This window comes from Zea mays, chromosome 9 (assembly GCF_902167145.1).
Source record: "Zea mays cultivar B73 chromosome 9, Zm-B73-REFERENCE-NAM-5.0, whole genome shotgun sequence".
NCBI classification, from domain to species: Eukaryota; Viridiplantae; Streptophyta; class Magnoliopsida; order Poales; family Poaceae; genus Zea; species Zea mays.
In genome coordinates this window covers 123,422,086-123,566,264 of record NC_050104.1, presented here as the reverse complement: position 1 = coordinate 123,566,264, position 144,179 = coordinate 123,422,086, and the positions used below count along the sequence as shown (strand labels likewise).

Below are 144,179 nucleotides of genomic sequence, written 5' to 3'. Positions count from 1 at the left end.
CAACTTGCCTGGGCCTTGAGAATCCAGGTACCAGGATGATCTTCAGATGACTCGTGACCTCGCACTAGTCGTAGCAATACAACAAACAGTGTATAGGCAAGATTAACATTACACCAAACATAAGAACAAAATACACATTATTAATATACATATTAAAATAAGATCATAGGAACAGGATTCATTAATTTTGGAGTTATAGATTTTAAGTTATGAATTTTCAAAGATTTAAGGTGATTATAATATGATTAAATGATAAATAAATTTTCTGACAGAGTTCATGTCAAAACAGTGATTCTAAATGGTAGAGAATATTATTACAAAATTTTAGGAATTGGAATGACTCAATTTGGAGCTAAAATGAATTAGTTATGAATTAATTAAGTTTCTGGATTTATTTTAACACTAAAAATCATTTTCTAAATCATTTTCTATGATTTTCCTATTCACTGGACTGGGCCTCATTTAAACAGAAGCACAGGGGGCTCAGCGCAAGAAGCCCGAGACACAGGGAATAGGATCCCTGAACGGCGGGTTGATTCCAGTGTTTGTCAGGGTCTCTTTAACAAAAATGTATGACGAAGGGGTATGGGTGATTCTAGGCCGTTGGATCAGACACGGACGGCTCGGATTAGATTTAGTATAACCCGAACCGGTACGCATCTACAACCGTTCGATCGACGATTAACGGCCCAGATTTAATGACACCGAGATCACGCCGCAGCCCTCCGATTGAATCCTACGGTCCAGATCTAAAGCGCGAAGGGGTATCCCTTTGCCTAATCGCAGCCGTTCAGAGACCGATCAACGGTACCAAACCCATCTTCCTCCCCGGCAGCCGAGTTTGGCGGCGCGCGTGCTAGCCACGGCGGAGTCTTCGCCGGTGGAAACCAATCCAGGGCACCAACGCCCAAAACTCTAATCCGTTAGGTTCTACACGTAAAGGAGAAGTAGGCGAACATGGGAGGCGGCTTCTTACAAGGATTCCGGCAGTGTCCAGCTCCGTCCACGGCGCGGTGCGGATCCGCGGCGGCGTTGAAGCTCCGGTGAGAAATTGCCGGTGTAGACCGCCCTCCAACCCGATGTCGATGCCACGGAAACACCCGCCGAGTCAAGGCGGAGCTCCCCGCCCACACGCGCAAACCCGAGCGCGAGTACAAAGGAGGGTCGCCGGCGACGGGTCGCTACGGCCCTACGAGCTCACGGCGGCGACGGTGTTGGTGCACGGAGGCGGGTACCATTGGATGAGATGAGGGTGGGGGATCACGGCGGTCTTCTTATATAGTCCAGGGCGCAACGGAAGCGCCGATTACCACGCGCCCGAGCGCGGAGTCCGCCAGTGAGGAACGAGATCCCCGGCGACGACGGAGGCGGGATCGCGCGCGTTTCCGTTGTGAGAGAACGAGCTGTCATGTGGGTCCCGCGGAGCAGTGAATCCGAGCGTAAGCGTGCGCGGGGCGAGAGACCGGGCAGGGGGCCCCATGCGTCAGCGAGAGCCCGTTTCACGCACAAGCTCCACAGCGCGCCGACAGCATGGCCCCACCTGTCAGTGACTCGTGAGGTAAACGCGGCGGAGGGACTTGGGCCGCGCGGGAGGGGAGAAGCTTAAGTGGGCCGAATGTGAGGTTGTTGGCCCAAATAAGGTTTTTATTCTTTTTCTTTTTCTTTTCTATTTCCTTTTCTCCATTTTCAAATCCCATTTGAATTTCAAGTTTGAGTTCAAACTTTTGTGAATAACTTGTCCTCAGTTTGAAAGGTATAATTTAATAATATAAGTGTGAGGGAGGTTTATTCTGATTTTTTTATTTTATTTTATGTATTATTTTTCTTAGTTCTTCCCTTCTCTTATTTCAAACCCTAATTCCAATTCAAATTAAATTTCAACTTGTGGCAAATTTATTTTCAGATTAATAGTAAAATTTGGACATACTTAAAAGTGTGATGAATTTATAACTTTGTTTTGTTTTGTATAATATTTCTTTCTTTCTTTCCTATTTCCAATTCAAATCAAACCAAGTTTCAAATTCTAGATTTCAAATTTTATGCACAAGTTAAACTTTCACATGATGCAAAATTACTACATAGTGTTTTCTTCATTTATTTTATTATGATTATTTACCTTTAAAAAGGGTGAACTATAAAGTTTAATCACTTATCAATGGTACTTTGCTCAAATTTCTTCTACCAATCCCAAATTCAGAATTTGGGTGTTACAAATCCTACCCCCCTTAAAAATAATCTCGTCCTCGAGATTTGTAAGAAAAGGGAATACAAAAGGATTGGTTTGCAATTTAGCTTTTAATTTCTAAATCAAGGGTCTCTCTTTTTATTATTAGTAAGTGATAGGAGAGCATGGGTATTATATGTATGTCCACTTTATTATGTAGGATAGAAGATGTCTTTAGGGTATATATAGGTTTGGGTAAGAAAGAGTGGGGTAAAGAAAGACTCCATCCAAGATTGTGGATCTTGACTCCGTTGGCGATTCAACTTGATCTTTGAAGTCTTGAGTTGATGCTTTATCCTTCTTTGACGTGGTTGGTCTTCTTTGGCCTTTCTTCTTGGAGTTGCCATCCGAGTTAAGGACATATGGTTAAGATATATGTGGTAAGATAGACTACATGATATAGGTCAAAATCTGGTTTGATGTCAGGTGGCGGTTGATAGATTATGCAATCCATTAAGACTTTATTGATTGGGTAAGTTATATAACTTGTTATATAGATCGATTTGTTGTGTATGGCCAAGTTGATATAAGTCTCCAAATTAGGCTTAAGTGATTTAGGAGTATGGCCTTATCCTTTGTACCAGCATTAAGTAACACACACTAGATTAGATCGTATTAGATTAAGTAGGAGCTAGATTAGATTGAATATGACTAGATTAGACTAGTTTAGGTTAAATAGATCTACTAGGGTAGGATAAATATTATTAGGATATGTTAGAATCTTTAGAAGTTAGTTAGATTTATTAGGACCAGATAAAATCTTTTTAAGGTAAGATGAATCTATTAAGGTAATAGAATATCCTTTAATATAAGATGGATCTATTACACAAGATTGAATCTAGGTTAGATTGGTATTACTAGTTTGACTAAATAAGATCTAATTAAGTTGCATTAGATCATGGCTGTTTAATCTAGGGTGGATAAGTATGCTTATTAGGATAAGATGAATCTTTTGAGGTCAGTTAGATCTATTAGGCTGAGATAAAATCTTTTCAAGATAAGATGAGTATCTTTTTAGGATAGGATGGATTATATGATGTAGGTAGGTTAAAATCTCCTCAAGATAAGATAAATCTATTAAGATAAGAGAAAACCTCTTAAGATAAGATGGATCTATTTACATTAGGATAAGTTAAGACCTTTTGAGATAAGATAGATCTATGAGTGTAGGATAGAATTTCTTTAAGATGAGATGAATCTATTAAGATAGGGGAGAATCTTTTAGGATAAGATGAATTGGTTAGAATGAGATCTTTTAGGATAAGATAAATCTCTTTAAGCTAGATATGTTCCAATGGGATTATCTAAGTTGTCTAGTTATTTTATAAATATATTTTTATACCTATGTGTATATGCAGATGCAATTGTGGACATTACTCCACAACCCATCACATTCAATCAAAGATCCAAATCAGACAAGTATCATAAAAACAAACATTCAAGTGCACAGATAACCATAAAAATAGTTTTGTTTTTGTTTCTAAGAATAGGTCTCCTATTCCTAGAGGTCACTTTAGGCATGGGATTTCAAAGTGTAAAATCCACATTTGTCTTTTAGAAAGAAAAGATAAGAATAATCAGAGTAAGCGGAAATAGATGAGAAAAAGATTAAGATAAGTTTTAGAAAAGAATCAGAGTAGCAAAGGTAAGGTTAATCAGAGTAGAACAGTAGAAGGTGAGACAGGATCAAGGAAAGTATAGAAAGAATCAGAGTAAGGTAAGTAGATAATGGTTGTCCAGTTCTATCTAGGTTTCGTCCTACAGTCAACATTCCTCTGATACCACTTCTGTAACACCCGGATTTTAGGGGTCCAAAACCCGGGGTTAACATAAACACCAGGTATGCTGGGACCAAGTCTCAAACATATGATGTATAGTGGCACAGGATCGAATGTCACAACTTTATATATAACAGGAGTTCTATACAAATAAATAGTTACATTATAAGGAGACAACAGTCCAGCAACCCAAAGTTGACTGGGAGACGACGACCTAGACCTCTCACGAACTCATCACAGCATCCTCCATGAGCATCATCCTGCAGTACCTGGTCTTGACCTGTGGTGTATGTGAGACAGCAAGAGTGAGCTCACATACGTTCATCGCTCAACAAGTTGTGGGGAATAATGTGCATGAACTCGCCAAAGGTGGGAGCTCACGTGAAGTGTAAGGCTTACCAAAGAAGATGGTTAGAGCTGAGCATTGCTTTTAAAGTTGGTCAAAATTTTATTAGCACTTACTAAGTATAAGTAAATACCAAACCCAATTAAGTAGTAGAACAAAAGTAACCACATCACCTGCAATGCAATGCATATGACAAATTGGGTTTAGTTCCATAAATTAATCATGTGAGTGTCCGAGCCGCTCATGACCGTGAGCACGGCTAGTATACCAGTTTTACACTCTGCAGAGGTTGCGCATCTTTACCCACAAGTCGTGTATCCCATGTCGCCAGGGTTTGCAAGGCCCTTAGACACTTCCGAGGTGAATGGCTAGGGATCCACTACGAGGCCTTTACAAAGTTCCACTAGCTTCCGAAAACCCGCTACAGTTTATAGGAAGATCCAGTACAGGAATCCCTTGCAGGACCGCCATCGCAGCAAAATCCTCCCGAGGGCCTCCCCGCACTGACCTCTCCCCTACTGCCCTTGCCCCTTTCGGGTAAGGTAGTCTTCCACTAGCTTTCCTAATTAATCAGCCAAGGGCGTCCCATTAAACCCCTGTGGTAGCACTGTTTTCCCGGGTGGTTCTCCATGTTCCAATTAACATAATGATCTTAACATGAACCATAAATAACAACTGATAACAAAAGTATAATCATGAATAGTGTAATCTTCATACCCAAAACCACATATAGCACTAGCAAGTACTACCCAGAAAGTTCAGTGGTAAACAAGGTATAAAGATAGACAAACTAGGGTAACCTATTGGGTCCCATCAAAATTAACCTATGCAGATCATTATGATTAATTAGAACATGAGTAGGTAAAAAGAAGTGATCAAGGGCACAACTTGCCTGGGCCTTGAGAATCCAGGTACCAGGATGATCTTCAGATGACTCGTGACCTCGCACTAGTCGTAGCAATACAACAAACAGTGTATAGGCAAGATTAACATTACACCAAACATAAGAACAAAATACACATTATTAATATACATATTAAAATAAGATCATAGGAACAGGATTCATTAATTTTGGAGTTATAGATTTTAAGTTATGAATTTTCAAAGATTTAAGGTGATTATAATATGATTAAATGATAAATAAATTTTCTGACAGAGTTCATGTCAAAACAGTGATTCTAAATGGTAGAGAATATTATTACAAAATTTTAGGAATTGGAATGACTCAATTTGGAGCTAAAATGAATTAGTTATGAATTAATTAAGTTTCTGGATTTATTTTAACACTAAAAATCATTTTCTAAATCATTTTCTATGATTTTCCTATTCACTGGACTGGGCCTCATTTAAACAGAAGCACAGGGGGCTCAGCGCAAGAAGCCCGAGACACAGGGAATAGGATCCCTGAACGGCGGGTTGATTCCAGTGTTTGTCAGGGTCTCTTTAACAAAAATGTATGACGAAGGGGTATGGGTGATTCTAGGCCGTTGGATCAGACACGGACGGCTCGGATTAGATTTAGTATAACCCGAACCGGTACGCATCTACAACCGTTCGATCGACGATTAACGGCCCAGATTTAATGACACCGAGATCACGCCGCAGCCCTCCGATTGAATCCTACGGTCCAGATCTAAAGCGCGAAGGGGTATCCCTTTGCCTAATCGCAGCCGTTCAGAGACCGATCAACGGTACCAAACCCATCTTCCTCCCCGGCAGCCGAGTCTGGCGGCGCGCGTGCTAGCCACGGCGGAGTCTTCGCCGGTGGAAACCAATCCAGGGCACCAACGCCCAAAACTCTAATCCGTTAGGTTCTACACGTAAAGGAGAAGTAGGCGAACATGGGAGGCGGCTTCTTACAAGGATTCCGGCAGTGTCCAGCTCCGTCCACGGCGCGGTGCGGATCCGCGGCGGCGTTGAAGCTCCGGTGAGAAATTGCCGGTGTAGACCGCCCTCCAACCCGATGTCGATGCCACGGAAACACCCGCCGAGTCAAGGCGGAGCTCCCCGCCCACACGCGCAAACCCGAGCGCGAGTACAAAGGAGGGTCGCCGGCGACGGGTCGCTACGGCCCTACGAGCTCACGGCGGCGACGGTGTTGGTGCACGGAGGCGGGTACCATTGGATGAGATGAGGGTGGGGGATCACGGCGGTCTTCTTATATAGTCCAGGGCGCAACGGAAGCGCCGATTACCACGCGCCCGAGCGCGGAGTCCGCCAGTGAGGAACGAGATCCCCGGCGACGACGGAGGCGGGATCGCGCGCGTTTCCGTTGTGAGAGAACGAGCTGTCATGTGGGTCCCGCGGAGCAGTGAATCCGAGCGTAAGCGTGCGCGGGGCGAGAGACCGGGCAGGGGGCCCCATGCGTCAGCGAGAGCCCGTTTCACGCACAAGCTCCACAGCGCGCCGACAGCATGGCCCCACCTGTCAGTGACTCGTGAGGTAAACGCGGCGGAGGGACTTGGGCCGCGCGGGAGGGGAGAAGCTTAAGTGGGCCGAATGTGAGGTTGTTGGCCCAAATAAGGTTTTTATTCTTTTTCTTTTTCTTTTCTATTTCCTTTTCTCCATTTTCAAATCCCATTTGAATTTCAAGTTTGAGTTCAAACTTTTGTGAATAACTTGTCCTCAGTTTGAAAGGTATAATTTAATAATATAAGTGTGAGGGAGGTTTATTCTGATTTTTTTATTTTATTTTATGTATTATTTTTCTTAGTTCTTCCCTTCTCTTATTTCAAACCCTAATTCCAATTCAAATTAAATTTCAACTTGTGGCAAATTTATTTTCAGATTAATAGTAAAATTTGGACATACTTAAAAGTGTGATGAATTTATAACTTTGTTTTGTTTTGTATAATATTTCTTTCTTTCTTTCCTATTTCCAATTCAAATCAAACCAAGTTTCAAATTCTAGATTTCAAATTTTATGCACAAGTTAAACTTTCACATGATGCAAAATTACTACATAGTGTTTTCTTCATTTATTTTATTATGATTATTTACCTTTAAAAAGGGTGAACTATAAAGTTTAATCACTTATCAATGGTACTTTGCTCAAATTTCTTCTACCAATCCCAAATTCAGAATTTGGGTGTTACAGCGCGCCAAGTCATTTGTCCTGCTGGGTGATGAAAAAGAGCTCTACCACCACAGCCCCTCGGGCATCCTTCAACAATGCATATCCATCGCCCAAGGACAAGAGCAGTTGCAAGAAATACACTCGGGGGCTTGCGGCCATCATGCAGCGCCTCGAGCCCTCGTGGGAAATGCCTTTCGACAAGGTTTCTACTAGCCAACTGCGGTGGCCGACGCCACTAAGATTGTGCGCTCCTGCCGGGGGTGTCAATTCTATGCAAAGCAAATGCATCTGCCCGCTCAGGCCTTGCAGACAATACCCATCACCTGGCCATTTGCTGTGTGGGGTCTGGACCTCATCGGACCCTTGCAGAAGGCACCCGGGGGCTTCACGAACCTACTGGTCACTATCGACAAATTCTTCAAGTGGATCGAGGTCCGACCCCTAAACAGCATCAGGTCCGAGCAGGCGGTGGCATTCTTCACCAACATTATTCATCGGTTCGGGGTCCCAAACTCAATCATCACCGACAATGGCACGCAATTCACCGGAAAAAAGTTCCTGGACTTCTGCGACGACCACCACATCCGTGTGGTCTGGGCCACCGTAGCTCATCCCATGACGAATGGGCAGGTGGAGCGAGCCAACAGTATGATTCTGCAGGGGCTCAAACCAAGGATCTACAACGACCTCAACAAGTTCGGCAAGCGGTGGATGAAAGAGCTACCTTCGGTAGTCTGGAGTCTAAGGACGACGCCGAGCCGCGCCACGGGTTTTACGCCGTTCTTTCTAGTCTATGGGGCTGAGGCCGTCCTCCCCACAGACTTAGAATATGGCTCCTCGAGGACCAAGGCGTACGACGACCAAAGCAACCAGACCAGCCGAGAAGACGCGCTGGACCAATTCGAGGAGGCTCGGGTCGTCGCCTTACAACATTCGGCACGGTACCAGCAGTCGCTACGGCGCTACCACGCCCGAAGCGTTCGGGCCCGAGGCTTCCAAGTGGGAGACTTGGTGCTTCGCCTGCGACAGGACGCCCGAGGGCGCCACAAGCTCACTCCTCCCTGGGAAGGGCCCTTCATCATCGCCAAGATCTTGAAGCCCGGAACATACAAGCTGGCCAACGACCAAGGCGAGGTCTACAGCAACGCTTGGAACATCCAACAGCTACATCGCTTCTACCCTTAAGATGTTTTAAGTCATTAACGTACCTCGTTTACGTACGCAAAGTCTAACCGTCAAGGAAGGGTCGGCCTTGTCTCAGTAAAGCCCGACCCTCCCTCGGGGGCTAGAAGGGGGGAACCCCCTCTGCGTCAAAATTTTCCTCGGAAAAATTTTCTACCAAAACAACCTTTGTGCTTTTGACTTCCGTATTGATAGCGGGATCCTAAGAACGACGAGAGTACACATAAGCGGCAAGGCCGACCGAGCCGAGGAACTCCTACGCCTCCGGGATACGGATACCTCACTCATCACCTTCCGCGAGAAGTAACTCACGCTCGGATAAGCGATCCTGCTACCAAACAAGTCCTAACACTCGGGTAAAAAACGACTTTCGCGCCTTCTCGACTGTCTCAATAATGGAATCCTTCGACCGAATGAGAGCACACGTAAGCGACAAGGCCGACCGAGCTGAGGGACTCCTACACCTCCGGGATACGGATACCTCACTCATCACCTTCCGCGAAAAGTAACTCTCGTTCAGATAAACGATTCTGCTATTGACAGACAAGTCGTGATACTCGAAACAAGAGGAGAGAAGACACAGCTTTTTAAACATGACGATAAAGTGTTTAGGCCTCAGCGTCCGCACAAAAACATGCGCATGCTACAGACAAACTGTTCCTGCAGGTTCTGGCATCGGCAGGGGGAGCAGCAGCACCCTTGGCGTTGATTCCACCCTCGGCGGAACCAGGCCCGACCTCGGACGGCGACCCGGGCAAAAGGACCTCCACCTAAGGGAGGACGCCAGCACTACGCCAGCAGATGTTTTGGCCAAGATCCAGCAGCTGCTGCCACACCTTCTTCGGCCTGGGAAGCCGCCATCTCCCAGGCCAACGAAGTCTCCTTTCGAGCCGACTCCGCGTTTGTCTGCGCTAGCACCGCTGCCTCTGGCTTCGGCTCATCGCAGAGCAGCCGAGGGTCCCGAAAACTGAGCAAGGGAAGCCTAGAGCGGCAAGGCCGACAGAGCCGAGGGACTCCTACGCCTCCGGGATACGGACACCTCACTCGTCACCTTCCGCGAAAGGCAACCGACGCTCGGTTAAGTGGTTCGGCTAGCCAACAGACAAGTCCCAGCGCTCAGAATGAGGAATACACATAGCTTCAGTCTCAAATACCCAAATGTTTAGGCCTCGACAGCCACCATGAACATACACTGGCGCTCAAAGTGCCATTACAAACGGGACCCCGGTTCCGTTCCTGCGGGTATGAACAACCTCCATACTAGGGGCCCGCGAGACGACGAACTCCAAGCGGCTCACCGTCAACCGCTCTGACAGCAGCGACAACGACCCCCGCTTCGGGCGGCTAAACAGCAGCAGCGATGACCTCAGGGCCGACGCTGCTGTGACAAGGCTCTCGCCCGCGTCTCCACTCGAGGGGCGAGGATAAGCCATCAAAGCCAAAGAGTCGAGGGTCCGGCCGCAGCTGGCGCCGACGGTCTCGTCGGCGGGGACAACCTCCTCCGGCTGCCACCACCTCAGCACCGGCGACAGCAGCCACCTGCGCGCCAGCGCCACGTCGGCAAATGGCGGACGCCCCCGCCTACACCGGCAGATCCCCACTCAGGTCCTCGCGGACGGGCAGCCCTCGACCTCCGCACAGAGGCGTCGTGCCGGAGTGAGGACAAGACAATCCAAGAACACGAACGCCGCCCATGCGGCGTGCAGCGTCTTGGACGGTCCCCTGGTGCGCGCGGCGCAATAGACGCCCAAGCCCAGATCAAGCGGCAGGAGGCAGCATCGAAGGCCGTGACAAAGCCAGCTAAGCCAGCGAGCCAGGCACGCTGGAGCTGACGGCGCTTGCGGCCGACCGGTCCCGCGTTGCCAAAGTTCGCCCCTCCGCAAGGCCGGTGAGTGCCTTCTCCCCTGAATGCTGAAGGAGGAGACGGCCTGCCGGCCCATGCGGGAGGTAGAACCCCGGCTCAGATCTCCCTCCACCTCAGCAAGGATGACGAAAATCCTTGAAGCTGAGGGTGGGGTGGAGGCCGCAGCCCGGTTTGCTTCTCCCCACCAAACTGCCCATTGGTGAGGGAATGCAGCCGGGCTACACGACGAAAATCCTTGAAGCCGAACGATGGCTGAAAGGTACCGATCTCCACGAGGCCGCGCTCCTCCAATGACAGCAAGAGCAAGGCGAAGCTGGGGCACCCCATCCGGGGGATCAAAAGGCGGAAGGGCACATGGCATGAGGGGAGGACAAAGGCATGGCCACTGCATAGGGGATCGTTTCTCCCTTTTTATAGGCATACCTCCTCGCTTGCACCCCTTAGCGTCACGGGCGAAGTCCCCGCTGACATCCTCCAGGGTTCTCCCCCCACGACACGGGGGCTGGGACCCACACGTCATACGAGCTGACCCGAAGCACGAAGAAGGCGAACTGCCGCACGCAAGGCATGTAATCGTCCCGCGGTTACAAGCACTCCCCCATCTTCGCAGAAACTGGTGGTCGAAAGGGTGGACTGCTATGCGACAAGCATCCAACTGCACCACGACTGTGCGCCCCTTCGGCTCCGTCCACATCCGGTGGACCAGCGCAAAGGAAGCGGGCCCGCATGTCATGTAACCGGCGCGCCGGTTACGACATGCAAGAAGCTCCACCGCCACTCACACCAATGCTGCGTCTCCTCGACCGCGGGACCAGTACCACGACTCGAGGTACCCCTACGCATGACCCAACAGTGCCGATTAAAGGCGACGGCCATGGGTCGATCAGCCGCGGGGTAGGTACGACGGCTGGCATGGTCAAAAGTGGGCCGACAGTAACTGCAGCGGCAGACGAACGGAAGCAGCAGTCAAGTCGCCAGCAGGCTCGCGTCCCCTCCTGAAGCGACAGGAGAGCCCTCCCTCACGGCGTGAAGACGACGCGCCCGTGCCCCGTTCCTCGAACGGCTCGCACGCGCAACGGGCGCCACGTGAATCACCCGTCCCATCGCATCAACTCCCCAATGGAGCAGGCAACACCTTTGGCAGGCGAGGCAGGCGTCGCTTCGTCTTCGCCATAATGACCGCGTCAAAAAAGGTGCGCCACTTTATTTAAAATTCATATCCTTCCCCTCCTCCTCTCTCTCTCTCTCTCTTGCCACAGGGACCGGGAAAGGGGACGTTGTGGAAAGGATTCTTCCCGGCGAAGGAAGCGGGCCCCGAGCCCTCCTATTGATAAGGGTTTGAAGGCTGGCCCCTCGGAAGGGTTCGACAACCGCCCCAGAGCGCTCGGGCTCCGTGCCCACTACTGATCAGGGGTTCGTAGGCTAGCCCCTCGGAAGGGTTCGACAGTCACCCCAGAACATGCAGAGTGAGGAATGACTCTGGGTACGTTCGATACATAACCAAGGCTCGGGCTACGCTCCCGAGGTACCCTAGGACGTTTCCGAGACCGGCGGGAACGATTTGTAATGGAATCCCACCGGAGGGAGGCATCGAGCCCTCGGACCCTGTCGAAGGGGTCTGGGTCCAGCGAATCACCCGCATGTACTTTTGGAGCGCGCCTCCGGGCTACAGCCGACCCCTAACGAACGGGGCACGGGCGTCCACTCGGATCACCCATTAGCAGCTCACTGGAAACACCATGTTCGGCGCCCTCCGAGGGCAACATGGCGCTTTCCCCCCTCCTCCTTGCGGAAAGGCGACGCAGGGGCGTATAATAAAAGTCAGGAAAGTCCTTGATTGTCCTCTCGCTCCGTGCAGAGGCTCGGGGGCTGCTCTCACACCCGGCTACGGCCAAAACTGTTGACAGCGTCAACAAACCAGCCTGACAACTTGGAACCCGACCACGCACCCGGGCTACTGCCGGGCCGCAAGAGGGAACGATCGGACCAGCCAAAGCACCACGAAAAGCATTCAGACCTCAGAGGAGTCAAACCACTCCTTCGAGGCCTCGGGGGCTACACCCGGCGGGTGCGCTCGCGTGCACCCACCAGAACAAGGCAAAAAACCGAGAAAGGCCGGTCCCCTCACCGAAAACGCGGCAAAAGCCTCCAAGCGAGTACCATCACTCCCTTCGAGGCTCGAGGGCTACTGTCAGGTACCATAATTAGGGGTACCCTCAACGCTCATAATCACGGCTAGTTAACACCCTCAGACCAACTGACGGGTGCGGTTCAAGCCAAGACTTCGTCTACCCGAAGGACACGATCTTACTCGAGCCCAGCCTCGGGTAGGAACAGTGGTCCCAGACGAATTCACGCCTCGCCCGAGGGCCTCCTCAGGTGGCAAGCGTCCCCTCGGCTCTCCCGAGGCCCGGCTCGGGCAAGCTTCATCGAGAAGCAACCTTGGCCATACCGCCTCACCAACCGACTGCTTCGCAGGCGCATTAAATGCGGGGGATGCCTGACGCCGTATCCTAACACACGCGCCTCAGTCGGCCAGGCCGAAGTGACCACGGTCACTTTGCCCCTCCTCTTTACTGTCTGATATGACAGGAAAATAGCGCCGCCCGCTCCGCTCCGACTGCCATGTCAGCCACCCCGGCAACGACTGACAACAGGTCACGATCAACCACCGAGCTCAAGCCTCGGGCGCAACAGGAAGCTCCGCCTCGCCCGACCTCACACTCCAGCCTCGGGAGGAGGTCTCCGCCTCGCCCGACCTCACGCTCCGGCCTCGGGAGGAGGTCTTCGCCTCGCCCGACCCCCGGACTCGGCCTTGACCCCGATCTCGGGAGGAATCGCGTCCTCGCCCGACCCCGACCTCGGCCACAAGAGAAGTCTCCGCCTCGACCGACCCTGGGCTCGGACTGACCGTGCTGGTAGGGGATGCATCATTCCCCTACTCCTAGCCTACTCAGGCTACAAGGAATAAGACCGGTGTCCCATCTGGCTTACCCCGGCGACGGGTAATGATGGTGCCCCGCGTGTGCCATGACACCGGTGGCTCTCAGCCCCTTACGACAGCAAGGAGACATCAGTAGGGTCCTCGCCACGCTGCCAGCTGTGCTCCTATAGGACTCAGGCGCTCCTCCGACGGCCACGCCATCACATGTACAGCACCCAAGCTCTCCCCCAACGGCCACGTTGGCATGTACACAGGGCTTAGGCACTCCACTGCCAGACACGTTAGCACATAGCTACGTCCCCCGTTGTACACCTGGACTCTCTCCTTGCCTCTATAAAAGGGGAGTCCAGGGCCACCCTGAGGGAGGTTCACGTGAGGGAAGCGGCGTACGAGCCCCCTCTCTCTCTCCCTCACGCGACGCGCTTGTAACCCCTACTACGAGCGGCACCCCTGGTGCAGGATAATACAAGGCTTGTTCCACATCTTGTGTTCCATCCGGCGCCAACCCATCTGGGCAGGGACACACAGCGACAATTTACTCGTCGGTCCAGGGACCCCCCCGGGGTCGAAACGCCGACACATGTGTTGTACCAAAATTCTGCCAGATGGAGCCACTGATGCCATTTAGATGGACAAGTGTGCATGAAGCAGCTGAGGAATGTTTCCAAGCACTAGTTGACACGCTCCGTTTGTCCGTCAGACTGGGGGTGATAAGAGGAACTCATATGCAGTTGTGTGCCTGCCATAGTGAATAATTCCTTCCAAAAGGTGCTGGTGAAAACATGTTCTCTATCTGAGATAATAGCCTCTGGTAATCCATGCAGTCTGTACACTATCGACATGAATAAATGTGCAACCTCGGAGGCTGTATAAGGATGAGCTAGAGGAATAAAATGACCATACTTAGAGAACTTGTCGACCACCACGAGTTTGCAGTCAGCACCGTTGGACTTGGGCAAGGCTTCAATGAAATCCATAGAAATGACCTGCGATGCTTGATCTGGAATAGGCAACACTTGCAGCAACCCAGGGTACTTAGCTCGGTCGGGCTTCGACTGTTGATAGATGGAATAGACAGCAACATATTCTTTGATATAAGACTTCATTTTGGGCCACACAAATGGCTGGTGTACCCGTCGGTAAGTGATTGGGAACCCAGAGTGACCCCTGATGGCACTGTCATGCATTGTGGACACAATCTTCAGTTGTAGGGGGGAGTTAGCACCCACCTAGATGTGCCCTTTGTATCTGATGAATCCAGCTTTAAGTTGGAAAGGATTGTCTGGGTCTTGATGGAGTGTGAGTTTGTCAATAAGCTGCTGAGTGTATGGATCTGCCTCATAGCCTGATGTTACTTCCGACAACCAAACCGGAGTGCCTGAGGAAATGTGATAACAATCTAGAGTATCTGTTGGTCGCCGCGAAAGGGCGTCAGCAGCTCCGTTCTCAACACTTTTTTTATAAATCACCTTGTATTGGAGCCCTAATAGCTTGGTGAAGACTTTACGTTGCCAAAAGGTGTTCAGTTTCTACTCAGTCAGATTGGCTAAGCTTCGATGATCCGTGTATATGATGAACTCATCGTGCTGAAGATATGCCCTCCACTGGTCGACTGCCATCAATATCGCTAGGTACTCCTTCTCGTATGTTGAAAGACCTTGGTTCTTGATGCCCAAAGCTTTACTGACAAATGCAATGGGGTGCCCCTGTTGACTGAGAACAACCCCAATCCCTCCAGCTGAAGCATCAGTTTCCAACTCCAAGGGAAGTGAAAAATTTGGCAGCTGTAATACTGGTGCGGAGGATAAGGCCGACTTTAGGGCTGTAAAAGCATCCTCATGCACACTAGTCCAAATGAAGAGAGAATGTTTCTTCAACAAATTGGTAAGAGGTTTTGCCATGACCGCAAAGTGATGAACAAATTTTCTGTAGTATCCTGCCAAACCCAGGAAGCTGCAAAGCTGTTTACAATTAATGGGTGTTGGCCAAGTGGAGACCATTGAAACCTTGGCAGGGTCCATGGACACTCCATGTATAGAAATTACGTGTCTGAGGTAAGCAATTTCTTGTTTGGCAAAGGAACACTTTGATAGTTTAATCTGCCACTTGTCCTGCCTGAGCAGCTGAAAGACTGATTCCAGGTGAGATAAATGGTGAGACCATGTAGGGCTATATATTAAGATATCATCAAAGAACACCAGGATTGATTTCCGCAACAGAGGTGCTAGAGTTTGGTTCATCGCCCCTTGAAAAGTAGCAGGAGCACCAGAAAGGCCAAAGGGCATCACCTTGAATTCATAATGGCCTTGGTGGGTTTGGAAAGCTGTTTTGTGTTGGTCAGCAGAAGACATGCGGATTTGATGAAAGCCTGCTCGCAGGTCCAAGGTAGAGAACCATGCAGCCCCGTGGAGTTTGTCCAAAAACTCGTCGATCACAGGCACAGGAAACTTGGGTTTGACAGTCATAGCATTTAAGTGCCTATAGTCGACACAAACCGATAGGTGTTGTCCTTTCTCTTGACCAATATAACCGGTAATGAGAAGGCACTGGTGCTAGGCTGTGTGATGCCGGTTTGGAGCATTTATGCAATCTGAGTCTCGATCTCTGTTTTGAGTGCTGGTGCATAGCGATATGGCCGAACTTGCACTGGTTGGGCTCCTGGCAGAAGTTGAATTTGGTGATCGCACTCTCTAGGTGGCGGTAAACCTTGAGGAATAACAAACACATCTGCATAATCACTGGGAAGTTGCTGCAATTCAGAGGGAAGTTGGTGTACAATATCCTGATCCTTGTCCGACAGTGAGTCCAACATACAAACTTCCAGTGTCTGGCCATGAACTTAGCTAGCACCCAAACCCCAGAGCTTTATTTTGGAATGAAGGTAAGGAATCACCAAACATTTAGCACTCCAGTGGATCCACATCGGGCTGAACACACATAGCCAATCCATGCCAAGAATAAGGTCATAATTGGAAAGTGAAAGAACCTTCAAATATGAAGAAAAAGGAAAACCACCAATGTACCAAGTGACATCCAGTAGTTGTTCAGAACAAGTTAGTTGGACTCCATCGATGACTTGTACTCGCAAGGGTGGATACAGTGGCCTGACCTCGGGTAGAGTGGACGCCACTCGAGAACTGAGAAATGACGCCGAGCTGCCTGAATCCAATAAAACCAGAATTTCAATATCTCCAATGTGACCCAAAAACGGGATGGTTTTAGGAGTATCTTTCACAGATGTGGTGGCTAGAGATAATGACAGTATGCGTAATTCTTCTACAGGTTCGAATGTGGGTGACTCCTCTTCGTCAGGAAGTTGAAGGAATTGCCAAATCTCATCGACCAAGTGTAGTTGAACAGTATCAGCACATTTGTGACCCCGGGAATAAGCTAAGCCACACTTATAACAGAGACCTTTTGCTTTCCTGTAGGCATAAAGGGCAGCAAGTTTGTCATCCGTAGCAGGAGGCTTGGACACTATCACAGTTGGTTGGCCGTTAGTGTGAGGAGCTTTAGTGAATGTTCGACTGGATCCCTTAAAATCCTGCTGCTTGGTCGCCTCAGCCACCTCTTCCTGCAATTGAGAGAGCACATAGGCAGTATCGAGGTCTTGTGGGTGTTGAATCAAAACAATAGATTTAATATCACTCCTCAAGCCATCAATGAATTTGGTTGTGTAATATAGCGAGTCTGAAGGCAGATTGTATGCATTCAACTGATCTACCAAGTGAGAAAAGTGCTCTACATACTCAATGATAGAGGAGTGTTGTCTAATGTGTAAGAGCTTTCTAAGTAGGTACTCATATTGGTTTTTGCCAAAATGCTCACTGATCAACCCACCAAATTCAGACCAAGTGAGGCTGGGTAATTTGTGCTCTCACTACCGGAATCGACGGCTGCCTGAAGCACTCGGCAAAGCCTTAAAAACACTCGGCAAAGGCTTTGCCGAGTGTCGCACTCGGCAAAGGCTTTGCCGAGTGTCACACTCAGCAAAGAGGGCTCGGCACACAGTGCATCAACAAAGCCTTCTTTACCGAGTACTTTTTCTCGGGCACTCGACAAAGTGGTTTGCCGAGTGCCAGAGAACACTCGGCAAAGAAAAGCAGCCGTTACGACGTCGGTTGATGGAGACGGCGTCTTTGCCGAGTGTCCTAGGTGACACTCGGCAAAGACGACTCCTTTGCCGAGTGTTTCCTAATACACTCGGCAAAGAATTTACCTCTTTGCTGAGTGTCTACTACCTACACTCAGCAAAGAAACCGCCAGAGGGGTCCCCATGTTAGGTACTTTGCCGAGTGTTTAGTATGGCACTCGGCAAAGCGTGCTTCTTTGCCAAGTGCCAGAGCCATTACACTCGGTAAAGTACCTATACCGGTGCCCAGGTCTTGGTTCTTTGTCGAGTGCTATGGTCCTAACACTCGGCAAAGCACCTCTTTGCCGAGTGTAACACTCAGCAAAGTGACCAGTACACACCTTTTTTATTTGTTTTTCCCTATTTCATCCAAAAAACAAAAGATATTCACATATATCACATATATACATCACAGATCATCATAGACATATATAGCCAACACAAACAGTATTAACACAAATTCTGACATAAGTATTCAACATAAGTTGAGAGGTTCTTAACACAAACAGTATTAACAGAAGTTCAGAAGTATCAACACAAGTTCACAAGCTCTGACAAGTATTCAACATAAGTTTTGTGTTCGAAACACTGAAAACATAACTCTCATGGAGGTGGGCGGTTCGACTGGTGCTGCGTTGGGCTGAACCCTTCATGAGGGTTGTTGGATGCCGCCCTAGATTGGTCCTGCACAGAGAATAGATTGCATGTGTTATACCAGATGCATTACCAACATGTAACTACAATTTTGATACTCACAGGAGTTTGGAACAGAGCAGGGTTAACTATAGGGAACAATGGAGGTGGCGGAGCGAAACCCTGTGCGGCGCCAAGGCTCTACATGTACTGGAACATCTCCGCCATCCTCTGATCAGCCGCCGCCCACTCCGCCATTATCCTCGCCTCCATCTCTTGACGTTCCCTCCTCTCTTTTTCTAGTTGGGTCTATAATATTACAAGCCAACGTTATAGTAACTCAAAGAGAAGGTATATAACTTAAGGAAGGACGAGTTACAGAAGCACTAACCTCGAGTTGTTGTATGCGATGTTGTGAGCTATCGTGCCGAGGTCGTATGGCTGGACTCGAGCCCGTGCTCCTTGCTCGAACCTGAGACAGAGTGGGAGTGGAGGACAAGTCGATTGCCCTGTCAGCAATCCAGTACCGCCCATGTCTTTTGCCTCCTTCGACCCTCATGAGCACATCGGGGTCGATCGGCTCGGTGCTTGGATCATAATCTAGGCCATGGACCTCCTGCGCCATGGCGGTGTAGTCATGAAGGCGGCTGTAGACGGCGGAGTTGGTGTAGGCCTCGGGCCCGTCATCCGGGTTGTAGATGACGTCGGACGTCGCCTTGCCCTTATGAGCCATAGCATAGGCCGAGAAGGTGGAGCAAGGCTGGCCACATGTGACGCCGACTACAAGAAAATCAACGAGATAGTTAGAAATAGTATCTAATCCAGTGCTATATACCTAAATAAAAAAGAGGGCATACCCATGCTTCGGCATATTGGCCCAGGCTCCGGCTGCCTTGGTGGTGGGAGGGACCTTGCATCATCATATGCTGTTCCCGGTTAGCGTTGTGCGCCTCGTCCCACTCAGCCGAACACCACCTATTCACCATCTACTCCCAGCATAGAGGATGTGCGGTGCACCAATGTGGAATCATCTACAAAGTAAACACGTAAAGTGCATATCAGAAGATAAAATAAAATTCATGCATGGAGTACTGGTACCAAACATGCATGACTTTACCTGCAAGTACTGGTCCCTGGTCAACGACATGGTTCGGGCTTGCTGCTTGGTCACCTTCTCTCCAAGGACGGAGCCGTGGTAGGTGACGATGGCCTGGATTCGGGCCTCATAGTGCATGTCCACGACGAGCTTCTTACAGCTCGTGGTGGCCACCACATCCGCCTTAGCCTCATATCTAGCCTCGTATCTGAAGAAATCCTGCATACAAAAACGATGTATCCATACATTATTTCAAGAATTTGCAACGAATGCGACATATTTTACATTATACTAAGACTTACCCACAACTCTTGCTTCACCCGCTCCGCCTTGTTATTGAATTCCCGGTCATCCCGATCTACTGCATCGGGGGCGACGGCATAGTGGTCGAAGGTGTAGGCTGGGCCCGTCACTCCGGCGTACTCAACCAGTCCAGGGAAGTGTTCCCTGCACAGCAGGCCGAGGATGCCATTGTGGGGGCGACGATGACCCCCAACATAATCCACAACCGTCCAAGACCTGTCCAAGTGATAAATAAAAAGTATTAGTTTATATTATGATTTTGAACACATAATATGAACAAGAATGAAGAACATAAAGTTACATACCTCTCCCCATCCGGCCGAATCAGCGGACGCCTGTCCCAAAGTATGGGACGCTGAGGGAGATTCGCGAGACCTCGCAGGTAGATGCTCCTCGAACCTGAGGCGCCAGAACCTGAGGCGTCCTACTGCTGGTCGTCGTCGTCCTGCTGCTAGTCGTCGTCGTCCTAAGGCGCCGCCTGCTGCTGGACAAGGTCGTCCTGAGGCGCCGCCTGCTCTGCCTCGTCCGCCGTCCTACTCCTCCTCCTTAGCCAATTACCGCCGACCATATTTGTCCAAAAACCTACAATTAAGAGTAAACAAATAAGCACATATAAAAAGATGTATTTAAAAATAGGTGCGAAATAAAAAGATGTATTTAAAAACAGGTGTGAATATCACTGGAGTAAGAGGTTTGGAACCATAAAAATTGAGCTCATATATTTCTTCGATTCGTCCAAAATAATCGACATCGTCAAGGCCGGGCGTAAAGACTCTAGAACACGTTGTTTTCCGATTGGGTCGACTTTTGTCGTAGTTTGTTGTGCGAAAACGGTCTCCATTGACGTCATACCCAGAATATTTCTTGACCCTATAAGCAAAGTCGTTGGCTACTTGTCTCAACTCGGCACTCATAGACGGGTCTCTTTGGCCCTGCAAGTATTCACAAGTTAAAAGACGCTAAATTGAGTTCAAAGATGTATCTCTTTTACAAACTAAGCATGTACCTTACGTTTGAACCAGGAAATGAAATCGGGCAACCCATTTCTTGCACCCTTTCTAAGAAGAGTGTCATATTCCTGTGGAGTGGGGTCCCTTGATCGACGCCAGAATTCATGAAGAAATTGTTCCATGTATGGCATCACCTCTTCAAGGTTGGTCAATACATATAGCATGATATGCCACCACTCTTCATGTGTCAGGGTCTTGGTGGTCGAGCCACTTGCGCTTCCGAGTTGGCCTCGAAATATGCTAAGGTTCGATTCATTATCGCCAACATTGTAACGAGGGGGTGGATTATGCACGCTCGACAGTTTGTCACCATAATAAGTTGTTGTGAAGTTTGACACATCCTCTAGAATGTATGCCTCTGCAATGGAAGCCTCGATATTGCATTTATTTCTACATTTCTTTCGAATAGTCTTTAGACATCTCTCGATTGGATAGCACCAACGTCCCTGCACGGGCCCCCCCCATTCGTGCCTCATAGGGGAGATGAAGAATCAAATGCTGCATTGGATTGAACAATCCGGGTGGAAATATCTTCTCAAGCTTACACAGTAATACGGGTGCCAATCTTTCCAAGTCTGCAACCACGGTCCGAGATAACTCTTTTGCACAAAGCTGATGGAAGAAATAGCTCAACTCTGAAAGCGCTAGCCAGACATGCTCAGGGACATAGCCTCGAACCATCGCAGGAAGAATCCGTTCAATCCATATGTGGAAGTCATGACTCTTCATCCCTAAGACTCACATAGTAGATAAGTTCACCCCCCTACTCAGGTTAGCTGCATACCCATCAGGAAACATCAACATCTTGATCCACTGAAGTACTTCCTTCCTCTGGGCCCTACTTAGGACGAAATCGGCCTCAGGCCTTCTCCACGTCTTTCCGCCACTTGGCGGCTTCATCTCTAGGTTTGGTCTATCACATAACGCTGCCAGATCCACTCTTGCCTTTACGTTATCCTTTGACTTATCAGGAATGTCCATAATTGTTGCCCACAGTGCCTCGGCAACATTCTTTTTAGTGTGCATCACGTCAATGTTGTGTGGAAGGAGCAGGTCGTCATAATAGGCGAGCCGAGTCAAGCCAGACTTATGTGTCCACATATGCTGCTCACCATATCCCACAAAACCACCTTCTGTATTGGCCACGAGCCCATCTATCTATTAACGAATTTCGGCACCAGTCATCGTTGCAGGTGGGCAATCTGTCACTACGACACCTTTCATAAAGTTCTTGATGTCTAGGCGGAATGGATGGTCAGGAGGGAGAAATTGTCGATGTTTATCGAAGGACGAATATTTGCCACCCTTTTTCAACCAAATGAACTTGAGAGCTTCCTTGCAAACTGGGCATGGGAACTTACCGTGAACACACCAGGCGCAGAATAGCCCATACGCCGGTAAGTCATGCATGGAGTACTGGTACCAAACATGCATTCTGAAGTTTGTCTTCGTAGCTCGGTCATACGTCCATACCCTTTCCTCCCAGGCATGTACCAATTCATCGATCAAAGGCTCCATGTACACACCCATTTTATTCCCCGGATGTCCGGGAATTATCAACGAAACGAATATATTCTGCCTTTGAAAGCACACACCAGTGGGGAGATTTATTGGGATAACAAACACGGGCCAACATGTGTACGGGGCAGCGCTCATTCCATAGGGATTGAACCCATCTGTGGCCAACGCAACACGTACATTACGAGCCTCTTCGGCTTTCTCACGGTGAATGACATCAAAGTGTTTCCATGCTTCACCATCGGATGCGTGCACCATCTTGTCAGGATTGTATCGTTTTCCATTTTTGTGCCATGTCATCTGTTTCGCGGATTCCTCTGTCATGTACAGACGCTGGATCCTCGGTATGAACGGAAGGTGCTGTAGGATTGTCAAGGGGATGTCGAGCTGCCTCTTCTGTCCATCACCAGAGTCTACCTCCATGAACCTAGACGATTTACACTTGGGACAGTACTTTGCCTCCGTGTATTCTTTCCTAAATAGCACGCAGCCCTTCGGACAAGCATGAATCAGCTCATACGTCATCTTGAGTGCACGAAGGAGTTTTTGTGCCTCATACATGCTCTTTGGTAGAACGTGATCGTCCGGAAGCAGGCTCCCAATAACCGTCAACAAGCCATCGAATGCGTCTCTACTCATGCTGTACTATGACTTGAACGCCATCACACGACCAATAGCATCCAGAAGCAGTCCCACACATGAAATCATAGAGTTTCAAAGTAGTTCTCCTAGGTTTCTAAACATAGTATGTCACAACTTTCTCGAAACATTCTCAAATTTTTATCACAGCCTCTACATATGATATCATGACACGTGGACAAGTTTCATGATTTTTTGACTTTGTTTGTGTTTTATACAATTTTTAAATAACTGGATGGCAAGTTCACGGCCATGTTGAGTGAGCATGGTGCTCGAAGTTTCCGGTCCGCTCCTGAAATCGGTCGTAACTTATGCTAAATAGCATGTGTATCATTTTTGCATGCACGGTTTTTCAAGTTTCGAGTGACTTGCAGTTCAAATCTGAATTTTCCGAATAAATTCAAATAAACGAACTAAATCTACTAGTTGTTGAAAACAATGTTATAATTGTCCCAAAATGGTACATGTAGGTCTACATAGTGTAGGAACCTACCATAAAAAGTTTGGTGGCCAAAATAAAAAAATAAAAATGTACTTTGCCGAGTGTTCAGAGTTGACATTCGGCAAAGACACTCTTTGCCGAGTGCCCTATATATGGAACTCTGCAAAGACTCTGCTTTGCCGAGTGCTGGCTTTTGGCCCTCGGCAAAGGCTGACGATCGTCAGCTGTAGACGGCCGCTAACGGCCCTTTGCCGAGCACCATCTTTGCCGAGTGTTTGCCGCTCGGCAAAACAGTATTTGTCGAGTGCTTCTCTGTGCCAAGTGTCATGCACTCGGTAAACAAGTTCTTTACCGAGCGCAGGACTTTGCCGAGTGCGGCTCTCGGTAAAGCCTTCTTTGCCGAGTGCCCGATAAAAAGCACTCGGCAAAGATCCTGGCACTCGACAAAGGCCCGGATTCTGGTAGTGTCTATAGACTGGAGCCAACGAGCGGCTGAACCCAAAAAATGCATAGTAGCAACTTGGATCCATACCATGGGGTCAACTCCGTACATAGCAAAATATTTTTCACATCTAGATTGCCAAAGTTTAGGAAATTCGCCATCAAATGCAGGGAAGGTTAGTTGTGGGAGTTTGCCTAAGTGGGCTGTAAACTGGGTACCGAATGCTCTACCCCCAAAAGCTATATGAGGAGGTGGATAAGTGGAGCCATGGAACTCGGTTCCAACATGGTACTAAGGGTGCTCAAAATCATGACGAGGAAGAGTACCAGGTGGCATACCATTGGTTGGGAGAAGGTGATGGGGATAGAAACCCCCAAAACCTGCTCCTGGGTATAGTTGTCGAAGTGGTGCCCATACGGGCCGTCAGCGTGGGGTGCGGTAGCGGGGAATCGTTGTGTCGCTGTCCACTGGTGTCCTTGGATGCTCGGCGGTTGTTGCGAGTCGGTGGGAACGCCGCGCTCGAGCAACTGGGACACCTTGGCCAACTCCTCGCGGATGGTGGTGATGGAATCCTGGGCACCCTCGACCGAGCGTTTGATCCGAGGTCGCCAGGACTCAAAGCAGGAAGTCACACTCTCCAGGGCCGCCACCCGTGTGGAGGCTTGGGCGACGATCGATCCGATCCGCTCCCGCGCGACTTCCTCGAACGCCGCCGTCTGCGACGCGAGATGCGCGTCGAGGCTACGGCTGAGATCTTCACAGTAGCGATCCAGTCGGTGATGGATCGAGGTGATATCCTCGGCGTTGTTGGCGACAGACTGCTTCAAGGAACCCCACTGCAGATCCTGAGCTTCGAGTCGATCGCAAAGTTGTTGGAGCAGTTTGGACTACGCCGCCAGATGTTTGGATTGGGACTCGATTTGCTTGGATTGAGCGGCGAGAGCCGTGGAGACGCCTGGATCTGATGCTCCAGCCATCTTCGCCGCTCACGTGAAGTATGGAGCGTTGTCTGCCTCTAGGATCGGTAGTCTGATACCAGTTGTTAGGGTACCGGCATCGGTGGAGACCGAGTTCGAGGTAGGAGACAATACGATACTATTATCCGTAGCGTATTTCTTACAACCTGAGTATTTTTTACAATCTCATCCCTTAAGTACTCACACCCACTCTGGGCCCGTGTATCTCATAATGGGCTTCTTCCATCGCCGGCCCAACACCGGAGCTTCCAGCGGAGGTGTCTCTGCTGCCACGGTGTAGTCTTTGTGTTCCCTGTCAGCCTGAATGCTGACATATATCCACTGTGGCTAATGTTTCCACTCTCCAGTCTAAATGACTTCATGCGAGGCTCAGCTCTCTTTCTTCTAAGTTCCAGTTTACCTTTCGCTGAAATTTATATGCACTGCCTCAGCATTTATTTATTGCCTTATACCGGATGCCATGGATGTTCTTCAAGGACATTACACGGCATCTGTTAGTCGAGACATGGTAGTGCCTGCATTGGTTAGGGGAGCTCTAATGTCCATGATGGTGTTACTGAGAAAAAGGTAAGAATTCTGAACCTTCTGAAGCATACATTGTGTATTTTGTGTGGGTGGGGGGTGGGGGGAATTTATTCTGATTCATGCTTTCTCCCCTGCAATTCGGCAGGCAGCAGCATTTGCTCTCTGTTTTTCGATCCGATCCAATTCACGGTTTAAATAAAGGAACAATTTCTTAAAAGTCTTACATTTAGTCTCATCCTTTGGAAAACTTTACTACTAATAAATATGCTGCCTTGAGATTTTGCCTGGGCAAGTAAAGAAGATTCTGCATTGAGTAAATAAATAAAAACAACGAATTCGACTTGCAGAAATGTTTGTTCCTTCTCTTATCTTCTTCCTGGGTCAATGAAGAGTTGTGCCTGATTAAACTTATTACGTACTTCTACTGTTCCTTGGCACTTTGGCAGCTCTGTGTCTGCTCTGTCAGCTTGTCAAGCCTGCACTTATAAAAGCTCCCTGTGCCTTTAGTGGCAAGTCCTCTTCTTCCCCTCTACCGGCCGGCCGTTTTTCACTTGACCTCGACACAAGGCCTGCTGCTGTATTCTGCTGCTGCAACTCCTCCCGGTGGGTGTTTGAAGTAGAAGCCAAGACAGGCCAGGAGCAGCGATGGCTACTTCACCGCCCTTCGCCATCAACATGCCTGCATTGCATTGGCGTCGCGTTCCTCGCACTCTTCTGCAGTGCTGCCACGTACGTACGTACGGTACATGCACCCATGGTGATGGAGGCAGTAACTGCCGCGAGCCGAGCCGAGGTGGACACCTCCCGGCCGTTCCAGTCGGTCCGGGAGGCCGTGAAGGTGTTTGGCGAGCGGCGGCACGCCGGACGCAGCGGCAGCTCCAACGGGAGCAGCGCGTCGTCCAGCGTCAAGCTCGGCGCGTCTGATCCGGCGCCAGCTTCGCCAGCGTCCGTGATGCTGGAGTACCTGAAGAAGTTGGAGGACGACCTGGCGGAGGCCAAGGGTGAGGTGGTGGAGCTGAGGCAGAGGCAGGCCCAAATGGAGGTGGCCGTGTCCAGCCTCAGCGAGCAGTTCAGCAAGGGCCTGGCCGTCTACTCCAGCCTCAGCAAGGGCAAGGAGGTGGCCGCCGCCGTCGGAGAAGGGGACAGTATATGTGGCGGCCATGGCCGCGTCCGCAGCCACCGGTGGGACGAGAGCCGGGCCGAGGAGTGGGTGGCGAGCCTCGAGTACCTGCCGAGGCTATCGGAGGCGCTGGCGATCAAGATGGTCGAGGATGACCTGGGCCACAGGAAGGAGAGGAAGGTGAAGAACAAGGCTGGCAGCAGGGCCAAGAAGCATAAGAGCGGGATCGCATTGCGATTGATCGGAGGCATGTTCTGCTCCAAGAAAGCCAGGTCCAGCCGATGGTGATCGACAGCAGAACCATTTTCCTACCTTGTTTTCCATTGAAGAATCTGCCTAGCCCATAAGCTGCATTGTTTGCGGCAGCCGGCCAGTCTGAAACATGGGAATTCTCCGCAAGGATTTCATGGGAAGATATCCCCGTTTGTTCGGTAATTTATTTAGAAATCCCTATTTGTTCCAGATGGGGCCCTGATCGAGAGAGTTTTGACGTCGACGCTGCTCTGTATGTGTTTCCCTTAAAATCTTAAATCCAACAATGCATGCATTACCTTTTCCCCCGTACATATCATGTGTGTAATGTAACGGGCGTTGAGATCATCAGGTTTGTTTGTAAAACGGGTATGCCTAGAGAAGGGTGTTTAGTTTGAGAAATCACTCCAACCAAGATAAGGTAATATATTATAAGTCTATTTCTCAAATTTGGTAGATAACCATATTCATCATGTTAACTATAAGAAAGGAATGAGGTGGTGATAGAGCAACTAATTTTATTCTACAAACCAAACAAAAAAAAAATGAGAAGTGGGAAGTATTAGCTTATTTCTCAAACAAACACCCTATAATTAATTTAAGGGCAACCACCCGCATGATATTCTTGGCCCCTAATCTGAAGTGCAGATCAATTCTCCATCTCTGTCTTATCTTCTCGATTTTCCCTGGCTTCGTTCCGAAACCCAATGTTTACCATCCCTGATCTCTTGATTTTCCCTGGCTATGTTCTGAAGCCAATGTTTTCCTTACATTTCCCTCCCATATGTTGCACACAGCACTGCTCATCCTATGGTTAGGCTTATCTTTTAAAATGACTAATTACTCATCATGCGTATATATCCATTATGTGTTCGCAACTTCTGCATGAACTATTTTTCTTTCTTTCTTGTCCTTCTCTCTCTCTCTATCATTTTACGAGCAAGCCTGGGTAAAACACAACTCTTGCGATTGACTTCGACTCTAGAAGCTTAGGGCTCCATGAGTTCGATTCTTGAATAATTTTGAATAAAAGTCTAGACATATTTAACGGCATACACCGACATGAACTCTGGAGAAAATGTATAAACATACACATACACATGAATACACGCGCATCAGCAGATCTGACAAGCGCCTAATCAAGAAACTGTCTGCAGACTGAATTCCCATAGCTTCTTGGCCAACTCAGCATCCGAGGCTTGCGAGCTCGGGCTGGCTATATTACAGTTAGCAAAGTACTTCCCACTTAGCCCCTTCACTTGAGGATGCACTGCCACATAGCATGTTGTCGCAGCGCCCTTAACAAAGATATTAAAAGGAATTAGTCAAGGGCCAATGCATGTTCCGCCGACAAGGGCGCGCGGAGTTAATTAAAAAAAATCAAAAAGGTTAAAGCCAACCTGTTCTACGCTTCTACGCACGATCCTTCCAACGGTGTTAAAAAAAGCTGTAAAGATACTGGGAACAGTTAGAAAATAAATGCCATTGTAACGGGAGCTTCATCTGAATGTTTTTGTTCATGCAGGGCGAGCAAACTGTTGAGATGTTTTGATGGATCTGAGGTATTTTCTGTTTCTTTCTTCTTCTTCTTTTCAAACAACGAAATCGATCTTATTTAGGCTTGAGCAAGTACCGGCAATGATGGTCCTGCCAAAGGCCCTGAAAAGGTTCGTGGCGATGAGACCAGGATGAACTGAATTGGCTGAAATGTTCACTCCTTCCTCCTGTTCATGCAATGGACATTGTTTCTTCTGTCATTAGACATTCTTTTGTATGAAGAGTTGAGAGAACTTGTGATACCTTGAAGATCCGGGACAATTCATTTGTATGAAGGATGTTGGCGAGCTTGGATTGGCCGTAAGCAATGAAGTCGTTCAAACTACGTACAGCAGATTTGCAGCTGGTGTTATTTATATACGTAAGCACTAGCAGCATGATCATCGACCTCCCAATTTCGCGAGAAAAATTCAGAATATAACTAATGGACTACCCGGATGGATCACGGATTGTTTCGAAGCGTATCCCTTCAGGATAGGTCATCACATGCCCTGCAGATGTCACATTGACGATCCGTCCCTCGGTGCCTGTGTCCCTGCACGTGCTCTTCATGTTCTCCAGTACGAGGTTTGTTAGAAGAAAATGACCTGCCACCATTCAAGTCTAATGCTGCTACAGTACCAGCAGGAATCGTTCTCATACATCATAATTCAAGTGCCGAAAGTGAGGTAGATTAAACAAGACGCGCTGCAAAACGAAATCGCGGTTCGAATAATTTTTGGGCTAATGACACACACCGATGTGATTTGTTGCAAAATGCAGCTCCAGACCGTCGCAGGAACGTGTGCAGTTCCTTGTCATCACTCCGGCGTTGTTGCTGCCGAAAAGAACGTCGAGTCAAACCAAACACATTCAAATGCTGTAAATCCGGGCTGTGTTTTAATAAATATTTGGCTAATAAAAAAACTAAGTCTTTTTTTTTAAGATTACACTCCGTACCATCTATTTGGAACCTCAAGATGATGAGTTAAAATAGTCTAAAGTTCTACGACTAAATTTTAGATAGTGGTATCCAAACAGGGCTTTAATGCATTTACATTTAAAACGTTGGAATTCAAATGATATAGGCTGCGACTATATATATCAAGCGAAAGAGTTTCTAGCCTAGCGATTAAGGACTTCCGAGTAGCATCTCTAAGTCCTGGGTTCGATTTCCCTCGGCAGCGAATTTTTAGGTTTGGTTAAAAAAGTCTCCTTGTTGTGTCTCATCTGCTCTCGGATTGCATTGTCCTGTGCGCCACCTTTCGGTTGGGCCGTTGCAGAGTGGACAGTTGACGCCGGTCCGTTAGTGATAGGGGGCCAGGGTTCGGAGATTTTCTCTACTTGCTTTTACTTCTACGAAAAGAAACATCAATTAATAAAGACATTCAGCTTGCTTTGATGAACAGAAACATCATTCAGCTTGCTTTTATGAAAAGAAACATCAATAAAGTCATTCAGCTTGCTTTGATGAACAGAAACATCAATAAAGTCATAGATTCGACAGAGGACAATTCCAATCTAGCTAGAGTTTTGTAGTTATAGATTAATATAAAAGTTACCGGTAAAAAAAAAACTATGCTCTTATTAATGGATATATTTTTAGAAATGAAATGTTCATCCAATTATCTATCTTCCCTCTTATATCGTCTACCAATTAATCACATATACCTTTATATCTTAGTTTTCCTTTAGATATACTTTACTGATATGAAATTATTTTCTTTTATCTCTTTCAAAACTGTAGTGATATATCAGGTTTTTGCTTAGTTGACACACTAATTAATAGCTACAGAAAGCGTAGCTTATGAGTTGGAAATGCCTAGCACATAAAGAGTATATATTATGGGTTTTACATTACTAGAGGTTTGAGCCTAAAAAGTTGGGTTAGCTCGGCTCGTCGAGCTAATGAGCCTTACCATAAGCGCGGACTCGCTTTCCAAAATATAATATAAAATCTCAAAAATAATTTAAGTAACATATATTAAATAAGTAAATTAAATATATCACTAATATAATATAGAAAACAAGTTAATTTTTTTAAGTAATCTTAAGAAACATAAACTAATCGTCTATTTAGTACTAACACTATATGCTAATTAGAACTTTATGTAATAAATTATTGTATGGTCAAGTCACCAGCTAGCTCACGAGTCACCGAGCCGAGAATCCGAAATGGAACGCTCTTTTCTCGAGCTAGAAAAATAGACTCATCTCGACTCATTCTAAACACCAAGCCATTCCGAGCCCACTCATCGAGTCCGAGCTTTTTTACCGGTCCTATTCGTAGCTAATAGTTAGCTAGAATTAATATCAGTCATATACTATTAGCTAGCTAAATTCTATCAGCTAACGACAATCCAAACAAAACCTAAGACTAGAAAGATTTGTTCGCCCTTCTTACATGAGAATGTTGAGGGGCAGTTTGAGAGAGTCGAACTCGGAGGCGAATCTCCTCACGGAAGCTATGGAGCTGAGGTCCAGCTCCAGAACGTCGATTCTTGCGTCGGGGGTCTTGGCCACGATGGCATCCTTGGCCATGAGCCCGGCTGAGACGTTGCGGACGGCCATGACGACGCGCACACCGCGCAGCGCCAGAACGCGCGCCGTCTCCAGCCCGATGCCGCTCGTCGCACCTGCAGAGCGCGCGAGCGCTCAGGCTCAGCTCATATATGGCATTGTTTTGCCGTAAATGACAGTCTCCAAAACTAGGTCGTTCCAGCTTGCAAGTCCGGCGCGGCCGGCCAGGCCCGCGGTGGCGCGTCGCTCATATATCACAAAGCCCGACCGCCGTGGGATGGTCCGGCTGTGATCATACGAGCGACCAGCTGGGATGCGAGGTAAGTATATGTACCTGTGATGACGGCGACCAGAAGGTGGCCGTCGACGCCGGCGGTGACCTCCTCGGCCGTGGAGGCGCCAGAGAAGCCGGAGGGTCCTTTGCGGTAGAACCACCACATCACGAAGAAGATTCGTCAGGGCTCTCTAGTTTGTTATTAGGTGGGGGATGGGCCAACATAAATACTAGAGCAAGCGATGGTATCTGACAGCGAGCGTGACCGGAAGTCAGCAGAGACAATTATTTTAGTCAACACGCGCAAACAGTGTCATTTGTTATTAGGGGAAGCAGGGATATAATCAGATCAAATAATAACGGATATCACTGAAATCATATTTGTTTTTATATTTTTATTTGGATTTAAATTTGAATACGGATAACTTCGGATACGAATACGAATACGAATGTTTTCGGATACAAATACAAATAGCTGTGTGTCGAATACGGAACTAGTCGGACACGGATATTGTTGTTAACGAATTTTTTGTTAGATACAATATAAGACATTATTCCACACATATCGTGGTTGTAATCATTTATTAACTCATTGAGTTCAAACATTTTCTTAGCATTATATGTGTACATATGTTACGTTTTTATAAAAAATCATGAATTTTTAGGCAATGTGCGTATTATTAATTTATTTTTTATAAAATCATCGAAATGCAAATAAGTTACCAAGACTAATAAACATTATATAAGAATATAACCTCAAGTCTTACATGAAAATGATAAAGTGAAGTATTGATTATGTTGAAACTTAGATACTTATAGTGATTTCATGTGTAATTCACGCAATAAGTGAAATGAAATAAACACTATCATATTATAGATTTTATGGCCCAAATACTAGAGCAAGTGACGGTACCTGACGACGAGCGTGACCAAGAGTCAGCAGAGGCAATTATTTTAGTCAACACGCGCAATTAGTGTTATTTGTTATTAGGGGGAAGCAGGTAAAATTAAAGAGAATTTTCAAACTCAATTAAATGCACAAACAAATATGCAGCATATGATGCAACAATATTCATATAGTTTTACATTATTTTAGTAATTCATTTTAGTGAAATGCTTAATTTATGGAACACACATTATTAGGAAATACTATTTTGAATGTAAAATTAAAGGTTCTTCCACAATTTAATATTTACTACTTGTTAAGTTTTAGTAGAAGTTAATATATAACCTCTGCCCTGCATTATTTTATTCCAAACATTTTTTAAAGAGTGCTTTAATTATATAAAGGGAATAATAAATAGATTGAAATTCACTCTTTTATTTGTTGCTCCAACTTTTAGTTTTAAGTTTTGGATCTAAGTTTTGAATACCAAATTCTTACTTATTATTGTTTATTTTAATTTAGAGAGATGTACTTTATAAAGGAAGGAAATCATTATTAGAAGACATTTTATCCTAAATCTTTTGGAGAAACTTTTTATAAATCTCAAAATAGGATTTCAAGTGTTATAGACACCCATGCACTATGGTTGGAAATATGCACTCCATGAGGGGACAAAGTGAGCATGGAAAACTATGTTAGCTAATCATGAAGAAACTAAAGTCGTTTGAGATGTTTCCTCATGAAAATGCTAATAGCATGTACTCTCATTTGAATGTTCTTCTAGAAGAAATCAATGGGTTGGGACTCACCCAATTAACACAATCGAACGTTGTGAGAAAAAACCTAAATATTCTCCAAATTGATAAGTATGGGCACATTTTCACTGTGCTTCATCCAATTGATCTATCCACCACCATGCTCAATTGTTGGGAAAGATCAACGCACATGAAGTGTACATGCATATCAATACTCAAGATGGCTTCTCTTCAAACAAAAATAAGGACTTGGCTCTCAAGGCCAACCATGAGAAGAAGGGTAAAACAAAAATCAAACATAATCTCGAGAGCTCAAATGACAATGAATATGATTATGTGAACCTAGCACTTATATGGAATAAAACAACAAAAATGCTAATGAAACTTAATAAAAGGACATCAAATTTGATTCAATAAAGAAGAATTTTTTCACTACTAGCAAGGGAAAGCTCATCTTGAAGATGGATTAATACAATTATGGTGAACTTGATCGTCTTTCTCATGAATGATACATAATTGATGCGATCTTTGAAGACTATAATCCATTTAACTATAACTCTAACGGTGAGCACATGCGCCAAGTAATAAGAGATACACAAACCTCAATTAAACGCTAGGCCTAAACCTAGAGTAAGTGTGATAAGCGATGGTGAAAGGGAAATGTGCTATATGCCATTTATATAGTGGTTTTGGTGTTTTATGATCAAAAATAACATTGTGATCTAACTAGTTTGCTAAGTGTATGAGTGCATGTCCATAAGAATCATTTTGAAGGATTTGATGCAACATATAACTTAAATCAAGGCTTGAAGGTTATGTTTTAGATGAATGAAGTTCGAGGGGTTCATAAGTTTGGATAAATTATAAATGCCCTTATGAACCTATTTGAGCACCTTAAAGGGTCTAGAAGTTTAGATTTTGAAAAAAAGTGTATTTGGAGCCAAGTTTGAGCTAAAACAGAAATTCAACTTGGATAAAGCAAAGAAGTGAAGAACTATGACTTAGGTCCTATTTGGTATGGCTCCAACTCCAAACTGTAGAGCATAGTTGGATGCTAGCCAAACACCCAAACTCCACAATTTTTCGGAGTTGTCCAACTCCATGGAGTTGGTGGAGCTTAGAATATTTTGAGACTGGAGTTTGGAGTATCTCTTTTGCAACTCTAGAAATCTTAAATATTAACATAGGCTTGAAATTAGGAGGTAACTACCCACCACTGCCACTTACACAAGAAAATGGTTCGCTTATATTTTTCTCCTCTTCCTCGGTGCTCCTCGCTACCAGCATCACAGATCTTCAATGTCGCTCGTCGTTGCCCAATCGCGATTTGCCCCTGCGCGGTCGTGCGCCTACAGTCCGGTGACATGCGCCCGTCGTTCCCCAGTCACGGCCTACCCTTGCGCGGTTGTGCGCCTGCGCACCAGTGGCATGCGCCCGCTGCACCCCATCGAGCTTGCGTCCACTGCGCCCTCGCCAAGGAGTGCGCGACCAGCCTAGGCGAGCGTGGCGCCGCCTAAAATCTCCTGCCTAAATCTGCTTACATGTGTGACCAGACTAGGAGGCATTGGTTGCGTGCCTTGGAATGTCCCTCTACTAGCTTGCGTGCTCATCCCTACTCTAATTGCTTGTGTGCTTTAATGATGTGCATTTTTCTTTTCAGTTTTTTATACTTTGGCTACGCCTACATATATTGCCTTAACGTGGAACTAGATATAAATTAATAACATGTCATACTATGAAATATTTAGTTGTATACAATGGACATGTAATATGTTGGTATTTTAACGTTTGTCATGGTCATTTTCTTTCATATTCATGGTGAAAACAGTCTAATATCCAAACACCTCCTTCTAGGCAGCTCCAACTTCGCGTGGAGTTTGCTCCACTAGAGTGGAGCAGAGATATGTGGAGTTGGAGCCATGCCAAACAACACCTTATAGTAATTAAACATACTCTAAATAAGTTTGTCTAAATCATAGTAATGCCCTCAAAGATAGACAAAATGAATTGAGGTAGAAGAGCCCATTTTGGACTAATCTCCAATAGGTCATAATGCATCAGACCAAGTACACAATGAAGGAAGACTCTAGGTTTCTGTGGCTTGGTGCACCGGACTACTTATACAGAGAGAGCATGGCTTCGATGGGATGGTGCACCGGACCACCTACGCACATTGGTCTGTTTTTTAAGATCTAATCACTTGGCGCACCGGGCGAGACTCGTTGAGTTCAACGCCAAGTTCCTGCTCCAATGGCTACTCTAAAGGCTACATGACATCACGAGATCCGATGGTGCGCCGGACTAGTATGGTGCCACCTAACATAGTAGCTTTCTGTTGATTACATAGGCTAACAGAAGGTCCGGTCGTACACCAAACCGGTCCTGTGCGTCCAAATCAGTGCCGATTTTTGAAATCTTACCAAACTACTATTTAAGAGGGTTTTGGCTATAAATACCCTCAATCGGCTATTGCAAGACACAAGAGTTGTGCTTTCATTCCTAAACATTAGTGCAACATATTCCAGTCATTCCAAGAGATCCAAGCGCCACCACTGAGAAGAAGTGATTAGATTCTTTTACACCAAGCCTTCTTTGATCCACGGGTCAACGAGGGGAGTCATTCTGTGCGAATCACTATTGGCCTCTGCCCCAAGGCACCCCACGGGTCGAGCCGCAAGGGTCAAGCGAGGTGGAGAACAAACAAGGGAGAATCAGACAAACTTGTAAAAATCCACTCGAGCTGATCCGATATGTTCAGGCCGACTGAGCCGCCAGCCTTGTGTGCTCCCTGCTATCATGCCAGCCCGATAGAGTACGACGCGGACAAAATCTTTCTCTTCCCCACTTATGACCTATGTGTTAGAAATATAGACATTTTTCATATCATTTTAATTCCATAAATTAACATTATGATGATGACATATAAAATATGTTTAATCATAGAAATCACTATCTCAAGTATATCCATAACAATATGGATCAAGAGAACATAAAGCATATGAATCATATAAATATAATAAGCATATAAACATGGAACATGTATTATTATGTAACAACTGAAAATAAACAGATAGCAACATAAACATCATGACGGTAAAATTAAAACAAACAGATTTATCATATTACTAGTATGATCAGGCATCAGACATGTCATGATATAATACGACAAAACAGATTGGATAAATTTATGGCTATAAATAAAACAGCAGGTATGAACATATATAATTTGCAGAATGTAAAACAGTAAGGAGATGAATTGATCATACCCTTCCATGCGCTCGGAGGATCTAGATCCTTGTCCAACTTCACTTGTCATGTCACCAGGAAGAAGACGTTTTGGGCAGTCGCGTGGACGCTCCCCAAAAACCTAATTGTCGATCCCTCGTGCAAGGTCTCGAACGGCAAGGGCTCCGGAGGCACCTGCCCTCTCGCTTCTCTGTGCGCGCAGAGTCACGAGATGGAAATACCCTCACTCGGCGGCTGGACTGTGATTCTGAAAGTGGTTTTTCGCGTGTACCGAGTGACAGGGGTGCTCCTCTATTTAACCTCTCGCAGAGGGAAGCTGAAGGAGAAAGGTCGTCGAGTCACGCCAAGAGTCGGTCAGCTCTCGCCGAGTCATGCCATGAGTCGGCCAGCTCTCGCCGAGTCACGCCATGAGTCGGTCAGCTGAAGGAGAAGGGTCACTCGGCTGACGAAGAGACAGGCAACTGAAAGGTTAACGCGGTTAGTGAGTGCTAAAAATTAACACAACCACACCACGCCCGCTCGCCTGCCTGCCTGCCTGCCTCGCCACGCCACGCCACGCCACGCCACGCCCGGCCCGGCCGACGGCGGACGCGCGCGCGCGTGGCACGCCCTTGTCCATTTCTTGACTTCTCAAGTTAAGTGGAATAAATCCCACCATATAAGTCAAGCCAAAAGACCCTTGGACTTCCAATGTGGTACTATTGGTATTCTCCACCATTACACACCATAGAGTTTATTCAATAAATGGGCCAAGCCCATAAAAGATCCAACAATCCCCACCAACCTCTAGGGTTTGTAATGATGAAGTATCAGAATCACAATCCTTTGATATACCAGTGTTTCGATGGAGACTGTTAAGTTGAACATCCATCTAGAATAAGAGTTTCACTCATTCACAACTGAACAATGGACTATGCCTTGAATTGACAGTTTTGTGCGAAATAAGATTCACTCAAATCCTTTGCTGATACTAGGCTGCAAAAGGGTATTCCCGCTGTTTAGAAGCATATAAGTCACACTTCGGTGCATTTCATGAGTATTTAGGGATTACCCAAGTCCCATAGACTGTGACCAGCAGTCTGACTCATATAGGTGTATTCCTCAAAAGATGTTCTGTAGGACAACATCTCACCTTTGTAACACTCTTGGAATACATTAAGGTAAAAACCATCCTGCCGTACAGATAGGAAAGATGTGCATCAGAAATGAGTTAAGGAAGGGATCTTTCCTCGCAATCTACTCCTAGCTTGTTTCTCCACTCTACTTCACGGGATCTCCGATCACATAGAGCAGGTTACCACTAGAGTAGATCTCACATGGGTCTCATACCCATTTCCCTCGATGCACTTTCTATCACATTGTGTGATAGACCCTTAGTGAATTGATATGCCAGATTATTCGATGTGTGGACATAATCCACAGTTATAACTCCGGAGTTTTTCAACTTTCTGACAGATTTTAATCTCCTCTTAACATGCCTTGTAGACTTCATGTTATTCCTAGAACTGTTAACCTTTGTTATCACCGTTTGGTTGTCACAGTTCATGGAAATAGTCGGTATCGGTTTTTCAACTACCGGTAAATCCAATAGGAAACCACGAAGCCACTCAGCCTCAGCCCCAGCAGTGTCTAATGCTGCGAGTTCTGCTTCCATTGTAGACTTCGTTAAGATAGTCTGCTTGCAAGACTTCCAGGAAACAGCGCCACCTCCAAACAGAAACACATATCCGCTTGTGGCATAAAGCTCATCAGCATCAGAAATCCAGTTGGCATCACAATAGCCTTCCAGCACTTTTGGGTTTTCGGTATAATGAATACCGTATGTCATAGTACCTTTCAAATACTGCAACACTCTCTCAAGAGCACGCCAGTGATCATCTCCTGGTTTCGACACAAACCGACTTAGCTTACTCACAGCATAAGAGATGTCTGGCCTTGTTGCACTTGCAAGGTACATGAGCGAGCCAATGATCTGGGAGTATGTCAATTGATCCCTTACTATTCTCCGATTCTTTCTTAATAGCACACTGGGGTCATAAGGTGTTGGAGCAGGATCACAGTCACTAAAACCAAAGCGACTCAATACCTTTTCCACATAATGGGATTGTAACAAAGTTACCCCACCATCAGCTTCTCTAACAAGCTTGATGTTTAGAATGACATCAGCTTCTCCCAAATCTTTCATTTCGAAATTGCTCGATTGAAGATTTTTAACTTTCTCAATCACATTGAGATTTGATCCAAAGATCAAGATGTCATCAACATAAAGGCACATCATAACAGACTCACCCCCACCATACCAATAGTATACACACGTGTCAGATTCATTTACAACAAAGCCAGCTGCTGTAAGAGTATTATCAAACTTTTCATGCCATTGCTTAGGTGCTTGTTTTAGGCCATACAATGATTTTATCAACCTGCACACCTTGTTCTCTTGACCATCCGCAATGAACCCTTCTGGCTGATCCATATAGATCTCCTCATCCAACTCTCCATTTAGGAAAGCTGTCTTAACATCCATCTGATGAATGATAAGACCATAAGAGGCTGCCACGGCTATTAATGTGCGAATTGTAGTCAATCGAGCCACTGGTGAGTAGGTATCAAAGAAATCTTCACCCTCCTTTTGGGTATATCCTTTGGCCACAAGCCTTGCCTTGTACCTCTCGATTGTACCATCAGGCCTAAGCTTTTTCTTGAAGATCCATTTGCAACCTATAGGTTGACAACCATAAGGACGGTCAACGACCTCCCAAGTTCCATTAGACATAATAGATTCCATCTCACTCCTTACTGCTTCCTTCCATAAGTCAGCATCAGGAGAGGAATATGCCTCATTAATGGTAGTTGGTGTGTCTTCCACAAGGTACACTATAAAGTCATTACCAAAGGATTTTGCAACCCTCTGTCTCTTGCTCTTTCGAGTGACCATAGTGTTATCCTCCTCAGGGATGCGCACGTGAGAATCCTCAGCATGATCTACAGGAATCGACAGTTCGTGCTCATGGGGAATTATAGTCTCATGACTTGTATCACTAGGTGTATTCTTCATGGGAAACTCATTCTCAAAAAATGTTGCGTCTCTTGATTCCATGATAGTATCAACATACATATCAGGCACATCAGATTTTATAATTAAGAACCTATACCCAGTGCTGTGAAAAGAGTACCCAAGGAATATACAGTCAACAGTTTTAGGCCCAAGTTTACGCTTTTTGTTGATTGGCACATTTACTTTAGCCAAGCAACCCCAAGTGCGCAAATATGAGAGATTTAATCTTCTCTTTTCCCATTCCTCAAATGTTGTGATCTCTTTGTTCTTTGTTGGAACTCTATTCAGGACATGACATGCTGTCAAAATCGCCTCACCCCACCATGCCTTGGATAATCCCGTTGTACTCAACATGGCATTCACCAAATCTGTTAGAGTGCGGTTTTTCCTTTCAGCAATCCCATTGGATTGTGGTGAGAATGGCGGTGTCCTCTCATGAATAATACCATGTTCCACGCATAACTCATCGAACACATTAGAGAAATATTCTCCACCTCGATCAGACCTTAACCGTTTTATTTTCCTCTCAAGTTGGTTCTCAACTTCAGCTTTATAGGCCTTAAAATAATTGAACGCTTCATCTTTTGTTTTTAAGAGATACACATAGCAAAATCTAGTGGAGTCATCTATAAAAGTGAGAAAGTATCTTTTACCACCTTTGGTCAAAATTCCATTCATCTCGCACAGATCAGAATGAACAAGTTCTAGAGGTGCCAAACTCCTCGCCTCAGCAGCCTTGTGAGGCTTGCGGGGTTGTTTTGATTCAACACACACATGGCACTTAGACTTTTTGACCAAGTTAAATTTAGGAATTAAATTTATATTTGCTAACCGCATAAGACAGCCAAAACTTGCATGACAAAAACGTGAATGCCATAAATCCGACTCATCAGAAAAATTAACAGAATTCACCAGTTTATTACACACATCATGCAGTGATAAGCGGAATAAGCCTCCGCAGTCATATCCTTTACCAACAAAATTACCATGTTTCGACACAACACATTTATTAGACTCAAGAACAACTTTGTATCCATCTCGACATAGCATAGAAGCGCTAACGAGATTCTTCTTGATAGAGGGCACATGCTGCACGCTCTTCAATGGCACCGTCTTTCCCGAAGTAAACTTCAGAATGACCGTACCAACACCAAGAACATGAGCACGTGATCCATTTCCCATTAACAAGGCGCCAGACCTCCCGACCTGATAGGTAGTGAACATAGAGGCATCAACACACACATGAATGTTTGCACCACTGTCCATCCACCACTCAGGTGAATTACAGACTGAAAGAACAAATGGTAAAGAATTACCATACCCAGATGTTCCACCTTCAGTTTCAGTGGTTACAATATTAGCTGATTTCTTGTCTTGAGTGAACTTGCGATCAGGGCACTCTCTTGCCCAATGTTGATCACTGCCACAGACAAAGCATCCTCCCTTTCCCTTGTTATTGTTGTTCTTCTTTTTAAACTGTGCTGTTTGAACATGTTTATTTGCGTTCTCTGGTTTGTTCTGGTTTTTCTTCTTGTTAAACTTGCGGAAGTTTCTCTTCTGCACCACATTAGCAGTAGAGGTCTCAACACCTTTTCCACTGTCCTTTGTTCTAGCCCTTTCCTCAACATCAAGAGTACCAATGAGCTCTTCCACATTGAACTCTTGTCTCTTATGTTTGAGAGAGGTAGCAAAGTCCTTCCAAGAAGGTGGCAACTTGGCGATTATACCACCAGCCACAAACTTGTCAGGTAAAGGACAAGGAAAAAGTTTGAGTTCCTTAGCTAGTGCCTGAAACTCATGAGCCTGTTCCACTACAGATCGGTTCTCAACCATCTTGTAGTCATACAGCTGCTCCATGAGATACAGCTCGCTACCAGCGTCAGTTACTCCAAACTTTCCAACAAGTGCATCCCACAACTCTTTCCCTGTGGGAAGGATGATATAGCTTTTCTGGAATTTAGTATCCAGTGCGCTAATCACTGCTCCTCGAAAGAGGTTGTCATCAGCCTTAAACTTAGCCTCATCCTCAGGAGGTAAGTTGGCAGGCTTGCCCTCAGCGGCATAATAACATGACATTGCAGTTAGCCACAACTCCATCTTAGCTTTCCATATCAAGAAGTTTTTACCATCAAAAGGATCAGGCTTTAGCACAGCAGCAAAACCTCTGATAGAAAAATGCCTAACATTAGGTTTTTGGATTGTTAGAAATATAGGCATTTTCCATATCATTTTAATTCCATAAATTAACATTATGATGATGACATATAAAATATGTTTAATCATAGAAATCACTATCTCAAGTATATCCATAACAATATGGATCAAGAGAACATAAAACATATGAATCATATAAATATAATAAGCATATAAACATGGAACATGTATTATTATGGAACAAGTGAAAATAAACAGATAGCAACATAAACAGCATGACGGTAAAATTAAAACAAACATATTTATCATATTACTAGTATGATCAGGCATCAGACATGTCATGATATAATACGACAAAACAGATTGGATAAATTTATGGCTATAAATAAAACAGCGGGTATGAACATATATAATTTGCAGAATGTAAAACAGTAAGGAGATGAATTGATCATAGCCTCCCATGCGCTCGGAGGATCTAGATCCTTGTCCAACTTCACTTGTCATGTCACCAGGAAGAAGACATTTTGGGCAGTCGCGTAGACGCTCCCCAAAAACCTAATTGTCGATCCCTCGTGCAAGGTCTCGAACGGCAAGGGCTCCGGAGGCACCTGCCCTCTCGCTTCTCTGTGCGCGCAGAGTCACGAGATGGAAATACCCTCACTCGGCGGCTGGACTGTGATTCTGAAAGTGGGTTTTCGCGTGTACCGAGTGACAGGGGTGCTCCTCTATTTAACCTCTCGCAGAGGGAAGCTGAAGGAGAAAGGTCGCCGAGTCATACCATGAGTCGGCCAGCTGAAGGAGAAGAGGTCACTCGGCTGACGAAGAGACAGGCAACTGAAAGGCCACGCCCGGCCCGGTCCGGTCCGGCCCGGCCGGTGGCGGCGGCGCGCGCGCGTGTGGCACGCCCTTGTCCATTTCTTGACTTCTCAAGTTAAGTGGATAAATCCCACCATATAAGTCAAGCCAAAAGACTCTTGGACTTCCAATGTGGTACTATTGGTATTCTCCACCATTACACACCATAGAGTTTATTCAATAAATGGGTCAAGGCCATAAAAAATCCAACACTATGCCCGCTAGGTCTAAGCATACCCGGGGAGGCCTGCAACCCCCGTGTGGAAAATAGAGCCTATGGGCTACGGAGGAGCGGGAAGGTCGACGAGGGAGAAAGATACAGACAAAACCCCGTAATGATGACTAAATCTCCTCTGTCAAGGTTATTTCCTAACCCTCTATTTTAAGCTATAAGACATTTTGGTTTTTATTAGATGGATAATTTTACAATACACATAGTAAATATATCTAAATATATAGTATAAAAATCAAAACATCTTATAATTTGAAACATGATACGATTGATGCAGAGATGCTGTGCTCATAATTCACCAAACCATGTATGCCAGCATTCTCAGACCTCTGAGGATCCTTGGATGAACACGAGTCCAGCATTGATCAGCCCCCCCTGGTATCAGACTTGACGACTTTAGCACTGATAAGTCATGAAGGAGTAGATGTTAATTATTTGCAGCAACTAAGGATCTGCTTAGGTACATAGGACTGTTTGCTAGCCAACTAAATTTTTAGGCTACTAATTACCCATACCCCGTCCAAACACGGGACTAGTAGAAGGGCTAATTTCTTAGTAAACGGTCAAGGGTCCAGCTAGTTCTTGTCCGACTTCGGTTAGCCAACACTCCAACTTAGGAGGTGTTTTAATGCACTAGAATATTAGTAGGGGTGTTTAAATGTATGAGAGCTAATAGTTAGTTGGCTTAAAATTTACTAGTGAAATTAGCTAGCTAACTATTAGCTAATTTGCTAAAAGTAGTTAATAGCTAAACTATTACCTAGACTGTTTAAATGTCTTTAGCTAATTTTAGCAGCTAACTATTAGCTTAGTGTATTCAAACACTCCCTAAGAGCGTCTTTAACAAGATGACTCAAAATAGTGCCCAAAATTTTAAAAATACTACATCATTTAAAGTGTTTAGGACACTAAAAATAAATTACGCTGCAACATTAATCCCTAAATCATGTATTTTAGGAAGTAAATTATATTATTAGGAAAGAAAATGTTAAAAAAATGTAAAAACAAGGGTAAAGAACTAGTCCGAAGTATAGTATATTTGAGGCACTTTATGGTGTACTTTATGGTGTGACCTATATTTTTTATGAAAATTTGTAAAATAGGATAATGTTGGAGCTATTTTTATTATATTTCAAGATAAATACTAATTTAAGACACCGTTGTAGATGCTCTAAGTAAGATCTAGCCCTACAAATTTACAGGATACAAATACTTGTTCATTGTAAGGTCAGGAGAAAGAATTCCACATAAGGTTTAACTTGCAGGCAGGCATTACAGTTTTAGGATTTGAACGTAAGCTCGTAGCAGCTACCAATTCAAGGCCTATTTGGAACACAGAAATCATGCAGAAAAGAACACATGGCACAAATAAGGGGGTGTTTGGTTTCTATGGACTAATGTTTAGTCCCTTCATTTTATTCTATTTTAGTGTACAAATTGACAAATATAGAAACTTAAATAGAGTTTTAGTTTCTATATTTTGCAATTTTGGAACTAAAGTGGAATAAAATGTAGGGACTAAAAATTAGTCCATAGAAACAAACACCCCCTAAAAGCACTAGTATAGCTATAAATCTCTTCTACGTTCGATGAACCGATGCTCTGGTCGTAGTCATAGCTGAGAATGGCCAAAAAAGAAATTTGTCAGGACTCCAAGGCTTCTGTGAATTCAAGGATGAACATAGATTCAGCACAGCAGACTGGGCAGTCTTGATTCTTGAAGCTAAAGCTTCAGAAGCCCAGTGCTTTCATCGATTAAGAGCTTAAAATTAAAATGGTCAGTTCATGGTATGCTCAGAAGAAAGGATACAAAGGAACTTGCAAGCATGCGTTAGCAGTTTCAGGATTTTGGCTTAAAGGTGGAGCCGATTTCAGCCAGCAATTCATCGTTGTCATGAAATCATGGATTACTGACAAATACAAAGGGAAACTGGGCAACAACGTACTAATCTTCTGCCAAGATTACTCTTTGTATTACTCTACAATAAATGCTAGAGATAATTTTCCTCTGTGGTGTTCCTGTCCTGTCCGGATTCTACCCGTGCATAACACATGTCAACAACACTCACCAGAGTCAACTAAGGATGTCTGCCTCCAGTTTCAGACAACCGCGAAAGCAGCCTCCTATCCAGCTTCACACCGGCTGACTCGGCATCTCTGATCAGCTGTCGGCACTTGGCCAGCCTCCCATCTGCCAAATAGCCCTCGATCAGACTGTCGTACATGTCGCCAGTTGGAATAAAACCAGCCTCCTTCATCCTTGACAGATAGCGGAGAGCCCTCCCCGGATCGTGCAATGCCACGCATAGCTTGACGATAACTCGGTAGGCCGGCAGATCAAGCAGGCAGCCTGCCTGCTCCATTTCCCACACCAGGGACAGTGCCTCTCGGTGCCTCCCGTCACGGCACCGGCTGTGGATCACCGTCGTGTACATCACCACGGTGGGGCTCCCAATGGCCCCCCTGAACCAGCTGAAAAGGCTCTCCACGGCTGCGTACCGTCGGAGCCTTATGCAGACCTTCATGACAGCCGTGCAGTCCTGTGGACGCAACTCCAACTCCGGCCTCTCGCCAAGCTCATCAACCAGTGCCGACGCAAGCCCGTAGCCTTCAGGTGTCCGGGTGGCTTCCAACATCAACTTCACGTAGATGCTGGGGTGCAGCGTCCTGTTATTGATCCTTGCAAGTTCCAGGAGCTTGCGCACGCGGTCTACTTTCCCCGCCCTGATGAACCCGCTCGCCATGGCCTCGAGAACGGCACGGCTGGCCGTGGGCACACATTGCTCCAGCGCAGACTCCACTCTGAGCCGTTCAAAGCGTGCCAAAACCTCGATGGCCGAAGCAAGAACACGATCGTCAGGGAACAACGGCACAGCTTTCTGCCTCTGGGCCCAGCACAGTGTCTGGAGCGCGCGCTCGGGGAGCCCCATGTGCCCGAGCTCACGAATGGTAAGTGACAGGGAGCCTTTCCGGAGGAACCTCGCCCAACGGTCGAGCACCGTGGAGACGTCGTGCTCGGGAGGAAGCGCTGCGATCTCCCGGGCAATCCCGAGAAGGAACTCCGGTTTCTTGCGCACCTGGTCGCTGAAGCAAGCACGAGAAGAGAGCCCCGCTCTTGCAGCGAGGCGGACGTGCTGCTTCGGCGCAGGAGCCACGGGCAGCCTCGTCTTGTGCGGCAGTGGCAATGGAAGCGCCCTCTGCCTCGCGGGGTTTCGCGGCTTCAGGGGCTTCTGGCGCATCGGCCGGTCGAAGAGCGCCGAAATAGCATCGATCTCTTCTTTGCTCCAAATTAAATCCTCTGTTTCATCGTCCTCTTCAGCACCATTCTCGGCACATATCTCGTCACTGAATTCTGACTCCATCTCCTTGGCGAGACCTCTATCGCTATCAGATAACTCTGATGAGCAAGAAATCCGGGACGCCGAGGGGAAATAACCATGACTGCAGAACCCCCGGGATCTGAGATTCACCAGTGTGGGGCGAATGGCAGGCGCAGCCGGGAGCAGCCAGCTCCCCAGCGCAGTGGCGGCCTTCATCTCGGGCATCGGCAGTGGGAAATCCAAAACCGGGCATCGGGGGTGCATCTGCAGGCCTAATTAATTGAAACTACAAATCTTACTTGATCCGCCCTGAGTCGCTGGGGCCTAGCCACCGGTCGCCTTCGCCAAGCCGCGGGGCCGCAACCGCCGGACGCTTGGGCCTGGCCGCCTGGGGGTTGGAGTTTCGATGGCTGACTGGGGCTTGGGGGCAGGATTGGGAAGGGGCGGAGGGCACCGCGGCCGGCGGCCGAAACTTGAGCGCCGAAGACGACTGGGGCTACCTCGATTCCTTATGTAGACTGTAGACGGCGGAGCGGATGTCGAATTTGCCGATAGCCGGCCGAGAGGGGCTGGTCGAGGCTTCTCGGTTGGGCTTCTAAAATACATTTTTGGTCTTTAAATTTTTCGTGGTGTGTTATCTTCGTCCATAAACTTTTAAAATATATTTTTTAAAAACTTAATTGTTGTTCTGAGTCTTACTTATATCCAAACGCACTGTAGTTTTACCATGTAGGCTAGAACCGTATATAGACCTAGGAGTGGAAACGAGCCGAGCCGAGCTTGGCTCGGCTCGGCTCGCTCTAGGCTCGCGAGCCGGCTCGCCGAGCCAACGAGCCCAACTATAAATTTAAATCTGTTCTCTAAATTATAATATAAAATCTTAAAAATATTTTAAATAATATATTTTAAATTAGTAAAATAGATATATCACTAATATAATATAGAAAATAGATTATTTTTGTATAGTAATCTCAAATAACATAAATTATTGTCTACTTTGTACTAATATTATATGCTAATTAAGATTTTATGTAACAAATTATTGTTGGATCGAGCCACGAGCCAGCTCGCGAGCTGCACCGAGCCGAGCCGAGCTGGCTCGCTCTTTTCACGAGCCACAAAAACAGGCTCGGCTCGGGCTCGTTCTGAGCGTCGAGCCGGTCCGAGCCGAGCCGAGCTGCTGCGAGCCCGAGCCAGCTCATCGAGCTCGAGCTTTTTTTCCAGCCCTATATAGACCTCACAAGTGAGTCTATGTATATATTTTCTTTCTTGGTCACTGAGTTAGTCTGTCTCCTCTTCCACCGATGATACGACTTATTCTCCTCTTCGCGTGTGGTCTCTCTCCGCGCTGATCATGTATGACCAGGCAATACATATGGATAGAGGGGCCAACAGGGGTCGTGACCCCGCCAACCAAACTGAAATTTTTGCATGGATTAATTAGCCTAATTAAGCTTAATTGACCAAAGTTCAAACGAAATACCACACACATTATGCAACAGAATGGAAATCCTGTCGTGCGATGCCGTTCTTCGAGTAGGGCCAATCATGATATGCTGCTGCACACTCGCATCGTCATCCTTCTGTGCCCGCATGTCGCCTCATCGATAGGCAGACCACCAAACAAGAATAGGATGAGCAAAACATGTTTTAGTGAACTAGTTGTCTGCATTCAATTTCTGTTTCAGTGAACTAGCTACAAAAATGTGAAACAACCTACATGCGTTCAGAGTAGAAGCATGCGTGAGTTTCATCGGTTTCTCCTCCATCAACAACTTGGTCATCGTCAGCGTTCATAGCAGAAGCTAGCGTCGAGGGCGGTGGCACCCCCAACGTCGAAGTTGGCACCACGATCGAAGCTCCTCACCCCGTGGCGCGCCTGCAGGAAAAGCGGGATGAGGCGTCCATCGCAGTTATGTCCGGTTGGGCGCCCGAAGAAGGTGGATCCATAGGGCGAGCGCATCACGGGGCTGGTGACAGCATGACAATCGAACACGACGGGGCCATTGCCCTTGTCGATGTACGAGTCGCCCAGACTAAAGATGGAGTCGTAGAGGTAGCGCCGCCACGTCGAAGGGTGTGCTTCGCTCATAACGGTTCTGTTTTGGTACGTTTGAACGTAACTGAGACCCAAACAGTGATTGAGCCTTTAAGAGGCACACTTTAAAAGTTTATAGACCGGAAAGACACACCCGACAAGTTTAAAGACCGAAAATGTATTTTACTCAGCTGTTAATTGTCTTATGTTATGCATTGAAGCATTTCTAGCATTAATGTCCAGAAGCAAACTCACTAGTCATACTATTTATGGCATGTTTACGAGCAAAGTTTTTTCTTAGCTCCAATGCAATACCACGATATTTGACAATACTTTGGTATTTTATATAGAATGGTGTTTGGCAAAGGTTTCAACTCTATCAAAAATCATGGTTGTTGAGCACCAAATTTGGCACCTAGACAGTTAGAAAGTCCAACCTTATGGCCCGAACGATCCACAGGAGTAGCCCAGATGGTCAACGATTATATTAGTTCAAGCTAGAGTCCTTATCTCATGCGTGCTTATCCTAACAAACTCACGAGAAGTTGTTGGATATCACTTATGAACGGGTCCAAACCTCCCCATATATATATGAAGGGGAACGCCTGATTGAGAACACACATAATCCAATCAAACCAATCTATCTACAATATCATGCCTTAGGAGTAGACGTAGCATAGCTTTAGTTGTAGTTTCCTAATCTCAATCTTCACCTCTCTTCGACTCTAAATCGTCTAGACACGTTTTGGGTGACTTGTCGATCCTAAAGCAGCACAATCTCTCCTCCTCGACGGATTCCCTCATGAGAGACGAGATCAAGGTTCCATGCGAAGCCAATATGCCAGCATGGATGGTCTACCGCCTACACGTGGACGGTCAACGCCTCCGCAGACAAAAGTGTAACTATCTGCTCGAAAATGACCTACGCTGACGATCTGGTGATCTATCGCGATCCATCTAGCACCTTGCAGGGAGGACTCCAAGGACTTGACTCCCCATGAGTGGGATCTAGGGGGGATCTAGGGAATATTGGTCTTTGATCCCAAAGAGGTGGTGGCTCGTAGAGTAGAAACAAAGGTGGAGTTCAAGGCCACATTGCAGAGCTGACACCAAGGTCCTGCACGTCGTGTGGAGCCCCTAGAGTTCGTTGGTATTTGGCCTCGAACAGTGTCACACCCGGTTTTGGAAGGCAAACCGAATGCGAACCATATACGTGCCAGGATCAGAAACTCACGTACCACTACAAGAAACTGGTTAAAGAACGTGGGTGAAAAACCGTCGAACTTAATGTAATAGGCCGTCGAACTTACCATAAGAACGTGGGTTTACCGACGAATATAGCCGACGGCGATTTTTGGACGAACTTAAAGAAGTAAGTTCGACGGTCCCCACGTTCTTAAGGTTAAGAACGTGGGTACCGTCGAACTTAACATTAAGAACGTGGGTACCGTCGAACTTAAGGTTAAGAACGTGGGTTTTTAAGTTCGACGGGGGCCGTCGAATTTTTTCCCATAAGTTCGACGGCACCCACGTTCTTACATTTAAGTTCGACGGGGCCACGTGGTCGTCGAACTTATGGGTCCTGCGTGGGTCGGCAATGGCTGCCCATTAAGTTCGACGGTACCCACGTTCTTAACCTTAAGAACGTGGGTACCCACGTTCTTAACTCTTTCCAGAAAAAAATAAAAAAATACATAAATGAAAAATTAGACACACATAATATCACATGTAACACAGAATATCACATACAATACAGATTTCAAACACGTGGATATATGTTCATATCACAAATTCACACAAGTTCAAATACATAAGTTCACAAAGTCACATAATTAAGTCCAAATACATAAGTTCACAAATTCACATAAGTTCACATCCATAGTTCACATTTGTAGTTCACAAGTTCAAATACACAAGTTCAAACATTAGCTCCATCGCTCTCGATCAGGACATCGGATTGTTGTTCGTAGCTCCACCACTAGAATTGAGACATTTGTCCGCAAAGTTATCGTGAGGGGGAGGAGTCACTTGATGAGAGCCGGAATCCTACAAAATAAACCAAAATTCTCATAAATATACAACTGACATTAAATCACAAGTACACAAAGATATTAATTATGCGTGCAAGAACAGCTGAACCAAAAAGATCATCTACAACCTATATATATTCATTCTTGCATTGGTCGATATATAAATTGTAGCCAGCACTAGCCTCACTTTAATGTTATACCACAGTACAATGACCAAGACACTATGATATATGGGAGATCAATAAGGCAGACTAATAATATCCAATTGAGCTTATAGTTATAAAAAAATCCTGAATCAATACTACCATTTGTAAATAAGAATTAATCAATACATGAGGTCAGTCATACACGGGAAAACCTACCTTGTCCTTCAAGCTCACAATTCTGTCACATGTCAGAGTGTATTCTGCATCAATAATTTCTTCCTCCAGCTTGAACCTTCTCAAAGATTCTATCTAGACAAAAGTTAACACATATTACAAATAGATAAGGTAAAGAGACATGTTTTCGAGGAGTCAATAGTTCTACTAAAAAAAGGCTCAATTAAATATTATATCAGTTGAGTGGAATGAAAAGCCACTGGCAAATGTAAGTTGATTGCTTACTTCATCAACCGGAGGGGCACTTGTCTTTTGTATCTTTGTTAGCTTTATTACAAATGCTCGTTGTGAATGCTAGCAGCTACAAGAAGTTGATATCAAACAACAAAACGGCTTCATTGTAGCAATGAACGTATTCAACTGGAACCTACCGTTGCAAATTCAGCACAGCCATGGCTGAAACCTTTTAAGTAGAAAGGCGTAGCTTCTGATAGACACCATACTATGAAGCTGAATGGAGACAAATTAGGATAGAAAACAAAATACGAAGAGCTTAACATATTCTTAGTTTAGAAGTGCTAAATAAATTAAGACAATGCCAAGCATGCATATACCTGAGAGAGTAAAGATTAGAGGATATATGACACTTGTGGTCTCGAGCTTATTCCAGTGATGCACCCTTGGACCATTCCCTTGATTAAAAGTTAAATAATGCAAAACTTCATTTGCATTCATATATATTAGGAAGTTGCTTGTGATTCATCCATGTTTTTTACCTGCTCAAAAGGCCCCAGTTTCTTTGATATGATGCTTCTTATCTGTTGAAGAATAGCCAATAGAAAAAAGATCTGTTCACATGTCTCAATGGACAAGAAAAATAAAAGACTAAGAGCGTCATTAACAAGAATTACTTACACAAGGTGTGACCAACATGCTTAATATTACACTGCTTGCGGCATGATATGGGACCTTAAACACAATGCACAACATGAAACTTAGAACAAACGATGCCAAGTGTCATTCATGATGTTGAACCAACAATGATTTTATCCTACGCCACAAAAACCAATGTGTTAAAATATAGCAATGACCTCTTGAGAAAAGGACATATGTGCTGCAATTTACTGTACATCTAGGAATAGCCACAACTGTCATCTTATGTGGTGTGTGTGTCAGATGAAAGAATTTTTTTTGTCAATTACATAGTAGTTATGGCACTATATATGTATTTATGTTTCTCCAATGGTAAGAACTAAGAACAAATGATGAAATGAAATGACGGGCAAGATTCTTGCATCCATTGCAAACATCGTCGAAAAATAATCCTCCAATAAGTGACAGTGTTACAGTGCCAATATTCAGCTAATGTATATGCACCAAACTGGGTCTCTGCTCTGGTGACAACCAAAGAAAAATAGCAGCAAGCAATGACTCCAGTTGCAATCACAAATTCGTCACGTACTAAATACAAGCATTGAGGTCATAAAGGTCATTGGTCACATATTCACCTTCAAGCTTCCCCAAAGCTGGCTTGATAAAATCGACAATCTCAGAGTGCAAAGCAGCAGTGCTAGTGCTAGCAGCAGTTTTGTCCGTGCACCAAGAAAAATTCCCATGAAAAAGGAAGTTTCTATCTGACTCATGTAATAACTTATTTTCTAAGAATAAAAGAGTACAGATGGACGAATCAAAATTGTGTGGAGAAAACAGAACCTTGTATTTTCAGGCACTTCAGTCAGTATTTCACTTCGAAGTTCTGCAAATCTGAAAATTCCACCGTGCTGAATACTCAATCAATTCTTCAACACTTCTGCTAGGACTCGAGAGAAGGAAACCCCTGATTGCCCACGCAAACTTCGGCAGCCATCATGTTCTTTTTCTAGTTTATTATGAGCATTTAGAGCACCTGCCAGCACAAACCCTTTGGACAAAAAATTGGTCCCAAATGATTCTCTTTCCTCGTTTGTGAAGCCTGCACTTCTACGATTTCCCTGGAAAACAGGTATTAAAAATGGGTTAAAGACCATGTAGAAAAGATAGGTGAAGTAGCTAAAGCAAAACCGGTAATGTTTATCACATATTCCAATCTGATGGAGGGCACCGACATATACATATAGATATGAGCAACAAGGAGTACAGGTTGCTAAAAGAACGACACCATGACAATGCAATGTAAGGTTTATCGGTTTCTTGCAACTTTGGGCAACAATTTTCTCCACTCTTCAAGCTTTCTAATAAAACTGGATCAGAAATCTCAGATCTAACATGGGTCCAAAACCACGGCTAAACTTCTGTCATTCTACTCTATTACTGGGATCAAGGTGTTTGTAGCATAAAACAAACCGCCAAATAAGGATACAATTAAGTGAGAGACTAAAAAATTACGATACAGCATAAAGAAATTCAAATAGATGGTTACTCACAGCAGGGTCATGTATATCAATCTCCTGATGCGCACAATTAAGGTCACCAGTTAGTATGACAGGCTTCGATTTCTCTAATTCCTGCACAATCATAAGAGACATGTATGGTCATCTCAAAACTTAGCAGCATGAGATACAATGTGTCGTGCTTTGATCACTACTGAAGTCTGTAAATGGAGGTGAAATTGTATTTGAAAAAATCATGCATATTTCAGCAGCATGGTATTTTTTGCACAGTACAACAACCGCGAAGAATGCAAAAGCCAGGCAAACCAAATGATTAGTGGAGGCGCCACCGCTTCCGCCTGACCGGACGGACAGACTAGTGACCACCGCATCGTCTGCGGACTGCCTGCGAAGGTGCCCGCTGGTGCTCTGCGACCTTTCCTAGAGGAAACCGTAGCCGAATTTTTCCATCCCTCGGATAATTGAACATAGTTGTGTTGACGGTAGGCCATGTCAAAATCTGGTGGTTGGAGCATCACGACTGTCAACTACTACTAAAATAAAATGCTAGTGCAAGTATAGCAGGACTATAACACGCGTACTGTAGCTCCGCTCTGCTGAACGCAGCGGCGGCTTCTCCAGAAATTCCACGGTCGCTTCTCGTGTTCTAGCTTCTCGGGCGAGCAAGACTCACTGAGAGCCACAATGCGGCTGCGGTGTTTGGTTCGGACCTAACAGTGGCCTGCCTGAACTGAAAGCCAGCAATAGCCTGCTTAGTGCTTACCCATGGGAGGAGACCGGCTGACCTGCCCGTCGTCAAAGTCCTGACGGCCTTGGACTTGGACCTTGGCAACACCCGTTGTGGGAGACAAGACAAGAGGGCGCGGGGATGTGGCGCGCGCGCACGCCACGGAGGATCACGTGCCGAGCTTTGCTGGTTTGGTTTCGTGAGCGCCGGTGCGGATGAAGCCACATGGAATGGAATTAGCGAGCGCGGTGGCTGGCGGCGGCGCGGTGGAGTGCGTGCGGCAGTGGGCGAGAAAGAAGAGAGTCGTATGGGCGGGCTGGGGATTTAGGTTTTTGGGTTAAGTTCGACGGTGTCCACGTGGCCCACGAACTTAATATAAAAACGTGGGTACCCACGTTCATAATACGATAAGTTCGACGGTTTTAGCTAGTACGCACGAATTTAAACTAAGAACGTGGGTACCCACGTTCTTCAACAAACCCATGAACTTAACTCAATTAAGAACGTCGGTACCCACGTTCTTAAATTAACCCACGAACATTTATTAGTTTCTTGTAGTGTACACAGCAATTACATAATTGGACATCATCACACAATGCTTGAAATAGATAGCGGAAAGGTACTTGATTACATCAAGATGTCTGAGACATCCACAGAGTCTAATACATAACCATTGTTCAACATAATTATCAAAGTGCGGAAATACGAAACGTAGATGCTAAGCCTACATAGGCAGCTGACTCGGGGTTTGCCACTAAGATAGAACTAGAACTTGTCATATTCCTGGAACTCCTCGAAGTCATCCATGTTGCCAGCATCACCTCCTGAGCATTGAGTACACTGTGGACAACCTGGGATGGGGTGGTTTGTAAAGCAAGGGTGAGTACACATCAACGTACTCAGCAAATGTCCCGTTTGGCTAAAGTGGACTAGCTGTATATGGAGTTGAGGTCAAGCAGTTGCTTTTAGTTGGTCAAATATTTATTATTATTAGTAGAGCCAAGTTTTAAGAATAAACCCAGTTATTACCCAGAAGTACCTCCTCAAAAGAGGAAATACCAGAGATCAGATTTTATAACATCATTATTAACCATCATCATAAAATTATCCAAAGTTCTTCTAATCAAAGAGGATCCCAAGGCTGCTCTTAACCATGAGCTCGACTGATATACCAGTTTTTTTAACACTCTGCAGAGGTTGTACACTTTACCCACAAGTCGTGATCCCTTTCCAGCCTGGGTTGTACAGATTCGATCTTCACTACCAAGGTGAATGGCCAGGGATACACTATATAGCCTTTACAAAGACTCCCCTGGTGTATAGTTGCTCATTAGGTTTCGCCAGTCGTACAAACGCAGTACACCTCCCCAAGGTGGGTGACTAACAAACCAAATCGAAAGAACCTCTGCACCCCAACCTTGGCAGAGCGAGCACTACGCCCTGGCCCCCATTGATGGCCCTCCGGCAAAGCCAACTACACCCCCAGGTTCATCTAATTAATCAGCTAAGAGCGTCCCATTCCACCCTCATGGTTGTACTGTTATCCCGGGTGGTCACTCCATGAACAGGTCCTTACGGAGAGGTACTCAGGAAAAAGGCCTGAGCCCCCTAAGGTATCACAAGATCATCCACATAATCAGGATAACAATATCGTATCATAAATGTTCACATCATGTTCATTGATTAAGTTAAGGCAGTAGCAACATGCTAACCATGATAACCCAAAAGGTAAACAAGGATAAGTGAATACAAACTAGTAAATTTCTTACAGAGTGTAATGGAACCCAGCTCAGCTCTGCCGAGCCAAAAGGAAAGAACAGCCGGAGGCGAAGAGTAGAGTGTAGCCAAGGGGCTTTCGTCGTCCGTAAAGGACCTAACGCAAGACCGTGCTCCGAAGTGCACTGAGAGTTTTGTTTTAATAATCCTTAGGTTTCATAAAGTAATGCGGGATAGTGAATTATAAAGTATGTAGGACATAATAGGTCAGAGGACACTTTCCTTCACTAGGTTGTTGCTCAGGGAGGTCTCCAACAACACACTCAGGAACCTCGGATTGCTCGTTGTCTAAATAAAGCGAGCATGCATTCAATACATTTGGAAAGTACAAAAGAACATCACATTAAACTTGTACAAACATTGGAACACATCTTAACAAGACACAGTACTACATAAGAGATAATGAATTCAAAATATAACATGAACTACAACATAACTTAACTTCATTTTGGAAATTGATTATTATTTCCCTAAGTGTTACTGACAAGTACATAAACATAATTCAACATATTTTATTGTGACCTAAAATTTAGAACAGAGAAGAACTTATGTAATACATGTTATTAATCTCACAAGCTTAAACAAGTTTAAATCTCTAAGGTTCTCCTCTTATTTATTTTATTAAATAAATAAAGCATACAACTACATTAGTTCATATTCAATCCTAAAAATTAGAGTGTACAGGCAGTGAGTGAAACCATTTTATTTCAACAGAGAATAATTTTATGAACATTTTGCAATTTGAATCACTAAATTTGGAGTTCGTATGCAAAAGTTATGAAATAAACAAGTTTGGGAATTCAAAATATGAAATTAGGGCTAGTTCTATGAATATTTAGAAGTCCAGGGCTAAATTGCAAGATTACAGGGGCCTGCGCGTGAAAACCAGGGACGGCGGGTTGATTTCCAATAAACCGAGGGTCTCTTTAAGAAAACTAGCACGCGAAGGGGTATTGGGTGAATCTAACCGTCAGATCTAAAACCAACGGCTGAGATTAGATCTACGGCCGAGGGCGCGCGCGCGAGAGGGCGAGCGCTGACAGGCGGGCCAGGGAGTGTTAGCAACAGAGGGGGAGAGCGTGCTGACTAAGCGGGCCCAGCGCCAGGGGGTTTGGGCACTGACAGGCGGGCCAGGGTGTCAAGGCGTGCGTGCGCGAAGCGTTATCCGTGATCTGGGTCGTTCGATCTGAATCAAACGGAGGGGATTAGACCAGGGGGAACAGACAGCTGCGGGCAGCGCCGCTCCTCTCCATGGCGGTGAAGTCGCTAGAGTTGAGGCTGGCGCGAGCTAGGGTGGCTCCAGGGTCGCCGGAGTTGGGCACAAAGGGAGAGGGCGCCACGGCGAACTCAATGATGGGGAAGAGGCCACGAATCCACGGGCAGAGAGGGGAGAACGGCGGTGAGAAAACCCTCGGGCGGGCCGGAGTAACTCCGGTGAGCCATTCCGGCCACGGGGAGGGGACTTAAGGCGCGCTACGGCCTTGGCTAACTTCAGCAGAGGCAGGGGTGACACAAGGACCTACTCCGGTGAACTAGAGCAGGCTAAATCGGCCGGCCACCGCACGAGCATGGCGGACCGCCGCGGCCGAGCACCGTCGAAGGTGAAATTGGACGAACACAGGGCGCAATAGGGGAAATTGGGCACGGGGACGGGTGTCTCACCTCGGGGCGGAGCTCGGGGAGGCTTGGAGCAGTCTCCGACGAGCTGGATGGCCAGAAACGTGGGCGCAGGTCTCCGGTGGCAGCTGGCGGCGTGGGCAGAGCGCGAGAGAGGGTGAAGCTGAGCGAAATGAGGCGAGGGGTGTGCGCGGGGCACTGGCGGGGCTCTAAGAAGGGAGCTGGGCGCGTGGGCGGGCGTCGTGGCCAAGAAATCTAGCAACGCGCGCCAGTGCGCACGCGCCAGTCCACGGCGAGTGCGGAGGGTCGGAGCAGACAGGGCAGGCCCACGGCGCAGAGAGAGAAGAAAGGGGCGCGCGGGGCAACGGCTTGGCAACTGGCAATTCGGACCCGCGAGACAGAGAGAGAGAGGGAGAGAACGGGCAAAGGGAACTGGCGCCGATAGGTTGGCCCCACTGGGCAGATGTGGCAGAACCGCCCGAATTATTCCATCTTAAGTGCCTAAGTCACGCCTCAGGGGCAGCAACACACTTAAATCGGAATAACCCGTCAGTCCCTCAGATGTAGTCTGATAAAGCCACTTAACCAGGATCAAATACCTCGTACTAACTCGAAGGTGAGTCACAGAAGAAATACAATAAAACAGGAAAAACCTCAAATTAAAGTACTGGAGTTATTACATAAATCAGAGTTTTTCAAGTAGCTGGTAAAAGTTCATAAAATAAAATGCAGCGGATAATCGATGTCGTCGGTAGCGAGGAAATGGGCAAGGCCTAGCCCACTACTCCTCTTGCTCCTCTCCTGTCGGAGTAGCATCCCACTCGACCGTCCAACCCGATGGCAGGGTGGTAGGCCAAGTCACACCATCAACCATATCCTGCAGCATACCTGCAAAAATTATGCCACAAGCAAGGCTGAGTATACCAATACTCAGCTAGACTTACCCGGTGTGAGGAGTCTACTCTACCTCTAGACCATGCAGCTGTTTGGCTGAGGGGTTTGGTTTGCCAAAAGCACTAGCTGTGTCTACAATCCAATTTTAGCTTTTCAAATTCTAGCATCATTATCTTAACTAAGTTTGCTCCTTCTAAGCATACATGGTAACAAGCATTTAGTACAAACAACAAGTTATCTGGTGTAAACCTCATTTTACTTCTTACTCAATGTAGTACAAGGGGTCAAGCAGTCTCATTAGCTGCGAGAAGCAGACGATTCGAATCGAGTTTTAAAACCTTGCAAGGTAAACCTAAACACACGACATGTAGGGGTACTCCGTCCCCACACATATCAACCGTCCCCATCGATTCCCCGTTCACGTCCAGGGCTCACTGCCTTGGCATACAATGCTCCACTGACCCTGGCCGCCGCCGTGCAGTGACCACACTTGTACCCACCATAGCTAGCATGGGAGACCCAGTCTCAGGCCGTGTGAGGGATAAAGTCCGCGCCCGGCTTCACTCAGGTACTAGGTCTAGTTCAATCAAACGGGTCTACGAGCAATAGGAGACTTAAGGGATGCTAGAACATCAAGCAGAGAAGCTTGAACTAACCTGTAGATGGCTGGACACGGTGAGATGCCCACGGTGGCAGAAAACGGAATTGGGGGAAAAGCGAAATTGGGGCGCTACGGTGGATGATCAGAGGCGAGGGCTGGTGCTCTGGCTTCGTAACAACCTAGCGGAGCAGGCTGGGGCATCAATTTATAGAGTCCGCAAGCGGTGACTCCGAATTCGGGAAAGGTAAGCTGGCGGCCGGAGCAAAGGTGAGTCACCAGAGTCGTTTATCGTGGCATTTACTGGGCAACAGTTTACGACAGTTACTGCTTATTCTCCATGGCCCATGACGACGTGGTGAAAGGGCTTAAGGCGTGTTGTGACCGGGGAAAATGGTGGCACGACGGTGGTGGTCGCACGACCACGTTGTCGGTGCAAGTGGGTACGGTGACCAGCTCACGGTCTCATCCGCGGTCAAGATCTTTTCACCCGCCACGATTATCCACTTCACAGAGGCACGCATCGCGGCGGCCGGCGTGAATCTACGCGTGGGCATCACCGGCGGCGATGTTCACTGAACCTAGAATCTGATTCAGGTTACTGTACCATGGCGTTCTTCATCCATTGTTCTGACCGAGCAAATCAAAGCACTTTGTTCTTCCATTTTTGTGTGGCAACACGCTCATCTGCCTGTATCAAAGCTGTTGTCCAATGTACTAGCTACAAATTTGGTACAAAGATCTTGCTCAAACCTCCACTAATTCCCTCACAGTTCGATCTCCAAGTTCATCTGACTTCAGTGTTGCTCAAAATTCAGTTTTTACTGATGACTGACAGCCCAACATCAGACCCAATTATCTCCCATTTTCATACAACATTAGTGCTTAGTCACTAAAGCAAAGTTTTACTCCTATCATAGCTCTATAAGCTTGATGTATTGACTTAGAGCAAAACCTTCATGAATCAAGAGATACAAAGCTCCAAAGGTGACCTAATTCCACTGAAATTCAGAGTTAGCCACATGGTGTTCATGGGACTTTTTGCAAATAAGTCCAAATTTCTCCACACTACTTGCAAATCCTCCAATGTAAAAGTTTCTTGGTTTTTGATGTTCTACCACTTTGATATTTACATTTTGGTACAAAAGTGTATAGAATTTGAATTCACCCCCTAGGGTACAAATTAGGGTTTTCTAGGGTTTCTTTTAGGGTTTTGAGCATTCTAGGGTTTTTGTGCCACTCAAATCTATCAATCTTGATCTCTTATGAATATTTTAAATGACTTTTGAGGTATTAATCATTTTGGCTTACTATTACCCACATGCCCTAATCCCAGGGTTGAGTACCCTACCCTCAGGTTAGGTACACTTCTAGTCACCACATCACAACTTGTTTTGAAATTTTACCTAGTGGATGCATTCTAGGTGTAACAACAAAATGAAATGTCAATGCATATGATGTCATGCTCAAGTTTTAGTGCCACTAACACCAGGGGTGTTACATAATGTATTTTAATTAGATTTGGGATTAGATACAAATAGTTAGAAACAATTACAAACATGGATAAAGAGATTGGATATTTATTCGAACGAATAAATTACAAATATATATATTATTTAGCTGAATACATGTGGATATCAAATATTTATCTAATAATACATGAATTGCTTATCATTCACTATAATTTAGTTTATACGTAATACAGTTACGCACGAGCATTGCATAGACCATAGATTAATATGACAATATAACAACAACATAAGATCATATAATAGTCCAACAATGACAAGATTTAGGTCACACAATACTCTAATAAAACACAAGATAGTTTTAAAATGGCATAAGATATATAGTCCAACATATGTAATATATAGTCTATTAATAAGCTATGGAGTATTGAAGTTACACATGTGATGTATAGTTTGTTACTTTAATATAAATTTAGACATTATTTCAATGATCTTGACATGAAGATGTGTTCAAACAAAAATGTGATGTACTACAAAGTTGTAGAACTCTACGAGCTCTATAATTCTTTATACAAACTTTATCTTCATCTTAGTTCATATGCAAATGTTATGATTTTATAAAACTATTATATAGAGAAATAAAAAACGGGTACCCAAGCCTAGAAACCCGTATCTGACCCGAATATCTGGATATTTAGTGTGTAGTTTTGGCTTCGAATCTGATCTGAAACTAAATCTACATTATCCGAGTACTACTCGTATCCGTTTAGGGTATAAAAGTATTTGTACATGTATCCTAAAAAATGGATATTCATACTATCTATATTTGATATCGGCCTAGTATATCTGACCCGTTTTCACCGCTAGTAAAGATAGGGGATGTCAGGACCACTTAGTTGGATGGTCGAGGCTGCGGGTGCCAAGTGGAGTCAAGTGGGGACAAAGACATATGACTCAAGTAAGGGGACAACAGGGGAATATTTGTAATTTTGCAACCCACATGTGTTGCCTCTTTGCTATTATACATATGTGTCTATGATTTGTGGGTCCCTTTGTGTCTATGATCTGTGGGCCCGATGACATAGTAGTGAAGCACACTACCGGTGATGTGAAATTGCAAACACCTCAATAACAGGAATGAGTGGCGGGAGAATATAAATTGATCTACTAAAAGGTCTATTGGAGCTAGTTGTTTTACCTAAATTGTTGATATGAGGTCTAGTAGATAGTATTGTTAGAGCATCTCCACTAGTTTCCAAAAAACACTCTAAGTTTAATTTAGGGTGTTAGGCTATCCGCACCAACATTCGCTACAATTCCCCCAACGCAAATATAGAGAGCATTGGTCTGCAGTGGTGTGTGCTACCTGTTCCGGTATGGCTCCCATACAAAGCGTAAGCTATTTCCTTCGCTACCGGCTTTGTTCACACACAATTTATATATGGTAGCTTGAAAAAGAATATGATAGATAGACTAAGATGAATATAATATGTGGTAGTTGATATAGAAGGAATATATAAAGGAATATGAATGCAGAGGACCGTGATATAGAGTAAGGAATATTGTTGACTAGACTGTAAATAGTGGTATAGAGTAATGATGTGGAGAAATTTGTACTACAGATAGGCTTAGTAACAAAAAATCATGCTCCAATAGTTTTTTGAATGAGGTCCCTAAATGTACTAACTTACTAAATATCCCTATTTAGTCCATAAACTTGGGGAGTTGTTTCGCACTCCCAATAGCCTGTTTTGCTCACCAATCACACCATGAAAATCTCTTTGTTTGCCATTAAAGCACTCGTGCACAAAAATGATTTAAACTAAAAATGATAAATTTAATTTAAAAATATTTAATAACCTAAAAATTGAAAATTGTTGTAGACTAAGATTATTTTTGTTCCTAATATATATTTAACAACTTGCTAAATTAGAGTTTAGTCCTCTTAGCGATTCTCCTGTCATCGGTATTGTATGTTTCTTGGGCTGAACCGTATGGAAAATTTCTCCACTGGCTTTTGGTGGACAAGCAAATTGGTTGGTCTTCCTGTTTGCTCATCTCTTGACATAACAATCATACTAACAACAAAAGGGTCAACTAGGAATATATCATTCATCTTTTTGCACAATTAAATAGCTAATTTATTTACATGTTATATGGTGACATCTACATAAATTAGCTATCTAATTTTATAAAAATTGAGTGACATGTTTAAAATTAATTTATTAAAGCATGCAACGTACCACTTCATACTACGATCTCTTTCCATCCCAAAAATTAAGTTGCTATCTCTTTTGACCTATCAAGTAAGGATCTCCATCCATAAGCATAGAACGAATGGAGACTCTCCCGAAAGCAAAAGTACCAAATGACTCCTTACACTATCTCCAGCATCTTAATCATCTACATTTCTCATTTTAATTTCCTCTCGACAAATAGTATCGTCTACAATTCAAAACTGTGTTTTGCACGACCATATTCGTTGATGCACGATCAGCTAACCGTAGCCTAAATTCTTCGAGTTGCGCTCATTGACTAATGGGGTGTTTATGTTTTTTACTAAAGTTTAGTGCATGTGTACATTGGATTATCAATTATGAGTATCAAATATAGTATAACTATAAAACTAATTACACAGATGAATACTAAAAATGATACAAATTATTCTAATTAATCTATGATAAGCAAATGTTTGATGTAGTATCACATGAGTGAATCATGGACTAAGTATTATGCATTTTGTTTCTCACTCACGGATTAGCTCGCAATCATATATAATTGTGAAATCTAGGTACTAGCACTACCGAAATCTGGCTCTTTGTCTAGTGCATTTTATCGGGCACTCGACAAAGCATTCTTCGCCGAGTGTCACTCTCGGCGAAATAAGACTCTCGGCAAAGGACCATCAGCAGCCGTCGATAGTTGATGTCCGTTAACTTCGCAGAGTGTCAAGCGTTGACACACGACAAAATATCTTTTTTTCCGAGTGTCACCGGGAAACACTCGACAAACCTATGTTTTGCCCAGTGTCTTTCCTTGACACTCGACAAAGTATATTTGGTTTTTTTCTTTTTTCCCCAAACTTTTTGAGGTGTGTTTCTACAGTATATGGACCTATATGTTCAATTTCGGCACAATTATAAAAGTGTTGCTATAACTATCAGATTTCATTTGTTTTATTGAATTTCTTCAGATAATTTAGATTTGAACTACAAGTCACTCGAAAAATGGAAAACAACGAATGCAAAAATGACATTCATGTTATTTAGCACAAGTTAATCTATTTCAGGAATAGACCGGAATTTTCGAACACTGTTCATACAAAACATGACCGCGAACTTGCGATCCGGTTGTTTTAAAATTGTATAAAACACAAACAAAGTCAGAAAATCATGAAACTTGTCGACATGTCATGATATCGTATGTAGAGACTAATAAAAATTTGAGATTGTTTCATGAAAGTTGTCACACGCTATGTGTAGAAACCTAGCCCGTCTACATTGAAGTTCTATGATTTCATGTAAAGGACACCTAGGCATCGATGTTTATGATAATATCTTATGTTTGTTTGGACGGAATATTCAAAACAAATAAAAAGGGGTCCCTGATCACTTTGACGAACATTGCACTCAACAAAGGGTGCCTTTGCTGAGTGCAATGGTCATAGAACTCGGTAGAAAAAAATACATAGATATCGGGAAACTTGCTTTACCGCGTGCTATGGACAAGACACTCAACAAATTAGGCTCCTTTGTCGAGTGCTTGGCACTCGACATTGGAACTGCGACTGGTCCTCACGGAAGCTTTCTTTGCCGAGTGCCACCAAGCGAGGAACTCGGACACTCAGCAAAGGCTCTATCATCGTCACAATGTCTTTTCTTTGTCGTGTACCAGTTGGCACTCGGTAAAGACGTTACTGAGTGCCCGATAGAAAGTACTCGGCAAAGAGACCGTTGCCGACGTTTGGTTCACTAAGGGCTATTTGCTGCCTTTTGGACTTGACAAAGAAACCGTCTCCAGTAGTGTCTCCCGGGAGGCGGGATTTATGTTCTTTTCCCAGAGCTATGTGGGACATCACGGACGGTCCAGTCTGGTGATCTAAAATGGACGGTTTGCCAAGTCCACAGAGAAGTCTTTAAGATCTTCCACGACGCACACATGCTTTAAGGTTAGTTAGTGTTTGGTCCGAAAAAGCATCAACAATTAGGAAACTAGAACTAAAATTATTAAAGGACAAATCGGGAGGTATGCATGTTCTTCTTCTATATGTGTGTTGAGCCTGAGTTTGGCCTTTTAGGCTTTATTAGGAGGCTCACAGTCTAGCTAAGGAGTTGTATTGATGTGCTCATAAATATTATGTTCGATCGTCAAAAAATCATGCTCCAACTGTTTCTTGAATGAGATCCCTAAATGTACTAACTTACTAAATATCCCTATTTAATTACTCCATAAACTTGGGGAGTTGTTTTGCACTCCCAATAGCCTGTTTTGCTCACCAATCACACCATGAATATCCCTATTTAAAGATATTTAATAACCTAAAAATTGAAAACTGTTGTAGACTAAGGTTATTTTTGTTCCTAACATATATTTAACAACTTGCTAAATTAGAGTTTAGTCCTCTTAGCGATTCTCCTATCATCGATATTGTATGTTTCTTGGGCTGAACTGCATGGAAAATTTCTCCACGGGCTTTTGGTGGACAAGCAAATTGGTTGGTCTTCCTGTTTGCTCATCTCTTGACATAACAATCATACTAACAACAAAAGGGTCAACTAGAAATATATCATTCAACTTTTTGCACAATTAGATAGCTAATTTATTTGGATGTTATATGGTAATATCTAAATAAATTAGCTATCTAATTTTATAAAAATTGAGTGACATATTTAAAATTAATTTATTAAAGCATGCAACGTACCACTTCATACTACGATCTCTTTCCATCCCAAAAATTAAGTTGCTATCTCTTTTGACCTATCAAGTAAGGATCTCCATCCATAAGCATAGAACAAATGGAGACTCTCCTGAAAGCAAAAGTATCAAATGACTCCTAAGACTATCTCCAGCATCTTAATCTACATTTCTCATTTTAATTTCCTCTCGACAAACAGTATTGTCTACAATGCAAAACCGTGTTTTGCACGACCTTATTCGTTGATGCACGATCAGCTAACCGTAGCCTAAATTCTTCGAGTTGCGCTCATTGGCTAATGGGGTGTTTGGTTTTTTACTAAAGCTTAGTGCATGTGTACGTTGGATTATGAATCATGAGCATCAAATATAGTATAACTACAAAACTAATTATACATGTGAAGACTAAAAATGATATAAATTATTCTAATTAATCTATGACAAGCAAATGTTTGATGTAGTATCGCATGAGTGAGTCAAGGACTAAGTATTATGCATTTTGTTTCTCACTCACGGATTAGCTCGCAATCATCATAGTGAAATCTAGCTACTGGCACTATCGAAATCTAGCTCTTTGCCGAGTGCACTTTATCGAGCACTCGACAAAGCATTCTTTATCGAGTGCCAGTCTTGGCGAAATAAGACTCTCGACAAAGACCTTGTTTACCGAGGGAGAAACACTCGGCGTAAAAAGACACTCGGCAAAGAAGACTTTGCTGAGTGTCAAACCCTCAGCGAAATGCGACCCTCGGCAAAGGACCGTCAGCAGCCATCTATAGTTGATGGCTATTAACTTCGCGAGTGTCAGGCGTTGACACACGACAAAATATCTTTTTTGCCGAGTGTCACTGGGCAAACACTTGGTAAACCTATGTTTTGCCGAGTGTCTTTCCTTGACACTCGACAAAGTATATTTGTTTTTTCTTTTTCCCCAAACTTTTTGTGGTGTGTTTCTACAATATATAGACCTATTTGTTCAATTTTGGCACAATTATAAAAGTGTTTGCTATAACTATCAGATTTAGTTTGCTTAATTGGATTTCTTTGGATAATTCAGATTTGAACTACAAGCCACTTGAAAAATGGAAAACAGTGAATACAAAAATGACATTCATGTTATTTAGCACAAGTTATGATCTATTTCAGGAACATGCGAGAATTTTCGAACACCATTCTCACAAAACATGATTGCGGACTTGTGATCAAGTTGTTTTAAAATTGTATAAAACAAAAACAAAGTCAGAAAATCATGAAACTTGTTGACATGTCATGATATCATATGTAGAGACTCTAATAAAAATTTGAGATTGTTTCATGAAAGTTGTCACGCGCTATGTGTAGAAACCTAGCCCGTCTACATTGAGGTTCTATGATTTCATGTGAAGGACATCTAGGCATCAATGTTTATGATAATATCTTATGTTTGTTTGGACGAAATATTAAAAACAAATAAAAAGGGGTCCTTGATCACTTTGACGAGCATTGCACTCAGCAAAGGGTGCCTTTGCTGAGTGCAATGGTCATAGAACTCGGTAGAAAAACATACATAGACATAGGGAAACTTGCTTTACCGCGTGCTATGGCCAAGACACTCGGCAAACTAGGCTCCTTTGTCGAGTTCCATCCCAAGCACTCGACATTGGAACTGCGACTGGGCCTCACAGAAGCTTTCTTTGCCGAGTGCCACTAAGCGAGGAACTCGGATGCTCAGCAAAGGCTCTGTCATCGTCACGATGTCTTTTGTTTATCGTGTACCAGTTGGCACTCGGTAAAGACTTTACTGAGTGCCCGATAGAAAGTACTCGACAAAGAGACCGTTGCCAACGTTTGGTTCACTGAGGGCTCTTTGCTGCCTTTTGGACTTGACAAAGAAGCCGTCTCCAGTAGTGTCTCCTGGGAGGCGGGATTTATGTTTTTTCCCGGAGCTCTGTGGGACATCATGGACGGTCCAGTCTGGTGATCTAAAATAGACGGTTTGCCAAGCTCACAGAGAAGTCTTTAAGATCTTCCACGATGCACGCATGCTTTAAGGTTAGTTAGTGTTTGGTCTGAAAAAGCGTCAACAATTAGGAAACAAGAACTAAAATCATTAAAGGACAGATCAGGAAGCATGCATGTTCTTCTTCTATAGTGTGTGTTGAGCCTGAGTTTGGCCTTTTAGGCTTTATTAGGGGGCTCACAGTCTAACTAAGGAGTTGTATTGATGTGCTGACAAATATTATGTTCGATCGTCACAGTGTTCTTATGCGGATCGATTAGGCCCGATCATGGTGAAATAAACTAACCACCGGTAAGCCCGGGCAACCCCAGAGCATGCAGCGGCCTACGTGAAGCCCGCACATCGCATCGTCGTCCGTCAGGCGCTAACGGCCGGCCGCTGCATGCGTCGCCGGCGAACTCTCTGCTGAGCCACCCGTCCTCCCTATAAGTAGCTATCCCAGCACCGTCGTCTATCAACCACACACAGAGCGGCATTTCGAATAACACAGGTGAGCGCGACGATGGGATCCCTCGCTAATAACATCATGGTCGTGGGCGCCGTCCTTGCGGCGCTCGTCGCCGGCGGGTCGTGCGGGCCCCCGAAGGTGCCACCCGGCCCCAACATCACCACCAACTACAACGGCAAGTGGCTCACCGCTAGGGCCACCTGGTACGGTCAGCCCAACGGTGCCGGCGCTCCTGACAACGGTACGAGCGGGATACATGTTTATACTCCTCCTTCATGTAATGTGATGCGATTAAAACGGTGCGCAGGCGGTGCGTGCGGGATCAAGAACGTGAACCTGCCACCCTACAGCGGCATGACGGCGTGCGGCAACGTCCCCATCTTCAAGGACGGCAAGGGCTGCGGCTCATGCTACGAGGTGCATATATAAGCATGCATTAATTAGTTTGCATGCATGGACATATCTAGCTAACTGCTTAATTAATTTACTCTTCAGGTGAGATGCAAGGAAAAACCTGAGTGCTCGGGCAATCCAGTCACGGTGTACATCACTGACATGAACTACGAGCCTATCGCTCCCTACCACTTCGACTTGAGCGGCAAGGCCTTCGGCTCCCTGGCAAAGCCCGGGCTCAACGACAAGATTCGCCACTGCGGCATCATGGACGTCGAGTTCAGAAGGTACATAGTAATTCATGCATCGTATATCTTGGTGGACAGGACAGAAGATAATGCATGTTGAATGAACCTCCTCTCCTGCAGGGTGCGATGCAAGTACCCCGCCGGGCAGAAGATCGTGTTCCACATCGAGAAGGGCTGCAACCCCAACTACCTGGCCGTGCTGGTGAAGTATGTGGCGGACGACGGCGACATCGTGCTGATGGAAATCCAGGACAAGTTGTCGGCTGAGTGGAAGCCCATGAAGCTCTCTTGGGGCGCCATCTGGAGGATGGACACTGCCAAGGCGCTCAAGGGCCCCTTCTCCATCCGCCTCACCAGCGAGTCCGGCAAGAAGGTCATCGCCAAAGACGTCATCCCGGCGAACTGGAGACCCGATGCCGTCTACACTTCCAACGTCCAATTCTACTAGACTTTGAATTCCCTTCGATTCATCCGGCACAGCGGGCTATGGACCTTCAGCAGCAAGCTAATTAAGTTGGCAGCATGCACCGCTAACCTTATATACTACTGAGACTTCCAAATTCTAGTATATGTAATCCTTTTGTTCGGGTTCATGATCGAATTCCAAAGAGTGGAAAACAAGCAAAAGGTTAAATATACATGCCATTTTTGGAGGCATTTTTTTCATGAGGGCATGTTTCGATATATGGACCACTAAATATACATATCATTTACTTTCCTACAAATTTGCTACATCCTTGGAAATGCATAGTCTGTCTCCAAGAAAAAGATACTCTGATTACATCACTAGTACACACAGCCTCTATAGTGGCGGTTCTAGAGACATTTTCACTGGCGCTTTTCAGTGCCGCCAGTGTTAGGGGCCAGTGGAAATCGCCATTTCCATTCAATAACCGCCAGTGGAAAAAGCATTTCCACTGGCGGTTTTCTTAAGCAACCGCCAGTGAAAATGCTATTTTCACTGGCGGTTTTATTAAGAAAACCGCCAGCGGTTTGTTTTATTTAGCCGCCAGTGGAAATGTTTCCCGTCTTTTTTTAAATTTTCGTACTGAAATTTATATATTTACACACACAAACATATATATATATATATATATATATATATATTGATATTGATAAACATGTAGTATTGATACTAAAAGCAACATGAAATTAAATTCTATCATACATTTATATACATCAAAGTCTTGTTTACAACCATGTATGCATCACACATTATATACATCAAAGTTTTCACTTAAGCTCTAATAACTATCTCGGCTAAGAGATAGTCTACTAATTTCTGTTAGTATTCTAAACTCTGGCAAAGCTAATGTTCCGGAAGCATCGTGATATTTCCCTTCTGCGGGAATGACCTCTTTCAATATGAATGTGCACAGGTCCTCAACTATGCCATACAATGCACCTTCAGTCAAGTTCTCCGGGCTTCCTTTTTGAAATTGCTGTAAAGGAAGTTTATAAACATCATCTATTTATACTCAATAATAACACATTTGCATCTTTAATGACATAAATACATACGTGACTATTACTAATAATACCTTGCCAGGGTTCGTGATGTATCGTCCATTCATTCTCATAAACTCGCACACGTAGAACCCACATAGGACCGATCCGGGTGGTTGCTTGTGGCACTACATAACGGGAGATTGGTTATTTAGTTGCAACATTGTCCTATGTACGTACATGTATGATATGTATTCATAAATTCACATACTTACTGGCCAGTTATAATGGATGTCTAGTGGCACGCCTTTTTTGGACGTGTCGTACTTTCCACCATGTAGCTTATAAAACCTAAATGCCCTGTGATCTCAAATAGAATCACCATGTTATTCTACAATTCTCATCGATATAAGTATGCATGCATAGAAAAGGCTTACAACTCTAAGATGCTGAGGAATTTTGAATAGGCCGAAGGCTCGGTGTGCAAGGAGTCGAGCACCAGCACCTTTCCAACCTTAGGATAAATGAAGAAGCATATCCAGTGGTCCCTGTACGAATCAAACTTGTGATACATGTGTATTAAAATTATTAATTTTATTTATGCAAAATCACACTTACTTAAAGTTGTACGGGGCCACTATGGATTCCCTGTCTTGAAATTGAAGCATTGCGTGTCCTATGTAGGTGGCGTATCTTGCTTCAAAATCCTTCTTCAGATCCTGGATACGCACCTCAATTTCTTCGTCTGTTAGCCCCTGTAATGTTTCGTTGCCTTTTCCGATTCTAAAAGTGTGGTTATCCTCGCATATCTTTATTGGGTTGAGATACCCAACCCTTTTACTGGCACTAGCATTGGGATTGGTACCATAAAGGATCTCCTGCTGATCATGTTGCATTCTGCAACGCACACGTGCATGTCAGATATTGAAAATTTATACAACTCACTAATAATAACACATATATGTGGAGTATGAGTGACACTTACAATGCAAATATGGTTACAAGTTGCACGTCGAGTCTCTGAAGGTTCATCATTAACCACATATCCTCGAATGTAACAACGGCCTTTTGATTTGAACCAATAAAAGCATGGGCTGGTATATTAACACTGATGGTGTCGATGCCAACTGAAGATGCCCGCATGTACCAATCATGCAACCTTTTAATATTAGCCGGGACCTTCCTTAGTTTCTCAAAAGTGAGTAGTGGTCTGCCCGACACATATTTTTAGGCACGTTTTTATAATCTGCCTTAGTTGGCATCTTTATCTTTGCGGCCATTGCCTCAGCCTTTTTTGCGGACTCCTCGAGATCGGCCAAATCAACAGTGTCTGACGTGAGGCTCCGTCCAATCCCTTTCAAAAAACGAACAGTGCCAGCAGTGGATTTACTCTTCTTTTTCTTATCAAACGGGGACACTACTTTTGGTATAGAAACTTTAGATTTCTTTGATGGTCGTGGAGATGGCTGTGGAGAAGGTGGATCCCTGAAGGGCGATGTATGTGGCGGAGACGGTGGGCCACCATGAGGATGAGGAGAAGGAGGGTCAGAAAGAGGATGAGGAGCAGCATGTGAAGTTTGAGGAGGTGATGATGGACGTAATACAGTTACGCACGAGCATTGCATAGACCATAGATTAATATGACAATATAACAACAACATAAGATCATATAATAGTCCAACAATGACAAGATTTAGGTCACACAATACTCTAATAAAACACAAGATAGTTTTAAAATGGCATAAGATATTGTCGGCGTTTCGAGACAGGGGGGTCCCTAAGCCGACGAGTGAGTGTGCTGCGTGCCCCAGCCCAGATGGGTCGAGCGAGTGGGCGAGCGCGAAGGGGGGAGAGGCGAGGCGGCCGGAGCCGAGCGTGAGAGAGGTGGAAGTCCCGCGGCCTTCGTGTTCGTCCCGCGCCCAGGTCAGGTGCGCTTGCAGTAGGGGGGTTACAAGCGTCCACGCGGGTGAGGGAAGCGAGCGGCCCCAAGAGAGCGCCTGTCCCGTCCTCGGTCCCGCGCGGCCAACCTTCTCTGAGAAGGCCCTGGTCCTTCCTTTTATAGTCGTAAGGAGAGGATCCAGGTGTACAATGGGGATGTAGCAGAGTGCTACGTGTCTAGTGGAGGGAGAGCTAGCGCCCTAGGTACATGCCAATGTGGCAGCCGGAGAGATCTGGGCACCCTGCTGGCGTGATGTCGTGGCTGTTGGAGGTGCGGCGGAGCCTAATGGAGGGACAGCTGTTGGAGCGGTCGAGTCCCTGCTGACGTTGTCCTGCTTCCGTAAGAGAGCTAGGGGCCGCCGTCGTCATAGAGCTTGTGGAGCGCCATCATTGCCTCTCTGGCGGAGCTGGCCGGATGAGACGCCGGTCTTGTTCTCCGTGACCCGAGTCGATTCGGGGTGGGATGATGATGGCGCCTCTTGTTGACGTGGCGGTCTGTGCCCTAGGCAGGGCGACGTGGGGTTTCCTCCGAAGCCGAGGTTGAGTCTGCCTTCTGTTGCCGTGGCCGAGCCCGAGCCAAGGGGTCGGTCGAGGCGGAAGTCGTTCGGCCGAGGCCAGGGCGGAGTCCGAGCCCTGGGGTCGGGCGAGGCGGAGTTTCGTCGTCTTCCGGGTCTTAGCCCGAGTCCGAGCCCTGGGGTCGGGCGGAGCGGAGTTCGCCGTCTTCCGGGTCTTAGCCCGAGTCCGAGCCCTGGGGTCGGGCGGAGCGGAGTTCGCCGTCTTCCGGGTCCTAGCCCGAGTCCGAGCCCTGGGGTCGGGCGGAGCGGAGTTCGCCGTCTTCTGGGTCTTAGCCCGAGTCCGAGCCCTGGGGTCGGGCGGAGCGGAGTTCGCCGTCTTCCGGGTCTTAGCCCGAGTCCGAGCCCTGGGGTCGGGCGGAGCGGAGTTCGCCGTCTTCCGGGTCTTAGCCCGAGTCCGAGCCCTGGGGTCGGGCGGGGCGGAGTTCGCCGTGGTGCCTTTGGCGAGGCCTGACTGACTGTCAGACTTACTCTGTCGAGTGGCGCTGCAGTCGGAGTGGCGCAGGCGGCGCTGTCCTTCTGTCAGACTGGCCAGTGGAGCGGTGGAGTGACGGCGGTCACCTCGGCTCTGCCGGAGGCGCGTGTCAGGATAGAGGTGTCAGGCCTCCTGTGCGTTAAATGCCCCTGCAATTTGGTCAGTCGGTGTGGTGATTTAGTCAAGGTTGCTTCTGAGCGAAGCCAAGGCCTTGGGCGAGCCGGTGATGTGTCCGCCATAAAAAGGGGGCCTCGGGCGAGACGGAAGTCTCTCGAGGTCGGCTGCCTTCGGCCGAGGCTAGGCTCGGGTGAAGCGTGATCGAGTCACTCGTGTGGACTGATCCCTGACTTAATCATGCCCATCAGGCCTTTGCAGCTTTATGCTGATGGGGGTTACCAGCTGAGAATTAGGCGTCTTGAGGGTACCCCTAATTATGGTCCCCGACAGTAGCCCCCGAGCCTCGAAGGGAGTGTTAGCACTCGCTTGGAGGCTTTTGTCACACTTTTTCGCAAGGGGACCAGCCTTTCTCGGTTGCATTTCGTTCCGGTGGGTGCGCGCGAGCGCACCCGCCGGGTGTAGCCCCCGAGGCCTCGGAGGAGTGGTTACACTCCTTCGAGGTCTTAATACTTTGGCTGGTCTGGTCGTTCCCTCATGCGAACTGGCCGTAGCCCGGGTGCACGGTCGGGGCCCAAACTCTCGGGCTGGTATGTTGACGCTGTCAACGATTTGGCCGGAGCCGGTTTTTGCGAGAGCAGCCCCCGAGCCTCTGCACAGGGCGAGAGGACGATCAGGGACAGACTCGGCTTTTTACATACGCCCCTACGTCGCCTTTCCGCAAGGAGGAGGGGGGAGTGCGCCATGTTACCCTCGATGGGCACCGAACATGGTGTCTCCGGTGAGCTGCAAGCGGGTAATCCGAGTGGACGTCCGTGCCCCATTCGTTGGGGGTCGGCTAGGGGCCCAGAGGCACGCCCAAAAGTACCTGCGGGTGATTTGCCGGACCCGGTCCCCTGGCGACGGGGTCCGAGGGCTCGATGCCTCCCTCCGATGGGATTCCGTTACAAGATCGTTCCCACTGGTCTCGGAAATGTCCTAGGGTACCTTGGGAGCGCAGCCCGAGCCTCGGTTATGTATCGAACGTACCCCTGGTCATCCCTCGCTCGGTGTCTGAGGCGACTGTGAACCCTTCGGGGGCCAGCCTTCGAACCCCTGATCAGTAATGGGCGCGGAGCCCGAGTAGCCTGAGGCGGCCATGAAGCCCTTCGGGGGGCTGGCCTTCGAACCCCTGACCAGTAGTGGGTGTCGGGCCCACGCGATCTGAGGCGACTGTTGAACCCTCGGGGGGCCAGCCTTCGAACCCCTGATCAGTAATGGGGGGCTCGGAGCCCGGTTCCTTCGTGGAGAAGGATCCCTTTCGGGGTATCCCCCTTTCCCGGTCCCTGTTGCAAGAGATAGAGAAAGAGGAAAACGGAAAAGGATACGAAATCGGACGACGTGGCGTACCTTTTCTGACGCGGTTATTACGGCGAAGGTGAAGCGTCGCGCGCTCCTCCTGCCAGAAGCGCCGCGTGTCTCGCCGCGGAGTTAATGCGACGGGGTGAGTGGTTGGCGGGGCGGCCGTTGCGCGCGTGCGATCCGTTCGAGGAATGGGTCACGGGTGCACCGTCTTCACGCCGTGAGAGGAGGCTCCCTTGCTGTCTCAGGATGGGACGTGAGCCTGGCTGACGACGTGACTGCTGTGCCCGCCCGCCTGCCACCGCTATTACTGCTGGCCCACTTTCGGTCGCTTTGACCGACGCGCCAGTCTGGCGCTGTTGGGTCGCCTCGAGTCGTGGCACAGGCTTCGCAACCGAAGAGGCGCGATGGTGGCACAAGTGGCGGTGCGGTTGCTTGCATGCAGCAACTGGCGTGCCGGTTGCTCGACGCGTGGGCCTGGGTTCCAGGCTGGCGTGTCGGAAGTCGGAGAAGCGCGTCCATCTGGCGCGGTTGCATGCCGCCTGCATGGCTGCCCGCCCCTTCCGCCCGTTGGTCTGGGCGAAAATGGGGGGTCGCCTGTAACCGCTGGACGGTCGTGCGCACCATGCGCGGCGGTTTGGCTTCTTCTGCCCTGAGCCGGCTTGCATGACATGCGGGACCCAGCCCCCGAGTCGCAGGGGAGGGCCTTGGAGCGTGTTGGAGAAGACTCGGTCCGCGGCGCTTGGGGGCGCACGTAGGGGGAGTTGCCTTTAAAAGGAGGGAGGCTCCCTTCGTAAGGCAACCATGTCTTCTTCCTCCCTTAAGCGTCGGGTCTTCCCGTCTTCCAAGCCCCCGGATGGGGGGTATCCGCCGCCTTTCCGCCTCCTCGTTGGAGGAACGCAACTCCATGGGAGCTGGTACCTCTCAGCCATCGTTCGGCTTCAAGGATTTTCATCACGCAGCCCGGTCGCACCCCTTCACCGGCGGTCACCCGAGATGGCGACCTCCAGCTTGATGGTGGGGGAAAGCGAGCCGGGCTGCGGCCTCTGCCCCTTCCTCAGCCTCAAGGATTTTCATCACCAAGGCCGGGGAGGGGAGAGTGCCGAGTTGGGGTCGGCCCCTGCGTGGGCGGTGGCCCGCTCCTTCACTCAGTGATGGGGGGAGAAGCGGGCATTGCCCGTGGCGTCCGGCAGCTGCAGCGTGCCTGGTCTTCAGCCGCGAGTGGCTTCGGGGCCACTTGCGGCGTCGGCGTCTGCCACGGCAGCCGGAAGAGGTTCTTCCGCCGGCGCGGCGGCCGGGACCGGCCACGGGCTGACCTCCAACTTCTACGGCCTTCTGCCCGTCCTTGCCTCACGAGTTTTGGCACGGGCGGGGGCCTCCTGGCAGCGGCATCCACCCTGAGGTCAGCGTTGCCGCTGTTCGGCCCCCCGGAGCAGAAGTCGCCGTCGTCGCCACTGCTGGAGTAGGTGACGGCGCGCCGTTCGTTGGCCTTCCGTTGCTCCGCAGGCCTTCCCCCTCGGAGTGGGGTTGTTCGTACCTGCGGAGGGGGAACCGGAGTTCCGTTTGTAATGGCACTTCGAATGCCAGTGAGTTCGTTCATTGTGGCTGTCGAGGCCTGAACGTGTATGTAATTTTGGCACGGAGCCGTGTTTTTTCCTCATTTTCGAGCACTAGGTCTCGCCTGTTTGATTATCTGAACCGCTTTACCAAGCATGAGTTGCCCCGTGTCAAGGTGACGGGTGAGGTATCCGTATCCCGGAGGCGTAGGAATCCCTCGACCCGTTCGGCCTTGTTATGTGAGGCTCCTCTAGCTTAGTTGAAGAGACCCCTCGGTCGCCCTTCGGTGGATCGAGGCCGGGGATAGCGATATCAGTATGAACAGAGGCGGAGTTGGCTCGAGAATGGGAACCTGGTTGGCCGGAGCCTAGCCGTGTTGTCCGTCAGCGGGGCCGACGCCAAAGTCGATCAGTCGAGGCCTCGGATCGGGCTGGCGCCCTTGGGAGCCGGTTGACCGAGGCCCCAGGGGTAACCGGTTGAGCCGCCTGCTCGGGCCGGATTCCCGGAGGACCCCCTGGACTGCGGCGCCGCCCGAGGCTGGGTCGGGCTTTGCTGAAGACATCGTCGATGCCGAGGGTGCTACAGCTCCCTTCGGCGTGAAGACCCGAGCCTGCAGGATCCGATCATCTTGTAGCGTGTGCTTCCTGCGGCCGCCGAGGCCAGAAGAAAACACCCTCGCTGCACTTGCGAAGCTGCGCCTTTTTTCCTCCTGTTTCGAGCATCTGGACTTCGTCGGTAACAGGGATGTTTGTGTGAGCAAGAGCTGCTTTTCGCGGAAGGGACGAGTGAGGTATCCGTATCCCAGAGGCGTGGGAATCCCTCGGCTTGGTCGGCCTTGCCGCTTACGCGTACTTTCACCCGTCCATGAGGCCCTGTCCCCGACTTAGTCGAGAAAGCTTGAAGGACTGCTTCGGCAGGAGAGCTTCCGAACGTGATGACTCGTTCGGTCCACGGAGTCGCTTTATCCGAGCGCAAGTTACTTATCGCAGAAGGGGACGAGTGAGGTATCCGTATCCCGGAGGCGTAGGAGTCCCTCGGCTCGGTCAGCCTTGGCTGCTTACGTGTACCTCGTCGTTTCCAGGATCCGCTTTCCAAAGTAGTCAAGAAGCACGAAAGAAATCCTGCTAAAAAGAGATCCTTTTTCGAGGAAAAATTCGACGCAGAGGGGGTCCCCCCCTTTTAGCCCCCGAGGGAGGGTCGGGTTTTGCCGAGGCTAGGCCGACCCTTCCTTGACAACTAAACTTTGCGTAGGTGCGAGGTATATGAACAACTTGAAAACATCTTAAGGATAGAAGCGACGTAGCTGTTTGATGTTCCAAGCGTTGCTGTAGATCTCGCCTTGATTGCTGGCCAGCTTGTATGTTCCGGGCTTCAGAACTTTGGCGATGACGAATGGCCCTTCCCAGGGGGGCGTGAGCTTGTGCCTCCCTCGGGCGTCTTGTCGCAGCCGAAGCACCAGGTCGCCCACCTGGAGTTCTCGGGACCGGACCCCTCGGGCGTGGTAGCGTCGCAGGGACTGTTGGTACCGCGCCGAGTGTAGTAAGGCCCTGTCCCGAGCTTCCTCCAACTGGTCCAGCGATTCCTCTCGGCTGGCTTGGTTGCTTTGTTCGGTGTAGGCCCTCGCCCTTGGGGAGCCGTATTCCAGGTCAGTGGGCAAGATAGCTTCAGCCCCGTAGACCAGGAAAAACGGCGTGAAGCCCGTGGCACGACTCGGCGTCGTCCTTAGGCTCCAGACCACCGAGGGGAGTTCCTTCATCCATCGCCTGCCGAACTTGTTGAGGTCGTTGTAGATCCGAGGCTTGAGCCCTTGTAGAATCATGCCGTTGGCACGCTCTACCTGCCCATTCGACATGGGATGAGCCACGGCGGCCCAGTCCACCCGGATATGGTGATCTTCGCAAAAATCCAAGAATTTTTTGCCGGTGAACTGGGTGCCGTTGTCGGTGATGATGGAGTTCGGGACCCCGAAGCGATGGATGATGTTGGTGAAGAATGCCACCGCCTACTCGGACCTGATGCTGTTCAGGGGTCGGACCTCGATCCACTTGGAGAATTTGTCGATGGCGACCAGCAGGTGCGTGTAGCCCCCGGGCGCCTTCTGCAAGGGACCGACGAGGTCCAGACCCCATACAGCGAAGGGCCAGGTGATGGGTATTGTCTGCAGAGCCTGAGCGGGCAGGTGTGTCCGCTTCGCATAGAATTGGCACCCTTCGCAGGTGCGGACAATTCTAGTGGCGTCAGCCACCGCCGTTGGCCAGTAGAAGCCTTGCCGGAAGGCATTTCCAACAAGGGCTCGGGGTGCTGCGTGGTGGCCGCAAGCCCCCGAGTGTACTTCTTGCAGCAGTTCCCGACCTTCGGCGATGGGGATGCATCGCTGGAGGATGCCCGAGGGGCTGCGATGGTAGAGTTCCTCTTCGTCGCCCAGCAAGACGAATGACTTGGCGCGTCGCGCTACCCGCCGAGCCTCGACATGGTCGAGGGGTAGCTCTCCTCGATGGAGATATTGCAGGTATGGGGCCTGCCAATCTTGGTCTGGCGTGGCCCCGCTCTGCCCTTCCTCGACATTCAACGCCCCGCCCTCGGGGGCCGAGGGTACCTCGGGCTGAGCCGAGGGTACCTTGGGCTGAGCCGAGGATACCTCAGGCTGAGCCGAGGGTACCTCGGGCTGAGCCGAGGGTACCTCAGGCTCGGGCGTGTCGTCGAGCTTGACGGAGGGTTGATGCAGATCCCGGGAGAAGACGTCCGGGGGGACTGTCGTTCGCCCCGAGGCTATCTTGGCCAGCTCGTCTGCGGTTTCGTTGTAGCGCCGAGCGATGTGGTTGAGCTCGAGCCCGAAGAACTTGTCTTCCAGGCGCCGAACCTCGTCGCAGTAGGCCTCCATCTTCGGGTCGCGGCAGTGGGAGTTCTTCATGACTTGGTCGATGATGAGCCGCGAATCACCGCGGGCGTCGAGGCGTCTGACCCCTAGCTCGATGGCGATCCGCAATCCGTTGACCAGAGCTTCGTACTCGGCCACATTGTTGGACGCCGGGAAGTGGAGGCGCAGCACGTAGCGCAAGTGCTTTCCGAGGGGCGAGATGAAGAGAAGGCCCGCACCGGCCCCCGTCTTCATCAGCGACCCGTCGAAAAACATGGTCCAGAGCTCCGGTTGGATCGGAGTCGTTGGTAGTTGGGTGTCGACCCATTCAGCCACGAAATCCGCCAACACTTGGGACTTGATGGCCTTCCGAGGGGCGAACGAGATCGTTTCGCCCATGATCTCCACTGCCCACTTTGCGATCCTGCCCGAGGCCTCTCGGCATTGGATGATCTCCCCCAGGGGGAAGGATGACACCACAGTTACCGGATGGGACTCGAAGTAGTGTCGTAGCTTCCGCCTTGTCAGGATCACAGCATACAGCAGCTTTTGAACTTGTGGGTAGCGGATCTTAGTCTCGGACAGCACTTCGCTGATGAAGTAGACCGGCCTCTGAACGGGCAATGTATGCCCTTCCTCCTGCCTTTCGACCACAATCGCGGCGCTAACCACCTGAGTGGTCGCGGCGACGTAGACCAAGAGGGTTTCTCCGTCCGCCGGCGGCACCAAGGCTGGCGCCTTTGTAAGGAGCGCCTTCAGGTTGCCGAGGGCTTCCTCGGCCTCAGGGGTCCAAACGAAACACTCGGCCTTCCTTAAGAGGCGGTACAGAGGCAGACCTCTTTCGCCGAGGCGTGAGATGAAGCGGCTCAGGGCCGCGAGGCATCCCATGACCCTCTGTACCCCTTTTAAGTCCTTGATGGGCCCCATGCTGGTGATGGCCGCAATCTTCTCCGGGTTGGCCTCGATGCCTCGCTCAGAGACGATGAACCCTAGGAGCATGCCTCGGGGCACCCCGAAGACACACTTCTCAGGATTAAGCTTGACTCCTTTCGCCTTGAGACACCGGAATGTCACTTCAAGGTCGGAGAGGAGGTTGGGAGCCTTCCGTGTCTTGACCACGATGTCATCGACGTAGGCCTCGACTGTGCGACCGATGTGTTCGCCGAACACATGGTTCATGCACCGCTGGTACGTCGCGCCTGCATTCCTCAGGCCGAACGGCATGGTGACGTAGCAGTACATGCCGAACGGCGTGATGAAAGAAGTCACGAGCTGGTCGGACTCTTTCATCCGGATCTGGTGATACCCCGAGTAGGCATCGAGGAAGGACAGGGTTTCGCACCCAGCAGTGGAATCCACGATTTGGTCGATGCGAGGCAGAGGGTAGGGAACCTTCGGACATGCTTTGTTGAGACCAGTGTAGTCTACACACATCCGCCATTTCCCCCCTTTCTTCCTCACAAGCACAGGGTTGGCAAGCCATTCGGGATGGAATACCTCTTTGATGAACCCTGCCGCCATTAGCTTGTGGATCTCTTCGCCAATCGCTCTGCGCTTCTCCTCGTCGAATCGGCGCAGAGGCTGCCTGACGGGTCGGGCTCCGGCCCGAATATCCAGCGAGTGCTCGGCAACATCCCTCGGTATGCCGGGCATGTCCGAGGGACTCCACGCAAAGACGTCGGCGTTTGCGCGGAGAAAGTCGACGAGCACTGCTTCCTATTTGGGGTCGAGCCCGGAACCGATCCGGATCTGCTTGGTGGTGTCGCCGCTGGGGTCTAGGGGGACGGCCTTGACCGTCTCCGCTGGCTCGAAGTTGCCGGCATGGCGCTTCACGTCTGGGACCTCCTTGGAGAGGTTCTCCAGGTCGGCGATGAGGGCCTCGGACTCGGCGAGGGCCTCGGCGTACTCCACGCACTCCACGTCGCATTCGAACGCGTGTTTGTACGTGGGGCCGACGGTGATGACCCCGTTGGGGCCCGACATCTTGAGCTTCAGGTAGGTGTAGTTGGGGACGGCCATGAACTTCGCGTAGCATGGCCTCCCTAGCACGGCGTGGTAGGTTCCTCGGAACCCGACCACTTCGAACGTCAGGGTCTCCCTTCGGAAGTTGGAGGGTGTCCCGAAGCAGACTGGGAGGTCGAGTCGCCCGAGGGGCTGGACGCGCTTCCCAGGGATAATCCCGTGGAAGGGCGCAGCGCCTGCTCGGACGGAGGACGGATCGACGCGCAGAAGCTTGAGGGTCTCGCCGTAGATGATGTTGAGGCAGCTGCCCCCGTCCATCAGGACCTTGGTGAGCCTGACATCGCCGACAACGGGGTCGACGACGAGCGGGTATTTCCCCGGGCTCGGCACATGGTCGGGGTGGTCGGCCCGGTCGAAAGTGATGGGCTTGTCGGACCAGTCTAGGTAGACTGGCCCCGCCACCTTCACCGAGCAGACCTCCCGGCGCTCTTGCTTGCGGTGCCGAGCCGAGGTATTCGCCGCATGCCCTCCATAGATCATGAAGCAGTCGCGGACCTCGGGGAACCCCCCTGCTGGGTGTTCTTCGTTCTTGTCGTCGTCGTGGGCCCTGCCACCCTCGGCGGGTGGCCCGGCCCTGTGGAAATGACGCCGAAGCATAACGCACTCCTCGAGGGTGTGCTTGACGGGCCCCTGATGGTAGGGGCACGGCTCCTTGAGCATCTTGTCGAAGAGGTTTGCACCTCCGGGGGGCTTCCGAGGGTTCTTATACTCGGCGGCGGCGACAAGGTCCGCGTCTGCGGCGTCGCGTTTCGATTGCGACTTCTTCTTGCCTTTCTTCTTGGCGCCGCGCGGAGCAGACGTCTCGGGAGCTTCTTCCGACGGGCGGCCCTGGGGCTGCTTGTCCTTTCGGAAGATAGCCTCGACCGCCTCCTGGCCGGAGGCGAACTTGGTGGCGATGTCCATCAGCTCGCTCGCCCTGGTGGGGGTTTTGCGACCCAGCTTGCTCACCAGGTCGCGGCAAGTGGTGCCGGCGAGGAACGCGCCGATGACATCCGAGTCGGTGATGTTGGGCAGCTCAGTGCGCTGCTTCGAGAATCGCCGGATGTAGTCCCGGAGCGACTCCCCCGGCTGTTGCCGGCAGCTTCGAAGGTCCCAGGAGTTCCCAGGGCGCACGTATGTGCCCTGGAAATTGCCAGCGAAGGCTTGGACCAAGTCGTCCCAGTTGGAAATCTGCCCCGGAGGCAGGTGCTCCAACCAGGCGCGAGCAGTGTCGGAGAGGAACAGGGGGAGGTTGCGGATGTCGAGGTTGTCGTCGTCCGTTCCGCCCAGTTGGCAGGCAAGGCGGTAGTCCGCGAGCCACAGTTCCGGTCTCGTTTCCCCCGAGTACTTTGTGATAGTAGTCGGGGGTCGGAACCGGGTCGGGAATGGCGCCCGTCGGATGGCCCGACTGAAGGCCTGCGGACCGGGTGGTTCGGGCGAAGGACTCCGATCCTCCCCGCTGTCGTAGCGCCCCCCACGCCTGGGGTGGTAGCCTCGGCGCACCCTTTCGTCGAGGTGAGCCCGACGGTCGCGTCGATGGTGCTCGTTGCCGAGGTGGCCCGGGGCCGCAGGCGCGGTGTTGCGCGTGCGCCCGGTGTAGACCGAGGCCTCCCGCATGAATCGGGAAGTCGCGGCATGAGGTTCCGAGGGATATCCTTGCCTCCGGGATGCAGTGCTCTCGGCCCGCCGGGCCGCAGCGCCTTCCAGGAGATTCTTGAGTTCTCCCTGTATTCGCCGCCCCTCGGTGGTTGACGGCTCCGGCATCGCGCGGATGAGCATCGCTGCGGTCGCCAGGTTCTGACCGACCCCGCTGGATGCGGGCGGCGGCCTGATCCTGACGTCGTTGGCGACGCGGTGCTGGAGACCTTGGGGCAGATGACGTATTTCTACGGCCAGGGGTTGGCCCACCCATGCCTGTCCGGCGTCCCGACGGATCGGTTCAAGCGCCCCTGTTCCCTCGTTGAGCCCGGCCTGCGCCTCGCGGACTTGCTCGAGTTGTGGGTCGTAACCCCCCGCCGGAGCGGGGACCACAGCTAGCTCCCGTGGGATGTCGGCGCGAGGCACCGGCCTAGGGAGATCACCATCCTCCGGCATGCCAAGATGGTTGCCTTCGGTGGGATCCCCTAGCTCGATGTGGAAACATTCGCGGCTTGGGCCGCAGCTCTCGTCACCGAGGCTGCGGCTTCCGTCGGAACGGTCGGATAGACCGTAGTCACATGCGGTCATGAAGTCCCGCATGGCACTGGGGTTGCCATGTCCGGAGAAATCCCAACCGATGCTGGGATCGTCATCTTCCTCGGACCCGGAGGGCCCGTAGGTCGAGACGTCCGTCAGTCGGTCCCAAGGCGACCGCATACAGAACCTCAGTGGGGTTGCACTCGCCTCAATGAGAGCGCCCGCCAAAACGAGGTCGTTTGGCGGGTTGAGGCCGAGTCGAAATGACGCAAGATGGGAGTTAGTCGTTACCTTTTGGTCGACGTGGAGCGACGTAGTCACATCGGGGACTGGTTGCACCGTCATCTCTGGTTCGAGGGCGACGTCCTGCAGGCTTTCCGCGAGCGCGCCGGCGTCGTCTTCTTGCTCGGGGTCAGCGTGCCGTGGGGGGACGGCGCTTGCCTCCGTCTCGAACGCGAGGTCGACGTCCGGCGTGCCTTCCGTCGGGGCGTCGGGGGCGTCGATTCGCTCGACGGCCGGCGAAGCGTGGCCTCCCGTCTGGCCTTGACGGCCCCGCCTCCTCCTCCGTTGGCGGGGGAGAGAACGGAGCGAGCCCGAATGTTGCTCTTCCACCACGCGGGGTAGACGTCGTCGATTCCGCCGCCGGCGGGCGGGTTGTCGGCCGCCATTGTCGTAGTCGCGCGGCGGTGGAAGAAGTGTCATGTCGTAGCTGCCGTCGAAGGACATGAACTCAAGAGTCCCGAAACGAAGCACCGTCCCGGGCCGGAGAGGTTGCTGGAGACTGCCCATCTGGAGCTTGACGGGGAGCTGTTCGTCAGCACGCAGCATGCCCCCTACCTGGCGCGCCAACTGTCGGCGTTTCGAGACAGGGGGGTCCCTAAGCCGACGAGTGAGTGTGCTGCGTGCCCCAGCCCAGATGGGTCGAGCGCGTGGGCGAGCGCGAAGGGGGGAGAGGCGAGGCGGCCGGAGCCGAGCGTGAGAGAGGTGGAAGTCCCGCGGCCTTCGTGTTCGTCCCGCGCCCAGGTCAGGTGCGCTTGCAGTAGGGGGGTTACAAGCGTCCACGCGGGTGAGGGAAGCGAGCGGCCCCAAGAGAGCGCCTGTCCCGTCCTCGGTCCCGCGCGGCCAACCTTCTCTGAGAAGGCCCTGGTCCTTCCTTTTATAGTCGTAAGGAGAGGATCCAGGTGTACAATGGGGATGTAGCAGAGTGCTACGTGTCTAGCGGAGGAAGAGCTAGCGCCCTAGGTACATGCCAATGTGGCAGCCGGAGAGATCTGGGCACCCTGCTGGCGTGATGTCGTGGCTGTTGGAGGTGCGGCGGAGCCTGATGGAGGGACAGCTGTTGGAGCGGTCGAGTCCCTGCTGACGTTGTCCTGCTTCCGTAAGAGAGCTAGGGGCCGCCGTCGTCATAGAGCTTGTGGAGCGCCATCATTGCCTCTCTGGCGGAGCTGGCCGGATGAGACGCCGGTCTTGTTCTCCGTGACCCGAGTCGATTCGGGGTGGGATGATGATGGCGCCTCTTGTTGACGTGGAGGTCTGTGCCCTAGGCAGGGCGACGTAGGGTTTCCTCCGAAGCCGAGGTTGAGTCTGCCTTCTGTTGCCGTGGCCGAGCCCGAGCCAAGGGGTCGGTCGAGGCGGAAGTCGTTCGGCCGAGGCCAGGGCGGAGTCTGAGCCCTGGGGTCGGGCGAGGCGGAGTTTCGTCGTCTTCCGGGTCTTAGCCCGAGTCCGAGCCCTGGGGTCGGGCGGAGCGGAGTTCGCCGTCTTCCGGGTCTTAGCCCGAGTCCGAGCCCTGGGGTCGGGCGGAGCGGAGTTCGCCGTCTTCCGGGTCCTAGCCCGAGTCCGAGCCCTGGGGTCGGGCGGAGCGGAGTTCGCCGTCTTCCGGGTCTTAGCCCGAGTCCGAGCCCTGGGGTCGGGCGGAGCGGAGTTCGCCGTCTTCCGGGTCTTAGCCCGAGTCCGAGCCCTGGGGTCGGGCGGAGCGGAGTTCGCCGTCTTCCGGGTCTTAGCCCGAGTCCGAGCCCTGGGGTCGGGCGGGGCGGAGTTCGCCGTGGCGCCTTTGGCGAGGCCTGACTGACTGTCAGACTTACTCTGTCGAGTGGCGCTGCAGTCGGAGTGGCGCAGGCGGCGCTGTCCTTCTGTCAGACTGGCCAGTGGAGCGGTGGAGTGACGGCGGTCACCTCGGCTCTGCCGGAGGCGCGTGTCAGGATAGAGGTGTCAGGCCTCCTGTGCGTTAAATGCCCCTGCAATTTGGTCAGTCGGTGTGGTGATTTAGTCAAGGTTGCTTCTGAGCGAAGCCAAGGCCTTGGGCGAGCCGGTGATGTGTCCGCCATAAAAAGGGGGCCTCGGGCGAGACGGAAGTCTCTCGAGATCGGCTGCCTTCGGCCGAGGCTAGGCTCGGGTGAAGCGTGATCGAGTCACTCGTGTGGACTGATCCCTGACTTAATCATGCCCATCAGGCCTTTGCAGCTTTATGCTGATGGGGGTTACCAGCTGAGAATTAGGCGTCTTGAGGGTACCCCTAATTATGGTCCCCGACAGATATATAGTCCAACATATGTAATATATAGTCTATTAATAAGCTATGGAGTATTGAAGTTACACATGTGATGTATAGTTTGTTACTTTAATATAAATTTAGACATTATTTCAATGATCTTGACATGAAGATGTGTTCAAACAAAAATGTGATGTACTACAAAGTTGTAGAACTCTACGAGCTCTATAATTCTTTATACAAACTTTATCTTCATCTTAGTCCATATGCAAATGTTATGATTTTATAAAACTATTATATAGAGAAATAAAAAACGGGTACCCAAGCCTAGAAACCCGTATCTGACCCGAATATCTGGATATTTAGTGTGTAGTTTTGGCTTCGAATCTGATCTGAAACTAAATCTACATTATCCGAGTACTACTCGTATCCGTTTAGGGTATAAAAGTATTTGTACATGTATCCTAAAAAATGGATATTCATACTATCTATATTTGATATCGGCCTAGTATATCTGACCCGTTTTCACCGCTAGTAAAGATAGGGGATGTCAGGACCACTTAGTTGGATGGTCGAGGCTGCGGGTGCCAAGTGGAGTCAAGTGGGGACAAAGACATATGACTCAAGTAAGGGGACAACAGGGGAATATTTGTAATTTTGCAACCCACATGTGTTGCCTCTTTGCTATTATACATATGTGCCTATGATTTGTGGGTCCCTTTGTGTCTATGATCTGTGGGCCCGATGACATAGTAGTGAAGCACACTACCGGTGATGTGAAATTGCAAACACCTCAATAACAGGAATGAGTGGCGGGAGAATATAAATTGATCTACTAAAAGGTCTATTGGAGCTAGTTGTTTTACCTAAATTGTTGATATGAGGTCTAGTAGATAGTATTGTTAGAGCATCTCCACTAGTTTCCAAAAAACACTCTAAGTTTAATTTAGGGTGTTAGGCTATCCGCACCAACATTCGCTACAATTCCCCCAACGCAAATATAGAGAGCATTGGTCTGCAGTGGTGTGTGCTACCTGTTCCGGTATGGCTCCCATACAAAGCGTAAGCTATTTCCTTCGCTACCGGCTTTGTTCACACACAATTTATATATGGTAGCTTGAAAAAGAATATGATAGATAGACTAAGATGAATATAATATGTGGTAGTTGATATAGAAGGAATATATAAAGGAATATGAATGCAGAGGACCGTGATATAGAGTAAGGAATATTGTTGACTAGACTGTAAATAGTGGTATAGAGTAATGATGTGGAGAAATTTGTACTACAGATAGGCTTAGTAACAAAAAATCATGCTCCAATAGTTTTTTGAATGAGGTCCCTAAATGTACTAACTTACTAAATATCCCTATTTAGTCCATAAACTTGGGGAGTTGTTTCGCACTCCCAATAGCCTGTTTTGCTCACCAATCACACCATGAAAATCTCTTTGTTTGCCATTAAAGCACTCGTGCACAAAAATGATTTAAACTAAAAATGATAAATTTAATTTAAAAATATTTAATAACCTAAAAATTGAAAATTGTTGTAGACTAAGATTATTTTTGTTCCTAATATATATTTAACAACTTGCTAAATTAGAGTTTAGTCCTCTTAGCGATTCTCCTGTCATCGGTATTGTATGTTTCTTGGGCTGAACCGTATGGAAAATTTCTCCACTGGCTTTTGGTGGACAAGCAAATTGGTTGGTCTTCCTGTTTGCTCATCTCTTGACATAACAATCATACTAACAACAAAAGGGTCAACTAGGAATATATCATTCATCTTTTTGCACAATTAAATAGCTAATTTATTTACATGTTATATGGTGACATCTACATAAATTAGCTATCTAATTTTATAAAAATTGAGTGACATGTTTAAAATTAATTTATTAAAGCATGCAACGTACCACTTCATACTACGATCTCTTTCCATCCCAAAAATTAAGTTGCTATCTCTTTTGACCTATCAAGTAAGGATCTCCATCCATAAGCATAGAACGAATGGAGACTCTCCCGAAAGCAAAAGTACCAAATGACTCCTTACACTATCTCCAGCATCTTAATCATCTACATTTCTCATTTTAATTTCCTCTCGACAAATAGTATCGTCTACAATTCAAAACTGTGTTTTGCACGACCATATTCGTTGATGCACGATCAGCTAACCGTAGCCTAAATTCTTCGAGTTGCGCTCATTGACTAATGGGGTGTTTATGTTTTTTACTAAAGTTTAGTGCATGTGTACATTGGATTATCAATTATGAGTATCAAATATAGTATAACTATAAAACTAATTACACAGATGAATACTAAAAATGATACAAATTATTCTAATTAATCTATGATAAGCAAATGTTTGATGTAGTATCACATGAGTGAATCATGGACTAAGTATTATGCATTTTGTTTCTCACTCACGGATTAGCTCGCAATCATATATAATTGTGAAATCTAGGTACTAGCACTACCGAAATCTGGCTCTTTGTCTAGTGCATTTTATCGGGCACTCGACAAAGCATTCTTCGCCGAGTGTCACTCTCGGCGAAATAAGACTCTCGGCAAAGGACCATCAGCAGCCGTCGATAGTTGACGTCCGTTAACTTCGCAGAGTGTCAAGCGTTGACACACGACAAAATATCTTTTTTTCCGAGTGTCACCGGGAAACACTCGACAAACCTATGTTTTGCCCAGTGTCTTTCCTTGACACTCGACAAAGTATATTTGGTTTTTTTCTTTTTTCCCCAAACTTTTTGAGGTGTGTTTCTACAGTATATGGACCTATATGTTCAATTTCGGCACAATTATAAAAGTGTTGCTATAACTATCAGATTTCATTTGTTTTATTGAATTTCTTCAGATAATTTAGATTTGAACTACAAGTCACTCGAAAAATGGAAAACAACGAATGCAAAAATGACATTCATGTTATTTAGCACAAGTTAATCTATTTCAGGAATAGACCGGAATTTTCGAACACTGTTCATACAAAACATGACCGCGAACTTGCGATCCGGTTGTTTTAAAATTGTATAAAACACAAACAAAGTCAGAAAATCATGAAACTTGTCGACATGTCATGATATCGTATGTAGAGACTAATAAAAATTTGAGATTGTTTCATGAAAGTTGTCACACGCTATGTGTAGAAACCTAGCCCGTCTACATTGAAGTTCTATGATTTCATGTAAAGGACACCTAGGCATCGATGTTTATGATAATATCTTATGTTTGTTTGGACGGAATATTCAAAACAAATAAAAAGGGGTCCCTGATCACTTTGACGAACATTGCACTCAACAAAGGGTGCCTTTGCTGAGTGCAATGGTCATAGAACTCGGTAGAAAAAAATACATAGATATCGGGAAACTTGCTTTACCGCGTGCTATGGACAAGACACTCAACAAATTAGGCTCCTTTGTCGAGTGCTTGGCACTCGACATTGGAACTGCGACTGGGCCTCACGGAAGCTTTCTTTGCCGAGTGCCACCAAGCGAGGAACTCGGACACTCAGCAAAGGCTCTATCATCGTCACAATGTCTTTTCTTTGTCGTGTACCAGTTGGCACTCGGTAAAGACGTTACTGAGTGCCCGATAGAAAGTACTCGGCAAAGAGACCGTTGCCGACGTTTGGTTCACTAAGGGCTATTTGCTGCCTTTTGGACTTGACAAAGAAACCGTCTCCAGTAGTGTCTCCCGGGAGGCGGGATTTATGTTCTTTTCCCAGAGCTATGTGGGACATCATGGACGGTCCAGTCTGGTGATCTAAAATGGACGGTTTGCCAAGTCCACAGAGAAGTCTTTAAGATCTTCCACGACGCACGCATGCTTTAAGGTTAGTTAGTGTTTGGTCCGAAAAAGAATCAACAATTAGGAAACTAGAACTAAAATTATTAAAGGACAAATCGGGAGGTATGCATGTTCTTCTTCTATATGTGTGTTGAGCCTGAGTTTGGCCTTTTAGGCTTTATTAGGAGGCTCACAGTCTAGCTAAGGAGTTGTATTGATGTGCTCATAAATATTATGTTCGATCGTCAAAAAATCATGCTCCAACTGTTTCTTGAATGAGATCCCTAAATGTACTAACTTACTAAATATCCCTATTTACTCCATAAACTTGGGGAGTTGTTTTGCACTCCCAATAGCCTGTTTTGCTCACCAATCACACCATGAATATCCCTATTTAAAAATATTTAATAACCTAAAAATTGAAAACTGTTGTAGACTAAGGTTATTTTTGTTCCTAACATATATTTAACAACTTGCTAAATTAGAGTTTAGTCCTCTTAGCGATTCTCCTATCATCGATATTGTATGTTTCTTGGGCTGAACTGCATGGAAAATTTCTCCACGGGCTTTTGGTGGACAAGCAAATTGGTTGGTCTTCCTGTTTGCTCATCTCTTGACATAACAATCATACTAACAACAAAAGGGTCAACTAGAAATATATCATTCAACTTTTTGCACAATTAGATAGCTAATTTATTTGGATGTTATATGGTAATATCTAAATAAATTAGCTATCTAATTTTATAAAAATTGAGTGACATATTTAAAATTAATTTATTAAAGCATGCAATGTACCACTTCATACTACGATCTCTTTCCATCCCAAAAATTAAGTTGCTATCTCTTTTGACCTATCAAGTAAGGATCTCCATCCATAAGCATAGAACAAATGGAGACTCTCCTGAAAGCAAAAGTATCAAATGACTCCTAAGACTATCTCCAGCATCTTAATCTACATTTCTCATTTTAATTTCCTCTCGACAAACAGTATTGTCTACAATGCAAAACCGTGTTTTGCACGACCTTATTCGTTGATGCACGATCAGCTAACCGTAGCCTAAATTCTTCGAGTTGCGCTCATTGACTAATGGGGTGTTTGGTTTTTTACTAAAGCTTAGTGCATGTGTACGTTGGATTATGAATCATGAGCATCAAATATAGTATAACTACAAAACTAATTATACATGTGAAGACTAAAAATGATATAAATTATTCTAATTAATCTATGACAAGCAAATGTTTGATGTAGTATCACATGAGTGAGTCAAGGACTAAGTATTATGCATTTTGTTTCTCACTCACGGATTAGCTCGCAATCATCATAGTGAAATCTAGCTACTGGCACTATCGAAATCTAGCTCTTTGCCGAGTGCACTTTATCGAGCACTCGACAAAGCATTCTTTATCGAGTGCCAGTCTTGGCGAAATAAGACTCTCGACAAAGACCTTGTTTACCGAGGGAGAAACACTCGGCGTAAAAAGACACTCGGCAAAGAAGACTTTGCTGAGTGTCAAACCCTCAGCGAAATGCGACCCTCGGCAAAGGACCGTCAGCAGCCATCTATAGTTGATGGCTATTAACTTCGCGAGTGTCAGGCGTTGACACACGACAAAATATCTTTTTTGTCGAGTGTCACTGGGCAAACACTTGGTAAACCTATGTTTTGCCGAGTGTCTTTCCTTGACACTCGACAAAGTATATTTGTTTTTTCTTTTTCCCCAAACTTTTTGTGGTGTGTTTCTACAATATATAGACCTATTTGTTCAATTTTGGCACAATTATAAAAGTGTTTGCTATAACTATCAGATTTAGTTTGCTTAATTGGATTTCTTTGGATAATTCAGATTTGAACTACAAGCCACTTGAAAAATGGAAAACAGTGAATACAAAAATGACATTCATGTTATTTAGCACAAGTTATGATCTATTTCAGGAACATGCGAGAATTTTCGAACACCATTCTCACAAAACATGATTGCGGACTTGTGATCAAGTTGTTTTAAAATTGTATAAAACAAAAACAAAGTCAGAAAATCATGAAACTTGTTGACATGTCATGATATCATATGTAGAGACTCTAATAAAAATTTGAGATTGTTTCATGAAAGTTGTCACGCGCTATGTGTAGAAACCTAGCCCGTCTACATTGAGGTTCTATGATTTCATGTGAAGGACATCTAGGCATCAATGTTTATGATAATATCTTATGTTTGTTTGGACGAAATATTAAAAACAAATAAAAAGGGGTCCTTGATCACTTTGACGAGCATTGCACTCAGCAAAGGGTGCCTTTGCTGAGTGCAATGGTCATAGAACTCGGTAGAAAAACATACATAGACATAGGGAAACTTGCTTTACCGCGTGCTATGGCCAAGACACTCGGCAAACTAGGCTCCTTTGTCGAGTTCCATCCCAAGCACTCGACATTGGAACTGCGACTGGGCCTCACAGAAGCTTTCTTTGCCGAGTGCCACTAAGCGAGGAACTCGGATGCTCAGCAAAGGCTCTGTCATCGTCACGATGTCTTTTGTTTGTCGTGTACCAGTTGGCACTCGGTAAAGACTTTACTGAGTGCCCGATAGAAAGTACTCGACAAAGAGACCGTTGCCAACGTTTGGTTCACTGAGGGCTCTTTGCTGCCTTTTGGACTTGACAAAGAAGCCGTCTCCAGTAGTGTCTCCTGGGAGGCGGGATTTATGTTTTTTCCCGGAGCTCTGTGGGACATCATGGACGGTCCAGTCTGGTGATCTAAAATAGACGGTTTGCCAAGCTCACAGAGAAGTCTTTAAGATCTTCCACGATGCACGCATGCTTTAAGGTTAGTTAGTGTTTGGTCTGAAAAAGCGTCAACAATTAGGAAACAAGAACTAAAATTATTAAAGGACAGATCAGGAAGCATGCATGTTCTTCTTCTATAGTGTGTGTTGAGCCTGAGTTTGGCCTTTTAGGCTTTATTAGGGGGCTCACAGTCTAACTAAGGAGTTGTATTGATGTGCTGACAAATATTATGTTCGATCGTCACAGTGTTCTTATGCGGATCGATTAGGCCCGATCATGGTGAAATAAACTAACCACCGGTAAGCCCGGGCAGCCCTAGAGCATGCAGCGGCCTACGTGAAGCCCGCACATCGCATCGTCGTCCGTCAGGCGCTAACGGCCGGCCGCTGCATGCGTCGCCGGCGAACTCTCTGCTGAGCCACCCGTCCTCCCTATAAGTAGCTATCCCAGCACCGTCGTCTATCAACCACACACAGAGCGGCATTTCGAATAACACAGGTGAGCGCGACGATGGGATCCCTCGTTAATAACATCATGGTCGTGGGCGCCGTCCTTGCGGCGCTCGTCGCCGGCGGGTCGTGCGGGCCCCCGAAGGTGCCACCCGGCCCCAACATCACCACCAACTACAACGGCAAGTGGCTCACCGCTAGGGCCACCTGGTACGGTCAGCCCAACGGTGCCGGCGCTCCTGACAACGGTACGAGCGGGATACATGTTTATACTCCTCCTTCATGTAATGTGATGCGATTAAAACGGTGCGCAGGCGGTGCGTGCGGGATCAAGAACGTGAACCTGCCACCCTACAGCGGCATGACGGCGTGCGGCAACGTCCCCATCTTCAAGGACGGCAAGGGCTGCGGCTCATGCTACGAGGTGCATATATAAGCATGCATTAATTAGTTTGCATGCATGGACATATCTAGCTAACTGCTTAATTAATTTACTCTTCAGGTGAGATGCAAGGAAAAACCTGAGTGCTCGGGCAATCCAGTCACGGTGTACATCACTGACATGAACTACGAGCCTATCGCTCCCTACCACTTCGACTTGAGCGGCAAGGCCTTCGGCTCCCTGGCAAAGCCCGGGCTCAACGACAAGATTCGCCACTGCGGCATCATGGACGTCGAGTTCAGAAGGTACATAGTAATTCATGCATCGTATATCTTGGTGGACAGGACAGAAGATAATGCATGTTGAATGAACCTCCTCTCCTGCAGGGTGCGATGCAAGTACCCCGCCGGGCAGAAGATCGTGTTCCACATCGAGAAGGGCTGCAACCCCAACTACCTGGCCGTGCTGGTGAAGTATGTGGCGGACGACGGCGACATCGTGCTGATGGAAATCCAGGACAAGTTGTCGGCTGAGTGGAAGCCCATGAAGCTCTCTTGGGGCGCCATCTGGAGGATGGACACTGCCAAGGCGCTCAAGGGCCCCTTCTCCATCCGCCTCACCAGCGAGTCCGGCAAGAAGGTCATCGCCAAAGACGTCATCCCGGCGAACTGGAGACCCGATGCCGTCTACACTTCCAACGTCCAATTCTACTAGACTTTGAATTCCCTTCGATTCATCCGGCACAGCGGGCTATGGACCTTCAGCAGCAAGCTAATTAAGTTGGCAGCATGCACCGCTAACCTTATATACTACTGAGACTTCCAAATTCTAGTATATGTAATCCTTTTGTTCGGGTTCATGATCGAATTCCAAAGAGTGGAAAACAAGCAAAAGGTTAAATATACATGCCATTTTTGGAGGCATTTTTTTCATGAGGGCATGTTTCGATATATGGACCACTAAATATACATATCATTTACTTTCCTACAAATTTGCTACATCCTTGGAAATGCATAGTCTGTCTCCAAGAAAAAGATACTCTGATTACATCACTAGTACACACAGCCTCTATAGTGGCGGTTCTAGAGACATTTTCACTGGCGCTTTTCAGTGCCGCCAGTGTTAGGGGCCAGTGGAAATCGCCATTTCCATTCAATAACCGCCAGTGGAAAAAGCATTTCCACTGGCGGTTTTCTTAAGCAACCGCCAGTGAAAATGCTATTTTCACTGGCGGTTTTATTAAGAAAACCGCCAGCGGTTTGTTTTATTTAGCCGCCAGTGGAAATGTTTCCCGTCTTTTTTTAAATTTTCGTACTGAAATTTATATATTTACACACACAAACATATATATATATATATTGATATTGATAAACATGTAGTATTGATACTAAAAGCAACATGAAATTAAATTCTATCATACATTTATATACATCAAAGTCTTGTTTACAACCATGTATGCATCACACATTATATACATCAAAGTTTTCACTTAAGCTCTAATAACTATCTCGGCTAAGAGATAGTCTACTAATTTCTGTTAGTATTCTAAACTCTGGCAAAGCTAATGTTCCGGAAGCATCGTGATATTTCCCTTCTGCGGGAATGACCTCTTTCAATATGAATGTGCACAGGTCCTCAACTATGCCATACAATGCACCTTCAGTCAAGTTCTCCGGGCTTCCTTTTTGAAATTGCTGTAAAGGAAGTTTATAAACATCATCTATTTATACTCAATAATAACACATTTGCATCTTTAATGACATAAATACATACGTGACTATTACTAATAATACCTTGCCAGGGTTCGTGATGTATCGTCCATTCATTCTCATAAACTCGCACACGTAGAACCCACATAGGACCGATCCGGGTGGTTGCTTGTGGCACTACATAACGGGAGATTGGTTATTTAGTTGCAACATTGTCCTATGTACGTACATGTATGATATGTATTCATAAATTCACATACTTACTGGCCAGTTATAATGGATGTCTAGTGGCACACCTTTTTTGGACGTGTCGTACTTTCCACCATGTAGCTTATAAAACCTAAATGCCCTGTGATCTCAAATAGAATCACCATGTTATTCTACAATTCTCATCGATATAAGTATGCATGCATAGAAAAGGCTTACAACTCTAAGATGCTGCGGAATTTTGAATAGGCCGAAGGCTCGGTGTGCAAGGAGTCGAGCACCAGCACCTTTCCAACCTTAGGATAAATGAAGAAGCATATCCAGTGGTCCCTGTACGAATCAAACTTGTGATACATGTGTATTGAAATTATTAATTTTATTTATGCAAAATCACACTTACTTAAAGTTGTACGGGGCCACTATGGATTCCCTGTCTTGAAATTGAAGCATTGCGTGTCCTATGTAGGTGGCGTATCTTGCTTCAAAATCCTTCTTCAGATCCTGGATACGCACCTCAATTTCTTCGTCTGTTAGCCCCTGTAATGTTTCGTTGCCTTTTCCGATTCTAAAAGTGTGGTTATCCTCGCATATCTTTATTGGGTTGAGATACCCAACCCTTTTACTGGCACTAGCATTGGGATTGGTACCATAAAGGATCTCCTGCTGATCATGTTGCATTCTGCAACGCACACGTGCATGTCAGATATTGAAAATTTATACAACTCACTAATAATAACACATATATGTGGAGTATGAGTGACACTTACAATGCAAATATGGTTACAAGTTGCACGTCGAGTCTCTGAAGGTTCATCATTAACCACATATCCTCGAATGTAACAACGGCCTTTTGATTTGAACCAATAAAAGCATGGGCTGGTATATTAACACTGATGGTGTCGATGCCAACTGAAGATGCCCGCATGTACCAATCATGCAACCTTTTAATATTAGCCAGGACCTTCCTTAGTTTCTCAAAAGTGAGTAGTGGTCTGCCCGACACATATTTTTAGGCACGTTTTTATAATATGCCTTAGTTGGCTTCTTTATCTTTGCGGCCATTGCCTCAGCCTTTTTTGCGGACTCCTCGAGATCGGCCAAATCAACAGTGTCTGACGTGAGGCTCCGTCCAATCCCTTTCAAAAAACGAACAGTGCCAGCAGTGGATTTACTCTTCTTTTTCTTATCAAACGGGGACACTACTTTTGGTATAGAAACTTTAGATTTCTTTGATGGTCGTGGAGATGGCTGTGGAGAAGGTGGATCCCTGAAGGGCGATGTATGTGGCGGAGATGGTGGGCCACCATGAGGATGAGGAGAAGGAGGGTCAGAAAGAGGATGAGGAGCAGCATGTGAAGTTTGAGGAGGTGATGATGGATGTACAATAGGAACAACAATTTGAGAAGGCGGAGACGGTTGGGCCTGCGACGAATTCGACCAATCAACCAATTCGACATCCCTTCGAGGCCAAAGGATAAAATTCTTGATAGCTTGTCCAAGTGTCTCGATACCTTCGGGCCCAGGGATGTCAAGCATGTCGTCCTCGTATCCTTGGACGACTGTCGTCACTTCTACCCTGCAATATTCTTCTGGAATGTTGTTTCCATGGAACTTGCGTCCTGGGATCGCAAGGCCTGTGGCTACTTTCTTTGTACGCTGATTGTTAATACCATATCTTATAACTAGTGCGCATGCCACAGGCCTTGTGATGTCATCAACTGGATAGCGGACCTAATTTCCCGTTGACGCGACATAGCTTGGGATGGTCGTACCCTCGGTGGCAGCCGGCGTTTGAGTTGCTGGAATTATTTGCATATGTGGAGTGGTCATCTGTTGAACAGACATCGCACTCGCCATCGCCAATTGCTGCATCAATTCTAGAGGAGGATTCGATAGCATTTCAGACATCAGGCCTTTGAACTCTTTCTTGGCCTCCTCCTTAAAATAATTTGCCATCTCTTCCTTGTATCGATCACGTTTCTTGTACAGACCTTCCCATTGTGGTCCGAATCCTTCCTTCCATCCTTCCTTAGATGAGATTCCTCGTACACGACCAGGATGCTCAGGGTTACCGAGACCAGCCGTTAGAATGTCTTTCTCCCTTTGCGGCTTAAATGTTCCTTCGCTCTGCTTAGCTGCAATTGCATATATGTTTTTTGCCGCTTCTTTGACAGTGGGATCATCAAAAGATACACCAGACTCAGTTTCCCTTGGTTTTCTAGCACGGATCCAATTAGCTGTCCTTTCACCAAGTTGCTCGGACAGAGTCGGCAACCCTGCAGCCTTCTTCTCGGCGTCTTCTTGTCTCCATTTAGGAACCTGACGCTTGTAACCACCTGTGCCAAGGTGGTGGCGATATTTGTTCTTCTTAGACAGTTCTGAATTTGCCTCACTTAGCGATATGAAATCAGGGCTGCTCCTCTGCTCTAGAAATACTGCCCACTGACCTGCTGAGATTTTATATTTTTTCGTCGGGTCTAGGCCTTTCTTTGCAAACTTTGTATTCATCTCAGACCTCCAGTTTCGGAAATTGATTGCAAACTGCTTCATCGTGTATTTTTTCACGAGTTCTTCTGAACCCCCAGGCAAAACGAACCTCGTTACTAGCTTATTCCACATTTGATTCTTGACATCATTTGATACATCTCTCCACTGTCGGATTGTGATGTCAAGATTATCTCTAACTAAGAACCCAAGTGCATTCCGGAACTTAGACAGTGCCTCTTCTGGAGCTAGGGGCTGACCATTCGGGCTCACGTCTGTGATTTTATATGTCTTGTCAGGAAACTTGTTTAGCCCCCTGTCACCTCTGTTCCGATCGCTCTGCTTCCTTTTCCTTGACCTCTCGGTGGTTGTCTCGGTCGATTCCGGTGCGCCTTGGGTCGGTTCCGGTGCGCCTTGGATCGGTTCCGGTGCGTCTTGGGTCGGTTCCGGTGCGTCTTGGTATCGTGCCGCAGCTTTTTCGAGCATCGCACGAAATTGAGACAAGACCTCCTATTCATGTAATAAAATGCACAAGAAATCATGCATGTGTAATAGACATTGTGAAATCAGCTAATTAATTAGGTACACACACGAAATTAAGGATGTGTAATTTACCTCATGTTCTTGTGGATCATAAGTAGGGTCACGTTGCAACTCACGCGCAGCGGCCCTATCTATCCTAGTGGTAGGAAAAGGGTCGCTAGGCGTTTCATATCCTTCACTGTTGGATTCTTCTTGAGCAACACTCTTGTCCATGTGGTCGGGCCCTAATCCTTGGTCCTTGGTTGGAGAACTCATTGAGCTACATATTAACATAAGCAATAATTAAATTCATATTAACAAATACCCTAACCCTTAACCACTAACACTAACCCTAAGCCCTAACCCTAACCCCTAATATTGTGATACGAATATTATCGAGTTATGTATAGAGAGGGAGAGTCGTATAGGACGTAGAGAGAGATGGAGAGAGGAGGAGTCGTATAGGACGTATAGAGAGGGAGAGAGGGAGGGAGATGGAGAGTCGTATAGAACGTATAGAGAGAGAGAGAGAGGGAGAGAGGAGGAATCGTATAGGACGTATAGAGAGGGAGAGAGGGAGAGAGGGAGATGGAGAGTCGTATAGAACGTATAGAGAGAGAGAGAGGAGGAGTCGTATAGGACGTATAGAGAGGGAGAGAGGGAGATGGAGAGTCGTATAGAACGTATAGAGAGAGAGAGGGAGAGAGGAGGAGTCGTATAGGACGTATAGAGAGGGAGAGAGGGAGAGAGGGAGATGGAGAGTCGTATAGAACGTATAGAGAGAGAGAGAGAGGGAGAGAGGAGTCGTATAGGACGTATAGAGAGGGACAGAGGGAGAGACGGAGATGGAGAGTCGTATAGAACGTATAGAGAGAGAGAGGGAGAGAGGAGGAGTCGTATAGGACGTATAGAGAGGGAGAGAGGGAGATGGAGAGTCGTATAGAACGTATAGAGAGAGAGAGAGAGGGAGAGAGGAGGAGTCGTATAGGACGTATAGAGAGGGAGAGAGGGAGATGGAGAGTCGTATAGAACGTATAGAGAGAGAGAGAGAGGGAGAGAGGAGGAGTCGTATAGGACATATAGAGAGGGAGAGAGGTGATGAGAACTCGCTCTGGTCAAATGGGGTTCTGATGAGTTGCTCTTAATCGAAGCAACGCAAGTGTGTCGTACGTCGTCTCCTAATTTCACTAGCTAATAGTACTACTATGGAATACATTGTTTACTAGAGAGTGGAAGCCAAAAAAACATTGTTTACAATGGAATACAATGGAATACATTGTTTACAATAGAATACAATAGAATACGTTGTTTACAATGGAATACGATGGAAAAAACATGCTTTCCGTTGCTCTCTCCTCTCTCTCTCTCTCCATCTCCCTCCGTTTCCTCTCTCTTCCCTCCCTCCCTCTCCCTCTCTTTCCTCTCTCTTCCCTTTCCCCCTCTCTCCTCTCTCTCTCTCCCCCTCCACTCTCTTTCCTATATATACACTCCCTCTCCCTCCTCTCTCTTCTCTCTCTCTCCCTCCCTCCACTCTCTCTTCCCTTTCCCTCTCTCTCATCTCTCTCTCTCTCCCTCCACTCTCTTTCCTATATATACACTCCCTCTCCCTCCTCTCTCTTCTCTCTCTCTCCCTCCCTCCACTCTCTTTCCTCTCTCTTCCCTTTCCCTCTCTCTCCTCTCTCTCTCCCTCCACTCTCTTTCCTATATATACACTCCCTCTCCCTCCTCTCTCTTCTCTCTCTCCCTCCCTCCACTCTCTTTCCTCTCTCTTCCCTTTCCCTCTCTCTCCTCTACTATCTCTTCCCTCTCCCTCCTCTATCTTCTCTCCCTCTCTCTCACTCTCTGCAGAGACGCGCGCAGGGGTCTCCCTCTCTTCCCTCTTCCTCCTCTCTCTTCCCTCTCACTCTCTCACTCTTCCTAGGCTAGCTTAGGGTTTAGCGGCGGCGCGTGCACGGCGGCGGCGGCGCGCATGCCCGAGCCCGAGCGAAAAGTCGAAGAAAGGGAGAGAGAGAGAGAAGAACTTACCTACGGCGCGGGGACGACGGCGTGAACGACGGCGACGCACGACGGAGAAAATCGTCGGGCGAAATTTTCGCAGCCTGACGGCGGGAAGTGTGAAAGACAGGGCGCCAGAGACTTAGCGAAATTTTCGCCCCCGCGCGCGCTCCTTTATATAGGAGATATTTCTACTGGCGGTTGACAATGACAACCGCCAGTAGAAATCATTTCTACTGGCGGTTGTCATAGAGAACCGCCAGTAGAAATGCCATCCAAAGACTGTGGAGGCCATTTCTACTGGCGGTTTTCATCGACAACCGCCAGTAGAAATGCCATCCACAGATTGTGGAGGCCATTTCTACTGGCGGTTTTCATCGACAACCGCCAGTAGAAATCATATATACTGGGGGTTTTCGTTGTGAACCGCCAGTAGTAATGTTTTTAGTATATTATTTTTTATTGTATATTCATACATTAAGTATATAAATTTTTATACATATTAAATATATAAATATATATATTTAGTATACATAATATATATATTTATATATTACTTCTCTCTCTCCTTCCTCTCTCTCTCCCCTCTCTCTCTCCTTTCTCTCTCCTCTCTCTCCCCTCTCCCTCCTCTCTCTTCCCTCTCTCTCCTCTCTCTCTCCTCTCTCTCCTCTCCCTAGCTCCTCTCTCTCCCCTCTCCCTCTCTCTCTCTCCTCTCTCTCTCCTCTCTCTCTCCTCTCTCTCTCCTCTCTCCCTCCTCTCTCTTCCCTCTCTCTCCCTCCTCTGTCACTAGAATGCCCGTTCTTGCAGTGTTTAAATACTACGTCGTCTCCTGGCTTCGCGTCTCTCATCACCATTGGTGTGAAGTTCTTTCACAAGTATCAGATCTGGTAAACATCTTTCCAAGTTCTTTCACAACATGTTCTTTGAAGATGCTTGTTTCTTACTGCCTGATATGTATATATTAGTCGAATAGTCCTCCCTGCTTTTATTTTACCTCACGTTCTAGGTGATAAACCATGACTGGGAAAAAGACCACGGCTTCCTCTAACGGCGACACTCCAAAGAAAGCCAAGGTGGTGGTGGAGGATGAGGAAGAGGCGGGGTTGGAGGATGAGGAAGAGGCGACTGTGACACTATCCGTGGAGAAGGACGCGCTGGAGTGCGACATCTGCTGCCTACCCTTCCAGTCCGAAGTTTTCATGGCAAGTCAGATTACCATGCATGTATATATACAGTACATATTGATCGGTAGGCTCCAGCATGATGCTCTGCTCTGTGTAAAATCAGTGCAAGAACAGGCATTCTGGATGTGCAAAGTGCTGCATCCGCACGGACGGTAAGTGCTGGACCTGCTCCGAGCGCATTGGCAACAATAGCTCTCTCTCCCTCTCCCTCTCCTCTCTAGAAAGTCACTAGAAAGTCGTGTAAAATTACATGCTTCGGTTTGTCGCTAACAATAATCAATTACATGACATGTCCTAACAATAATCAATTACATGACAACTATATAATCTAGGGAGCTATTGTTCTGCCTTGTCCATCGTGGCGTACCCAGGGCATCGAATTGCGTGGGATGCTTCGCTCAACGTTCCTTATCTTGGTTGGATGGTCTATGAAAAGAGACATGTCGTTGAACTGGTTAAAATCCTCTAAATCAGATACACCATCAACTCCTATAGCTTGTTGTTTTCTAGGAAAAACTACATGCTTCGGTTTGTCGGTGCTTTTCTTCTCATTGTTAGAAATGATCTGTTCAGCATAGAAGACCTGTGCAGCACGATTAGCAAGGATCCATGGGTCATCTTTGTAACCTACCTTACTTAGATCAAGAACTCTGACCCCATAGTTGTCTACCGTGACATGTTTGTCTTCAACCCATTGACATCGGAAAACCGAGATCTGAAATGTACCATAGTCTAGTTCCCATATGTCCTCAATAAAGCCAAAATATGTAATAATCTCACCAGTTTCATCATCTATGGCCTCGCATCGAACACCACTGTTTTGTGACATGCTCTTTTTGTCCTTGGACTTTGTACAAAATGTGAATCCACTAATGTCATAGGTTTGCCATGTTGTGACCTAGCGTGATGGTCCAGATGCCAACCCCTTGATAGTTTTTTCTTCTATTGTTTCTCCACGTGGAATGTCCTTCACCATTAGCCATGTGTTGAACCGCTGCTTATGTTGCTTCATTACCCAATCAGCCGTATGCCCAGGATTTTGCTCGTGAAGCTCATTGATGTGTTGTTGGATAAATGGCTCTATTATCGCTAGCTGATGTAGGATGCTGTGATGTGCCTCAAGTACTATATTGTAATCTGGTGGAATGAAAGATTTCCGTCCCATCCTCCCGCTTCCATACAATCTACCCTCGTGTCGTGACGGAGGCAGACCTATTGCAACCTGATCTTTTAGGATATTATTGCAGAATGGACCTCCGGACTCAATGGCCTCTTCAGTACAGTACCCCTCTATCATGGATGCCTCGGGACGAGCACGGGTTGATACATAGCCATTCAGTATTGACATGAAACGCTCGTACGTCCACATTTCATGCAAGTACATAGGACCCAATGCCTCTATTTGTGGCACCAAGTGCACCACAAGGTGCACCATAATATCAAAGAACGATGGAGGGAAACACATCTCAAACTGTGCTATTGTCTCCACTGCGAATTCCTGAAGAGATGCCAACTCATCACGGTCAATTATCTTTTGTGAAATTCTGTTGAAAAAGTAGCACAACCGTGTGCTTGCCATCTTTAAAAACAAAGGATTTATAGCCCTGATGGCAATAGGTAGGAATGTAGTCAGCATGACATGACAATCATGTGAGTTGTAGTTGGTGACTATCAGGTCTTTCATTAACACAATACTTCGTATGCTAGAGTAGAATCCGGATGGGACTTTCAAATTCTTAAGCCAAACACACATCGCATGTTTCTCATCTACATTGAGATTGTAGCTTGCTGCTGGGAGATGATACTTCCCATTTTCTTGAAGAACAGGATGTAGTTCCTTTTTTATGCCTAAATTTACCAAGTCCATGCGTGAATTGAGCCCTTCTTTTGTTTTGCCCTTTATGTCTAGCAAGGTGCCAATTATGCTTTCAAACACGTTCTTCTGAACGTGCATACCATCGATCGCATGCCGCACATCTAACTCTTTCCAGTAAGGCAAGTACTCGAAGAAAATAGACTTTTTCTTGAATATAGCCCCCGGAGCTGGTTTGACATCCTTCCTTGTTTTTCCGTCTTTTGTCTTCTTCCCAAAAACAAACTTGATATTCCTGACTATTTCAAAAACTCTATGACCTTTATTGTTACCCGATGGAGCAGTAGAATGTAGTTCACCATTATTGTCAAAGTACTTATCCATCTTTCGCATGCGGTACCTGTGTCCTTCCAATAAAAAGCGTCTGTGCCTCATGTACACTATCTTCTTAGATGCAGTAAGGGACACGTAAGCAGTTTCATCAATGCATACTGTGCAGCCAACCTTTCCCTTAAAATGGCCTGATAATGTGAAGAGTGCAGGGTAATCGTTGATCGTAACAAAAATAATTGCTCTCAGCGTGAATGAATCTTTACGATACTCATCCAACATTTGAACACCCGTTACCCACAATATTTTCATATCCTCCATTAAGGGCTCTAAAAATACATCCATATCAACTCCAGGTTGTGTAGGTCCAGAAATAAGCATGGTTAGCAAAATGTACTTCCGTTTCTGCATCAACCATGAAGGAAGGTTGTATATGGTGAGGATCACTGGCCATGTGCTATGCTTGCTGCTCCTTTCAGCAAATGGATTCATTCCATCAGTACTCAGTGCGAACCTAACATTTCTTGGTTCATCGGCAAAGTCTCGGTGGTTCTCATTGAAATCTTGCCACTGCTTCCCATCGGCTGGATGTCGAAGCTTCCCATCTATGGCGGAACTATCCGAATTATTCCAACTTAAGTGCCTGAGCCCCGCCTTAGAGGCTAGACCACACTTAAATGGGAATAACCCGTCAATCCCTCGGATCTAGTCTGACATGGCCACTGACAGGATCAAGTACCACAATCTCACTCGAAGGTGAGTCACAGAGCAAATACAATAAAGCATAAAACCATGCATTAAAGAGTATTAAATTATTACATCATCATCGGAGTTTTGCAAAAGTAGTCATCATTGTTCGAAGTGCAGCGGAATAAAACTAACGGTAAATAAACAGAGGGATGGGGAAGCCTGTCCCATCACTCCTCGTGCTCCTCCTCAGCCGAGGTAGGGTCCCACTCGACAGTCCAACCCGGTGGCAAGATGGACGGCCAAGTCACTCCAGCAACCATGTCCTCCAGAGAACCTGTAAAATTGTGCCACAAGCAAGGCTGAGTATACTAATACTCAGCTAGACTTACCCGGTGTGAGGAGTCTACTCCTCTACCTCTAGACATGCAGCTGTTTGGCTGTGGGGTTTGGTTGCCAAAAGCACTAGCTGAGTTTCTAAATCAAGTTTTTAACTTTGTCAAAATTAAGTGTGACTCTCTTAAGGCTAAAGATGTACTATCTATTCATACATAGTAGCAAACATTTTTAGCAATCAACATCTTGTATCATCTCAGCACAATTCCACTTGTTACTCAATGTAGCAGCATGGATCAAGCAGTCTCATTAGCTGCGAGAAGCAGACGATTCGAATCGAGTTTTTATCCTTGCAAGGTAAACCTAAACACACGACATGTAGGGGCACTCCGTCCCCACACACATCAACCGTCCCCATCGATTCCCCGTCAGCAGATCAGGGCTCACTGCCTTGGCGTACAATGCCTCACTGACCCCGACTGCCGTCGTGCAGTGACCGCACTTGTACCCACCATAACCGGAATGGGAGACCACGTCTCAGGTCGCGTGAGGGGATATGTCCACTGCTAGGTTCACTCAGGTACTAGGCTTACCGATTTACCATATTTCTCGACATATGTTTAGTACGTTCAAACGCTTGACACACGGTACCACACCATAATCCTTATTCAAATTTTTATCCCGTAGACAACCAATCCCCATGGATTGTTGCCCACAAACCAGCATCATTATGATAAGAAAGTGGATACAACCAATTTCCTAATCTCGCACGAGTGCTAGAAAATCACTCGACTTCTACCGAAATCTTAATTAATGAAGCAGCTACTCGTCCTAGCATACTAGTATCCATCTCAATAGGATTTCTGAGATCATGCAACTAGGGTTTCAACACAACTCCTACACCTAAGTGCACATTCAATCCTACAATCATTAGGTATAGTAAAATAGCATAAGTAACAGGTTATGCATAAACCGGGGCTTGCCTTCCAAAGCAGTGGCAGGCAGATCCTCTGATGCAGACTCTGGGGCTGGATCCGGGGCTACCTCCTGAGCAGCTCCTTGCTCCGGCACGAGGACATACTCTCCGTCAGCAAGGTTACAGTCTATCGAATGCAATGAACATGTATGTCATGATTATGCAGGATTAATAACATTATGCTAAAAAGAAAACTAAGTTAAATAGTCACTTAGGGTTTCTTGGTCATGCGGGGCTTCCAGTGGGTTATGCTTATTACTTTTTAGGCTTAGGTTTTCATTGTTGAGGATAATCATAGGGAAGTAGTATTACCTTTTTATATACCTTAGTGAACAATTTCAAGGGTTTTAGGATGACTCTACTTTCCATTATTCATTTTTCTTTCTTTAATTTCTATTTATGAAATCTAGTGGAGGTTTGAACTACAATAGTAGCTTAACTTTCTCCAAAAATTCTGTAAAAATTACAGTGGGTTGTCATTTGTCACTATAGCTCCTTCTAGGAAGTTGAGGTTCAAAATAAAAAGGCTATGCTTTAGACAAAAATAATAAAAGTTGTGTAAAATGAGCCACTTACACTACATCTCCTAATTAGGGGTGGGTTCTGTCCTAAAGGTTATTTTTGCTAGCATTTAATAGCAATAATAAGCTTCTGTGCTAAAAATCTCAGAGAGCTAAGGGATGGTTATTTAGTTATGATTTTCTAAAGTTAAATGTCAAAAAGGCACTTTCTACTACATTGTTATTTGAAAAATGTCAAACAGCAGATTTCATATTTTTCCTAAGTTCTTATTAAGAAAACATTAGTTATCCCAAGGGTGGGAGTGTTTTCACCTTAGGCTTATTTTTGTAGGGTTTTTCTAAGTTATCCTTATTTTATTCAATTAAAAGGTACCCTACTTATTTTATACTAAACCAGGGTATGATAGATTTTTCCAGTGAACTATATTGAATAAGTACCTTAACAAAAATAGGGGTGCCCTCTTGTTCATTATTTAAATCACCTTTTCCATTTTTCTTAACCTTAAGCATATTGTAAAATAAGGGACAAAAACTAACTTAATGGGATGGACAGAGAGGTTTAACATTTTTAAACAGATCAGTGGGTAGATATAAACTTCTCCAAATTTTTCTAACCCTAGTAAAATAGTGCAACTAATTTTTGCCCTATTATTTAGCTTATGGCCAAAACAATAATTAAATTAGAACCCTAAAGTTTTTTGTAGTACATAGGGGTTTTTATATTTTTCTTAAGTAGTTTACATTATTTAAAGTCTGGCAAAATTGGTTTGACCAAATTTGGATGAACTACACAGAAGTTATGAATTTTTAAAGTCTCTGTTCAATTTAAAAACAGATTTAATAAGAGTTTCCTAGAAAAACAGTTTACACCGAGGTCCCTGGGTTTAAACTAAATCAACCTTCGCAGTTCTACCCCTGCGCCACTATTCCTTTGGGTCGCTGACAGTTCAAAAAGCCCCCTGACCTTCTCTTCCTCTCACCCGCGGTCCTTCCCCCAATGTAAATAGTACCCGCGGGAAAGAAAAGGGTGGCGCGGCTTACCGGCGGCGAGATAGGTCCGGCGAAGGGCAGGGTTGGCTCGGGGAGGCTCTGGCAGTCACAACGACGTACGGCTCGCCGGCGGGGATAGCCGGAATCGCTCAGTCCACGCGCGCAGGCGGGTGTCCTCGTCGGCGGCGGGTGTACCGGCCAAACCACGGCGACCTATTCCAATCCAACGGCACGGTGAGCTCCCTGGGGTGATGTAGAGGCTATCTGTGCATTGAATCGGAAAATGGCTTAGTGATTTACCCGGTCCACTTGCGCCGGCGGGGGGAAGAACTCCAGCGAGCACGGTTTCACTATTCCGGTGACGCGGGTCCTCGGTTCAAGCTTGAGTAAGCTTCACGGCCTCACCAGGAAGCTATCTAAAGGCTTGGATCGAACGGAGGAGGACGGGAAAGGGGCTGGCCATGGTGGTTGCTCTCGGGCGGCACTGGCGGGTCGCGGGGAGGTCGCCAGAGCTAAGGGCTGGCTCGGGGAAGTCAGGCGAGGTACGGAGGAGGCAACGGGGAAGGCAGCCGAGTCACTGAGACGGGCTTTATAGCCATGGCGTGGGCGTGGTCACGGGCGGCCGCGGGCGCGCGGGGGTTCGCGCACGGGCGTGCTCTGAGCGCGCCCCCGGGTGTCAGCCCGCGTCGAACACGTGGGAGCTCACTTCTGCCATGGTTCAACGGTGGATTTAAGCACCATAGCGTGCGTATCTTGGCAAAGTCACTGTGTATGGTCGCTTCCCTGCTCCATATCCTACCTTTTTGCTGTGAGTTCCAAGTCAAGATATGGTCGGGGTAGGGAGGTAGAGGGGTGAGAAGTTGGCTGTGTCAGCTAGGTCCAAGCCGAGACAAAAATGGTGCCAAGTCATGTCAAACACCCTAGGGTAGGTGTCACCTCTTTCCAGGGCATTCTAGGGTTAATTTGGCGCCACTTTGTCAATTGGGTCGAAGTGTTTTGAATTTTGGATTAAGGTGAACATGTGGGATCTTTGTTCAAGGGTTACTTTTTAGACTTAGGCAAATTCTGAATTTTCCCTTGTGCTCAACCTTGGGTGAACTTTTTGGGGCTTTTCTGAAATCTTTTTGGGGTCACTTTCTTACTATCATTTGTAGGTTATGAAGTACACTACAACTTTTATATTTGGCCCAAGCCATGATCATAAGGTTTACATGACCTTTTGATCCTAGCTTCAATTAGGGTTCCTATTGCCCAAGAGGGGTCTGCTTTAGGGTTTTGGGAAATCCCCCCCCCTTGGATGTGCATGACAAGATAGGGCATGATATCCAAGATGGTTGGCACTTGTTTAGGACCTTGAATTCCAAGTTTGATGTACTTTGCCCAAACCAATTCTCAGGTGATAATAGGTTAAATGGGGTAGCCATGGGTGGACACCCTGAGTAACACCTGGGGTGTTACAGCCCTCCCCCCTTAAAGGAATCTCGTCCCGAGATTTGAGGTAGAGTCCCTTGGAGGGGTGCCTGAAGGTGTGCTACTTTTTCTTTACTCAAGTTTCTCTTGTTAACTGCTCTTCGAATGTCATTCTCTTTGCAACTTCAGAAGGAAGCCCTTTTTAAGTTAAATCCACAACTTAGACTATCCTTGTTATCTATGTTTTTCTTATAATTGAGTTCAAAGGGCAGCTGGGGGTGGGGTTTTGGGGTTACGTACCGACTCCTTTGGGCAGAAAGTCGGGGAAGCGAGAGCGTAGAAAATCCTCAGTTTCCCATGTAGCTTCTTCTGCCGAATGGTGACTCCACTGAACCTTATACATTCTGACCGACCTTGCCCGAGTTGATCTCTCCTTTTGATCTAATACCTTGACGGGGTACTCTTGATATCTGGTTCTATCTCAATGTCCGGTTCCGGTAGCACTTCAGTGGGTAGGCGAACACATTTCCGCAGCTGAGATACATGAAACACATTGTGAACTGCTGACATGTGAGGTGGCAATTCCAATTGATAGGCTATGGGTCCACAACTTGCTTTGATCTCATAGGGTCCAATGTAGCGAGGAGCTAACTTGCCCTTGATCCCGAATCTCTGGACACCCTTGGTGGGTGATACCTTAAGATAAACATGATCTCCCACCTCAAACTGTAGAGACTTCCGCCTCTTATCATGATAGCTCTTTTGTCTGGCCTGAGCAGCTTCTAGGTTCTTCTTGATGATTCTGACCTTTGCCTCTGCTTCAAGTACCAAATCTGGCCCAAAAATTTCCCTCTCTCCCGCTTGAGACCAATTCAGTGGGGTCCTACACCTTCTCCCATATAAGGCTTCAAAAGGTGCCATCTTCAGACTGGACTGATAGCTGTTATTGTAAGAAAACTCTGCCAAGGAAAGACACTTGTCCCAATCCTTTCCGTAGTGTAGTGCACATGCTCGCAACATGTCTTCCAAAATCTGATTCACCCTTTCTGTCTGGCCATCGGTTTGGGGACGATAGGCTGAGCTTCGTATGACCTAGGTCCCAAGTGATTCCTGCAATTGTTCCCAAAATCGTGCCACAAATGGTGCTCCTCGGTCTGAGACTATAGTCCTTGGTATCCCATGCAGACGAACTATCTGGTCAATGTAGATCTCTGCATACTTCTCTGTCCTGTGGGTGGTGTGTACTGGCAAGAAATGAGTAGTCTTAGTTAATCTGTCCACAATAACCCAAATGGAATCATGGTGCCTGGAGGTATTGGGCAATCCTACGATAAAATCCATGCAAATGTCCTCCCATTTCCAAGATGGTATGGGAAGGGGTTGCAAAGGGCCTGCTGCCTTCAAGTGACTAGCTTTTATCCTCTGGCAAGTGTCACACTCGGATATGTATTTGGCAATTTCCCTCTTCATTCTGGTCCACCAATATAAAGATCTGAGATCATGGTACATCTTGTTGCTACCAGGGTGCATGGAGAATTTGGAAAGGTGAGCTTCATCTAGTATCTTATTTCTGAGCTCTGGGTCCTTGGGAACAACCAATCGATCTCCAAACCATAGAATTCCCTTGCTGTCCTGCCGGAAGCACTTGTATTTTTCTGCCTTTTGCTTGATCATTTCCTTGATAACCTGAACACCCTTATCCTCAATCTGTGCCCTGACTATTTGCTCTTGCAATGTGGGCTCCACCGAGATATAGCTTAGGTCACCGGAAGAGACAACTTCCAGGTTCAACTTGCACAATTCATCGCACAGGGTGGTAACTCTTGCATCCATGCTCATACAATTGCATTGGGCCTTTCTGCTCAAAGCATCTGCCACAACATTGGCTTTGCCAGGATGGTAATGCACCTCTAAATCATAGTCCTTGATTAACTCCAACCATCTCCTCTGCCTCATGTTCAGATTTGCCTGAGTGAAGATGTATTTGAGACTCTTGTGATCAGTGTAGATGTTACAGTGAGCTCCCATCAAGTAGTGTCTCCATATCTTAAGAGCATGAACCACAGCTGCCAACTCCAGGTCATGTGTAGGGTAGTTCTGCTCATGGGGCCTGAGTGCTCGGGAAGCATAAGCAATTACTCTGTTATCTTGCATCAAGACACATCCCAATCCAGTACCAGAAGCATCACAATAAACTTCAAAGGGCTTGGTGTTGTCAGGTTGAGCCAGCACGGGAGCTGTTGTCAAATGCTGCCTCAAAGTGTGAAAGGCATCCTCGCACTTTTGGCTCCAATCATACTTGACTCCCTTCTTTAACAGTTCAGTCATTGGCTTGGCAATTCTGGAGAAATCCGGAATAAATCGTCGATAATACCCTGCCAATCCCAGAAAACTCCGAATCTGCCTCACTGTAGTCGGGGGTTTCCAATCCATCACTTCTTGTACCTTCTCAGGATCAACTGATATCCCATCCTGAGAAATTGTGTGACCCAAGAATTTGATCTCCTTCAGCCAGAATTCGCATTTAGACAACTTAGCATAAAGACGATGATCGCGTAGTCGCTGAAGCACGATGTGCAGGTGCTCAGTATGTTCGTCTTCATTCTTGGAATAGACCAGAATATCATCAATGAAAACGACCACGAACTTATCCAACTCTGGCATAAACACTGAGTTCATCAGGTACATGAAATAAGCCGGGGCGTTGGTCAGCCCAAAAGACATCACCAAAAACTCATACATCCCATATCTGATAGAGAAAGCCGTCTTGGGAATATCGCTGGCACGGATCTTGATTTGATGGTAACCTGAGCGAAGGTCTATTTTGGAGAATACCTTGGCTCCCACCAACTGATCGAACAGAACATCAATGCGGGGTAGTGGGTATTTGTTCTTGATAGTCACCGCTTTGAGAGGGCGGTAGTCAACACACATCCTCAAACTTTCATCTTTTTTCTTTACGAACAAGGCGGGACATCCCCAAGGCGAAGTACTTGGGCGAATAAACCCCTTGTCCAACAATTCTTGCAATTGCTTTTTCAGTTCTGCCAATTCTGTGGGAGGCATCCTATAGGGTCTCTTGGAGATAGGAGCAGTCCCGGGTTGCAATTCGATGGCGAACTCAATATCTCGATCAGGTGGCATCCCTGGCAATTCATCCGGAAACACATCCGGGTAGTCACAGACCACTAGGATCTTTTCCACTGGGGATTCTATCATAACGAAGGCACAAGAATGGGTACATCCCCGGTCGGGCAAATATAGCGTGGTTTCACCACAGGTGGATGAGTGCACATCAATGGCCCTAGCTGCAATATCAATCACAGCCTGTTGTTTGGTCAACCAGTCAGTTCCCAATATGATATCCACACTATCCAAACCCAAAATGAGGAGGTTGGTTTTAATTATCAGACTACCAAACCTTATAGGCACATTCTTATTGATTTGGTAGGTGGCAACCCTGCCTCCTGGTGTTGAAATTGTGATACCCCCATTGGTGTGGTGGAAAGGTAATTGGCACTTGGCACTAAATTTGGCACTGATAAAGCTATGCGACGCACCAGAATCAAAAAGAATAATGGCAGGATAATTTAAAACTGTAAAGATACCAGTCATGACGGGTGCTCCCTCTGGAATATCAGCCATGGTGGTGAAGTTTAGCCTGCCTTGCCTCACTTGCACCTTCTGCCTCTTGCCTTGGTTCTGAGTAACATTCTGCCGCTGCCTCTGCTGGTTCCTGGGGCAATTCTTGGCATAATGTCCGGTGTTGTCGCAAGTGAAACACCTGTTATCATTTGCCTGGCGGTACTGCTGCTGCTGATTGTTCCTCTGAGTTGGAAACTAGGTGCGGTTGGGTGCCTGCTGCTGCTGGGGTCGGATCACCCATCTTCCTTGCTGCTGCTGGGGTCCCCTGTTCTGAGTGTCGGACACAATCCTGAAGCGCTGTGGCTGAGCGGAGGGTCCTGCCACAGGGGCCTTCCTCTTCTTTTCTGCCTGCCGGGCTGTGATGCAGTCCTCCTGGGAGATAGCCGTGTTGACCAACTCATTGTAGCTGTTGGCCCTGACGGTGTTGAGACGATCACGGAGCTTAGTGCTGAGCCCCCTCCTGAACCTGTCTCTCTTCTTCTCATCCGTGTCTGCGTGATATCCAGCATATTGGCACAAGTCATTAAAAGCCTGGGCATACTGCAACACTGTCCTGTTGCCCTGAGTGAGTGCCAGAAACTCGTTGAGCTTTCGGTCCATAATCCTGGCTGGTATGTGGTGTCCCCTGAAAGCTGCCTTGAACTCCCTCCATTCCACCTCTCGATCCTCTGGCTGCATGGCAAGAAAATGGTCCCACTAAGTCCTTGCGAGTCCGCGAAGCTGCTGGGTGGCGAACCTGACTTTAGTGACCTCTGAGCAAGCTCCATGGAGTAGCGGGAATTTAGATTCCACTACCCGCAACCACACATCTGCATCAAGTGGGTCCTCTGCCCTTGTGAACAATGGTGGCTGGGTACTGAGGAACTCCTGGTAGGTAGCTGCCGCGGGGTGACGCTGATGGTCTCCACCACCATAGTGCTGAGGTGGTGGCTGACGCTGAGCTAGCTGCCTCAAGATCTCATTCTGCTGAGCCATTAGCTCCTGCAGAGTGGGAGGCGGTGGCGGCGGTGGAGGAACACGCTCATTCTGGCCACGACGCTGCCTCCCGGCCATCTAAAAAGCCACATATATACTTAACACCATATCTCCAAGTTCAAGGTTTAATCGCGGCGAAAAAGAGTCAAAAGCAAAATGATAGATTCCAACTTAAACAAAAGGATTCAAAAAGGCATAAATCTTTCCTTCCAAATTTAAAACTGATAACAACATCCATCAATCATGCTTCCAAAAGAGTTTATCACGGTTACATCATTTATCCCAAAAAGACTCAACTCTATCTAGCCTAGTACCCCAAGGGTGCAAAAGCTAAGCTAGCTGCGAGGAGTCCTACCATCATTGACGTCTAACTCTATCCTGGACACCTAGTGAGCGAACGAGGCAACACTCGACTCAGGGGAAGGTGGTCTCCCTGAGCCAGCAGTGTCCACACTAGAGGCAGGCTCATCTCCTCCCTCGATGTCGACGTCCTCGTTGGCCTCCATATCCTGGATCTCCTGGTGATGCATATCCAAGTGCTCGTTAGCCTCAGCAAGCTGCTGCTGAGTGTTAATGAGCTGATCCTCGAGAACCTCGATGGTGTTCTCCCTGGTGCCCACTAATTCCTCCAACTCTTGGATATCAGTGGATAGCTGCTCCACCTGCAAGTCCTTCTCCACCATTTCAGTGGACAAATCAACCACGGGCTCCTCCCTGTTGTCCAAAGTAATCTTTGTTGCCTCCAATAGTGCCATCAGATGGGACATCGCCTCACCGCGCATCACTTGCAGACGGTACAGAGCATTCATGCACCGTACGGTCAAGTGCGCAGTCTGTCCTGGGTAGATGGCCCAGATATCCTTGGCATGCTCCACCCGATCCTTCCACATTGGGTCCTCCTCCCTTTCGGCGGGGAACAAGCCAATGGGGTGGGTAGCCAGCTCCAAAGGATGGAATCCACAGAAAGTGGTCAACCCGTGCAGAGCGATCGCCTCGATCGTGTCCTCAGCTCGGTATCCAAAAGACTCAGAGTCTAATGAGCGCCAGCCTGGCTGCAGGGGATGAGGCTCCAAGGTCATCCTCACCCTACAGCGGGGCACTCTGTGCTTCTCAAACTGCTGCACCGCGTACTGAGGGGGTGTCGTGTATCCGGCCCCCTGAAGTACCTCCCACAAAATGCGGGGAAAGCCCTCTCGTGCAAGCCCGTCAGTGTGGGTCAGTGCATTTCCGTCATCTGAGGATCCGTGGAAAGTCATCTGTGTACGGTTAAGTGTAAGTAAAAGAAAAAGAACTATAAAAAGAACAAGAAAAAAATAAGACTCAGCCTTTCTCTAGTTAACTAAAATAGCACTGGGGTACTTAGTTGGTCATCATTTTGTATTTAGGTCCTTACTTAATTTTCATTTGTTTAATTTCAAGAATGCATGCATGCTCGTCCTGAACGACCTGACAACAAGATGAAGGGAATAGGGAAGAACTCCCATCCTGTAAAAGTGGCCTGTAGGGCCTAATCACTTAGCCACCTAGCTACCCTTCTATCATCCTAAGGCTTCACGTCCTAGGTCTATCCTGCTCGTCCTACTATCTATCCAACATTGTTTCTATCAAGTTTTATTTTGGAAAAGGGGTGGTATTTACATTTTATTGATTCCTCTGTGGTGGTACAAGCTCCGATACCAGCTGTGGCGGAACTGCCCGAATTATTCCAACTTAAGTGCCTGAGCCCCGCCTTAGAGGTTAGACCACACTTAAATGAGAATAACCCGTCAATCCCTCGGATCTAGTCCGACACGGCCACTGACAGGATCAAGTACCACAATCTCACTCGAAGGTGAGTCACAGAGCAAATACAATAAAGCATAAAACCATGCATTAAAGAGTATTAAATTATTACATCATCATCGGAGTTTTGCAAAAGTAGTCATCATTGTTCGAAGCGCAGCGGAATAAAACTAACGGTAAATAAACAGGGGGATGGGGAAGCATGTCCCATCACTCCTCGTGCTCCTCCTCAGCCGAGGTAGGGTCCCACTCGACAGTCCAACCCGGTGGCAAGATGGACGACCAAGTCACTCCAGCAACCATGTCCTCCAGAGAACCTGTAAAATTGTGCCACAAGCAAGCCTGAGTATACTAATACTCAGCTAGACTTACCCGGTATGAGGAGTCTACTCCTCTACCTCTAGACATGCAGCTGTTTGGCTGTGGGGTTTGGTTGCCAAAAGCACTAGCTGAGTTTCTAAATCAAGTTTTTAACTTTGTCAAAATTAAGTGTGACTCTCTTAAGGCTAAAGATGTACTATCTATTCATACATAGTAGCAAACATTTTTAGCAATCAACATCTTGTATCATCTCAGCACAATTCCACTTGTTACTCAATGTAGCAGCATGGATCAAGCAATCTCATTAGCTGCAAGAAGCAAACGATTCGAATCGAGTTTTTATCCTTGCAAGGTAAACCTAAACACACGACATGTAGGGGCACTCCGTCCCCACACACATCAACCGTCCCCATCGATTCCCCGTCAGCAGATCAGGGCTCACCGCCTTGGCGTACAATGCCTCACTGACCCCGACTGCCGTCGTGCAGTGACCGCACTTGTACCCACCATAACCGGAATGGGAGACCACGTCTCAGGTCGCGTGAGGGGATATGTCCACTGCCAGGTTCACTCAGGTACTAGGCTTACCGATTTACCATATTTCTCGGCATATGTTTAGTACGTTCAAACGCTTGACACACGGTACCACACCATAATCCTTATTCAAATTTTTATCCCGTAGACAACCAATCCCCATGGATTGTTGCCCACAAACCAGCATCATTATGATAAGAAAGTGGATACAACCAATTTCCTGATCTCGCGCGAGTGCTAGAAAATCACTCGACTTCTACCGAAATCTTAATTAATAAAGCAGCTACTCGTCCTAGCATACTAGTATCCATCTCAATAGGATTCCTGAGATCATGCAACTAGGGTTTCAACACAACTCCTACACCTAAGTGCACATTCAATCCTACAATCATTAGGTATAGTAAAATAGCATAAGTAACAGGTTATGCATAAACCGGGGCTTGCCTTCCAAAGCAGTGGCAGGCAGATCCTCTAATGCAGACTCTAAGGCTGGATCCTGTCACACCCGGTTTTAGAAGGCAAACAGAATGCGAACCATGTACGTGCCAGGATCAGTTATTCACGTACACAGCAGTTACATAATATGGACATCATCACACAGTGCTCAAAATAGTATTAAGAAGGGAAATAGTCGATTACATCATACGTCTGAGACGTCCATATAGTTCTTACAATAAATCAAAGTGCGGAAAAGAAACGTAGATAACAGCGGCCTTCACAGGCAGCCGACTGGGGGTTGCCGCTAACCCACACCTAGAACTCATCGTAGTCTTGGAACTCCTGGAAGTCTCCTTCCACAGCTTCATCTTCGCCTGAGCAGTGGTTGCAATGCTGACAACCTGGGGATGGGGGGGGGGGTTTGGTGTGTAGAGCAAGGGTGAGTACACATCAACATACTCAGCAAGTATCCTGTTTGGCTGTAGTGGACTAGCTTTATGTGGGGATAAGTCAAGCAGTTGCTTTTAGTTGGTCAGATTATTACTTACTAGTAGAAAGCCAAGTTTTAGCATTAACCCAAGTTATTAACCCAAACGTACTCCTTTCCAAACGGAAAGAGTACCACTTACCAGCACCATAGTCATAACCAGAATCATCGATCTCATAACCACCTGTACCAAAGTATCTCTGATCAAGTATCACTAATCACTGGAGCTCCCTTGGCCGCTCATAACCGCGAGCACGGCTGATATATCAGTTTTTCAAACACTCTGCAGAGGTTGTGCACTTTACCCACAAGCCGTGATTCCCATTCTGCCCGGAGATCATGACTCTCCATTGATCACTACCAAGGTGACCCAGCAGGGCATCACTACGTAGCCTTTACAAAGATTCCCCGGGGCTGTAGTCACCCGTTAGGTTTCCTAAATGCACCGCACTCCTCCCCAAGGGGCGAACCCAAACTTGGCAGAGCGAGCCGCATACACCGAGCCCCATTGACGGCACGACGGCTAAGTGAACTACACCCCGGATCCTCTAATTATTCAGCTAAGGGCACCCCATTCCACCCTCATGGTTGCACTGTTTTCCCGGGCGGTCATCCATAGAACAGGTCCTTACGGAGAGGCACTCGAGAAACCGCTCGAGCCCCCTTAAAGACCACAAGTGCAACATCATAATAAGAGAAGGGAAAACAGCGTATCATAGATAATCTCATCATGTTCATTGATTAGAGTTAAGCAATAGCATAAAGCTAAACAATAATAATCCAACCCAGATAGGTAGACAAGGATATGGATAACAAAAGCTAGTCAATCCTTAGGCATAAATGTGTAAAGCGGGAGGTGAATTAAATAATGAATAGGACAGAGATAGGTCAAGGGACACTTGCCTCCACCAACCGACTGCTGCTCAGGGGCTTCTCCTGCGAGTTCCTCGGGCTCTTCAACCGGATCGTTTTCTATGCGAGTGCACACATACATACATCCATCCATTGAAATTAGGAAGCCAACAATACACCATACAAGAGAACAAGTAGATGAAACATGCATAGAATATCGCATACAGTAATGAATTTACCATGGTTAGAAAGAGGCGGGGAAAGGTCTCGCGAGAGTTAAAGCTTATGCCCAAGACGCGCTACGGGTTGGTGAATAATTAGACGCTACGTGCCTTAGTTCTACTTAATTCTAACTAGTTCTAACAAACGGATTAGCTACATGCATAATTCGAATCATGACTAACTCTAGTTGATCGACATTAGGTGAGGTAGATGATTACTTACATGAATTAACTAACGTAACCGATTTCTAATTTGGGTTCCCATTTATTGATTACATCGCACGATCACTACGCACGGAATGCACGGGGGGGGGGGGGGGGGGGGGGTAGACGGGTGGCTCGGGGTAGACGATCGTGTCGCGGATTCGACAGGGCGCTATGCGTTGCGTCGCGGGCACGACGAGCCACGCAAACGCACCGTGCACCACGCGAGCGCGTACGCGCAAGGCCGCACTGACGTGTCGCGAACGAGTCGCGCACACGCCGGGGCCGAACCGCGCACGCGCTACGCAGGGGCACCACGGCCGCGCGAGCTGAAGCTGCGCCGGGCCGGGGCCGCGCTGCGCAGGGGCGGGACACGCAAATGCGGGCGAGAACGAGCCGCCATGGCCGCGAGCCGCGGGTGCGGCGAGCTCGCCGGGGGCACCGTGCGTGCACGGGCCGCGCCGGGGCTCCGCGCGCACGCCGAAGCCACGCCGGGACCGGGGCTGCGCGAGGCTGCCGAGGCCGCGCAGGGGTCGGGGCGAGCGCCGCAGGCAGGGAAGGCCGGGGCGGGACCGCCGCGCACGCCGAGCGGGGGCCGACGCCGGGGCGCACGCCACAGCCGCACCATGGCCACGCCATGGCCGCGCGAGCTGCCGCGCCGGCGAGCCAAGGGGAGGGGCGGGGCGAGCGTGCAGGGGCCCACTGCGCCGCGGGAGGGCGACGGGGACGCCGGGGGCGCGCCGGCGAGCTGCGGACGAGGCCGCGAGGTCGCGCGCAGGCTGGGGCCGGGCCGGCCACGGGCAGGCGAGCCGCCATGGCCGCGCGAGCTGAGCCGGGGCCGCTGGCGGGCACGCCGCGCCGGGCCGCGCCCCCCCATGGCCGAGCCGCGCCGGGACGAGCGCGTCGCGCCGCGCCGGGGCGAAACGACGCCGAGGTCGGGGCCGGGGATGCCGGGCGTCGCGCCCACGCCAACCGCACACGAGGGAGAGGGGAGGGGCGAGGGAGGAGGAGATGGGGCTTGCCACAGGCGGGGATCGGCGGCGGCGGCGGTTACGGGCGAGCAGCAGGGGATCGGGGTGGAGCAGGGGAGGGGAGAGGGATTTGGGCGGATAGAGAGGGTGACGGGCGGGTCCCGCATGGAAGGGGGCGGCGGCGGGCGCAACTATCGCGCGCTGCGCGCGGAGAAAGCGGGAGGGGGGGCTGCGCGCGGCCGGGCCGCCAGCTGGGCCCAAAGCGCGGGGGGGCAGCTGGGCCGCGGCAAGGCCGGCCCACGGCGGGGAGGAAAGAAAGGGGGGGGGAGGGAGGCCGGCTGGGCCGGATTGGCCAGTTGGGCCGAGCGCGAGAAGGGGGGGGCTGCGCGCATGGCTGGGCCGCGCCAGCTGGGCCGCCCAGGCCGGCCGGGCTGAAAGGGGAAGAGGGGGAAGGGAGAGAGAAGGAAAGGTTTTTCCCTTTTTAATCATTTCTTCTGAAATCGTGTTTTTTCACAAATTCAATCCACAAACAAAATATATGCAGGGACCGGCATGGTGCAACAATCCAAATGAAATACTCTCAGGGTTTATTATTATTATTCTACTTGGAGTTTTGGAAATAGGTAGGGTTTTAGCGAAAAACAATAGGAAAGAGAGGTAACGCCCGAATTTAGCGAGCGATATAGAAAGAGAAAAAAAATCAACTCGAAATTCGGGGCGTTACAGATCCGGGGCTACCTCCTGAGCAGCTCCTTGCTCCGGCACGAGGACATACTCTCCGTCAGCAAGGTTACAGTCTATCGAATGCAATGAACATGTATGTCATGATTATGCAGGATTAATAACATTATGCTAAAAAGAAAACTAAGTTAAATAGTCACTTAGGGTTTCTTGGTCATGCGGGGCTTCCAGTGGGTTATGCTTATTACTTTTTAGGCTTAGGTTTTCATTGTTGAGGATAATCATAGGGAAGTAGTATTACCTTTTTATATACCTTAGTGAACAATTTCAAGGGTTTTAGGATGACTCTACTTTCCATTATTCATTTTTCTTTCTTTAATTTCTATTTATGAAATCTAGTGGAGGTTTGAACTACAATAGTAGCTTAACTTTCTCCAAAAATTCTGTAAAAATTATAGTGGGTTGTCATTTGTCACTATAGCTCCTTCTAGGAAGTTGAGGTTCAAAATAAAAAGGCTATGCTTTAGACAAAAATAATAAAAGTTGTGTAAAATGAGCCACTTACACTACATCTCCTAATTAGGGGTGGGTTCTGTCCTAAAGGTTATTTTTGCTAGCATTTAATAGCAATAATAAGCTTTTGTGCTAAAAATCTCAGAGAGCTAAGGGATGGTTATTTAGTTATGATTTTCTAAAGGTAAATGTCAAAAAGGCACTTTCTACTACATTGTTATTTGAAAAATGTCAAACAGCAGATTTCATATTTTTCCTAAGTTCTTATTAACAAAACATTAGTTATCCCAAGGGTGGGGGTGTTTTCACCTTAGGCTTATTTTTGTAGGGTTTTTCTAAGTTATCCTTATTTTATTCAATTAAAAGGTACCCTACTTATTTTATACTAAACCAGGGTATGATAGATTTTTCCAGTGAACTATATTGAATAAGTACCTTAACAAAAATAGGGGTGCCCTCTTGTTCATTATTTAAATCACCTTTTCCATTTTTCTTAACCTTAAGCATATTGTAAAATAAGGGACAAAAACTAACTTAATGGGATGGACAGAGAGGTTTAACATTTTTAAACAGATCAGTGGGTAGATATAAACTTCTCCAAATTTTTCTAACCCTAGTCAAATAGTGCAACTAATTTTTTCCCTATTATTTAGCTTATAGCTAAAACAATAATTAAATTAGAACCCTAAAGTTTTCTGTAGTACATAGGGGTTTTTATATTTTTCTTAAGTAGTTTACATTATTTAAAGTCTGGCAAAATTAGTTTGACCAAATTTTGATGAACTACACAGAAGTTATGAATTTTTAAAGTCTCTGTTCAATTTAAAAACAGATTTAATAAGAGTTTCCTGGAAAAACAGTTTACACCGAGGTCCCTGGGTTTAAACTAAATCAACCTTCGCAGTTCTACCCCTGCGCCACTATTCCTCTGGGTCGCTGACAGTTCAAAAAGCCCCCTGACCTTCTCTTCCTCTCACCCGCGGTCCTTCCCCCAATGTAAACAGTACCCGCGGGAAAGAAAAGGGTGGCGCGGCTTACCGGCGGCGAGATAGGTCCGGCGAAGGGCAGGGTTGGCTCGGGGAGGCTCTGGCGGTCACAACGACGTACGGCTCGCCGGCGGGGATAGCCGGAATCGCTCAGTCCACGCGCGCAGGCGGGTGTCCTCGTCGGTGGCGGGTGTACCGGCCAAACCACGGCGACCTATTCCAATCCAATGGCACAGTGAGCTCCCTGGGGTGATGTAGAGGCTATCTGTGCATTGAATCGGAAAATGGCTTAGTGATTTACCCGGTCCACGTGCGCCGGCGGGGGGAAGAACTCCGGCGAGCACGGTTTCGCTATTCCGGTGATGCGGGTCCTCGGTTCAAGCTTTAGTAAGCTTCACGGCCTCACCAGGAAGCTATCTAAAGGCTTGGATCGAACGGAGGAGGACGGGAAAGGGGCTGGCCACGGTGGTTGCTCTCGGGCGGCACTGGCGGGTCACGGGGAGGTCGCCGGAGCTAAGGGCTGGCTCGGGGAAGTCAGGCGAGGTACGGAGGAGGCAATGGGGAAGGCAGCCGAGTCACTGGGACAGGCTTTATAGCCATGGCGTGGGTGTGGTCACGGGCGGCCGTGGGCACGCGGGGGTTCGCGCACGGGCGTGCTCTGAGCGCGCCCCCGGGTGTCAGCCCGCGTCGAACACGTGGGAGCTCGCTTCTGCCATGGTTCAACGGCGGATATTAGCACCATAGCGTGCGTATCTTGGCAAAGTCACTGTGTACGGTCGCTTCCCTGCTCCATATCCTACCTTTTTGCTGTGAGTTCCAAGTCAAGATATGGTCGGGGTAGGGAGGTAGAGGGGTGAGAAGTTGGCTGTGTCAGCTAGGTCCAAGCCGAGACAAAAATGGTGCCAAGTCGTGTCAAACACCCTAGGGTAGGTGTCACCTCTTTCCAGGGCATTCTAGGGTTAATTTGGCGCCACTTTGTCAATTGGGTCGAAGTGTTTTGAATTTTGGATTAAGGTGAACATGTGGGATCTTTGTTCAAGGGTTAGTTTTTAGACTTAGGCAAATTCTGAATTTTCCCTTGTGCTCAACCTTGGGTGAACTTTTTGGGGCTTTTCTGAAATCTTTTTGGGGTCACTTTCTTACTATCATTTGTAGGTTATGAAGTACACTACAACTTTTATATTTGGCCCAAGCCATGATCATAAGGTTTACATGACCTTTTGATCCTAGCTTCAATTAGGGTTCCTATTGCCCAAGAGGGGTCTGCTTTAGGGTTTTGGGAAATCCCCCCCCCTTGGATGTGCATGACAAGCTAGGGCATGATATCCAAGATGGTTGGCACTTGTTTAGGACCTTGAATTCCAAGTTTGATGTACTTTGCCCAAACCAATTCTCAGGTGATAATAGGTTAAATGGGGTAGCCATGGGTGGACACCCTCAGTAACACCTGGGGTGTTACACCATCGTTTTTGTGCTCATCAGAAGCATGCCAGCTCATAAGTTTGGCATCCTCAGGGTTAGCGAACAAACACCTCAATCGATCGACGACGGGGAGGTACCACATCACCAAAGCAGGAATCTTTTTGAGCGCATAATAGTCTACTTTTTCTTTTTCTTTGCTCGTGGATTTTGAAGTCTTCTTTTTGGCTTTCTTTCGCTTCTTCCCTTTAGACACAGATGCAACACACTCTTCCTCTCGATAGTCTTTATTCGTCTTGTACCTACTTGCACCACACTTTGGGCAGCTCTCCAAGTCTTTATAATCATCACCTCGATAAAGGATAGAGTGATTTCTACACGCGTGGATCTTCTCCACGCCCATAGTGAGTGGACTGATTAGTTTCTTTGCATAGTACGTGTTAGCAGGCACTTTGTTCTCCTTTGGAAGCATGTCTGCGACAATACTCAAGAACGCATCGAAGCCAGCATCAGATAGACCATATCTAGCTTTTAACATCAACAACTTTAACACAGACCGGAGCGTCATGAACTCTTTGGTACAACCCTTAGACTCATCGTACAAATGCTCTTCTGTTGCCTTCATCAGGGACTCCATACCTTTCATGAAGAACATCGATGGATCTGTATGACGACGCAACATTGCCTCTAACAACTCTGCATCTTCCTCGTCCATAACATTTGGCAGAACATGGGTTCTTTCACGTTCATTTCCTCCGGTGTAACCATGATCAGTAACATTTGGCACTACATGTTCGCTCTGTGGAAGAGGTTGTTGTGTCTCGTGAACGAACTGAAAGTTGTCGTCGATGTTCGCAGGGTTTCCAGCTGTATAAGGCGAAGAGCTACCCTCTCCATGCTTTGTCCAAATTATGTAATCCTTCACAAATCCTCGGCATACCAGATGAGATATGATTTGTTCTGTGTCATCAAATACAACAGCATTTTTGCAGTCCATGCATGGACAATATATGTGCTTTGTCTTTGTTCTCCAAGCATGGTTCTTAGCGACAACAATAAACTTATGGACCTCAGATATGTATGATGGATCTAGCCTTGATAAGTTATACATCCAGGATATCGTCTCCATCATCACCTGTAAAAAAAGTAACATAAAACACACAAGGCACACAAATTGGCAAGAGAATCATATACCAATATTTCGTAACAACTAAATATATCATGGATAAAGAAAATTGGCAAAAGAAACATGAACAACCTTTCTTAGCGACCTTCTTCCAAAAATGTAGTTAGACTACTTTATCTCTAACAATAAAATGTGGCTAAAATGTAGCTAAAATGTGAAACCCTATATCCAAAAATGTAGTTAGACTACTTTATCTCTTCCAATAAAAGTAGTTAGACTACTTTATCTCTAACACATGGTGAAACCCTATATCCAAAATGTGGCTAAAATGGAGGAAAAATGAATAAAATTTGGCAAAAGAAACATAAGCCAAACTTTCCTAGCAACTAATAAACAAAAAATTTTAATACCCAAACCTATCTCTAACACATGGTGAAAGCCTAGTTTCAAAATGTAGTTAAAATTGAGCAAAAATAAATAATAACTGACAATTGAAACATAATTAAACCAACCTTCCATACAACACATTCACCATTCATTAAGCAACTAAATATGTGTTATGGATAAACTTATTTGAGAACTAAACATGAAAAAGGAGAGGTAATAGACAAAAACCAACCATCTTAAGCAACCTCATTTGAGGAAATAGAGAAAATAACCTAGCTATACTCTTCTCTCTCACATGTAAAACCCTAGATCCAAAATGTGGCTAAAATTGAGCAAGAATGAACAAAAATTGACAAAGAAACATAAACCAACCTTTCTTATCCACCTTCTTCCTAGAAATGAAGACCAAAACCTCCCCCCTTATATTTTTGTGAAATCTGGACCTCCAAAATCGCCTCCAATGGAAGTTGGCTGCGAGCATACAGTTCATTGTCGGGGGGAAGAAGAGGGGTATTTATAACAGACAGTTCACTGGCGGTTGGCTTGAAAAACCGCCAGTGGAAATAGGGTATTTCCACTGGCGGTTCTGTTACACCAACCGCCAGTGGAAATAGGTTTTCACTGGCGGTTCTGTTACACCAACCGCCTGTGGAAATATCCTATTTCCACTAGCGATTGTGTTAAGATAACCGCCAGTGGAAATAGGTTTCCACTAGCGGTTCCCAAGCCGGGCCCACCTCGTTTTTTTACTAGCGCGCGATAACTGAAACCGCCAGTGATAATTTATGGGTGCCGCAGGCTATGAGCTCTTTTCTACTAGTGCATATATTCGTTTGCTGAATACCTGGAGTTCCTCCTGAGATTTTAACAACAAAACTAAAGGAAGAAAATGAATGCCACTTGAACCTGAAACACTTCTGTTACAAGCACAATACTGTTATGTGAGTTGCAACTTACATCCCAAAAAAAGGCTTCTGAACTAACGATAGCTTAGGTCGAGCAATGAGCTTAATTTCTAGCCCGAAGGAGTCTGAAATACCATAATAATTCCAGAGATTGCAAGGATCCTAGAAAACAAAGAGAGTCTTGGATGTTCAGTGGCTCTCGGGACCTAGTCCCCTGGTATAAAGGGTGCTCGAGATCAGGAGAGGCTGGGCCCTAGAGCCTAGTTCCCCGGCATGGAGAGCCCCTTCTACAGGGCCAAGCAAGGCCCTCTGTGTGTTATATGGAGTCTTCTCAAGCAATTGACGACGAAATAATCGATTTGTTTCATAACAAGTGGTGTTTATAACCTCAACCCAAAATGTCTCTGTGTGTTATATGAATATTCCCTTTGAGGGTACACAGGACCTAGACGTCGTCTAGAGGGGGCCAATAGACGAATAAAAATTTACACCAAAACTAGAACTTTTCTTACTCTACTTGAAGTGTTGATTGCAGTAGAATGAAGTCGAGTCTAGTAGTTTGCAGTGGAATACAAGTCCTTATCTCCAAAGATCCTACTCTTCAAAACAACTTACACCAAGATAAAGTAGACGTGCAAATAGAAAAGCAAACAAGAGACAGAGATTTTTTCCGTGGTTCGGCCAAGCCTGAAATGCTTGCCTACATCCACGTTAGAGTTAGCCAACTTGGTGTTGGAGTGAAGGCCGATTACCTCCTCGATCATACTATTTCAACATCAATCAAATAGGTTGTCACATATACAGGAGGCGAAGAGTGCCCCGATCAGTATCAGTATCGAGGTCTTCAACTAGGGCTGTCGAAGGCGTTGTAGCAAAGGGCCACACTTGTGAAACGAGGGTGCTCATTGCAACCTCGCGAAGGCACCCCCATCGGCTCGGACTGCCACACGTCAAGACAGTCCCGACAGGTTGAAGGCTCGACTTCGTAGAGTGAAAGGCGCTGCATACATGTGAAGGCTATGCCGCTCTATGGTGGGGCCCAGGCTACGCCCCGTCACCGTCTGGGCCCATTTGTATGCCCCTCTTTGCGGTAGGTGTCGTAGTATGTCTAGTTTAATTGTACTTCACACCACGTTAATGACCCCGTAGGGGGAATATACCGGGGATGTAGCAGGTAACCAGGGGTATAACGCTACTTGGGGTCCCACCTACCCGCCTGATGACCTATAAATACCCCGCACTATGCATAGACCATAGATTAATATGACAATATAACAACAACATAAGATCATATAATAGACTAACAATGACAAGATTTAGGTCACACAATACTCTAATAAAACACAAGATAACTTTAAAATGGCATAAGGCAGTCCAACATATGTAATATATAGTCTATTAATAAGCTATGGAGTATTGAAGTTACACATGTGATGTATAGTTTGTTACTTTAATATAAATTTAGAAATTATTTCAATGATCTTGACATGAAGATGTGTTCAAACAAAAATGTGATGTACTACAAAGTTGTAGAACTCTACGAGCTCTATAATTCTTTATACAAACTTTATCTTCATCTCAGTTCATATGCAAATGTTACAATTTTATAAAAGTATTATATAGAAAAATAAAATCGGTTACCCAAGCCTAGATACCCATATCTGACCCAAATATCTGGATATTTACTGTGTAGTTTTGGCTTCGAATCTGATCTAAATCTGAAACTACACTATCCGAGTACTACTCGTATCCGTTTAGGGTATAAAATTATTTGTACATGTATCCTAAAAATGGATATTCATACTATCTGTATTTGATATCGGACTGGTAGATCTGACCTGTTTTCACCGCTAGTAAACATAGGGGATGTTAGGACCTGTTAGTTGGGTGGTGGAGGCTGCGTGCCTGCGTGTGCCAAGTGGAGTCGAGTGGGGACAAAGACACATGACTAAAGTAAGGGGACAACAGGGGAATATTTGTAATTTTGCAACCCACATGTGTTGCCTCTTTGCTATTATACATATGCGTCTATGATTTGTGGGTCCCTTTGTGTCTATGATCTGTGGGCCCAATGACATATTAGTGAAGCACACTACTAGTGATGTGAAATTGCAAACCCCTCAATAACAGGAATGAGTGGTGGGAGAATGTAAATAGATCTAGTAAAAGGTCTATTGGAGCTAGTTGTTTTACCTAAATTGGTGATATGAGGTCTAGTAGATAGTATTGTTAGAGCATCTACACTAGTTTCCAAAAAACACTCTAAGTTTAATTTAGGGTGTTAGGCTATCTGCACCGACATCCGCTACAACTCCCCCTAATGCAAATATAGAGATCATTGGTCTGCAGTGGCGTGCGCTCCTGTTCCGGTATGGCTCCCATATAAAGCGTAAGCTATTTCCTCTGCTACCGGCTTTGTTCACACACAATTTATATATGGTAGCTTGAAAAAGAATATGATAGATAGATTAAGATGAATATAATATGTGGTAGTTGATATAGAAGGAATATATAAAGGAATATGAATGCAGAGGACTGTGATATAGAGTAAGGAATCTTGTTGACTAGACTGTAAATAGTGGTATAAAGTAATGATGTGGAGTAACTTGCACTACAGATAGCCTTAGTAACAAAAAATCATGCTCCAACAGTTTCTTGAATGAGGCCCCTAAATGTACTAACTTACTAAATATCCCTATTTAGTCTGTAAACTTGGGGAGTTGTTTCGCACTCCCAATAGCCTGTTTTGCTCACCAATCACACCATGAAAATCTCTTTTTTTGCCATTAAAGCACTCGTGCACAAAAATGATTTAAGCTAAAAAATGATGAATTTACCATCGATTTAGCATAATTTAAAAATAATTAATGTTGTTGGAGTTAGAACATTTGTAAAGGGTCCTTTGTGCATACATCATATATAAAAGTGTGTGTGTGCTGGAAGTGGGACACACGAATATTGACCCACAAATCACAATATGGTATCGCGAGCTAGGGTTTGGCCTCATAGTCACCGTCGCCGCCCGTAGGCACTGCAGCCAGCCATGCACCGTCGATCCATCAACGCCGGGTCCGTGTGTCTGGCCACCGCCTGCGTGGGGCTGCTCCCACGTTGCTGGGGGCGTGGCCATGGTGCCGCCTCCACGTCGATAAGGAGCGTGGTTTGGGTCCAATCGTGTGGCCTGCGTGTGCACCATCGCCGCCGTCGGGAGGCTGATACCGGCGCCGTATCAGGACGCGAGGCCGAGGCGGAGGAGGGAGGCCAGCTTGCTTAAGTGTGTGGGGTGGACGACGTCGAGCATGTCCTCCCTGGTGTAGCCCTGCAGCTTGTGTTTGTTCAAGTGGCGGTGGGAGAAGAAGTGCTGCTGCCAGGGGATGGGGCTGCTGCTACGGCTAGTGGTGGTGGTGGTGCTAGAGATGTTGGAGGTACTTCTGTGTGCTGCAAGGTATTGCTGATTGAGAGAGGGGAAGGAAGCCTGGTTCGTCTTAGAATTTGCAGACATTGATGATGATGAGTCCAGAGGAGGCTGAAGCAAAAAGGTTGGAGGAAGAGGCTGGAAAAAGGGAAACAATTCATGGTGACAAGAAAGAAGAGGATCCATTAATCACAAAAAGTGAGATGAGAAATGAGATGAGGTGTATGATTCAGGAACTCATGGGGCTAGGTATGATTGGCTCTAAGACTTTGCCTATCTCATCTGAATTGAAATTGGAACTCGTTCCAAATGTTGTGAAGCTAGAAGAAGCAAGAATTACTTGAGTTGGTCTAGGAGAGTGCGAGTGCTCTTAGGAGGTAAAGGAGTGGATCACTATTTGGAAGAGGGTTGTGTACCAAATAGTGATCCACTCCTTTACCTCCTAAGTAGTTGATAGGCTCAGCCCTGAATGGAGGGTTTGGTATACCACCAACTCGGTTATTGTGGAGTGGTTGTTAGCATCCATGTCTTCATCTGTAAGTAAGATGGTTGAAGCCATGCGCACTGCAACACAAATTTGGAAGACCTTGAGCAATATCTACTCAATAAAGGGGAATATGATGATGATGATGGAGATCCAAAGTAAGACAGATGCAGTGAAACAGACGGGGAGACTAGTGAAACAATATGCTAGTGAACTTCAGTACTTGTGGGGAGAACTAGATCACTAGGCTCCTCTCCAAATGGTTTGTCCTCAGGATGCACAGGTTGTCCACAAGTGGGTAGAGGACAGGAGAGTGACTCACTTTCTAAAGAATTTGGATCCAGAGTTTGAGAGCAGGAGAGCTGCCTTTTGTCACCAAGAGAGTCTTCCTACCATGGATGAGGCTGTGTCGTCAATGATTAATGAGGAATGCAGGCTCTAGGTAATGATAGCTAATGATCCTATGAAATCAACCTACACTGTAACTGATGATAGAGATTGCTATAATTGTGGTGAGAAGGGACAGTTGAGCTACAATTGTTCTCATCCTCGTGGCAGTGGTGAACGAGGTGGTGGAACTCATGGAGCCACTCGTAGTACCTATGGAAGAGATCGTGGAGGCTATGGAAGGGGGCATGGTGGCCATGCTAGGGGTAGAGGTCGTGGTGGCCCTCGTGTCAATGTAGCGGTCACTGAAGACACCCCCTCAATCACCCTGACTGGGGAACAAGCTAAACAATGGGAAGAATGGCATAAGGGCAAAGAATCTAAGTGTCCAACTAGCACTCCTATTGTTTCTGTGGCAACTACATCCACCCAGCACTTCGGTAACATGGCCAACTACGCCCATTCGGCGCAGGTACTCAGGCACAAGCCCTTGCATCTTCATGTAGAAGTTATAGAGATTGGATAATAGATTCAGGAGCATCTAGACATGTCACAAGACTAATTGATTCTTTTAAACATACTCTCATTCTATCCATCCTGAAACTGTCCAAATTGCTAATGGTACCTCCCAACTCATTCATGGTGTAGGGTATATAGAGTGTACACCATCCATTAGTCTATCATCAGTTTTGCATGTCCCATAATTCCCAGTCAATCTCCTTTCTGTCAGCTCAATCATTGATCAGTTTAAGTGTCTAGCTATATTTGATGAACAATCATGTGTTTTTCAGGAGAAGAGAACTGGGAAGAGGATTGGGACTGGAGTGAGGCGTAATGGGCCATGATTCATCAATCAAGAGGAGCAAGTGAAAGTCACATAGAGGGGGGGGGGGGTGAATAGGCATAATCTGAAATTTACAACTTTAAACACACACTACAAGCCAGGGTTAGCGTTAGAACTAAAAGCAAGTCCGGGAGAGAGGGGAAAACAAATCAGATGGAAATCAAGCGAATGAACACGATGATTTGTTTTACCGAGGTTCGATTCCAAAGAACCTAGTCCCCGTTGAGGAGGTCACAAAGACCGGGTCTATTCCAACCCTTTCCCTCTCTCAAACGGTCACTTAGATCGAGTGAGCCTTTCCCTTAATCAATCGGCTCACTAAGACCTTGCAAGGACCACCACACTCTTAGGTGTCTCTTGCTTTGATTACAAGTCACTTGAGAACAAGAATGAGAAAGAGGAAAGGCAATCCAAGAGGCAAGAGCTCAAAAGAACACAAAATCACTCTCTCACAAGTCACTAAGTATTTGAGGTGAATTTGGGACTTGGAGAGGCTTTGATCTTTTGAATTGTGTCTAGGAGTGAATGCTAGAGCTCTTGTATTCAATGTGATGTTCAGAAATCTTGGATGATTGGAGTTGTGGTGGTTGGGGGGTATTTATAGCCCTCAACCACCAAAGTAGTCGTTGGGGAGGCTGCTGGCGATGGGTGCACCGGATAGTCCGGTGCGCCACCGGACAGGTACTGTGCACTGTCTGGTGCGCCGCCACGTCACCCAACCGTTAGGGTTCGGAGCTCGGGCGACCGTTGGAGCTTTGTCCTCTTGCGGCACTGGACAGTCCGATGCCCCTCTAACTCGCTGCTCTGATTTCTGCGTGGCACTGTTGCTCACTATAGCTCCTGTCAGAGTCGACCGTTGCATGCTGGATAGCCGTTGCCCGCTGGTACACCGGACAGTCCGGTGAATTATAGCGGAGCGTGCCTGCGTTTTCTCGAGAGTGGCTGGTTCAACCCTGTACGGGCCTGGTGCACCGGACACTGTCCGGTGGCACACTAGACAGTCCGGTGCGCCAGTCCACAGCACACTCAAGTCCTTTTTGCTCCTTTTGAATTGGGTCCCTAACTTGTATATATTTTTTGGTTTGTGTTGAACCTTATGCACCTGTAGAACATGTATTCTAGAGCAAACTAGTTAGTCCAAACATTTGCGTTGGGCATTCAACCACCAAAATTAATTGTAGGAAGAGGTTAACCCTATTTCCCTTTCAATCTCTCCCTTTTTGGTGATTGATGCCAACACAAACCAAAGCAAATATATAAAGTACAGAAATGAACTAGTTTGCATATGGTAAGTGCATAGGTTACTTGTAATTAAACCAATTGATAATTTTACTAGATATGAATGGGTTGCTTTTCTTTTCTTTAACAATTTGGACCACATTTGCACCACTTGTTTTGTTTTTGCAAATCCTTTTGGAAAATCTTTTCAAATTTTTTTGCAAATAGTAAAGGTATATGGATAAGATTGCAAGAAGCATTTTCAGGATTTGAAATTTCTCCCCATGTTTAAATTCCTTTTCCTTTGACTAAATAAAACTCTCCCTGAATGAAATTCTCCTCTTAGCTTTCAAGAGGATTTTGAAATTGATATTAATTTTGAAAAATGATCTTGAAAGATACCAATTGAAGAGATTTCCATTATTTAGATACCAATTGAAATTTCGCTTTCTCAAGACAAGTGAAACATGGATATCAATTGAGAAATTTCCAAATATCAATTAAAGCTTTAATTCGAAAATTTTTGAAATTATGGTGGTGCGGTCCTTTTGGTTTGGGCTTAATATTCTCTCCCCCTTTGACATTAATCGCTAAAAACGGAGATGTTGAGAGCCCATTTATACTTTCTCCCAAATGGTAGTATAAATATGAGTGCAGGGTTATACCAATTGAGAGTTGTGTGGGAGTAATGATCACTACAAGAGATATGCTTATTTAAGACACACATTTTAAGACATATATCATTGCATTTTACAGAAGTGTCTTTTATCATATGTTAATGAGTAAGATAAAACAGTTTGTTGAAGATACGTCTTTAATAAAGATATGTTTTGAGACAGTTACATCCTAATAAATGTCTTATATTGATTTAAGACAGATTGTTATTGTAAACCGTCTCAAATAAATATACTTTTTGAGTCATTAAGATCACAAGAATTGTCTTAGATTTTGGTTAGTATATTAGACACTTCTGTATATGAAACCATCTCAAATAAAAATAGTATTAGAGTCGTCTAGAATATAAGAACTGTCTTAGATATTAGTCAGTATACTTGACACTTATAAATATGAAAAAACGTAGTAAATAGTGAATTTGGCTTAGTTTGATGATATATCTCTTCTACTTCCTTGGGCTGTCTTCGGTGGATAAAGTAAAATAGGGGGCACAGAACTGTAGATGACTCTTGGGCTTGCGAGCTGTTGCTGTGCTCGCTCCGTAATGTCTTTTATGTTACATTAACGGGAGCATTCAGGCGTTTGATGCAAGATTAATTTGGACCAAGATCGCAAGAGTTGAGATCAAATAATTTCTAAATTTGGTTGGTTCTCTGTTTCATAATCTAGAAATTGAAAGACGTAATCCGAAATGTATTTTAGACCAACTCATTTAAACCCTCACAAATCCTAGCTACTAGATATATGTGCATTTATTTTTGTAAAAGAAAATAGATGAAAGATGAGAATTTTTCTTCTACCAATTATCTCTACCGCCTTGGCATTATTCTGGAAGGCATTGACTACCTGGGAGCCTTATCTGACGCCGCCTCCCTCTGCCTTGTTCCTGCAGCAAGCCGACGCCATTCCTTCCCCAACTCTCTGCACCAGCACCTTCCCATGGCGCAGGGTTCCTAGGCGTCCATCCTCTCTCCATTCTTCCCTTGTGCAGGCGCCCCCATCTCCTCCCCTTTTCTGCAGCAAGCAGCGCCCAGCTGAGCCCCCTCCACTCGCCCAGCCCTATCTCCCTCACGGCGCCCTCGCTGGTGCTCGCCCCCCCTGCTGGACGCCGCTCCTCACCCTGGTGGCTGAGCTCTCCCATGGACGTCAGCCCTCATCCTCAGGTTGCCCCTCCCATGGCGTTTGTTCCTGCCCAACCATGGACGCACCCCTCCCTTTTGCTGCTCGCCGTGGACAGGCTTGGCGCCCTCATCCTCAGGTTGCCCCTCCCATGACGGTCATGGTGTCATCTGTTCTTGGAGGAAAATCCCTAGGAATCCGAAGGTGATGAAGTGATGCCCTAGTGCAGCGCCTGGTAGGTGTTCGGTGGAACGCCTAAGCCAGGACTGTTGTCGTTCTTATGAACCTGGTATCGATTGAGGTATGGTGAGTGATGTGCTATTCCTTTTCCTGGTTTAGTTGATGGATTGGATGGATATATTAGTTGCCTTGTGGTATGTCAAATGTTTGATGAATTGCCCTTTGTGTTGTATGGTCGTATTCGATTGGAAGTCAGATGCGTTGTTGAGGGTGAAGGGGTAGTTTGAAACATAGGGTTATATGTAAAGTGCATTGAAGGATGAGTATGTTGAGTATGGCCCTTGAGATGATGCGAATGATGTGAAAAGTAGGGTTTTGTCGGAATCAAGTGTGCTTAGGTTGATTGTTATTTGTGTTGGTTGAGTTAGTAATATAAAGGGTAAGTTTAGTAAATTCAAACGTGTCGCTAATGAATGTTGTTAGTGTTGTTTTGATGAGTTTCGTCTAATGAAGTTAGTTCTATGCTTTAGTAGTCATGATACTTTATATGTATTAACCGAGTTCATGTTGGGTGGATATATATATATATATATTGAATAGGTGGCTTTGGCTCTAATTAATGATAATATGTTAGAATATTTTAAGTGTCAAGAACATGGTAAATGTAGAAACTAAATAGGAACTAAATTAGAATGCTTGCTGTTTGCACTGCATGCATAGTTTTAGTTGTGTAGCTAGTTTAGTGAAGTAAACCATGTTTTCTGTGAAAATGTCATATATAAAAGTTGTAGATAACCTCCTTATCTTATTTGTACTAAAATTTCATGGCTATAGGTCCAATAATTTGAAAGTTATGCTTCCCCAAATTCCGATATCAGAATCTGTCCAGATTCTGTGTAGATGTCGAAAGTTGCACTGTTGGACCAAGTTAAACTAAGAATTAGTCCTTAGTAATTATAGGAGAATTGTAGTACTCTTCTTAATATTTCCAAAAAGTCTTGGATCACCCTTTTTGGTAGTCTAGAGGCCAAGTTATGGCTGTTTGAAGTGTGATATCTGAATCTGTCCAAATCTGGACAGAATTTATGTTTAGTTCTGTTTGACCTTTTTAAAAGTCGAATCTTGTTGTGATGGTAATACAAAAGTTTTAGAGGACTTCATAAGCTTTCCATAAAGTCCTGGTTTACTATTTTTGGATGCATAGTTTATGAGTTATGAGCAAAACAAATAACTGTTGCTCTGCTGTCCAAAAATCAGCAAGTATTAAAATGGTTGTTTGGAATTGCTTTTGTGTAGGTCACTAGGTTTGGTTAGTTCTTGATTGGTTGATTGGTAGTCTTGTGGTTTTAAGTGTGACATAAGTAACTTGTAATTGTGTAATAAAGTTTAGGTTATAAATGCCTGTGTTTCATAACAGTTGAGTATGATTAACTCCAAGTGTGTGATTATTATGGAGTTTGCCATAGGTGTTTTGTCCTCTTCAGTTAGTTTATCTATTTTGTGTTATTTATGTTTGTTCTCATTCATATGCATTTCGCATTCCATTAGGTACGCTAGTTGATCATGTGATGCGGAATTCAAGAATTGAGTTGATCTCAAGATGATGAAATGATGAACTACTCCAACAAACGATGTCTGTGAATCAATCCTACTACTATACAGGTTCTTAGAGGAAACGTTTATTGTGCAATAAATGATGGAATTATCAACCTTATTGACAAGGTATGTTAATCTTCAAAGAAGTAGACATTTGTCTATGTTGCACTGAGCTATTTCTTCTTATTCTTACTATTTTCTATTGCCTATGAAACAACTATGCAATTCTTTTAGATGCCAAAGCATGATGCACTAAAAGCCCTTGACGTTTACAACAGGGCTGTCTAGCACGTAACTACCCTACACGGTAGTAATGTGCAATGTATTTTAACTTGAAGAAGATCAATACATAACAATTATGTGTGCTTAGATGCTATTTTTACCCATCAACGTCTTTGATGCTTCAAGCTAGGAACCTATCTGACTTTTATGAAAGTTGTCAAGGTTTATAGCTCACAAGAAATTTCCAGTTTCCCACTCTGAGGGAGGTGAGGTCGTTTGTATCATAGTTCTTCATGTAAATTTTTACTATGTAAGAGTATGATTGGATACTCGGCCAACCAGTAACTTTTATTGTCACTTCTTTTACCTAAAATAGGTTGACATGTCATTTGATGGTTATCAAGAAATGTGTTGTGGTTTCGAAAGAATGATAATGTCATATAAAACATCCCATACCTGCCATTTTTAGTCTGGATAGCTGCCTTCCTAGCATTACGTATTTATTGAAAAATTATAGCAGCCTTTCAGATTCACATGACAATAACAAAGTAGTATCAAGGAACTAAATAATGTATCCACCTATAAACGAAATATGCCTAGTCTGCTGGAGCACTTGTCTCGGGATATACTGAGGCAAAGTTTGGATCATGATATTGGTCCAGCTATTGCTTGATGAGATAGCAAATGTCCGAGAATGGTTGCTCGACTTCTTCATGAACTCCCTTTTTTGCATCACATAATGTTATCCAGGTTTTAGCAGTAGCTTTCAGAGCAAGCATATTTATGCCAAATCATTCTTTTACATTATAACACTTTCTTAATAGTTTTAAAATTGTTTTCTGCTTTTGCACCAGTGTTTTAACTCCATACTTCAAAGAGGAGGTGCTCTTTTCACCAGAAGATCTTCATAGGAAAAATGAGGATGGTATATCAATACTGTTCTACCTACGGAAAATATATCCAGATATTTTGCAAATACTAGACATAAAACTGTGAGATATTTATTAAAGCTTTTAGGAAATGATTCACCATGAATCTTGTGTCTCCATAGATGAATTTAGGAACTTCCTTCAGCGGATAGATTTTAAACTGAAGGATGAAGAAGAACTTAAAGAAAGGATGGATGAGATCTGTAATTGGGCGTCTTATAGGGGTCAAATTCTCACCAGAACAGGTAAAATGAGTAGTGCAATCCTGTGATTCATCAAAATATAACTTGTTCTCTGACTTCTTTTTTTCCATTTTTTCCCAAACTACTTTTTTTTATTTTCCTAGTAAGAGGAATGATGTACTACAGAAAGGCACTTGAAATCCAATGCCTTCAAGATATGACAGATCCTGGTAAGATCAATGTGTCCATGTTTTCCTTTTTCCGAACCATGTTTATCATCATATCTTTGATTACATGTTTATTTTTTGTAGCTAAAGTTGACCGAGACAGATCAATAGGATCCTACCAAGAGTTGCAATCTGATATTGAAATGGCACAAGCTATTGCTGATATCAAATTCACCTATGTTGTCTCATGTCAAGTTTATGGCATGCAAAAGACATCAAAGGATTTAAATGAAAAAAGGCGCTATCAGAATATCCTCAGTCTCATGATAATGTACAAAAGCTAATGCTCTATACCAGTATACCTACATAGTAAGCTTGCTCCAACCCAACTAACTTGTAAATTACACAGGAACCCATCACTACGAGTTGCTTTCATTGATGAGGTCGAAGCTCCAACCAGAAATGGAGCAACTAAGAAGACATATTATTCCGTTCTTGTCAAAGGTGGTGAAAAGTATGATGAGGTACTTTCTGTTTTTTAAATGGATCAATTAACATGGTTTTTAAATGGAGCATCTAACATTCATTAGATTTCTGTTTGATTATTTAATTACTCACTCTAATGTATGAAAAGGCAAGGTAGAAGATGCTACCAAAGTACAAATGCTTCTGTTCAGTGCCACTCTGTCAGATTGGGTGAATAAGGTAAGATCATTTTATAGGACTTTCATATTTTTAAATATTTTTTTGACTATTTTTGTGAGCTGACAATTTGATTTGGAATTATTGTAGCTCTCTATGAGGTTTCTGAAAGTTGACAGGAAAACAGTTGATCTTGTCGGTAATGAGAAACTGAAGGCCAGTGCATCTGTTAAGCACCTTGTTCTTCCTTGTAATAAGGCAGCAAGGGCACAAGTTATTCCAGACATTATCCGATGTTATAGCCAGTATGTACTACCCCATAGATGGTTGTTTTTCAGTATGCTGTTTGATTTCCAATGACTTCGCTAAACTTTTCTGTGCTTCAGTGGAGGTCGAACCATCATCTTCACTAAGACGAAGGATTCTGCATCAGAGCTTTCTGGTTTGATTCCTGGATCCCGTGCCTTGCATGGAGATGTAGCGCAAGCGCAGCGTGAAGTATGTGAATTCTTCTTTGATCACATATCAATATGATGATATAATTGATTAATCCACAATACTGTCTATATAACACGCCTTTCTAAATGTTATTGGCATGTGTATACTTTGTTTGTAATTCATGCTGATGTGGAATACTACACATGTAATATATACCATTAAAAATCAGAAATGTTGTTCTAATTCTCAATACATCTGAACTTAATCTGTTGCACTCAGTTTTAAATTTTATTTGTTAAATTTTTAATCGATCTGCCTGCCCATTCACATTGTTGTAATAGTTGCAATTTGCAAGGTGCAGATAATTGATGTGTTTTTGGATGATTTAGGTAATTCTTGCTGGATTCTGTAGCGGGAAGTTCCAAGTTTTGGTTGCGACAAATGTGGCGGCTCGTGGTCTGGATATTAATGATGTGCAGCTTATCATTCAGGTATCACCTGTTTCTCCAAAAAAATGTTGTAGTACATAGGCCTTTGCTTGATTATTTACTTACCGTTTGCATTTAAACCTTCCAGTGTGAACCTCCCCGAGATGTTATCCTTGCTATACAGTCCATATATGCTATGTGCATGAAAGTCTTGCATTGAAAATGTCATGTGCTACAATCGTTAGGACTATTAATAGATGTTGCTCTGTCTATCTATACAGTTACATCACTGGAAATTCCCATGCCCTTTCATAGTACGCCTGTGAAATGCTCACTGCTTTTCTATTGGTTTGTGTGCAGTTCAAGCTCTGCAACGGGAGGTCCGTTCAGTTTGACGTCGGCAACGTGGTCATGGTGACCGGCGGGAGGAACACCGGGCGTGTAGGAGTGATCAAGAACTGGGAGAAGCACAAGGGCATCTTCGAGGTCATCGACGTGCTGCTTGGAGTTTTTTTGCATTCTATGTCTAGTTTTCTCCTATTTGTTGTACAGGAAAACATAGAATGGAATTCAAATTTGGTCGTCGCAAAAGTGTGGAGACTTGAATTCATATAAAGTTAGGCTTAACATTAGTGCAAATAGTTGTATTTTAGTTTAGATTTAGAGTACACTTATGTATGCCTTATTTGACAATGCTTATTTATGATATATTGAATGGTACTTATTTATATTATATGAATTATAATGTTGTTCAATATATGTGTATGTATATTTCTCTTTCAAATTATTATAACATGATGTCTGAACAAATGATTATAAATTGAAGAATGTACTGTCGTGTAAGTCATTTCGTTTAAATCTTAATAAGACGGTCACCAAAATGTCTAATACCAGTCTCTTAAATAAGACGGTTTCTAAAGCGTCCATTATTAGTCACCTAAATAAGATGATTTTCCTATTTTAATCGTCTATTATTGTAGGATGTTCGAGACGGTTTGATAAATACTTTATGACTTTTAATGTTTGTATTCTCTATGGTTCTTTAGAAGCAGTGTCTTTAAAAAAACCTAATTCAAGACGGTTTATCGGACAAAATGACTTAAACAAATACCTTTTTCAGACGGTTTATCGGACAAAATGACTTAAACAAATACCTTTTTCAGACGTTTATAAATTAAAAACTGTCTTATATAATATCTTTTAAGACGGTTTATAACCATCTTAAATGTGGGACATCTTTTGCGACACCATCAGAATTGGACACTTCATAAGCGTCTTAATAACTGAAAAGTAACTGTCTCATATAGCATGATTTGTAGTAGTGGATGAAGGGTAAATGATACCGTTAGAGTGGAGTGGAAGCCTTGTTTTTGCCGAATACTCCATTTCCCTTTCAAGCTACGACTTAGTATAGAAATACATTTGGAAACACATTAGTCGTAGCCTTGGTACATAAATAATATGAAATATGCATTTGTACCAAATGAAAGAGATATGATCAAAGGTATATAAATGAGCTATGTGTGCAATGTTTCAATCAAAATTCCGAGAATCAAGAATATTTAGCTCATTCCTAAGTTTGCCAAAAGTTTTCTCATCTAATGTGATGAGGACATCACTACCATGGATACAAACAACACTCCCCTAGTTGATGTTCAAGGTCCGATTACTCGCGCACGCGCAAGACAATTGAATTTGCAGGTGAGCTCGTTCCTATGTACTTATTATTGTGCATTTGAGAATAGTGTGCTACCTAATGAATTAATTGTACTTAGGAATGAAGGAAAGGATCAGCAAGGACATGGTGAAGGACTTGGAGGCATGGAAGGCCAGCAAGGACGTTCGGATCAAGGTGGAGGACCAAACCGACGTCCGTAATCTGTCTCGGTGCTGCGACACCGTAATTGGCCTTTGGGCCGTGTATCTTTGTTGGGCCCATTAGGGCGCATCCAGGGAGGGAGTCACGCTCCTAACCCTTATATAATCAGTAGCCGCCACAACATTAGGGCTCGGGTTTTGCTTAAGTTAGATCTATCAAGAACAGTGGTCGTAGATCAGTTTGTGAGACCCCAACTTGTGAGCTTAATCATTCATCCGCAATATTCTAGATTGTGTTCTTTCTTGTTCTTGCTTGTGTCTTTGATTCTCAGGCAAGAATTAGCCCTCGTGGCGAGGTCAATCGCGTCGTGTTGATTGGAAGTCGGATCGTCTATGTGACATCTCCATCAAATCGATAGTTACCTTCACCTGACGGAAGATCGGGCACCCCCGTATCCTATCAAGTGGTATTCAAAGACTCAGGTATTACCATCAGGCTTACCCTAGTTTAGTTTAGTTTTTTTATCCTATAACTCCAGATAATTGCCATACAAAAAATCCGCTATCCTATAACCCTGTTTAGCCTTGCAATTTCGTTTCAGATTGCTTTGTTGAATTTGTGTCCGTGTTCGAGTCTTGGTGCTGGTTTAGGTCATGTCGTAATCGTAGTTCAACCGCTCCGTCGCTGTTATTTGTTTCCGCCGCTATCCCATCCACCTTTCCCAGATTACAAGTCGAGACACCACATTACTCGATTTGCCCTCGCTAGCCGCCTTGTGTGAACTCTCCCCACGCTAGCCCTAGATTAGGTTGCAAGCCACCTTGCATCGCAACCCCTCCTTGTTTCATCATCTGGCGCTTACCTATTGCTTATACCAGGGAGGTTTGTGCCCCTGTGGTCTATAGCCGCCGCTACGGTTTCTGCCAATTTGTGCCCTTGAAAACCATAACTTGAGGTACCTTCCATAAAACGGGCATACTTTTCGCTCGGTGCTCCATTTGAGCTCAATTTTTTACAGCAGATTCCTGACTCCATTCTGGGGTGACCCAAACTGGGCTGTAGCCTATTTGGTTCGGTTCAAAAATTCAAAAAAAAATCGGGAACATAATTAAAAAAATTGTTTAAGTGTTTTCAGGAATTTCAGAGATCTTCTGTGAATTTCTCTAGGTCACAATACAACTATGTTTCAAGTAAAATTTTGTGTGCTTCCATCCTTTGTGATTTTGGATCAGTGGTAAAAAATTCAGAATATTTCGAGCTCTTTTGCTGGTACTCCTTTGGAAACGCGCCTTTGATTTCTACTAGTGCTGAAAAATCTGCACTATTTACAGAACTGTCATTCTGCTGGTTTGTTACTTTTACCTTGTTGTGCTTCGATAGGACATGTCTTAGCCAGCAATTGTGACTTGTGCTTTGGACACTTATTGAACTTCGCTAATCTGCACTCGATTTTTGCTAATCCTTGATATTAGTTTTTGGCCTCCCAAGCTCCACATACTTTCTTCTGACCAATACAGCTGTGACCTTGCAATCGCGGTTTCACTCCCTCTTGGTAAGTATCACGAACCAGCCTCCGATTATACCATCCTTTGCTTTGTACTAGCTGAATGCCCGTGCGTTGCAACGGGAATATATAATACTAGTATACTATGATAACTTATATACAAAATGTGTGTTATATTGTTATGAGAAAATGTTTCATAACCAATTTGTGATTCTGGCCATACATAAATTTTGTTATTTATAATCTATCTGTTTCACCACTACATTGCAACCATCAGTATCATGCAAACTTCGATATATGTTACAATTTGCATTGGTCTCATTATTGGAGAGCACGTTCCACACATACCGGAAGAAATTTTCTCGTACATCGTTAGTCATCAGACACGTACCATCATACGCTTTTGCTTAAACAAAAAGGCAAGTGTGTGTTTGCGAAGAGAATTAAAGGCAAGTCGGCACAAAAGCTACCTCAACGGTGGCGAGGATGACGAACTGGTCATTGTTGTCGGTCCTCCCGTGCGTCACCTCTAGCGCCAAGATGACGCCACAGTCCTCGATATAGTAGTCGTCGAACGCGCGCGACATACCGAGTACTGATGACTCTTGGCTAGGTTGTAAAACGAAGTGCACCCCAGGCTCATCAGCAAGGTAGTACCCCTGGCCGTTGCACCACCGGATGCGCTACTCCTCTACATACGTGTTCGAGGATACTCATACAACATCAGCAACGGCCATCGTCTCAGCACACAAGAATTCATGGCCAGTCAGTAGCGACTTATGTGGCAGGTTGGGCTTCAGGTGGACGATGAGCTGGACGACGTGATGGCGTCGTCGTCGAATGCGGTGCCTAGAACAACCCGAGAGTCGCCGACGTTGGCGACGACCATGAGGTCCTCCTGCTTGACGATTGACAATGCGGAGCAGCCGCTCTGCACCGCGTCCAAGCGGCGGCTGCGCCGGAGCTTGTCGTACATAGCGGCACATGCGGCCACGTAGGACTGTTTCTAGAGGTCGAACTGGCAGTCGCCAAGTTTCTTCTTGTCGTCGATGAGTGACCCCAACGCGAGTGCCTCCTGCTAATGGTGTTTGTTCGGGGTTTTCAAGTAAGAAACATGAATTCATGTTTGGCGTTGGTTTATAAAAATGACTCACAAGTCAGATCCATGGAAAAAATATTACGAAGAATAAATGTCACGCATGCAAAAAAAGAATTTAAGTTGAAAACATTATTCAAACAAAAGAAATTGCATGCAAGGCTCTTCTTTAAATACTACTCCTTTCATCCAAAAATATAATTCAAGAATCTCGGTGATACTTATCTACTACTATGCATTGTGCAAGGGTAGCAGGTGTGCTTGGAGAGAGATGTAGTAGATGTGTTTTCTGTTATAGATGTAGACATAAACACACATGTGGTGTAGTGGTAGCTACCGGTAGCATTTGCTTGAGAGGTCGTGGGTTCAAATCCCTTTGGGGCCATGTTTATTTTTTTAATTTAGCTAGGCGTTGGCTGTACGGGGGGAATGGGAATGGGAACATGGGAATGGACTGTGTGCGGGGAGGAGGGAATCAGAAAGGCAGAACACGGAATGGGCTGAACGCGGAATGGCCGACTACTATTGCAGCCTTAATAAGATACAATAGAGCGTGTTTCTGTGTTCCACCTGAGAGGAGCGTGTAGTGAGATTATTAGGGATAACCTTCACCGTTTGTTTCCTGTTTTTGTGTTTCCATGGCAGGCGACGAAGAAGAAGCAAGGATCCCTACAGACTTCGATGAATTTGTTAGCCGCCAAGATCTTGAGGCAAACAACAAGCTCCTGAAGGAGCAAATGGAGGAGACGGTCCACAAGTCAGTGCATGATGCCTTCATTGACATGAACCTTGGCAAGACTTACGAGAAGCTGGATCGACGATTGTCCTAGATCATCGACAGACTTGCTGTGTTGGAGACGCAACAACAAGCACCGCCACCACTACCTCCTCGTCCACGTCTTCCCGATGATGCGGTGTTTGATGAAGAAGGTAATTATGATGAAGTGGCCACCAGAGATTTGCGCCTACGTCGTCGTCTTCATCAAAACACAGAAGGTATGGCACACCGCCAGCAAGGTAATAACAATCGTGCTCCTGACGACCCTTATGCTAAGTTTAAATTTTCTATACCATCTTTTTCGTGTCATTATGATGCTGAGGGATATCTTGATTGGGAGATGACGATAGAACAGAAATTTGCTGCCCACCTGGTACTTGAACGACATCAAGTTAGACAAGCTACTACTGAATTTAAAGATTTTGCTATTGTCTAGTGGACTGGTCTAGTTGGGGATGGTAGAGCACCTACGACTTGGGAAGATCTTAAGGTAGCTATGCGCGATAGATTTGTTCTCCCATCTTATCATAGAGAATTGCGTAAGAAATTGATGCGTTTAGAGAAAGGGGATAAATCTGTTCAAGATTATTATGCTGAGCTTCAGAAGGGATTGCAGCGTTGTGGGATAATAGAGGGACATGAGGATGCTCTTTGCCATTTTTATTCAGGTTTGCGGCGTTACATTCAGAACATTGTGGATTACAAAGAATTTAACACTGTCAACAAGTTGTTCCAATTTGCTATGCTTGCAGAGAAGGAATTGCAGGGACGCCAACATCGACCTAGGGCTACTTTTGGCGCGTCCTCTACATCATGGACGCACACACCTGCCTCGAGTCATACACCTTCGACCACTCCAGCATCCACGCGACCTCCCTCGACACCTGCTTCACATGTTGGTAAACTTCCTTTGCAGGTACCCGCCAAGAAACGGAATTCACCAGCACCTGCAGCACCTTCCATTGGTCACGTGAAGAAGGATTGCCCGAGTCAGCGAACATACATTGCTACGGATGATGGCTACATTAGTGCTTCCGACGGTGAGGGTGACGATGATGACTCTAGTGATGTTGCTGCTAATGATGATGCCATGCTTAATGTTGATGCTACGGTGAACCTTCGAAGCATCATGGTGCAGCGTGTTCTTAGTTCTCAGCCTAAATCATCAGAGAAGCAGCAACGCCATAATTTGTTCCAAACTTTCTTCACCATCGAGAATCGACGTGCACGTGTTATTATTGATGGTGGAAGCTGCAATAATTTGGTGAGTTCAGATTTGGTCAAGAAGCTTGGCCTGACCACACGTCCACGGCCACATCCATACCACATTCAGTGGATCAATGATTCAGGCAAGGTTAAGGTAACACACATGGTACAAGTGCATTTCTCCATTGGTATGTATTCTGATTATGCGGATTGCGATGTAGTACTTATGGAGGCTTGTTCTCTTTTGTTGGGTAGACCTTGGGAATATGATACTGATGCACGTCACCATGGTAGGAGTAATACATACACTTTAGACATAAAGATAAAACATTACTTTGCTACCTTTGACTCTTGCTGAAATTGTACAAGCTGATAAAGATAGAGCTGCAAGTACCCATAAGGAACCAACTAATGAGACAGAAATTCAGCAACAAATTAAATTGAAAGCTCCTGTCATGCTTGCTACTAAATCTGATATTCTTCATACTCATGCTACTGATGCTTGTTGCTATGCCTTGGTTTGCAAAGATGCTTTCTTTTCTATTGATGATATTGCTAGCACTTTGCCTGCATCCGTGACTAACCTTTTGCAGCAGTTTCGAGATGTTTTTCCCTCTGAGTTACATCCAGGACTTCCTCCCATTCGTGGGATTGAGCACTAGATTGATTTGATTCCTGGAGCGAGCTTGCCCAACCGTGCTGCATATCGAGCAAATCCTGAGGAGACTAAGGAGATTCAGCGCCAAGTCCAAGACCTTTTGGACCGTGGGTATGTACGTGAGAGCCTTAGTCCTTGTTCTATTCCTATCATTTTGGTTCCAAAGAAAGATGGCAGTTGGCGCATGTGTGTAGATTGTAGAGCCATTAACAACATCACTATCCGGTACCGTCATCCTATTCCTTGATTAGATGACATGCTTGATGAGTTAAGTGGTTCTAAAACATTTTCTAAGATTGATTTGCGCAGTGGGTACCACCAAATTAGAATGAAATTAGGCGATGAATGGAAAACTACTTTTAAAACCAAGTTCGACTTGTATGAGTGGTTAGTGATGCCTTTTGGATTAACTAATGCCCCTAGTACTTTTATGCGTTTGATGAACGAGGTTTTGCGCCCATTTATTGGAAAATTTGTGGTGGTTTATTTTGATGATATCTTGATCTACAACACTTGTTTATCTGAACATCTTGACCATCTATGTGCTGTTTTTGATGCTTTGCGCGTCGCGCTCTTATTTGCTAACCTTGAGAAATGCACCTTTTGCACCGAACGCGTATCGTTTCTTGGCTATGTTGTCACTCCATAGGGTATTGAGGTTGATGAGGCCAAGGTGCATGCTATTCAGAGTTGGCCAATGCAATCGACGGTGACACAAGTGCGCAGCTTTCTTGGACTTGTAGGATTTTATCGTCGTTCCGTGAAGGATTTCAGCACCATCGCTGCCCCATTACATGAGTTGACCAAGAAGGGTGTTTCATTTAATTGGGGATAGTCACAAGAGGATTCTTTTGCTCTTTTAAAAGAGAAGCTTACTCACGCGCCACTACTCCAACTTCCTGACTTCAGTAAGACTTTTGAACTCGAATGTGATGCAAGTGGAGTTGGCATTGTTGCTGTTTTGATGCAAGGAGGTAAACCCGTTGCATATTTTAGTGAGAAATTGAATGGCCCTGTTCT

At 46.3% G+C, this 144,179-nt stretch overlaps 5 protein-coding genes and 1 long non-coding RNA gene across 9 annotated transcripts; 3 read left to right on the top strand and 3 right to left on the bottom strand.

Moving 5' to 3' along the window:
- Positions 1 to 27,382: 27,382 nt before the first annotated feature.
- Positions 27,383 to 31,034, bottom strand: LOC100272665 (Short-chain dehydrogenase TIC 32 chloroplastic). Of its 4 annotated transcripts, none has more exons than XM_008660018.4 (8): positions 30,894 to 31,034; positions 30,444 to 30,675; positions 28,798 to 28,877; positions 28,494 to 28,647; positions 28,304 to 28,403; positions 28,137 to 28,227; positions 27,904 to 27,961; positions 27,383 to 27,801 (listed from the first exon to the last, which is right to left on the bottom strand). In XM_008660018.4, the coding sequence occupies exons 1-7, from the start codon at positions 30,997 to 30,999 to the stop codon at positions 27,909 to 27,911; spliced, it is 816 nt and encodes a 271-aa protein (XP_008658240.1). In that variant the 5' UTR covers positions 31,000 to 31,034; the 3' UTR covers positions 27,383 to 27,801; positions 27,904 to 27,908. The 4 variants fall into 4 exon arrangements, with proteins under 4 accessions (XP_008658240.1, XP_008658238.1, XP_035818035.1 ...); XM_008660016.4 differs by having other exon boundaries at positions 27,904 to 27,950; XM_035962142.1 differs by having other exon boundaries at positions 28,304 to 28,382.
- A 12,739-nt stretch (positions 31,035 to 43,773) lies between these two features.
- Positions 43,774 to 45,906, bottom strand: LOC100381697 (pentatricopeptide repeat protein PPR566-6). Its single transcript, NM_001174509.3, has one exon. The coding sequence runs from the start codon at positions 45,598 to 45,600 to the stop codon at positions 44,095 to 44,097; it is 1,506 nt and encodes a 501-aa protein (NP_001167980.1). The 5' UTR covers positions 45,601 to 45,906; the 3' UTR covers positions 43,774 to 44,094.
- Positions 45,907 to 50,108: 4,202 nt separating this feature from the next.
- On the bottom strand, positions 50,109 to 53,227 carry LOC103638971 (uncharacterized). The gene is made up of 3 exons (XR_002265111.2): positions 52,148 to 53,227; positions 50,339 to 51,715; positions 50,109 to 50,234 (listed from the first exon to the last, which is right to left on the bottom strand). It is a non-coding gene; the product is annotated as an uncharacterized lncRNA (long non-coding RNA).
- Positions 53,228 to 66,547: 13,320 nt separating this feature from the next.
- Positions 66,548 to 67,863, top strand: LOC103638970 (expansin-B1-like). The gene is made up of 4 exons (XM_008661750.3): positions 66,548 to 66,797; positions 66,864 to 66,973; positions 67,052 to 67,236; positions 67,318 to 67,863. Exons 1-4 carry the CDS (start codon positions 66,611 to 66,613, stop codon positions 67,643 to 67,645), a joined length of 810 nt encoding a protein of 269 aa, XP_008659972.2. The 5' UTR covers positions 66,548 to 66,610; the 3' UTR covers positions 67,646 to 67,863.
- Positions 67,864 to 91,209: 23,346 nt separating this feature from the next.
- On the top strand, positions 91,210 to 92,496 carry EXPB1 (Expansin-B1). The gene is made up of 4 exons (NM_001301581.1): positions 91,210 to 91,427; positions 91,494 to 91,603; positions 91,682 to 91,866; positions 91,948 to 92,496. The coding sequence occupies exons 1-4, from the start codon at positions 91,241 to 91,243 to the stop codon at positions 92,273 to 92,275; spliced, it is 810 nt and encodes a 269-aa protein (NP_001288510.1). The 5' UTR covers positions 91,210 to 91,240; the 3' UTR covers positions 92,276 to 92,496.
- Positions 92,497 to 134,364: 41,868 nt separating this feature from the next.
- On the top strand, positions 134,365 to 136,853 carry LOC103638967 (DEAD-box ATP-dependent RNA helicase 7). The gene is made up of 9 exons (XM_008661748.4): positions 134,365 to 134,486; positions 134,588 to 134,653; positions 134,735 to 134,921; positions 135,000 to 135,114; positions 135,225 to 135,295; positions 135,383 to 135,537; positions 135,619 to 135,730; positions 136,060 to 136,161; positions 136,459 to 136,853. The coding sequence occupies exons 5-9, from the start codon at positions 135,254 to 135,256 to the stop codon at positions 136,711 to 136,713; spliced, it is 666 nt and encodes a 221-aa protein (XP_008659970.1). The 5' UTR covers positions 134,365 to 134,486; positions 134,588 to 134,653; positions 134,735 to 134,921; positions 135,000 to 135,114; positions 135,225 to 135,253; the 3' UTR covers positions 136,714 to 136,853.
- The last annotated feature ends 7,326 nt before the right edge of the window (positions 136,854 to 144,179 follow it).

Coding starts and splice junctions, on each gene's coding strand:
- LOC100272665 (XM_008660016.4), bottom strand. CDS start 30,999: ATGTGGTGGTTCTACCGCAAAGGACCCTCCGGCTTCTCTGGCGCCTCC. Junction 28,404..28,493: donor ACAATCCGTGATCCATCCGG/GTAGTCCATTAG, acceptor AAATAACACCAG/CTGCAAATCTGCTGTACGTA. Junction 28,228..28,303: donor AATTGTCCCGGATCTTCAAG/GTATCACAAGTT, acceptor TTGCATGAACAG/GAGGAAGGAGTGAACATTTC.
- LOC100381697 (NM_001174509.3), bottom strand. CDS start 45,600: ATGCACCCCCGATGCCCGGTTTTGGATTTCCCACTGCCGATGCCCGAG.
- LOC103638970 (XM_008661750.3), top strand. CDS start 66,611: ATGGGATCCCTCGCTAATAACATCATGGTCGTGGGCGCCGTCCTTGCG. Junction 66,974..67,051: donor GCTGCGGCTCATGCTACGAG/GTGCATATATAA, acceptor TTTACTCTTCAG/GTGAGATGCAAGGAAAAACC. Junction 67,237..67,317: donor ATGGACGTCGAGTTCAGAAG/GTACATAGTAAT, acceptor CCTCTCCTGCAG/GGTGCGATGCAAGTACCCCG.
- EXPB1 (NM_001301581.1), top strand. CDS start 91,241: ATGGGATCCCTCGTTAATAACATCATGGTCGTGGGCGCCGTCCTTGCG. Junction 91,428..91,493: donor TGCCGGCGCTCCTGACAACG/GTACGAGCGGGA, acceptor AACGGTGCGCAG/GCGGTGCGTGCGGGATCAAG. Junction 91,867..91,947: donor ATGGACGTCGAGTTCAGAAG/GTACATAGTAAT, acceptor CCTCTCCTGCAG/GGTGCGATGCAAGTACCCCG.
- LOC103638967 (XM_008661748.4), top strand. CDS start 135,254: ATGCTTCTGTTCAGTGCCACTCTGTCAGATTGGGTGAATAAG. Junction 135,296..135,382: donor TGTCAGATTGGGTGAATAAG/GTAAGATCATTT, acceptor GAATTATTGTAG/CTCTCTATGAGGTTTCTGAA. Junction 135,731..136,059: donor TAGCGCAAGCGCAGCGTGAA/GTATGTGAATTC, acceptor TGGATGATTTAG/GTAATTCTTGCTGGATTCTG.